Source organism: Lupinus angustifolius, chromosome LG07 (assembly GCF_001865875.1).
Source record: "Lupinus angustifolius cultivar Tanjil chromosome LG07, LupAngTanjil_v1.0, whole genome shotgun sequence".
NCBI classification, from domain to species: domain Eukaryota; kingdom Viridiplantae; phylum Streptophyta; class Magnoliopsida; order Fabales; family Fabaceae; genus Lupinus; species Lupinus angustifolius.
The window spans coordinates 19,461,593-19,579,456 of NC_032015.1; the positions used below are offsets into that span (position 1 = coordinate 19,461,593).

General features: G+C 31.2%; 9 protein-coding genes and 1 long non-coding RNA gene across 12 annotated transcripts; 5 read left to right on the forward strand and 5 right to left on the reverse strand.

Annotated features, from left to right (window-relative positions):
• LOC109352665 lies at window positions 5,989-6,589 on the forward strand. Its single transcript, XR_002108389.1, has 2 exons — window positions 5,989-6,085; window positions 6,340-6,589. It is a non-coding gene; the product is annotated as an uncharacterized LOC109352665 (long non-coding RNA).
• On the reverse strand, window positions 53,754-59,213 carry LOC109352667 (receptor protein kinase-like protein ZAR1). Its single transcript, XM_019594819.1, has 2 exons — window positions 57,373-59,213; window positions 53,754-54,505 (listed from the first exon to the last, which is right to left on the reverse strand). The coding sequence occupies exons 1-2, from the start codon at window positions 58,916-58,918 to the stop codon at window positions 53,865-53,867; spliced, it is 2,187 nt and encodes a 728-aa protein (XP_019450364.1). The 5' UTR covers window positions 58,919-59,213; the 3' UTR covers window positions 53,754-53,864.
• On the reverse strand, window positions 61,746-65,684 carry LOC109352669 (probably inactive leucine-rich repeat receptor-like protein kinase IMK2). 2 transcript variants are annotated; one of them, XM_019594822.1, is made up of 3 exons: window positions 63,531-65,684; window positions 62,552-62,883; window positions 61,746-62,107 (listed from the first exon to the last, which is right to left on the reverse strand). In XM_019594822.1, the coding sequence occupies exons 1-3, from the start codon at window positions 65,492-65,494 to the stop codon at window positions 61,857-61,859; spliced, it is 2,547 nt and encodes an 848-aa protein (XP_019450367.1). In that variant the 5' UTR covers window positions 65,495-65,684; the 3' UTR covers window positions 61,746-61,856. The 2 variants fall into 2 exon arrangements, with proteins under 2 accessions (XP_019450367.1, XP_019450366.1); XM_019594821.1 differs by having other exon boundaries at window positions 61,750-62,107; window positions 62,552-62,887; window positions 63,535-65,682.
• LOC109352671 (macrophage migration inhibitory factor homolog) lies at window positions 67,254-69,132 on the reverse strand. 2 transcript variants are annotated; one of them, XM_019594823.1, is made up of 4 exons: window positions 68,960-69,132; window positions 68,274-68,474; window positions 68,131-68,189; window positions 67,254-67,585 (listed from the first exon to the last, which is right to left on the reverse strand). In XM_019594823.1, the coding sequence occupies exons 1-3, from the start codon at window positions 69,068-69,070 to the stop codon at window positions 68,136-68,138; spliced, it is 366 nt and encodes a 121-aa protein (XP_019450368.1). In that variant the 5' UTR covers window positions 69,071-69,132; the 3' UTR covers window positions 67,254-67,585; window positions 68,131-68,135. The 2 variants fall into 2 exon arrangements, with proteins under 2 accessions (XP_019450368.1, XP_019450369.1); XM_019594824.1 differs by lacking the exon at window positions 68,131-68,189 and having other exon boundaries at window positions 68,960-69,131.
• LOC109352672 (influenza virus NS1A-binding protein-like) lies at window positions 69,893-75,705 on the reverse strand. The gene is made up of 11 exons (XM_019594826.1): window positions 75,675-75,705; window positions 74,706-74,872; window positions 73,969-74,150; window positions 73,246-73,839; window positions 73,089-73,166; window positions 71,974-72,298; window positions 71,687-71,886; window positions 71,381-71,457; window positions 71,117-71,218; window positions 70,324-70,510; window positions 69,893-70,207 (listed from the first exon to the last, which is right to left on the reverse strand). The coding sequence occupies exons 2-11, from the start codon at window positions 74,869-74,871 to the stop codon at window positions 70,115-70,117; spliced, it is 2,004 nt and encodes a 667-aa protein (XP_019450371.1). The 5' UTR covers window position 74,872; window positions 75,675-75,705; the 3' UTR covers window positions 69,893-70,114.
• LOC109352673 (spermidine coumaroyl-CoA acyltransferase-like) lies at window positions 82,615-85,779 on the forward strand. The gene is made up of 2 exons (XM_019594827.1): window positions 82,615-83,356; window positions 84,966-85,779. Exons 1-2 carry the CDS (start codon window positions 82,637-82,639, stop codon window positions 85,665-85,667), a joined length of 1,422 nt encoding a protein of 473 aa, XP_019450372.1. The 5' UTR covers window positions 82,615-82,636; the 3' UTR covers window positions 85,668-85,779.
• LOC109352754 (aldose reductase-like) lies at window positions 97,582-101,544 on the forward strand. The gene is made up of 8 exons (XM_019594947.1): window positions 97,582-97,774; window positions 98,991-99,041; window positions 99,145-99,218; window positions 99,347-99,434; window positions 100,015-100,221; window positions 100,470-100,541; window positions 100,666-100,908; window positions 101,315-101,544. The coding sequence occupies exons 1-8, from the start codon at window positions 97,634-97,636 to the stop codon at window positions 101,402-101,404; spliced, it is 966 nt and encodes a 321-aa protein (XP_019450492.1). The 5' UTR covers window positions 97,582-97,633; the 3' UTR covers window positions 101,405-101,544.
• LOC109352798 (probable protein phosphatase 2C 65) lies at window positions 105,434-109,832 on the reverse strand. Its single transcript, XM_019594993.1, has 5 exons — window positions 109,375-109,832; window positions 108,075-108,398; window positions 107,456-107,573; window positions 107,011-107,234; window positions 105,434-106,221 (listed from the first exon to the last, which is right to left on the reverse strand). Exons 1-5 carry the CDS (start codon window positions 109,576-109,578, stop codon window positions 105,787-105,789), a joined length of 1,305 nt encoding a protein of 434 aa, XP_019450538.1. The 5' UTR covers window positions 109,579-109,832; the 3' UTR covers window positions 105,434-105,786.
• Window positions 112,860-114,386, forward strand: LOC109353043 (soyasapogenol B glucuronide galactosyltransferase-like). The gene has a single exon (XM_019595231.1). It carries the CDS (start codon window positions 112,884-112,886, stop codon window positions 114,375-114,377), a length of 1,494 nt encoding a protein of 497 aa, XP_019450776.1. The 5' UTR covers window positions 112,860-112,883; the 3' UTR covers window positions 114,378-114,386.
• Window positions 116,798-117,250, forward strand: LOC109353095 (CASP-like protein 4B2). Its single transcript, XM_019595272.1, has one exon. It carries the CDS (start codon window positions 116,884-116,886, stop codon window positions 117,199-117,201), a length of 318 nt encoding a protein of 105 aa, XP_019450817.1. The 5' UTR covers window positions 116,798-116,883; the 3' UTR covers window positions 117,202-117,250.

A 117,864-nucleotide genomic window follows, 5' to 3' on the forward strand; every position in this document is an offset into this window, starting at 1 on the left:
AGGATAGAAGTACCTATAGAGACTTAATCTAATTTTCTTGAAGCTTTAATCTTCTTTGTCTTCATAAGTATTCTTCATTTTCTTCTTTTTGGTGATGTTGATGTCTTCATCAAAACCTTGTCAAGGTCAGGAGGAAAGATATTCTTCACAATCTCTCCCTTTTTGATGATGACAAACCAAGATCTTCTTGATAGTGTAATTTTCTTGAGAGCAGCATACTTTGAGATATGTTGAAGTTTTGACTTAAGTATGCTCCCCCTATCTTGTATGCTCCCCCTATCTTTCGGAGTAATGTGCCTGAAATATAATTTTACAGAAAATACCCTCCAACTTTTCTCCCCCTTTTGACTTCATCAAAAAGTAGAAAAGCAAAGAGATTCCAACATAATATATATATATAGCATACATACACTTTATATAATAAAAATATATTGATATGATAGTATATACTCATGTATGGATTAAGATATAGATAAACAAGTATTGCAATGCATAAATAAGATGTTTCAATCAAATATCCAGGAGTGGAACAATAAAGCACAAAACATCATAAAGTAACTTGTCTAGGAATATGCAACAATAACTTAAAAACAACAAATATGTAGAAAAATTTGTCCAAGATTTGAAAATAATACAACCAGAAAATCCTAACAATAGTTATTCTAAGATTCAGGCTCTGAATTGTCTTCATCAATATCCATGCTATCCATCCTAGAGGAGAGTCAATAAAGTTCATATTGGATTTGTTAATTCTGATAGTCGAGAGCATCCATCCGGTTAGTGATGTAGCCTCGGAGAGAAACCAACTCATTCGTACTTATTTGGTTCAAGAGCATGGTAGTAGATGAGGATGATTGAGCATGAAACTCAAACAGTTGTGGTTCAGAAGGGTTAGGAGCTTCAGGTTCAGATGGTTCAGCAGCAGTAGTCAGCTTGTCAGTTCTATGTTTGTAGATGCGGGTTCGAGGGTCTTGGATGAAACCCATTTTGTGGATCACTTCCACATCAATTTGGCTTACTCGAAGATTCAGAGGCACCTTTGTCTCACCATTTGTAGAAACACCACTGAAGGTTGAAGATTGAAATATGCTTTAAAATGAAAATTGCCTAACAAGTGCTAATATAACAAGTGGTGATAATGGCACCTAACAAGTGTATCATATAACAAGTGGTACTAACAAGTGGCATGCAAATATGTTTAATCATTCCATGTCTAAAATTTTTACATAATGGATATGTCATGCAAAATCTGTCTATAGAGTCAAAAATTAATGCATTTGTTTAAGCTTCTCAAACTGGTTATTTCTTATGCTAATAATTATAGCTTTTCAAAATAAATTGCTATATATCTTCTTACTTTTGACTAGAATTGAATATTCGTATCTTTTTGATAATGTCAAAAGGGGGAGAAAGGTTGCTTGTTGTGTTTGATGTTCTTTGAAGAGGGAGAAAGACTGTCATAATAGCTTCCATGTATTATTAAACATTGCTTACCTAAGGGGGAGAAAAGTGCTTTCAACTTTGAAGTCACAACCATTATGCAAATGTACAACGTCATCAAGCTAACTTATCAAATGTAACATATTATTTGATGTGGTGTTTGTCATCATCAAAAAGGAGGACATTAAGAGTGCAAAGCATCAAGGATTGCATTAGCAACGTTTGCCTATGTTTTGATGAAGACAAGGAATTAGCTAAAGTTTGAAGATGGCTCAACAATCAACTTGCCTAGGGCTCAAGTGGTGTCTTATTAGACTTATGTTATAATTCTTTATTATCCTTTTAGAAGTCTAAGATAATTGCCATAGATATTGAGTCTAGGTTAGGTAAACCTAGGTGTGAGTCTCACAAGACTTAATAAAGTAATTAATCCACTAAAATGAGACATCATCTAGATATATGATAATTAGTTTCATGCATTTAAATACATTGATTTTATGCATTAAAGATATTATATTTTGGAAATCATGTATTGCATGAGCATATATCATATAAGTAGTTTACCATTTAATCATGTATTAAAAATATACTAGTTAATCGATTAACCTCATGGCTTAATCGATTAACGTGTAAGTTTTTCTGTTGTTTCAACAACATAACTGAAAAACCATTTTTAAGAGCCAAAATCTGTTTTGTATAAATATTGGCTAATTGCAGAAACGACTATGTAGAAGAAGAGTGAAAAACACAAGAGAATAGATATAGATCATCATTGTTAGAATCTATTAAGAGAGTGTTGAATTAGGAGAAAGATTAGATCATGCCAAAGCTTTAGTTTTCATATTCATATTGCATGATTCTTTCAAAAGCTTTCTTGCATCATTCTTGTGTTTCTTGAAAAGAAAAAGATAGTTCTTTAAAGATTGCATATTTTCATAAACCTCATGCATGAACATTCATATTAGACTAGGACGTCTTATGAGTTCTTGCTTAGGTTTTAGGCTTTGATCTTTATTGTCGTCCGAGTATTAAGTACTCATCATAACTTAAAGCATTGTTAATTAAGGATTGGGAAAATCCTAGCTGCAGTTTGGTAAGGTGTTCTTCACACAAAGACTTGGAAGTCTTAGGATAAAGGGTGATACCTTGGCTGGGGCCGAATCGCGTAAGAAAGGTTTTCTTGGGAGGCGGTTTTGGTTAAGGTCAAACCAAGGGTGACGAAGTTCTTTGGGTTCCAAGAAAGGAGCATTCAAGTTTTGTATTTGGAAGCGTGTATGTAGCGTACATTGTGTTCTATAGTGAAGAAGGAAAATCTCCCAGATTAGAGGGGATGACTAAATGTTGTTTTGTAGTGGACATCAAAATGAACCAAGATAAAATCCTTGCACAATCTTTTCTATCACTTTCTCTTTTATATTTCAAGATGTTTTAATGCGTGTTTGGAGCTAATATTTTGCGTACTTCTTCCTTGCTATGTTCTTGTTAATCTTGCACAAAAGTATCTGTTGTATATTTGTTTGTGTGTTTGTTAATAACTGTGCAAGTTGATGTTCTGATCAATTTGGTTCTGTTTAGATTTAATCAATTAAGCGCACTGGTTAGTCGATTAACTGGGCATTTTTCAGCAAGTGTGTAAAAACCAGAAAAGTGAAACTTGAGCTCCGCCACACCTATTCAACCCCCTTCTAGGTGTATTTCGCCACTAATACCTAACAATAAATAGCTTACGGATGCGCACCTATAGAATATGAGATATAATTATTTGAGGAAATATATGAAGCCCAAGTGGGAGATTGTTAAAATTTCATAATTTCTAATTAAGATGGACATCATATATTTAATACAATTATATCAGCTATTTATTTTGGGTTACTAAACAAGTGATCTAAATAATGACAACATATAAGACTTTTGACACTGATAACGGATATGGGTGTAATGAGTTAATACCCAAACGGTTGACCTACAAGGAATAATGGGAACCCTTTAAGTTAACACATAAGAAACGATTATGGTCACCAATACACCAAATCGCAAATAGTTTTCACATCTTCCCATTAGGTCGAAAACGAAGGTCTCAAAAGGAATTAAGGATTTGGTTGAGGAAGACCATCGTACCAAAACTCTCTCAAAACGCTCTCAAATTGTATATCAAAGGAGTAGATTATAGAACATGGATTCATATATGACTTTGTATCATTGTTTTATATTATATGTGATAATTATGAGATTCAAGATCCTAAGATTGGTAGTTCACCAATCATAAGGAATTTCTAACTTAAGGAAATAATCTCTTTTAGGTTGCGTGATTGTCTCTCCTAACAAGTGTTTTTCTCTAAAATCAAATATTTGACTTAGTATGATAACTGAAATTGATGTGAAACCTTATACAACTAGACCAATAATTCATTCAATGTTTTGTTAAAATATTACTTCATTTCATGTTATAAAAAAAGTCAACTTGTTTCTATTATATTTCCTATTTTCAAATATTTAAATGGGAAGTAGTAAAAACTATGGGTGAAAATGAGTCAAGTCAAATATGACCCAACTCAAATTCGGCTTAATTAAATTTCACGAACTGTTAAGCGATTTAACGAGCTCAAATTTATATTGCTTATCAACATAAATTTAAAGGACCACAAGATGTTGGTTTTACAACATATAGATTCAACAATGCTAATATAGTGACTATTGTTGATTTTCACATATTCTTCAGTGTTTTTTATAGTGAGGATTGATAATCACATGTTTTGTAGGATGTTGTTTCATGTAGCCAACTATAAAGCTGATGCATTTAAAGATATTATTAATTCTATTATATGTTAATTCATAACTAGATTAATATTGTATTTGTCAATTATTTAGATATAAATATTGAAATAAAAAATTATATATGAATATTGTTGATTTTATAATGTACATATTCAACTGCTCAATGAACTAACTTTGTTGATTTTCACATATTCATTTATAGTGAGAGTTGTTAATCACATGTTTTGTATAGGAGTGTTAAGGGTATCAAATGAATGAATTTGGACGAATTTGGATTTGGATGTTAATGGATAGATGGAAAGTGATTCATTAATTTATATAAATTCATTTAAGCTATATTGTAAATTATTCAATTCATTTATATCCAATGCATTACAATACATTCAATTAGTCTATGACTCCATTTTCTTGAATTTGGATGGATATCCAAAATCATTTGAGTTTCTATTGGAACTAAAAACACTATCAAAAGAAAATCATTATTTTTAAAACTAAAAATAAAACATTTTTAAAATACTTATATACTATGATATCTATGCATGCTACATTTAAGGTTCTATGTGTAAAAGTTTACAAAAAGTGATTTACAAGACACGATATCATAAATTTACAAGGCAATTATTTTTTTAAAGTAAAAAATAGCTAATGTTACATTTAGGATAACAAAGAAACAAACAAAATAATATTCAAGATCAGGATCCACAAAAAGAACTATAAATTGCATGCAATTAAAACTTGGCTAAAGAAAAATAATGCAAGTTTCATGATAAAAATGGAAGATATTTTCACACAAGAGTATCAAATTAAACTGCAAAATTGTTCTTAATGCTTTACTTTCCTACATAGATGAGGGAAAAAAACTAGTGAAAGAGAAAAACTTTTAACCAAAAAATATTCTACCAGCATTTATTAAGGTTGTACGTATCGTAAACATTTTTTTATTCCTTTAATGCAACATTGATTTTTTTAACTTGAAAAAAATTGCAATATTCTACATTAATGTAACATTTAAAATTCAATGTTTAAAGTTTTTAATAAATACTTATAAAGTATAATGTTCTGTGTAAATATTAATTTTTAAATATTAAATGAATTTGAAAAGAAAAAACATCATTTTTTGAATTTTTGTTTTTCGGATGGACTGAGTATCCATCCAAATGGATATCATTAAAGATAATGGATGAATTTAAATTCATCCATTATTAACATATTCATTGAATTATATCTATTTAAAACCCTTAGCTTTAACGGATGAATTTGGATGAATTTATTTTGAATGGACTATGATTAATTTTATCACCTCTAAGTGACATTTTGTGTAACTAGTTATGAAATCAATGCATTTAAAGATATTATTAATGCTATTATATATTAATTCTTAGATTCTATTTGTCAACTATTTAGATATAAATATTAACATAAATATTATATATAAAATTGTTTTTGTATTCTACTATTTAAAGTTTTACAATTTGGTTTTGACTTAAATAATTTATAATATACATATAATTATAATAATAATAAGATTATACTTTTGTTAGATACTTTAAAAAGGTTCAAAAAGAGTAGTAGTTTATTATATTATAATCATAATTTATGTTTTTTTAATAATATAGTAATAATAAAATTATAATTTATTACATATTAATATATTAAGTGATAATATTAAAATTATAATTTATTAGATATTAATATATCTTGCTATCAACGTGTTCTCTATATAAATGAGTAGTCTCACCTTCCACTACTATGCTTATATTGTGCAAAGAAATATTAAGATTAAACCATTTTATTGACGTTGAGTTGTGTTTGTTGGAGATGGCTAAGCTTACTTTAATGCATATTTTCGCTCTTTTCCTTCTGCTTGCAGGTTTATTCTAGATAGTGTAACAATATCTACTTTCTTGATATTTATATATGTATGATTTGCAAAACTTATCATCATTTAATCACCAATGCTACTTGTATAATTGATGGGACACTTTGGTTTTTATATGACATAATAAGAGTACATTGTTTTATAAAATGAAAAGTTTTGCGACATATTAAATTAAAATTTGAAGAGAGTTAGCATGCCTAAAATTATAATTCTTGCATATGGTAACTTTGTTTTTGAAATTTCAGGTATTTTCATCACAAGTGAAGCAGGTCCAAAAAGAGTTCCGGCTCCTCCAAATAGAAGGATAGTATTTTTATTTGCAGGTGGTTGCACTATTGCAAATTGTCAAAGTCAATGTCAAAGTGTGTATGGTACATTTCGTCTTTTTGTAGTGGGAAGTTGCCTTTCCAGCAGTTGCTTTTGTTCTTTTCAAAGCTGATATGTTTGTACCCTTCTTAATTGAAGAATGAATAAAAACTGATTCTCTATTGAATTGGAACCTTGGACTATCTAATTCTTACATTCTCGTCTGCTGATGATCACTCAGAAGAAAAACAATTGTTCACAGTATCATGCTTTGACTAATATGTGTGTTTCTTTGATCATTTTTTGTTTACATTTTCACTCAAAATAGAAAATAAAGATGAAAATGTGCTTGAGTGGTTACTGCCATTATTTTATAATCCAGCAAATGTGAGCTTCAATTTGGAAATGATAAAACGTTATTTCCAGTCATTCCAAAATGAGGCGGTGCAATTTTAGAAACTTTTAAGACAATTGTAGTATTTCAAATGACATATTCTCTCACTCTTTAAAAAAATATCAAAAATCGAAATGTCTCGGCTCCATCGTAATTCGACCTATGTTCATGGATGGTTTTATTATTATCACCAAGTTCTAGATATACCCCAACTTGTTTTCTTGATTGTTCTTATTCCTGTTCTATAGCTCAAGAATTAATTGGACATCCATTCTTTGTTGTTTTTCTTATTATTCCTGTGTTTCAGCAGTACCCAACATGTGTTCTTTATTCTAGGGGGTGAGGAACCTTATCAAAAAAATTGAAATTTGGATGACAAGTATTAGAAGTATTTTTTAAAATTGGTATATTCCTATCCCAAACTCACATATTTTGATCTTTAAGTAGATCCCTTAGCCTGTAGTTGAAGCACACTAAAAACACCAAATAACTTATTTTAATCAGTGTCAACCTAATTGTCTCTACAAATATATGCAACCATTCTGCAATAGACAGAATAAGGGCTACCAAGCCATTAATGTTTAGCCTCACACTGTCCGTGGAATCTCGTTGCAGCTCTGATAATAATAAAATGTAACTAACAAATCTAAACAATAATGATAACATATATATTGTTCTATAATAAATAAATATATAAAATAGAGCTTGAACTACATAAACTCTTTCATGTATTATCAAAGTTAATATAAATGTCTATTAAAATGAATTATAATAAAGATGGGACAAGTTTAAGATTTCATCTTTATTATTGTAATATCTTTGAACAACCATGAACTTAAATTTTTTTCGTTAAAATTTAATTAAAAATTAAATAAAAAAACATTTTGACATAATAATAACTAATATTAAAGAAATTTAGTATAATTAAATCTTTGAAATACGAACCCAAAGATAATAATGATAAAAAGTATTTTCTTTACTAATAAATAACGAGTGTCAAATCAAACAAATAAAAATATTTTCTTAATTGATTTCAGGAATATAAAAATAATAGTAACATTGAAGATGTAGGAAGGGTTGTGATGACTCACCTTCTTTTCTCAACCCATCCTTTGAATGACAGTTGATAAATCACTTTTATTCTTTAAAATAATTAAAACACAACCAACCAATCAAACATTTTTCACCAAGAATCACTTAGTCTTAATTTCCTATTGAACATGAGCACACTCATGACCTAGATAACCTCTTGTGAAAATTTTATTATGTCTTTTATAAATAATAAATAATTAAAACAAATAATAAAACAAGTTTAAGGTATAATATTATCCATTATATTAACTAGGATATTGTCTTTGTATGAGCACGCATAATGCTAACTTCTTCCCCAATCCATAATCATTTTCTGATTATAGAACTCTAGTTTAAAGACCAAAACATTCTGAAAATTAGGCATAAGGAGAGTTTTCTATCTTTTGTTCGTAAGATCGTGATGGCAACTCCAAATCTTTTAGAAGATAGTATCATTTCCCTTCACCCTTTTTATAAGTTGTATAATAGGCATTTACCAAAAATCAGGGTGTGACAAGTCTAATTGAATATGTCAGAAATTTAAAATTAAATTTAAGAGATTAACTCATTCGCATTATTTTTGTCCATTATACAAATTTAAAAGGTTTGTTTGTTTTCATTATGGGTTGAAATGAGTCGAGTTTTACTCAAGTCAGCTTGACTCATTAAAGTTTTTAGTTTTCAACAGGTATCCTCACACTAGAAGCAATCTTGTTCGACTCGGGAACATCGACAGGTATGTGGGGCTAACTCACCCATCGGGTATTTTTTCCATCCAGAAGACTCGAAACCGAGACCTTGCTTAAGGGGAATAAACATGTACTACTTGAACCAACACCCGTTGGTTTGACTCGTTAATGATTGTACTAAATCGATTTCAACACATATTATTTTGAAGATGAAGATCAACTTAATTAATGATAAAAACTTTTAGGCGTACGAATGAACTTCAATTTATATAGTTTATCAGGTTGAATGATTATCATTGATTGTCATTTGGCTTTCATTCTTCTATGGTTAGTGTTGACTTATTTAATGTTCTATATGATTTACTAGTAAGTGAAAAACCAAAAATATTCCTTTATCATATTTAATATCAAATTTACTATAATTATCTTTTCCATTATTAAGAATAAAACATTGACATCCAAATATATCAAATGAACAATGTTAGATTTTCTACTGTGAGTTCATAGGAGACATTATTTATAGTAAGTCTTATTATAACTCTATTAGAAACATAACAAGCAATGCTGACCGCATTAAACCAAAAGTATTTATGAATATTGGTTTCATTTAGGATTTCTTTTTAGTTCCTCTAATGACATATTTTTTTCATTTCTATAACACCATTTTGTTGTGGTGTTCTATATACTAAAAACTAATATTAGATATTATGTTAATCACAAAACTCTTCAAACATTGTGTTTTAAAGTTGTCCCCCATGATCCCTTCTTATATACGTGATTTTCAAAGATTTTTTTATTTTGGACACGTTTTGTATATTTTTGAAAAGCGTGAAATGCTTCATTTTTATATACTAAAACTTGTGTCCATGTGAATGTTGAAAAATCTTCTACTATCGTAGTAATTTCCACCAAAAAGTTTAGTCGTAGATGGACCAAACAAATTCATGTTCAACAATTATAATGGCCTATTAGTAGAAATTATATGCTTAGGCTTAAAATACACTTCTATTTTTTCCCCTTTTGACAAGCTGTTAGGTGTAAAAATAGTCTGAAACAATAATTATAATATAACACCTTTTAATTCTAAATACATACTTTATGCATTCATAATTATAGTTTTGGTGAATATTTATACTAATCCTTTGAATTGAGTTTCCATGACATTTCAGGACTTTAGAAGGGCAAAATAGGCAAGGATTGGTGCCAAATAGCATAAGGCAAGCCACCAATCAGCTGACATATACCCATCACAGCTGAGCATGGAAGGTGCGCTAAACACAACTGGCCCATTTGAAGAGTTGGGTCAGACGAAGAGGTGCATTGAGCACATCGCCCCTGGGCCGAGTGCAAGTACCAAAACACAGATCATCAAAAAGTAGTCCAAAAAGCGAAAGAGGGAAACATTCATGATGGTTAGACTAAATTAAATCACCAAATTAAATTGGCTAAGGTAGGGGAGAAGGCCAATGTGATCTTAGATTATGTACATATTCGAAGTTGTATGATGCCCTCTAAAGTCATAAATCTTTTAGATTGTGGAATTCATGTGAACAACTGTTTTTCATGTAAGAGTCCTTAATACTTTCATGATGAAATATATACATTGTTAAAATAAGATTATATACTATGTTAAATTAAGGTTATATACATTTTTACTTTTGTTGATCTTTGTACTATTTCTTGTTTTTATTAATGAAATTTGGTGTGATTTAGCACCCCTAGCTTTGTCAAAGAAATCAAGTTATCGTGTTATTTTTCATGTATGAGTCCTTCATGTTTGATTTTCTAAAATTATGTGATCAAATCCATAGAGAAACTGCAATAAAGCTGTTCATATACATAGTGTTGTTACCGTAGCTTGCATCAATTCTAAATGATACGAAATAATACTTATTGACTGAGTCACGACTAAGTCGCCCTCTTTAAGACGTTTCGTGGCACTGCCCAAAATGTGCAAGCAGACTATCAACCACGCCGTCCCCAGGATATAACAGCCCAGATCTCTGTTATCGAATTCTTACTGTACTGCAAGAACCGGTCTCGAATACACCCTCCACAATATGACTACCAGTGCCAATTCTCGAAATTTCCCATAATATGGCTGCATGTGCCATTTCTTAGTGCCACGTTAAAAAAGGCGGAGAAGTTTGCCATAAATGCATCGGTGAAAAATATGAGGGAGAAAGAAAAAGTTGAACGAAAACGCGTTCAACTTGGGGCCAGAAAATATGAAGGGAGAAGGCTTCTATTTATAACTTGAGATTTTTTCCAAGTTCCTAGTTTCTCCAATGTGGGACTTGAGAGTTGTTTTTTTTTTCAAAACTCTTCAATGTGGGACTTGAGAGTTGTTTTTTCAAAACTGTCCTATGTGGGACTTGGGTGTTTTTTATATTTCACACCCAAAAGTTCTCACTCATGGTTTTCAACAAACCATGTTCCAACAATCCTCCACTTGAAATTAAAAAACGATTTCTGAGAATATTTGTGGTCTCAATAAGATTGTGCATAAACAAAGCTGTCATACGACTTGAACCTTTGCATAGTGAATAAGATCCAGATTTTACTAGAGTAACTCGTAGTCTTAAACTCTATCTCTAGCATCAAACCATACACAACCTTTTCAAAGGTGTATTCTGTAAAGCTCGTGCGTTAAAGGTCATGCACGTCTATCCCAGTAGAGTGAACAACACTCTAGAAATTTATGCCCCAAAATTTCATAGGAAGCGACCCCCACTTCTACATTCACATAGGTGAGTCTACCAAGAGTACTCCTATAGCCTAGGTACTCCACTCCAATTGGAGTATAGATCTCATTAAGAGTTTAACTCATCCTTACATATGCTACAGGAATCATGCTTCTCATAATTTTATAGCATGTGCATGTTCATTCTCATATCACTTCACAACTTGTTATTACCCATTGAACCTATTTCTTGGGATCTCCAGTCAGTTAGGTTGGGTTACTATCATGAGTGATCCTCGTTCTAAGCGCAATAGTCCCATACTATTGAAGTATTATGGACTTTCTCTCTAGCTAGTCCTTTCGTCAAAGGATCTGCTAAGTTATTCTCAATGCGTACATGATCCACTCTAACAGCTCATGTAGAGAGTAACTCTCTAATGGTGTTGTGCTTACGACGTATTTGTAGCTTCTTACTGTTAGGAAAGCGGTTCTCAATTTTTTTTTTGCAATAGCCGCAGTACTATCACAATGGATCAACACAACGATATATGTTTTTCCCATAGGGGAATCTCTGCAAGCAAACTTCTCAGCTAACTTGTTTCTTCATTAGTTGTTGCTAATGCTATCATCTCAACTTTCATAGTGGATTGAGATAACATAGTATGTTTCTTGTTAGAGTCTAGATAGTCCATCTCATCATTTATGGTTTCTCGCCACAAATCAACATCCAAAGAAGTCAATTCTTGGAGAGTTGATGGATTATCCTCCATTATATAGACCATATAATCAGGTCTATACTCTCTAACAATTATTGCTCTCTTACTTCTTCTAGGTTTTATTTCAAACCTTTCATTTTCCATCATTATCTCTAATCACAAATATGTGACTTAGTTGATGTGCCCTCACTATTCCTCAATTTAAAAAGGAATTTTTTCTCATTAAAGTCAACATCGTTAGGCTCAATGATCCTTTTGCGTTAAGGTCGTAATGCCTATATACAATACTGTTTATATCATACCCAATGAATATATATTCATAGGCTCTCTGAGTTTAACTCTCTAGGGCCATCCCATCAGAAATAATTTCATGAGCAATTTTATATATCTCATAGGACTGAGACTCTTCTGATTTATAATCAGTCATTTGATACTTGAGGTAGTGATAACATCATATATATATATATATATATATATATATATATATATTTTACCTTAACATCCTCGGTATCATATTTCTTTATTTCTCAAGTGCATAGCAAATTAATTCGACACACTTGTATGAGTTGTAGTAATCATACATATCATCAGATAACTCATTCAGAATGAAGTTCTTACATAAGTAATTACTTTCATTATAGAGAGCTATTTCAATAGCCAGTTTATCCCTTTCATCTTTTTCAGCCTCATCCGTCAAACTGAAATGGCTTGTTCAGGTCATAGCTGTTCGGTCCGGAAATATTATCTACGAATGTCATTGTAGTATAACGTCTTAAAATTGTTGTTACCGTAGCCTGCATCAATTCAAAATGGCATGGAATAATACTTACTGGCTGAGTCACGATCATGTCGCTCTCTTTAAGACGTTTCGTGGCACTGCCCAAAGTGTGCAAGTAGACTATCAACCACGCCGTCCCCAGGATATAACAACCCAGATCTCTGTTACTGAATTCTTACTGCACTGTAAGAACCGATCTCGAATACACCCTCCACAATATGGCTACCAGTGCCAATTCTTGAAACTTCCCACAATATGGCTGCATGTGCCATTTCTTAGTGCCACGGAAAGAAAGGGGGAGAAGTTTGCCGGAAATGCATCGGCGGAAAATATGAGGGAGAAAAAAAAGTTGAATGAAAACGCAGAAAATATGAAGGGAGAATGCTTCTATTTATAACTTGGGATTTTTTCCAAGTTCCTAGTTTCTCCAATGTAGGACATGAGAGTTGTTTTTTTTCTTTTTCAAAACTCTTCAATGTGGGACTTGAGAGTTGTTTTTTTTAAAACTCTCCTATGTGGGACTTGGGTGTTTTTTATATTTCACAACCAAAAGTTCTCACTCATGGTTTTCAACAAACCATGTTCCAACATATAGTATAGATAAAAGAAAAGACAAAGAAAATAGAGTAAGAACCAACTACGACGCCCGCAACATGGAATTACATAGAGAAATAACATTAAAGTGAGACACCCTATAACAACACCATAATCAAACAATGTCAAACATATGCAAATGATGCATGAAGTTAGTGTCTTATACAAGAGGGTACTCACATCCTCAATTAATATATCTTTCATGCAATGCAATATGCAATTCAACCAACCAATCACCACCAAATCACAATACCCGAAGGCCAAGACCCTAGTGGGAAAGCAACCGAGAGTACAAATATCCTTAACAATGGCAAGTAAAAATTATCTCTATTGTCCAGTACCTCTATCTAAGGTGCTTACATGGTAAGCCCAACCCATTTCAAGATTCTTCTCTACCGATCATGAAATGCACAAGGGGGTGTCAGAGATCGTTTAGTTTTCATGTAAAACTATCCTGGTCATACGGCTTATAAGATCAGACATCATTGAACTCTCCCACCTAAGCAATCCCTCAAGGTTTCTTGATGAATCACCACCATTGCTGCCCCTATCCAAATCCCAATGATATTTTTATCACTGTATCTTTCCATTTTCTCCAAATCCAACTACAAGAATGAAATGCATGTACACTAACCGAAGTTGGCCCATTAAATATTTTAATCAAGGTTTTCATAAGTTTATTTCCACAAATATCACCTAAGTTAGTCATCTCAGCCACAATGCATTTCTATCATTCCAAGTCCAATGAATGAGTTCAGGACGCTAACTTAGTATCCAAGACCATTAGGTAAAACCTCAAATCTCACTACACTTTAAAGTGTGTGAATAGCCATAGGCTCTCATCAAATTCAATTTTTCCAAAAATACAACCTATGTTAGTTGTCTCAGCCCTAATGCATTTTTAATATGTCATGTCCTCATGACGAGCTCAAGCCACTAACTTAATGATCCAATATCAATGTGTAAACTTATGTATTTCTCATATCAATATCATAATCAAGTTATATTTTTCAAATCAATATAACAATCAACTTATATAATTCTCACCTCAATACAACAATTAACTTATACATTTTACATATCAATATAACTATCCACTTTTATATTTTTCATACCAAAACAACAATAAATAAAATAACGATTGAAATTGGGATATTTCCCAATTACAACCTTGCCACAAACATTAATCACATAAAACAATTATCAATTTATCAAAAATACTCACATGTATAAAAATACAAATATTTAGAAATATTTCATGACAATGTAATACCATAAGAAATCACATCACATTATGGTAAATACAAACAAATTCATAAACACAAATTTTCATGCAATTCATAGATACAAGACTCTATACATCGTCATGAAAAAGATTAAAGACTCTTACATGAAAAACAAGTTCTCATGGGAGTTTCTAATCTATAAGACTCTCCGACTTTTAAAGGAATCAGAAAGAAGGACTTCAATAAAATGCTCTAAGACAACTATGATCTTCTCCCTCACCGGAATTTACGTTAGCTCCTTTTCCAGTAAACATACTAGATTTCTCGTCGTCTCCTCCAAGTTCAAAAACTTTTCTAATACACATGCGAATAAAAAACAAGACAACAATTAAATTCTAATTTATCTCAATCTAGCAACTAATCTATCTCATTCTAACAACTAATTTAACATAAACCAGTAACTCAAATAATCAGAGTATCTCCTTTAAAACGATTATAGTCACTTAGTGAATATTAGACAGTTCATAAACATTGATCCCTGCCTTTTTGAAGGAGAGCTTAGAAGAAATAATAAAAGGTATAGTATATATATAATCATATTAGCTTGATGTACAGCCAATTAGAAGAAAAAAAATGATTCTGGGACGTGTGTGTAAATAGATATATGCATGAAATACCTTAATTATTTTACAAAAGTTGTTGCATCTATGAATCTATTAATGCACATTAAAGTTATATTATATAGTATTAATATTCAATTGACAAAATATTAAATAATACGCATGATCAAATAAAATGATTGTTGTCTTTTTTTATATACCGGTGGAATCATATTATTATCATAGCAGTAAAAAGGGCATGACTTTCATTTTAAGGTCACAGTGATTTAAGCACTTAGGCCCATACAACAGAATTGTGAATACATCGAACTTTCAACCAATATTGAAATATGTTCAAGTATGACTCAAAAATCCATTGAACATGTGTAAGAGAAGAAAAATAATGATTTTGGAACAAAACATTTATTCTACTTGTCAAATCTGAGTCCCCACATATAAATGATTAATATAAACATGTATCTCATAATTTATAAAATGTCACTTTCTAACCTGACACAGAGAGAAAATAATCACTACTACACCTATTAATATAAACAAAAAATTAAATAATGATGTTTTTTCTTTTCAAATTTATTTAATATTTAAAAAACTAATATTTATACAGAATATTACACTTTATAAGTATTTGTTAAAAGCTTTACACGTAGGATTTTAAATGTCACATTAATGTAGAATATTGCAATTTTTTTCAAGTTCAAAAAATCAATGTTGCATTAAAGGAATAAAAATAATGTTTATGATACGTACAACCTTAATAAATGCTTGTAGAATATCTTTTGCTTCAGTTTTTCTTCTCATCTATATAGGAAAGTAAAGCATATATTAACAATTTTGCAGTTTAATTTGATACTCTTGTGTGAAAATATCTTCCATTTTTATCATGAAACTTGCATTATTTTTCTTTAGCCAAGTTTTAATTGCATGCAATTTATAGTTCTTTTTGTGGACCTGATCTTGAATATTATTTTGTTTGTTTCTTTGTTATCCTAAATGTATTAGTAGCTATTTTTGTACATTTAAAAAAAATTGCCTTGTAAATTTATGATATTGTGTCTTGTAAATCCCTTTTTGTAAACTTTTACACGTAGAACCTTAAATATCGCATGCATAGAAATCATAGTATATAAGTATTTTAAAAATGTTTTATTTTTAATTTTAAAAATAATGTTTTTCTTTGATAGTGTTTTTAGTTCCAATAAAAAATCAAATGATTTTGGATATCCATCCAAATTTAAGAAAATGGAGTCATGGACTAATTAGATGTATTGTAATACATTGGATATAAATTAATTGAATAACATACAATATAGCTTAAATTAATTTATATAGATTAATGAATCACTTTCCATATATCCATTGACATCCAAATTCATCCAAATTCATTCATTTGACACCCTTAACGCTACTATACAAAACATGTGATTAACATCTCTCACTATAAATGAATATGTGAAAATCAACAATGTCACTTCATTGAGCTGTTGAATATGTACATTATGAAATCAACAATATTCATATATAATTTTTTATTTCAATATTTATATCTAAATAATTGACAAATAAAATATGAAATTAATAATATCTTTAAATGCACTTGCTTTATAGTTGGCTACATGAAACAACACTCCAAGAAATATGTGATTAACAATCCTCACTATAAAAAATACTGAAGAATATATGAAAATCAACAATAGTCACTATATTAGCATTATTGCAGGCTTTTTGGGAGATAGTTGGTCCTATGGTTTGTGAGGCTGTCTTTCAGTTCTTCAAAATGGGTTGGATTTTGCCGAATCTTAACTCTAACTCTGTGGTGCTAATCCCTAAATTCCCTGGTGCTTTAAGAATTGAAGACTTCAGGCCTATAGCTCTGGCCAATTTCCAGCTAAAAATAATCACCAAGGTTATGGCTGATAGATTAGCCTTGATTGCTCCAAAAGTCATCTCTATTCAGCAGAGAGGTTTTATTCGTGATAGGCAAATTCATGAATGCATCTGCATTGCCTCTGAAGCCATTAATCTTTTAGATTACAAGTCTTTTGGAGGGAACATTGCTATTAAGCTTGATATAAGGAAGGCCTTTGATACAGTGGATTGGTGCTTTCTGTTGGACACTCTTAGAAGTTTTGGTTTCAATGACAAGTTTGTCAATTGGGTTAAGATCATTCTCCACTATGCTAGGCTCTCCATCAATGTGAATGGTCATTCTGTGGGGTTCTTCCAATGTAAAAGGGGGGTTAGGCAGGGTGACCCTCTTTCCCCCCTGCTTTTCTGCCTTGCTGAGGAGGTTTTTAGTAGGGGAATTTCCAGGATGGTGCATTAGGGCCTTATCTCCCCTTTCACTGGTCCCTCTAACTTGGTCATCCCAAACCATGTCCTTTATGCTGATGATATTTTAATTTTTTGCAGAGGGTTAAAAAGAAGTCTTTTGGCTTTAACTAACTTGATTCATGTTTATGCCCAAGCCTCTGGTCAAGTGGTTAACTTGACCAAGTGCAAATTCTATATTGGTCATGTCTCTCCCAGGAAGACTGCTAATTTTGTTGATATCCTTGGCTTCTCTGCTGGTAGCCTTCCTTTCAACTACCTGGGTGTCCCTATCTTCAAAGGAAAGCCTAAGAAGATCCACTTGCAAGCAATTGCTGATAGGATCATCATCAAGCTGTCCTCTTAAAAGGGTTCCCTGCTCTCATTGATGGGCAAGGTGGAGCTAGTTAGATCAATCATCCAAAGCATGTTAACCTATAGCTTTCATGTGTACTCTTGGCCTGCCTCTCTACTCTCTTTTCTTGACAAGTGCATCAGAAATTTTGTTTGGTCTGGTGACGTTTCAGTTAGGAAAGTGGTAACAGTTTCTTGGCATGTAGTTTGCTCCTCATATAAGTCTGGTGGCTTGGGGTTGAAATCTCTAAAGACCTTAAATTAGGCAGCTCTTCTTAAGTTGGCTTGGGAGATGGCTTCTTCTGATCAAGAATGGGCTATTTTCTATAGGCAAAGATTCAAAGTTAGGCACAAAGCTAATTCCTATGTTAAATCTTCAATTTGGCATGGGATAAGAAAAAATTGGCCTACTGTTTTGAACAACTCTGTTTGGATATTTGGGAATGGCATGAATATAAACTACTGGTGTGACAAATGACTTTCTATTCCTTTAATTGACTCCCTGAGCATCCCCTCTTCCTTGCACAATTCTCTCATGGCCTCTGTGGCAGATTTCACTCTTCATTCCAAGTGGATTATTCCTAAGCCTATTGCTGAGAAATTTCCTAACATTGCTAGAGAAATAACTCGTATTGGTATTTCTCTTCATCCTGATGTGCTAGCCTGGGAGGGTTCTAATGATGGGAAATTATCCCTCAAAGATGCCTTCTTGTACTTAGCTTTGCCTTCTAATCCTAGGAACTGGTGCAGAATGATATGGTTAGACTTTATCCCTCCCTCTAAATCATTCACCACTTGGAGGTTGTTGCATAGAAGAATGCCAACTCATGATCAACTTCAAACAAGGGGCTGCAATTTGGCTTCTATGTGTAGCCTTTGCAAGAGCAATTCAGAAACCTCTAATCACTTATTCCTAGAGTGTTATTTTGCTATTCTTCTTTGGCAATGGCTTAGCTCAATCCTTCAGACACATTTTGATATTTCCTCTATGGAAACTATCCTCTCTATCTGTAACCAGCAGAGAAGCCCTGTTTTAAAAGGGGTGGTGGTGGCTGCCATTATTCACACTGTCAACACAATCTGGTTTTGCTGAAACCATGCTAGATTTGAAGATAAATGGACTTCCATAGACCAGGCTAAGATTAAGATCCAACTTGTTATCTCTTTATCAGGAACCTCTTCTAAGCTTTGTGCTAATCACTCTCTGCAGGATTTCTTTTTGCTCAGATCTTTAAATGTTTCGATCAATTACAATTTAGCTCCTAAAATAATTGAGGTCTTATGGGTTGCCCCTATTCTTGGCTGGACAAAGGTTAATACTGATGGGGCTTCTCATGGTGCTCCTGGCCCTTCAAGGGATGGGGGCATTTACCGTGATAATGATGGTGCCTTCCTAGGGGGGTTTTCTTCCTACTACTGCATTTAGGACTCTTTGTATGCTGAACTTCTGGCTGCAATTTCTGCAATAGAGATGGCCCATAGGAAAGGTTGGTTGGCTCTTTGGTTGGAATGTGACTCGGCTATGGTGGTTGATATCTTTAATGGCAAGTTTCAGGTGCCTTGGAAGCTGCTCAATAGTTGGTATCGGTGTAAGGCATTCCTGTCCTCCATGACATTCAAAGTCTCGCACATATATAGGGAAGGAAACTCGTGTGCTGACAAGCTTGCTTCTTTTGGCATTTCTTCTAAGGTTGATTGTTGGTGGGATCAAGCTCCTTCCTTAATTAGGCAAGACATTCATAGGGAGAAGCTTGGTCTTCCTAGCTTTAGATGCAAAAATTTGTATTAATTCTCTGCTCTTTGCTATTGTTGTGCTACTGGTTCCTTTCTTAATATATTCCCTGGTGCTTTGCACCTAGCCTTCAAAAAAAAATGTGGTAAAATCAACATCTTGTGGTCCTTTAAGTTTATGCTGATAAGAAATTTAAATTTGAGCTCGTTAAGCCGCTCGACAGTTCGTAAAATTTAATTAAGCCGAATTTGAGTTGGGTCATATTTGAGTTGACTCATTTCCACCCATAGTTTTTACTACTTGCCATTTAAATATTTGAAAATAGGAAATATAATAAAAACAAGTTGACTTTTTTTTATAATATGAAATGAAGAAATATTTTAAGAAAACATTGAATGAATTATTGTTCTAGTTGTATAAGGTTTCACATCAATTTCAGTTATCATACTAAGTCAAATATTTGATTTTAGGGGAAAACACTTGTTGGGAGAGACAATCACGCAACCTAAAAGCGGTTATTTTCTTATGATTGGTGAACTACCAATCTTAGGATCTTGAATCTCATGATTATCACATAAAATATAAAATAATGATACAAAATCATATCTGAATCCATGATCTCTGATCTACTCCTTTGATATACATTTTGAGAGAGTTTTGGTACAATGGCCTTCCTCAACCAAATCCTTAATTCCTATTGGGGCCTTTGTTTTCTATCTAATGGGAAGATGTGAAAACTATTTGCGATTTGGTGTATCGAGGACCATAATCATTGCTTATGTGTTAACTTAGAGGGTTCCCATTATCCCCTATAGGCCAACCATTTGGGTATCCACTCATTAAGCTCATATTTGTTATCAGTTTCACTAGTCTTATAGGTTGTCATTATTTAGATCACTTATTTAGTAACCCAAAATAAATAGCTGATATAATTGTATTAAATATATGAAGTCCATAGAATGATGAAGATAAAAAGAAGGTGCCATATTATCTCAAAGCAAAGAACATCCTCACTTCAACACTTGGCATTGACGAGTTCTTTAGAGTATCAAACTGCAAATCTGCAAAAAAAATGTGGGATACTCTAGAGACTACACATGAAGGAAGATTATTATTTGGCCAAGAGGTCATCAAAGTGTTATATTTTTTGTGAATTATTCATAATAAATGTCAAATGCTAGTACATATATGTATCCATGCGAGTATTAATCGGCTCAAAGGAAGATTATTATTTGGTCGGGTTATATACAAACATGTGATGGTAAACATGGGATTATTATAAGGTTGAATATGTGAATGTCAAATCAGTCCAAAGAAGGATTTATTGTCTGACAGACATTATGAACAATGTTTGACCATTACAAACAAATAATATCTTAGTGATTGATATTAAATATCAAGCCAATTGTATGTTTGCCTTTTATGCAAATAATGATCAACCCAAAGGAAAATTACTATTTGGCCCAAATTACAAACATACTTGTAACAATAAATATGTGATAATCATATGACTTTCTGTGTGAATAATAAGTCGGTCCAAAGAAAGACTTATAGTTTGACAGAACTAATTATCAATGTTTGATTACTATATTGAGTGTACCACTTACAGGTTAATATTTTTGTCCAAAGACTGAAAATTGAGAAATGGGAACACTATAATCGAATGTGTATAATGATCATAAAATGCTCTTTTCCAAAAGCGTTTCAGGGCTCCATTTTTTAGGGTCAACGTGCAAGGAAGTTTGTTGAAGAAATAGAACAATTTTTTTGCCAAAAATGAAAAGGCATAAACGAGTAGCCTTTTGGCTAAACTCATCTTCAAGAAGTATAAAGGTAAATGAAACTTAAGGGAGTACATTATGGAGATGTCAAATCTCCCACCAAAACTCAAGTCACTAAAGTTAGAGCTTGGTGATGACTTGCTCGTGCGCTTGGTTTTCATCTTGTTTCCTGCACACTTTGGGCTTTCAAAGTGAGTTATAACACTCAAAAGAACTATGTGCAAGAGGAAGAGAGGATGCAGAGATATAAGACTGAAAGTGCTCACTTAACTATGACCTCTCAGAATAAGAGAAAGAACGGTAAGGATGTTGTGAAAGAGCTATTTGTGTTTTCCTTAGAGAATGTGGAATTTTTCTCCAATACACCATGTCAGGCAAACCTAGCATGAAGGGTGTTGTTGAGCGATTAAACCGAACTCTTACGGATGTGGTGAGAAGTATGATTAGTCATTCTTCCTTGCAAGAGTCTCTATCGGAGAATGTTTTAAAGATCGCAGTTTACATCCTTAATAGGATGCAAGGTAAAATAGTTGACAAAACTCCATATAAGCTTTGGACTGACAAAAGAGCAAGCTTAAAACTCTTTCATTTTGGGGTTGTCCAATTGAGGCGCAACCTTACATGCCACATGAAAGAAAACTGAAATTAAGAATAGTTAATTGTTATTTTGTTGGCTATACTAAGTGCTCTCGGGGCTATAAATTTTATTATCCCACTTCAAGACTTTTTGAGACGGGAAATGCAATATTCTTGAGGAAGTTGATTTTGAGAAGAAAGAGAACATAATGAATATTGTCTTTGAAGAAGAACCAATCAAATGGTGAACAAGTTCTTGTGCATATTACTATTCAAGGAATAACTTCAGTAATAGAAGATAATGTTCAAAACATTTTTCATAACAATATTCCAGGACAAGACAACAAATAGGTTCTCCCTCAAGTACCTCAATAAATAGAAGTGTCATTAAGGAGATCCACTAGAGAGAGGAGAATTAACATAATGTGCAACAAATCATGCCAATGAGTTAATCCTTTAAATTTAAATATCTTCGTCACATTTTTTTGATGTGTGCCAAATCGTTTAAATTCGTGTCGTTATAAATATTTTCATTTGACTACAGTAATCTGATCAAAATAACATCATGTCATTGCCAACGATAATGTGAGAATTAGATAGTCCAAGGTTCCAATTCAATAGAGAGTCAGTTTTTATTCATTCTTCAATTAACAAGGGTACAAACATATCAGTCATCATAAGAACACATGCAATTGTTATCAACGCACTTTCCCACTACAAGAGTATGATGTGAACCATACGAAGTTTCACATTGACTTTGACAATTTGCAGGAATGCAACCACCTGTAGATATCCTTGTTGTCGTTCTTTTAGGAGTCTGAACTCTTTTTGGACCTGCTTCACTTGTGATGAAAATACCTGAAATTTCAAAAACAAAGTTACCATATGCAAGAATTATAATTTTAGGCATGCTAACTCTCTTCAAATTTTAATTTAATATGTCGCAAAACTTTTCATTTTATAAAACAATGTACTCTTATTATGTGATATAAAAACCAAAGTGTCCCATCAATTATACAAGTAGCATTGGTGATTAAATGATGATAAGTTTTGCAAATCATACATATATAAATATCAAGAAAGTAGATATTGTTACACTATCTAGAATAAACCTGAAAGCAGAAGGAAAAGGGTGAAAATATGCATTAAAGTAAGCTTAGCCATCTCCAACAAACACAACACAACGTCAATAAAAATGATTTAATCCTAATGTTTCTTTGCACAAGATAAGCATAGTAGTGGAAGGTGAGACTAATCATTTATATAGAGAACACTAATAGCTTTGATTTAAAAACATATAAATATTATAATTCTAATATTATCACTTAATATATTAATATCTAATAAATTATAATTTTATTATTGCTATATTATTAAAAAAACATAAATTATGATTATAGTATAATAAACTACTACTCTTTTTGAACCTTTTTTTTAAAGTATCTAATAAAGTATAATCTTATTATTATTATAATTATAAATTAATTTATTCCAAACCAAAGTTTAAAACTTTAATTAGTAGCATACAAAAACAATTTTATATATAATATTTATTTTATTATTTATATCTAAATAGATGACAAATAGAATCTAAGAATTAATATATAATATCATTAATAATATCTTTGAATGCACGGATTTCATAACTAATTACACAAAACACCACTTAGAGGTGATAAAATTAACCATAATTCGTTCAAAATAAATTTATCGAAATTTATCCGTTAAAGTTAATAGATTTAAATGGATATAATCCAATGAAGAGTGTTGATAATGGATAAATTCAAATTCATCTATTATATTCAATGATATCCATTTGAATGGAAACCTAATCCATCCAAAAAACAAAAATTCAAAAAATGATGTTTTTTCTTTTCAAATTCATTTAATATTTAAAAAATTAATATTTACACAGGATATTACACTTTATAAGTATTTATTAAAAACTTTATACGTAGGATTTTAAATGTCATATTAATGTAGAATATTGCAATTTTTTTCAAATTTAAAATCTCAATAATGCATTAAAGGAATAAAAAAAATGTTTATGATACGTACAACCTTAATAAATGCTTGTAGAATATCTTTTGCTTCAGTTTTTCTCATTTACTAGTAATGCATTGGATATAAATAAATTGAATAACTTACAATATAGCTTAAATAAATTTATATAGATTAATTAATTACTTTCCATCTATCCATTACCATCCAAATCTAAATTCATCTAAATTCATTCATTTAACACCCTTAACACTACTATACAAAACATGTGATTAACGACTCACATTATAAATGAATATGTGAAAATTAACAATGTCACTTCATTGAGCTGTTGAATATCTACATTACGAAATCAACAATATTCATATATAATAAATTTTTTCAATATTTATATCTAAATAATTGACAAATACAATATTAATCTAGTTAGGAATTAACAATATCTTTAAATGCAGCTGCTTTACATTTGGCTACATGAAACAACACTCTACGAAACATGTGATTAACAATCCTCACTATAAAAAATATTGAAGAATATGTGAAAATCAACAATGGTCACTATATTAGCATTGTTGAATCTATATGTGGTAAAATCAACATCTTCTTGTCCTTTAAATATATGCTGATAAGCAATTTAAATTTGAGCTCGTTAAGCTGCTCGACAGTTCGTGAAATTTAATTAAGCCGAATTTGAGTTGGGTCATATTTGACTTGACTCTTTTCTACCCATAGTTTTTACTACTTGCCATTTAAATCTTTGAAAATAGGAAATATAATAAAAACAAGTGGACTTTTTTTATAACATGAAATGAAGAAATATTTTAACAAAACATTGAATGAATTATTGGTCTAGTTGTATAAGGTTTCACATCAATTTCAGTTATCATACTAAGTCACATATTTGATTTTAGGGCAAAACACTTGTTGAGAGAGACAATCATGCAACCTAAAAGAGATTATTTCCTTATTTTAGAAATTCATTTTGATTGGTGAACTACTAATCTTAGGATCTTGAATCTCATGATTATCACATATAATATAAAACAATGATACAAAATCATACCTGAATCCATGTTCTCTGATCTACTCCTTTGATATACATTTTGAGAGAGTTTTGCGAGAGTTTTGGTACGAGGGCCTTCCTCAACCAAATCCTTAATTCCTTTTGGGACCTTCGTTTTCCACCTTAATTAGAAATCATGAATTTCTAACAATCTTTCACTTGAGCTTCATATTTTTCTTCAATTATTTTATCTCATATTCTTTAGGCGTGCATCCGTATGTTATTGATATTTAAACTTCTCCTTAATACAATCTGATCCAATTCATATATCAACTATGGAACTACCATGACCTTCATCACATTCAAACTTGTCTCGAACATGATGATCACCATACTAATATACTTAATGACATAGATCAAATATGGATGAGTGACATTTAAATTTCATGCAATATGATCTCAAACATGTCTATTTCCAACTTGTCCTTCTTTATTCTCTAGTGAGATCAATCCAAAGTCTTTAATTGCAACACAATAGTTACAATACACAAGTTCAAAATAGAACAATAAATCATCAAATTCTGGTTATTAATGAAAGTGTTCAAAATAGACAAATTTTCATAGAACATATAAGGAAAATTTTTATGCTAGTTGATCCATTAACTAAGGGTTGCGTACTTAAATTTTTTCATGAACATGTTACTCATTTGGGTTTTTTTCCCTAAGGATACCTTAGTCCAGTGGGAGTTTCTATGTTTTATGATTTACTTTGGATGTTATATACAACTTTATGCATAATAAATTTGATGATTTATTATTCTATTTTGAACTTGTGCATTGTAACTATTATGTTGTAATTAAAGAGTTTGGATTGATCTCACTAAAGAATAAATATGGACCAGTTAGAAATATACATGTTTGAGATCATATTGCATGAAATTTCAATGTGACTCATCCATATTTGATCTATGTCATAAAGTATATTAGTATGGTGATCATCATGTTCGAGTCACGTTTGAATGTGATGAAGGTCACGGTGGTTCCATAGTTGATATATGAATTGGATCATATTGTATTAAGGATAAGTCTAAATATAAATAGCGTACGGATGTGCGCCTAAAGAATATGAGATATAATAATTTCAGGAAAAATATGAAGCCCAAGTGGGAGATTGTTAGAAATTCATAATTTCTAATTAAGGTGGACATCATATATTTAATACAATTATATCATCTATTTATTTTGGGTTACTAAACAAGTGATCTAATTAATGACAACCTATAAGACTTCTGTAACTGATAACGAATATGGAATTAATGAGTGGATACCCAAATGGTTGGCCTATATGGGATAATGGGAACCCCTTAAGTCAACGCATAAGAAACGATTATGATCCCCAATACACCAAATCGCAAATAGTTTTCACATCTCCCCATCAGATAGAAAATGAAGGTCTCAAAAGGAATTAAGGATTTGGTTGAGGAAGGTCATCGTACCAAAACTCTCTCAAAATGTATATAAAAGGAGTAGATCAGAGAACATGGATCCAAGTATGATTTTGTATCATTGTTTAATATTATATGTGATAATCATGAGATTCATGATCCTAAGATTGATAGTTCACTAATCATAAGGAATTTCTAACATAAGGAAATAATCTCTTTTAGATTGCGTGATTGTCTCTTCCAACAAGTGTTTTTCCCTAAAATCAAATATTTGACTTAGTATGATAACTGAAATTGATGTGAAACCTTATACAACTAGACCAATAATTCATTCAATGTTTTGTTAAAATATTTCTTCATTTCATGTTATAAAAAAAGTCCACTTGTTTTTATTATATTTCCTATTTTCAAAGATTTAAATGGCAAGTAGTAAAAATTATGGGTGGAAATGAGTCAAGTCGAATATGACCCAACTCAAATTCGGCTTAATTAAATTTCACGAACTGTCGAGCGGCTTAACGAACTCAAAATTTATATTACTTATCATCATAAATTTAAAGGACCACAAAATGTTGGTTTTACCACATAATAGATTCAACAATGCTAATATAGTGACCATTGTTGATTTTGACATATTCTTCAGTGTTTTTTATAGTGAGGATTGTTTATCGCATGTTTCATACGGTGCGGTTTCATATAGCCAACTTTAAAGCAGGTGCATTTAAGGATATTATTAATTTCATTATATATTAATTCCTAACTAGATTAATATTGTATTTATCAATTATTTAGATATAAATATTGAAATAAAAAATTATTTATGAATATTGTTGATTTCAAGTTTATTGACAGAGTTATTGCGTCATTTATCATTCAAATTTAATCATTATTGACTCCTAAACATAAACAATATAAATGAATGATCGATGATGTATTAATTATGTATAATCTTTAACTTACAATACATATAAATTGTACTCAATAACATATATATATATATATATATATATATAATGACATATAAAACAATTATTAATATTTGAGGATAATTTATGATAGTGTAATATCATAAATGAGTATCTATTTTTATGATAACCACAAATAAATTCATAATCACATAATTTTAGAAAATCAAAGATGAAGGACTCATACATGAAAAATAACACGATAATTTTATTTCTTTGACAAAGCTAGGGGTTCTAAGGCACACCAAATTTCATTAATAAAAACAAGAAATAGTACAAAGATCAACAAAAGGAAAAATGTAAATAACCTTAATTTAACATAGTATATAATCTTATTTTAACAATGTATATAATTCGTGATGAAAGTATTAAGGACTCTTACATAAAAAATAATTGTTCACATGAATTCCACAATCTAAAAGATTCTATGACTTTAGAGGGCATCATACAACTTTAAATATGTACATAATCTAAGATCATATTGGCCTTCTCCCCTACCTTAGCCAATTTATTTGGTGATTTAATTTAGTCTAACCATCATGAATGTTTCCCTCTTTCGCTTTTTGGACTACTTTTTGATGATATGTGTTTTGGTACTTGCACTCGGCCCTGGGGTGATGGCTCAATGCACCTTTTCGTCTGACCCAACTCTTCACATTGGCTAGTTGTATTTAGCGCACCTTCCATGCTCAGCTGCGATGGGTATATGTCAGTTGATTGGTGGCTTGCCTTATGCCATTTGGCACCAATCCTTGCCTATTTTGCCCTTCTAAAGTCATGAAATGTCATGAAAACTGAATTCAAAGGATTAATATAAATATTCATCAAAACTATAATTATGAATGCATAAAGTAAGGCCATTATAATTGTTGAACATGAATTTGTTTGGTTCATCTACGACAAAAAAATTTGGTGGCAATTACTACAATAGTAGAATATTTTTCAACATTCACATGGACACAAGTTTTAGTATATAAAAATGAAGCATTTCACGCTTTTCAAAAATATACAAAACGTCTCCAAAATATAAAATCTTTGAAAATCACGTCTATAAGAAGGGATTATGAGGGAGAACTTTAAAACACATTGTTTGAAGAGTTTCGTGATGAACATGGTATCTAACATAAGTTTTTAGTATATAGAACATCATAACAAAATGGTGTTATAGAAATGAAAAAAATATGTCATTAGAGGAACTAAAAAGAAATCCTAAATGAAACCAATATCCATAAATACTTTTGGTTTAATGCGGTCAGCACTGCTTGTTATGCTTCTAATGGAGTTATAATAAGACCTATTATAAATAATATCTCATATGAACTCTATAAGGGTGGGGTAGAAAATCTAACATTGCTCATTTGATGTATTTGGATGTCAATGTTTTGTTCTTAATAATGGCAAAGATAATGTTAGTAAATTTGATGTTAAATATGATAAAGGAATATTTTTGGTTTTTCTCTTACTAGTAAATCATATAGAACATTAAATAAGTGAACACTCTAACCATAGAAGAATGAAATCCAAATGACAATCAATGATAATCATTCAACTTGATAAACTATATAAATTGAAGTTCATTGGTACGCCTAAAAGTTTTTATCATTAATTAAGTTGATCTTCTTCTTAAAAATAATATGTGTTGAAATCGACTTAGTACAATCATTAACGAGTCAAACCAACGGGTGTTGGTTCAAGTAGTACATGTTTTATTCTCCTTAAGCAAAGTCTCGGTTTCAATTCTTGTGGATGGAAAAAATACCCACTAGATGAGTTAGCCCCACATACCTGTCGATGTTCCCGACTCGGACAGGATTGTCTCTAGTGTGAGGATACCTGTTAGAAACTAAAAACTTTAATGAGTCAAGCTGACTTGAGTAAAACTAGACTCATTTCAACCCATAATGAAAACAAACAAACCTTTTAAATTTTTATAATGGACAAAAATCATGCAAATCAGTTAATGTCTTAAATTTAATTTTAAATTTCTGACATATTCAATTATACTTGTCACACCCTGATTTTTGGTTAACGCCTATTATACAACTGATGAAAAGGGTGATGGGAAATTATACTATCTTCTAAAAGATTTGGAGTTGCCACCACGATCTTACGAGCAAAAGGTAGAAAACTCTCCTTCTGCCTAATTTTCAGAATGTTTTGGTCTTTAAAATAGAGTTCTATGATCGGGAAATGATTATGGATCGGGGCTGAAGTTAGCACTATGCATGCTCATACAAAGACAATATCCTAGTTAATATAATGGATAATATTATACCTTAAACTTGTTTTATTATTCGTTTTAATTATTTATTATTTATAAAAGACAGAATAAAATTTTCACAAGAGTTTATCTAGGTCATGAGTATGCTCATGTTCAATAGGAAATTAAGACTAAGTGATTCTTGGAGAAAAATATTTTGTTTGGTTGCTTGTGTTTTAATTATTTTAAAGAATAAAAGTGATTTATCAATGACCATTCAAAGGATGGGCTGGGAAAAGAAAGTGAGTCATCACAACCCTTCCTACATCTTCAATGTTACTAATATTTTTATATTCCTGGAATTAATTAAGAAAATATTCTTATTTGTTTGATTTGACACTCGTTATTTATTAGTAAAGAAAATACTTTTTATCATTATTATCTTTGGGTTCCTATTTCAAAGATTTAATTATACTACCTTTCTTTAATATTAGTTATTATTATGTCAAAATGTTTTTTTATTTAATTTTTAATTAAATTTTAACGACCAAAATTTAAGTTCATGTTTGTTCAAATATATTACGATAATAAAGATGAAATCTTAAACTTGTCTCCATCTTTATTATAATTCATTTTAATAGACTTTTATATTAACTGTTGGTAATACATGAAAGAGTTTATGCAGTTCAAGCTCTATTTTATATATTTATTTATTATAGAACAATATATATGTTATTATTATTGTTTAGATTTGTTAGTTACATTTATTATTATCAGAGCTACAATGAGATTCCACAGGCAGTGTGAGGCTAGACACTAATGGCTTGGTAGCCCTTATTTTGTCTACTGCAGATTGGCTGCACATATTTGTAAAGACAATTAGGTTGACGCTGATTTTTGTCTAGTTAGAAAAATAAGTTATTTAGTGTTTTTAGTGTGCTTCAACTGGAGGCTAAGGGATCTACTAAAAGATCAAAATATGAGGGTTTGGGATAGGAATATACCAATTTTAAAAAATACTTCTAATACTTATCATCCAATTTTCAATTTTTTTGATAAGGTTCCTCACCCCCTAGAATAAAGAACACATGTTGGATACTGCTAAAACATAGGAATAATAAGAAAAACAACAAAGAATGGATATCCAGTTAATTCTTGAGCTCGGGAACAGGAATAAGAACAATCAAGAAAAAAGGTTGGGGTATATCTAGAACTTGGTGACAATAATAAAAACATCCATGCACATAGGTCGAATTACTATATGAACTTGTGAACTATATAAAAAGACAACAAATAATTATGGTCAGGGTACCTCTGAAACTAGGGAACAAGAACAAAAACAACAAATAGCGCATGCCTCAGTACTATTAGAACATGGGAACAAGAATAAAAAAAAATAAGAAAGCATGTGGATATACAAGTGGAGACACAACATCGAAATCCATGCTAATTAATATATAGATAAAAGCTACTAACATAGAGATGAGATAACAGAGAAAGAAGCATAAGTTAGTGTGTTCACATGGAGAAAAAAACAAAGAGACAAAGTACAATGTTACTATGGAGCTGATACATTTTGATTTTTGATATTTTTTTAAAGAGTGAGAGAATATGTCATTTGAAATAGTACAATTGTCTTAAAAGTTTCTAAAATTGCATCGCCTCATTTTGGAATGACTAGAAACAATGTTTTATCATTTTCAAGATTTCTTGAATTGAAGCTCACATTTGTTGGATTATCAAATAATGGAAGTGACCACTCAAGCATATTTTCATCTTTATTTTCTATTTTGAATGAAAATGTAAACAAAAAATGCTCAAAGAAACACACATATCAGTCAAAGCATGATATTGTGAACAATTGTTTTTCTTCCGAGTGATCATCAACATACGAGAATGTGAGAATTAGATAGTCCAAGGTTCCAATTCAATAGAGAATCAATTTTTATTCATTCTTCAAATTGAGAAGGGTACAAACATATCAGCGATCATAAGAACAAAGGCAATTGTTGGAAAGGCAATATCCCAATACATAAAGACGATGTGAACCATACACATTTTCACATTGACTTTGACAATTTGCAGGAATGCAACCACCTGTAGATAACCATACTTCGACTCTAAAAGGAGCCCGAACTCTTTTTGGACCTGCTTCACTTGTGATGAAAATACCTGAAATTTCAAAAACAAAGTTACTATAGGCAACAATTATAATTTTAGGCATGCTAACTCTAATCAAATTTTAATTTAATATGTGGCAAAAGTTTTCATTTTATAAAACAATGTACTTTTATTATGTGATATAAAAACCGAAGTGTCCCATCAATTATACAAGTAGCATTGGTGATTAAATGATGATAAGTTTTGCCAATAATACATAGATAAATATCTAGAATAAACCTGCAAGCAAAAGGAAAAGGGCAAAAATATGCATTATAGTAAGCTTAGCCATCTCCAACAAACACAACACAACGTCAATAAAAATGGTTTAATTTTAATGTTTCTTTGCACAATATAAGCATAGTAGTGGAAGGTGAGACTACTCATTTATATAGAGAACACGTTGATAGCAAGATATATTAATATCTAATAAATTATAATTTTAATATTATCACTTAATATATTAATATCTAATAAATTATAATTTTATTATTACTATATTATTAAAAAAAACATAAATTATGATTATAATATAATAAACTACTACTCTTTTTGAACCTTTTTTTAAAGTATCTAATAAAGTATAATCTTATTATTATTATAATTATAAATTAATTTAGTCCAAACCAAAGTTTAAAACTTTAATTAGTAGCATACAAAACCAATTTTATATATAATATCTATTTTATTATTTATATCTAAATAGTTGACAAATAGAATCTAAGAATTAATATATAATATCATTAATAATATCTTTAAATGTACGGATTTCATAACTACTTACACAAAACACCACTTTGAGGTGATAAAATTAACCATAATCCATTCAAAATAAATTAAACATAATCCAATAAATAGTGCTGATAATGGTGGATTCAAATTCATCAATTATATTTAATGATATCCATTTGGATGGATACCCAATCCATCCAAAAAACAAAAATTCAAAAAATGATGTTTTTTCTTTTCAAATTCATTTAATATTTAAAAAATTAATATTTCCACAGGATGTTATTCTTTATAAGTGTCTATTAAAAACTTTACACGTTTGATTTTAAATGTCACATTAATGTAGAATTTCAAGTTCAAAAAATCAATGTTGCATTAAAGGAATAAAAAAATGTTTATGATACGTACAACCTTAATAAATGCTTGTAGAATATCTTTTGCTTCAGTTTTTCTCATTCACTAGTTTTTTTCTTCTCATCAATGTGGGAAAGTAAAGCATTTATTAACAATTTTGCAGTTTAATTTGATACTCTTGTGTGAAAATATCTTCCATTTTTATCATGAAACTTGCATTATTTTTCTTTAGCCAAGTTTTAATTGCACGCAATTTATAGTTCTTTTTGTGGACCCTGATCTTGAATATTATGTTATTTGTTTCTTTGTTGTCCTAAATGCAACAGTAGCTATTTTTTTACATTTAAAAAAATTGCCTTGTTAATTTTAATATCATGTCTTGTAAATCACTTTTTGTAAACTTTTACACGTAGAACCTTAAATGTCGAATGCATAGATATCATAGTTGTAAACTCTCAATTTTGACGGGGGTAAAAAATTTCAAAACAAAAAGATAGGGAAATCAAATTTTCAAATGTTTGTGGCAACTGGGTCTTTCCCCAGCTCAATCAGAAATCCTAATTCTCCATCCCCTTATATAAGCCTAACTTAGAAACTAAGAGAACCCTAATCAGAAAATTGAAAAAGAGAAACCAAGAAGATGCAAACCTTGTTTTTAAAAGAAGGGAGAAAAGAGGAGAAGGGGGGAGGTAGCCAAACCAAGAAGAAGTTGAGAGGAACTTACTTGCTCCTTCTTCTACATATCCTTAAGGTCCATTTTCTTTCTTCTTCATTGTTTTGTTTACATTGTTAATGTTAAATGTATGCTTGAATCTTGCTGAAATAAGAGTATATCGAGTTCTTATTTTTCTCTGACATGGCAACCCAAAACCTAATTCGCAAATCAATTTAACCCTGACCCCCAATTTAATTTTCTGAAAACCTAATCCCCAAATCAATTTCACTCTAAAATTTCAAACCAATTTCAAAACACAAACCCTAACCCCCAATCTTTTTTGTTCTTAACTACTATTTAGGTTTCTTTTAATGCTGCTGATGGAATTCTCTCCATGAAAGAGGCTTATCTTTTCATCAAACATCTGTCTTCTCAGCAAAATTGGTGCAAGAATATTTGGTCTTCTGAAATTCCTCCCTCAAAATCTTTTGTCACTTGGAGATTGTACTATAATAAACTCCCTACTGATGAACACTTAAAGGCTAGAGGCTTAGCTTTGGGATCAATTTGTTCCCTCTGCAAGGAAAATGAGGAGTCTTCTAAGCATATCTTCTTCAGGTGCAGGTTTGCTAGGGGAATCTGGTCAGGGCTCCAGGATCAAACTGGGTGTAGCCTGGACTCTTGCTCTATTGCCAATCTTCTCATCATCTCAGATTCCTTTAGTCTTTTGGCAAAGAAAGTAATGATAGCTTGCATTCTTAATGTCATATCTACAATCTGGTATTGTAGAAATCAAGCTAGATTCAATGATATGGACATTTCCCTCTTTCAAGCCATGGCAAAAATCAAAATTGACACTTCCTTCATTGGGAATATCTGCAAGTTGTATGCAAAAAACTCTATAACAGAGTTCAAGTTACTAAGAGCTTTCGGTATAACAGGCAATTTTATCAAGGCTCCTAATATCTTAGAGGTAATTTGGAAGACTCCTTCTTTTGGTTGGGTGAAAGCAAACTCGGATGGTGTTGCCCATGGCTGTCCTGGTGATGCAGGAGGGGGGGGGGGAATTTTCAGAAACAGTAATGGGGAATTCATAGGTTGCTTTGCTTCCGATTTCATCATTCAGAATTCTATATATGCGGAGTTACTTGCAACTATAATGGCTATCACTATAGCCCAAGAGAAAGGATGGAGGTCTATTTGGTTGGAGTGTGATTCAAAGGGGGTGGTGGACATTTTCCATGGTTCCAAATTGGTTCCTTGGCGTCTAAGTAATCTCATGAACAAGAGTAGGCACACTTTAAATTCCATGTACTTATGGTTAGTCATATTTTCAGATAAGGGAATTCTTGCGCTGATAAGCTTGCCACTTATGGAGTTAGTTCCAAGATTGACTCTTGGTGGAAGAGTATGCCAACTTTCTTTTATGATGAATTTTACAGGAATAGGAATTTGCTTCCTAATTATAGGTTCCACAACTTGTAAGCTTTTGGCGTCCGTTTGTAATCCTTTACTTTTTAATGAAATCTTGGGTGTGTTAGCACCTTTGTTTTAAAAAAAAGGTTTCTTTAGTTTCAGTTCGTCTTTTGTTTTTGTTTTTTTATTTCGTTTTTATTTATTTAATTGTTTTTTATTTCATTTTTTATTTTATTTATTTAATTGTTTTTTATTCTGCTTTTATTATTTATGCTATTTATTATATTTCACAAATCAATAATAATGTTTGTATATACATGAAAATGATACATGAAGTCTTTTCTTAGTTAAACCAATGAGAGGTAGTGCACTATGAGACTTGTGCCCTATCGTGTTACCTTAAATTGACATTTTCAAAATTAAATCAATAAGGGGTAGTGCACTATGGGACTTGTGCCGTCTAGCGTTACCTTAAATTGACATTCTCAAAAATAACTTAAATCAATGAGAGATAGTGCACTATAGGACTTGTGCCCTATCACGTTAACTTAAATTGATATTTTCAAAATTAAATCAATAAGCGGTAGTGCATTATGGGACTTGTGCTATGTCGTGTTATCCTAAATTGACATTTTCAAAATAACATAGTTAAATCAATGAGAGATAGTGCACTATGGGACTTGTGCCCTGTCTCATTACCTTAAATTGATATTTTCTTAATTAAATCAATGAGAAGTAGTGCACTATGAGATTATTTATGTGTCACATTACCTGTAACCCCCCGAAATTACTCTAACAATATTTCCCAAAAATGGGTAATTTTTTTTGTTTGTTATAATGTAAAACTCTTCATTTACATTTAATTCCTTTTCGGGACATCATATTTAGTAACCTAAAATGCGGAAAAGACAACAATAATTCGTAGAACGATCCTTTATTGAAATAACTGAAAACATATACAAATACAAAGAGAAATACATCTTAATCCAAACTAAAATATCTATAATTGTCTGGTGTAATCAGAACATTATAAGTACCCAACACAGATACTTGCCTCAAGGGCAACTAGAAATAGAAATGATCAATGACGACTAGCTCTGGGGTTAGCGGGTGTACTAGAACACTCGCTAGGATCTTCCTCCGTCTCAGAATCGGAAGAAAGGTCTACCACCTCAATGGAGTCCTCTATACATACCAACTCCACACAGTCTTCCTCTTCGGCTTGTCACCCCTTTTCCGGGTTGTTGGACGAACCATGTGACTTTTTTCCACTCTCACCTCTGCCTGAAGATCGGGTGGCGTCAGTATAGTAGCTCTCTTCCCCGGTGGGGAACTGGGCACATCATCCCTACTCTGTCTCCTAGCAGATGGTCCAACGTTAGTGGGTCCATGACGGGTAACAAACTGAATGGATGGTGCGGTAGGCGCAAATCTCCGAGAAGGCAAGGTGAATGAAGCCTCCAAGTTTGCATGCTGAGAAGGAAAGCGCATCGTACAGCTGTCACAAACCATCTCTAGCTCTAAGGCACAAGGGCTTGTGTAGGTATATCTATGTCCATCAATACTCCATGTCCCCTCCTGGGACATCGTGAATCGGTAGCTCCGAATCCTTGTTGTACGGTCCATCTGAACAAGAACGCGAATCGAGAACAAGTAGAAAGAAAAGAAAATAAGAGAGAGTAAGACATCTAATGAATATAATTCATTGACAGCGTGAAATTATACAGAATATCACATCCAGACAGACTCGTATAATATACACAATATAGATCACAAACATAAAGCACAATGCTGAATGCGGTTATAACTCGGATCATGGGGATTTAACATCCATGATCTTAATGTATGAATGTTATGCTTATTTCATCCATCTTTACACCAATATCCTCCCAATATACTATTCGGAAATAACCAAGAGTACAGGTCCCATAACAAGCCGATATGCTCACACTAAAAATTATTCCTCGCAAGGATATATATATGATCGATCGGTTCCGAAGAACTATCCAATTCAGGACGGTGTCGTATCAAACACTTTCTGGGCATCCCTCTCATTAATCCTGATTGCGAAGAGGGATCGTCAGAGATTATCTAGTTTGTGTTGTGAGAACTGTCCGATCCAACAGAATACCTCATCCAGGAATACAGGGGACTCATCTCACCTAGACTCTCCCTCAAGACTTTGCTGACAAATCACCTCCATCACCGTCCCTCTCAACATCGTGGGGCTCGTTCGACTCTCGTAAATTTCCTCTCTACTACTTCGTTATTTATAATGAATATGCACACTAACCGAATTTAGTGGATTAAATATTTTAATTAGTCTTTTAAATGATCGGCCCATCCTAAGACATCTCCCACAGGAATGCTTCTTGTGGGACCCGATCTTACGTTATCACGTAATATAGGAATTACATCCCTACCACTACGAACCATCGCTGAATTACCCTGGACGACCACATGGTCAACCCTCTTACAGTCAGACAACCTCGCTGCGTGGTATCATGTAATCCTTTTTAGGCATAGCCTTGCTCATGACATCCTCGTCGGAATCCTTGTCCACATAAGGCGCAAGAAACAAAAGTAACAGTATAAGTCTGTTGATTTGGGCACCGGACTCAATCCTCTGAGCCACGATCTTACGGTCTTTCCCAAGTGTTAATACACATCACGCCCAAGCTAGGGCTATTTCCTGAGCAATAAATCAATCAAAAACAAACACAATTTATGTTTGTCTTTCACCCAAGCGAGACTCTGTCGCTCCAGCGACTAGTTCATCAAAACAGACTCAATTTCCTGCATGGTTCTCGCTTGAGCGAGTGGACTGTCGCTCAAGCTAAAAATCCACCAAAAACTAGTCAAAATACATGTTTGGACTTGCCCGGGCGAAATACGGTTGCTCGGGCGCAAAAAATGCCCAAAACGGGCCCTATGGCCCTCGCCTAGGCGAGAAATGCTATTTAGGACCCTTCTTCTCTGTTTCTCCCTTGCCCAGACAAGGCTGGCTCGCCCGGGCGAGGTGGTCCAGTTACCAGGACCATTTTCCTCGCCCTTTTGGGCTACCGGATCGAAACTCTCTAGTGTTTTCAATCCCAATGCATTTTAGGTTCTCAAGTGGTGTTCCATCATGGATAACAACCACGAGACTTGATATTTTATACTATCTTAGGGGCATTCAACCTCAAGAAACATCGTACTTAATCCAGACACGAAATCATTTGGTTAAGTACGAGTTTCTAACAAAACAGAAATAACTCCCAACTTTTGAGATGGTTGGGAGATCCGGGTGTCATATTTGGAAACCACTATGTCACGATGTATTCTCTCTCGCATTGGGTTGTAGCGTGGTTGATCCCCTTTCTGTGAATGGATGAGTTGTCCAACTTCAAACGCCTCGAAACTAACACAAAACACAAATCAATATTCACGAGTTAAATCACATTCCTACTAACTCTAAGATAAAAATATCATTTTAATCCATTCTAAGAAAATCTGAGACTTTCATCCATCCGGTCCAAGATTCATAATCTCGAACCACCATTTATCCTCGAAAGTCTCGTTCCCAATCCCTATCGTGTTCATGATCATTTCAACACCTTTTCACAAGGATTGATCTCATGATCAAAACGACATTTCCATTTTTAAAATATTTCTTTGATTTCAAAATCATCATCTTTCATCAACATAATTAACATGCACATATTCAAAACACTAAAACAGCCCCATGAACAACAAGATTTCATGGTTTCCAAAACAACAATTTATAGATTCACGAAAACTCATTTTTCACATGCTTGCGTATAACAAGCGATAGGAAGGTTTTTTAGAAAATTTTGACGGTTGAAAATGTTCGTAACATACGCATAAACATCATACTCGAATATCAAAAACATTGAACGACTAGATTTCTAAGAGATCAGAAACAAAGAACTAAGAACTTACCTTGGAATTCTTGAGAAAAAATTGAATGAAGAAGAGAAAAATGAAATCAAATGCTAAGGGTTCTCCAAGTTAAATGGTTCTTTTAAGGTGCAATGAATCAGCTTTAGAGAGGAAAACCAAGGGTTTTCTAACTAGAGTGACTATTTTAAAGGAATTGAATAGATTTAGAGAGGCAAGCCAAAAATTTCCAAGATTAAATGGTGAAAGGTTAGATGAAGGGTTTAAGGGGTTTAGTGTAAAAGATGATTAGTTTTGCTTGCTTGCCCAGAAAGTTTCACTTGGGAACATGAGGTGACTTTTTGGAGAAACATTCGCGATGAGAACATGCCCAATTATTGTCGGCTAATACTAGGTTGGATATTACAATCTTCCGATTACGGTCAAAATTTTGAAATGCTGAATTCGAAGTGGAAAAATATTTAGAAATGCGTTTTGGATATACTTGATGTCTATCCTGACTCGAAATAATATTTCGAAGCCAAAGGCACATCCGGAATTCGATTTCGAGCTACAGAACTCAAAAACTTTTCGTCATAGAAAATTACGAAACTTTACCATAAAATAAGAATTCACAAAAAAAGACTAGCACTCAACTACGGTTTAGCCTAATTAATTACCGATTAATTTCAAAATTTAAATTTTTTTAAAATAAATAATTAATAAAATATATGGAATTTTCACGGTGTTACACTACCTTAAGTTGACACTATCAAAATAACTTACCTAAATCAAGGAGAGGTAGTACAAAAATAATTAATTTAATCTTAACATAATGATTATAAAGAACCTCATGTATGTAAAAAGAATTACTCTTAAGTACTTATCATAAAATATAACTTATACAAAAATTAGTTCAAAAGACCAAGGGTATTCCTAAATTATAGATAATACTCCCAATATAAACAAGATACTTATCTAGACATCAGTTAAGTTTTTCTTGTCTATATTTCCATCAATAAATATCCATGGAGAAACTGCAACAAACTTGTTCATACATATAGTATAGACAAAAGAAAAGACAAAGAAAATGGAGTAAGAACCAACTACGATGACCGCAATATGGAATTACATAGATAAATAATATTAAAGTTAGACACCCTATAATAATATCATAATCAAACAATGTCAAACATATGCAAATGATGCATAAAGTTAGTGTCTTATATAAGAGAGTATTCACATCCTCAATTAATATATCTTTCATGCAATGCAATATGCAATTCAACCAATCAATCACCACCAAATCACAATACCTAATGGCCAAGACCCTAATGGGAAAGCAACTGGGAGTACAAATATCCTTAATAATGGCAAGTAATAATTATCTCTGTTGTCCAGTACCTCTATCTAAGGTGCTTACGTGGTAAGTTCAATCCATTTCAAGATTCTTCTCTACCGATCATGAAATGCACAAGGAGTGTCAGAGATTATTTAGTTTGTATGTAGGACTATCCTAGTCATATGGCTTATAAGACCAGACGTCACTAGACTCTCCCACCTAAGCAATCCCTCACGGCTTCTTGACGAATCATCGTCATTGCCGCCCCTATCCCAATCCCAATGATATTTTTATCATTGCATCTTTCCATTTTCTCCAACTCCGACTACAAGAATGAAATGCATGTACACTAACCGAAGTTAGGCCATCAAATCTTTTAATCAAGGTTTTCATAAGTTTTATTTCCACAAATATCACATAAGTTAGTCATCTCAACCCCAATGTATTTCTATCATTCCAAGTGTAACGGGCGAGCTCAAGACGCTAACTTAGTATCCAAGATCATTAGGTAAAACCCCAAATTTCACTACACTTTCAAGTACGTGAATAGCCATAGGCTCTCATCAAATTCAATCTTTCCAAAAATACAACTTAAGTTAGTTGTCTCAACCCCAATGCATTTTTAATATGTGATGTCCCCAGGACGAGCTCAAGACACTAACTTGATGATCCAATATCAATGTGTAAACTTATGTATTTCTCATATCAATATCATAATCAAGTTATATATTTTTCAAATCAATATAATAATCAACTTATATAATTCTCACCTCAATAAAACAATTAACTTATACATTTTACATATCAATACAACTAACTTTTACATTTTTCATACCAAAACAACAATCAATAACATAACGATTGAAATTGGGATATTTCAAAATTACAACCTTGCCACAAACATTAAGCACATAAAACAATTATCAATTTATCAAAAATACTCACATGCATACAAATAGAAATATTTAGCAATATTTCATGACGATGTAATACCATAAGAAATCGCATCACATTATGGTAAATACAAACAAATTCATAAACACAAATTTTCATGCAATTCATAGTTACAAGACTCTATACATCGTCATGAAAAAATTAAAGACTCTTATATGGAAAGCAAGTTCTCATGGGAGTTCCTAATCTACAAGACTCTCCGACTTTTGAGGGAATCAAAAAGAATGACTTCATCTAAATGCTCTAAGACCACTATGGTCTTCTCCCTCACCTGGATTTACGTTCGCTCTTTTTCTAGCAAACAAAACTAGATTTCTCGTCGTCTCCTCCAAATTCAAAAACTTTTCTAATACACATGCGAATAAAAAATAAGACAACAATTAAATTCCAATCTATCTCAATCTAACAACTAACTTAAGATAAACCAATAACTCAAACAATCAGAGTATCTCCTTTAAAATGATTATAGTCACTTAGTGAATATTAGACAGTTCATAATCATTGACCCCTCCCTTTTTGAAGGAGATCTTAGAAGAAATAATAAAAGATATAGTATATATATAATCATATTAGCTTGATGTAAATTCTGGGACATGTGTGTAAATAGATATATGCATGAAATACCTTAATTATATTACAAAAGTTGTTGCACCTATGAATCAATTAATGCACAATAAAGTTATATTACATAGTATTAATATTCAATTGAAAAAATAGTAAATAATATGCATGATACAATGTACTCAAAAAAATGATTGTTGTCTTTTTTTTTATATATATGTAGGTGGAATCATATTATTATCATAGCAGTAAAAATGGCACATTTTAAGATCGCAATGATTTAGAGTACATTAGGCACATACAAAATTGTGAATACATCTAACTTTATTTTTAAAAATTGGGCAATTATGATAACTTTGTATTCATTTGAAGTTTTCAACCAATATTGAAATATGTTGAAGTATGATTCAAAAGTCCATTAAACATGTGTAAGAAAAGAAAAATAATGATTTTGAACAAAACATCTATCCTACTTATCAAATCTGAGTCCCCACATATGATTTATATAAACATGTATCTCATGATTTATAAAATGTTACTTTCTATCCCTACATATATAGCAAATAATCACTATTGCACCCATTTATATAAACATGTATCTCATAATTTAATGAGTTTGTGAAATATGTCCACATTATATATCGATTACTAGTTCTTCATATCATACTAAAGTGGTGAGAGAAAAGAAAATAGGGAATGGAGCTAAGAAATGATGCCAACCACTAAAAAAGAGAATCTCACTTATTTTCAACTAAAATTTCAGAGAAATGTGTTTATAAGAACAACTTCATCTTGGTTCATATAAAAACTTTGAGGACAATATAGCTTAACATAAAAGTGTGTGGCTAAGTAATGTGCCGGTGCTGTAAAATGCGAACCATGTTACTTGATGAGGCCATAACATCTTGGCTATGTCATACGCCACAACCAAAACTTAAAACTCTGAATTTACATAGACATATTCCTTAAGAAACTAATCACTAAGCATAGTATGTTAAGGGTGGAATTGTGGTACTAGGAATTTCAAAGAATTCGAAGAGTGAAATTAAGTAAGAAACAGGGAATTCTATGGAAGAAAGAATTCCGAGATTGTATATTGAATTTGAGAAGAGATTACAAGAAAGTGTAGAATTCTGGAAAAATGCAATGCATTCAAAAAATAGTTACAATTGCTATTTATAGCTAACTGTCAACAAACAACTTTCTAAAAAGGGAAACAATCCTTCTCATAGTACTACATAATCACAACAATCAAAGGAAGAATGAAGGTTCATTGGCATGGTGATGGAAACAACAATCAAAGGAAGATCCATGATCAAAGTGTGTATTTTGAAATATTTCATTTAATACATGGTAGATAAATAAAAGAAGATCCGAGATACAAATAATTAATTTTACGTGTATTTTTAAAGATAAAAATATATTCAATTATATATAAAAAGATAAAAATATCTTATCACATTATTATTTTCCTTTATTAATATTTATCTCTTCATTAATGTAGAGGATCTTGTCATAAAAAACATGAAATTGTCTATATAAATATGATATTTGTCAATACAATATAATTTTCATGGTAAATACAACATCTACTATATCATTCATATATATATAAATTTTATAATATCATTGTATTATCTATTATTGATATTTAATTATTCTTTATTTTTCAAAAATGTAATCCAAATAAATGATAGATAATATAATATTTATATTGACAATGAATAATTTTACACTCTATCTTATTTTTAGTTAAGAGTAAATAATATAATTTACACGTTAACAAAATAATGCATGGGTAAAACAAAGTTATGGCAATACTAATAACAAGTTCAATGTTGAGTACCTTCACTATGATACATAATGATAAATATGAGAGAAAACAATAATACATATAATACTAAAGAGTAATGATATATACTCCTATTATATCCTCTTACGAACCATTGATCCTCGAGAATGTGACTTATGTCACATTCTTGAGGATAAAATGATTAATAGAAGAATTTAGTAGGATAATATATTATTTTTAATACTAAATAGTATTAATCATTATTATGTTGAGTACCTTGTTGGAGTTCTATGTTGGTTCTATGTTGGGTATCTTCAAGTTTTATGACGTGTTCTCCAATATTATTGTTTCACTGTAACATTCTCCAATATGAGTCTCCTATTTATAGCATCATGAACTTCACTATATTTATTTTCACTTCATATCTTTTTATAGTTACAAATTCTTCAGATTTTATTTTTTTAAGTTACACCAATCTTATAATCAATTTCAATCCAATATTTATTATATTCAACTCAATCTTTATCAAATCTTCTAATAAATTCAAAATTAGATTTTATCACAAAAATTTACTAACTATTAATATTAATATAATTAATTTTATCAAATCTTCTAATGTATTGAATATAGAATATTTTTATTCATAAGAAATAAATCAAATATCTCCTTAGTTATTACTAGTATTCGTAAAAAGCATCATAATGTTTTTAAAATTAAACATTTAAATATTGAGTTAATTACAATGATAATTGCTGAAATTTAGTAAAACTACATGTTGTACTTCTTCTTTTTTATTGTATATTCATCATTACATCATGTCTTTATCTCCCTTTAGTGGAATGTAATAGAACCAGGATTCTATGGGAGAAGCAAGTTCTTGTTTTTACACTTATAATGAAGGATAAAAGTATCATATAATTCTATTTAAAGGATAAAAGTCTCGTATCCTTGTATTTTTTTAATGTTATATGTGATGTATTTGCATTTCCTTTACCAGAGAGGATCCTAACTCGTATAGAATCAGGATTCTCTCTAATAATGAAGATGTAAGTTCTTGTTTTTACACTTACAGTGGAAAGATAAAAATATTATATAATTATATTTAAAGAATAAAAGTATGTGTCACATTCTTAAGTTTTTTCATGTTGTTTGTGATGTATTTACTTGTGATTTTTAACTACATAAATCATGATAAAGCAAGTTTTCAATGGGAATAAATATTTTAAAATATCTTATTTTTATTAAAAATGATCAAATTTCCACAATATTTTTTATTTTTGTTTCCAAATCTGATAGAATTGAATAGGAAAGTTGTTTCTCACCTCTTAAAGAAAAAATCTGTCCAACTAGGAAAGATATTTAAAACAATGCATTTCTTTGGGCTACATTATCTTCCAGTGACCATTACTGTCACAAGGATTTGCTTTTCGAATTCCAATGACCATCCTTTTGAATTTTCACTTAAAAATACATTATCATCCATCGGTTAATCGATTAACTAGGCTGTTTCCAGAACTGAGTTTTGGTGCGAGAAGCGATGATTGATAACCGCTACACCTATTCGACCCCCTTTTAGGTGTGCCTTGGCCACTGATACCTAACCATTAATTTATAATATACATATAATTATATAATAATAAGATTATACTTTATTAGATACTTTAAAAAAAAGGTTCAAAAAGAGTAAAGTTTATTATATTATAATCACAATTTATGTTTTTTAATAATATAGTTATAATAAAATTATAATTTATTACATATTAATATATTAATTTATAATATTAGAATTATAACTTTTATATGTTTTTAAATCAAAGCAATTAGTGTTATTGATATCTTGCTATCACTTTGTTCTAGTGATATAAAAATCGTACCGGTCGGTTCTACTAGAAAACCGGTGAATTGGACCCCTAACTAGTACGATACGGATGTTGAACCTACCAAGTATCAAAACCGGTGAAAAAACAGTTAGAATCGGTGAACCGGCCAGAATTTGACTAAAATGATCGGTTTATACACATTTGTTTTTAAAATAAAAACTTTAAAACATAAAAGTTCATTACACGGCGACCCCTCTTTCTGACTCTTCTTCACAGAATTTGCTATCCGGTACGATTTTAACAATATTGTTTCTTCTCTATATAAATGAGTAGTCTCACCTTCCACTACTATGCTTATATTGTGCAAAGAAAAATTAGGATTAAATCATTATTATTGACGTTGTGGTGTGTTTGTTGGAGATGGCTAAGCTTACTTTAATGCATATTTTCGCTCTTTTCCTTCTGCTTGCAGGTTTATTCTAGATAGTGTAACAATATCTACTTTCTTGATATTTATCTATGTATGATTTGTAAAACTTATCATGGTTTAATCACCAATTCTATTTGTATAATTGATGGGACACTTGGGTTTTTATATCATATAATAAGAGTACATTGTTTTATAAAATGAAAAGTTTTGTGACATATTAAATTAAAATTTCATGAGAGTTAGCATGCCTAAAATTATAATTCTTGCATGTGGTAACTTTGTTTTTGAAATTTCAGGTATTTTCACCACAAGTGAAGCTACAAGAGAAAGAGTAAAGATTAATATAAGTTGTTACATTGCCCAAGATTGTAACCCTCAATGTGAACTTCAGTTTCGTGGACGTGGTACTAATATAATGGGAGAATGTGTTTCCCACGAATGCTACTGTACTTACGATGACTGATATGTTTTAACCGTCGTATTAATATAATTGAAGAATGAATAAAATCTGATTCTCTATTGAATCGGAACTTTGGACTATTTAATTCTCACATTCTCGTTGGCAATTGCGTGATGTTATTTTGATCAGATTATTGTAGTCAAATGAAAATTATTTATAAGGGACACCAATTTAAACAATTTGGCACACATCAAAAAAATTGTTATCCATTGTATTATTTACTAAAATATTTAAATTTAAAGGATTAATTCTTGAAGTACTAAAATTAATCTTGAAAGATTATCTCATTCACAGTATTTGTTGCCATTATTCCAATTTAAAAATTATGTCTTTCCATTAGGGTGCAGATAACTCGACTTGAAGTTATCTTATCTCGTCCCTTAAGAATTGAGTCGAAATGTGTTTCGATCAAAGTTCATTGCAAACTATTTTTTTCAGCTTAAAACTGACTCAATTAAAGTTCTTGAACTTTCTAGTATGTTAACGAGCTCAAATTTTTGCTGTTAATAAGCTCGAATGATGATCAATAAAAAAATCTGAAGCTCAAACAATATTTTTGTATGCCAAAGCATGCCTATTTTTTAATCTACAAATATTCCCAAATATGATGTCTATGGATATTAAAAAAGTAGGATACTAAATTGTACCTTAATGTCTTGTAAGTCTAAATACACCATAAGTACAGCTAAATGCAAAATATCAAGTTTGGGGGAGGGTTAGTAAATAACAAACCTCACAATTATCTAATGGACATTGTTCAAGTAGAAATAAAAACATTAAAAAGTGAGGTGACAAAATCCATACAATGTTAGCAAATATTTTAAATAACATTTGCAATTGCATTGCGGATAACATGATCTGTAAGTCCAGATTAATACACTTAACACAATTGATACGTTATCATATGATGGGATCCATACTTCAAAACTTAGAAATGTATCATACTCTACCAACCACTTTCAACATAGATTGGAGATACTTTAGAGCGACCTACATGTCTTCTTTATTAATGATTTGTATTATGTGAGATGGTAAAAGTAATGGATGCTACCATTTTGATTTTTATTGTTGAAGATGATTGAAAGTGATAAGATGCCAGACTTCTGTTATTAAGGCTTATTCTTCATAGTTGATGTTGAAGTAAGAAGCTAGCGCATCATGAAATATTTTATTAGTTGAAAAGCTATGGTGTGTTTCTTTGATCATCTTTTGTTTACCTTTTCACTCAAAATAGAAAATAAAGATGAAAGTGTGCTTGAGTGGTCACTTCCATTATTTGATATTCCAACAAATGTCAGCTTCAATTCGAGAAATCATAGAAATGATAAAACTTTGTTTCCTGTCATTCCAAGAATGAGGCGGTGGAAATTTAGAAACTTTTAAGATAATTGCAGTATTTCAAATGACATATTCTCTCACTCTTTAAAAAAAATATCAAAAACCAAAATGTCTCAGCTCCATCGTAACATTGTATTGTATCTCTTTGTTTTTTTCTCCATATGAACACACTAACTTATGTTTCTTTCTCTGTTATCTCATCTCTATGTTTGGCTTTTATCTATATATTAATCACCATGGATTTTGATGTTGTGTCTCCACTTGTATATACACTTGCTTTCTTATTTTTGTTCTCATGTTCTAATAGTACTCAGACATGTGTTATTTGTTTTTTTTTCGTTCTTGTTCCCTAGTTTCAAAGGTACCCCACCCATAATTATTTGTTGTCTTTTTATATAGTTCACAAGTTCATATAATAACTCGACCTATGTTCATGGATGTTTTTATTATTGTCCCAAGTTCTACATATACCCCAACCTGTTTTCTTGATTGTTCTTATTCCTATTCATGAGCTCAAGAATTAACTGGACATTCATTCTTCGTTGTTTTTCTTACTATTCCTATGTTTCAGCAGTACCCAACATGTGTTGTTTATTCAAGGGGGTGAGGAACCTTGTAAAAAAAATGAAAATTGGATTACAAGTCTTAGAAGTATTTTTTTTTAAATTGTTATATTCATATCCCAAACCCTCATATTTTGATCTTTAAGTTGATCCCTTAGCCTACAGTGGAAACACACTAAAAACACCAAATAACTTATTTTTCTTTTTTTTATCATCATTACTTTTCTTACTACACAAAAATCATTGTCAACCTAATTGTCTCTACAAATATGTGCAGCCAATCTGAAGTAGACAGAATAAGGGCTACCAAGCCATTAGTGTCTAGCCTCACACTATCTGTGGAATCTCGTCATGGCTCTGATAATAATAAAATGTAACTAACAAATCTAAACAATAATAATAGCATATGTATTGTTCTATAATAAACTACATAAACTCTTTCATCTATTACCAACAATTAATATAAAGGTCTATTAAAATGAATTATAATAAAGATGGAGACAAGTTTAAGATTTCATCTATATTATTGTAATATCTTTGAACAAACATGAAGTTAAATTTTGATCGTTAAAATTTAATTAAAAATTAAATAAAAAAACATTTTGACATAATAATAAGAAAGGTAGTATGATTAAATCTTTGAAATAGGAACTCAAAGATAGTAATAATAAAAGTATTTTCTTTAGTAATAAATATTGAGTGTCAAATCAAACAAATATGAATATTTTCTTAATTGATTTAAGGAATATAAAAATAATAGTAACATTGAAGATGTGGGAAGGGTTGTGATGACTCACTTTCTTTTCTCAGCCCATCCTTCGAATGGTCGTTGATAAATCACATTTATTCTTTAAAATAATTAAAACACAACCAACCAATCAAACATTTTTCACCAAGAATCACTTAGTCTTAATTTCCTATTGCACATGAGCATACTCATGACCTAGATAAACTCTTGTGAAAATTTTATTCCGTCTTTTATAAATAATAAATAATTAAAACAAATAATAAAACAAGTTTAAGGTATAATATTATCCATTATATTAACTAGGATATTGTCTTTGTATGAGCACACATAGTGTTAACTTCTTCCGCGATCCATAATCATCTCCCGATAATAGAATTCTAGTTTAAAGACCAAACCATTCTGAAAATTAGGCATAAGGAGAGTTTTCTACCTTTTGTTCTTAAGTATGTGGTGGCAACTCCAAATCTTTTAGAAGATAATATAATTTCCCTTCACCCTTTTCATAAGTTATATAATAGGCGTGAATCAAAAATCAAGGTGTGACAAGCATAATTGAATATTTCAGAAATTTAAAATTAAATTTAAGAGATTAACTCATTTGCATGGTTTTTGTCCATTATACAAATTTAAAAGATTTGTTTGTTTTCAACTTTTCATTATGGGTTGAAATGAGTCAAGTTTTACTCAAGTCAACTTGACTCATTAAAGTTTTTTATTTCCAACAGGTATCCTACTCAAATTGGGGCCTCATGTTGCTTATTATGCTGCATTGACACTCAAATTTTCCACCAAGATAACTTTATTAATCTAATAGGAGACGTTTCCAATACTCCTACTCATGCTCACTTCCACCAACTTAAAAGATTATATGATACTAGTGTCATTTTTGAATGTTTTGTTGTCCAAGTACTACCACAACTAGGTCCTGAGAATGTTCTCACTTCGTTACCTAGGGATATTGCTCCTGAAATAGATACATTGTTGCATAAGTATCTTGTGTTTTTTCAAACACCTACAGGGTTGCCTCCCCCACACCTAAACACCAAACCAGTTAAAGTTAGGCCTTATAGGTACCCACATAGCCAAAAGGATCAAATTGAAAAGATGGTACAAGAGATGTTAGAACAAGGCGTCATTCAGCGCAATAACCATTTTTCATCACCTATTGTCTTGGTCAAAGAGGAATATGGCAAGTGGAGGTTTTGTACTGATTATAGAGCTTTAAATACTATCATTATCAAGGATAGTTTTCCTATGCCAATGGTGGATGAATTATTGGATGAACTTTTTGGGGCTAAGTATTTTTCTAAATTGGATCTTTGATCCGGTTATCATCAAATTTTGGTCCAACAAGAAGATCGATATAAGACTACTTTTAGGACTCATCACGGTCATTATGAGTGGCTTGTGATACCATTTGGTCTTATAAATGCGCCTTCTACATTTCAATGGTTGATGAACAATATTTTTCAAAAAGAATTACAAAAATTTGTGCTAGTTTTTTTTTGTTGATATACTTGTTTACAGACCTTCTTTAGAAATTTCTCAAACCTTCGCACGGGAAGTTTTAGCGTTTCTTCATCAATGTTAGAGTCGTCATTGTCTATATCTTCGGTGGGTTGTGATGTTGTAGCTTTAAGAGATATTCCTTTCTTTTTCCAATTAGACTCTTCATGCATGGTCAGATGTCCAAGCTCCATCTCATGCTCTTGAAGCTTTTCGAACAGCGTTGCCAAAGGCATGGAATCTAGATCCTTGGACTCCATGATAGTTGTCACTTTAGGTTGTCATCTCCTGTCAAGACAGCGTAAAACTTTATTAGTCAGTTCTCCTCTGGTAAACATTTTATCTAGAGCAATAAGATGATTAATAATATGAGTGAATCGCTTTTGCATATCGCTAATTGATTCACTCGGTAACATACGAAATAATTTGTATTCATGTGTCAGCGCATTTAGCCTGATGCGCTTGACCTCGCTGGTGCCCTTGTGAGTCACTGGCAAAGTGTCCCACATTTCCTTAGCACTTTGACATTGAGATACCTGAAAGAATTCGTCGTATCATAGGGTCGAGGTAATTATGTTTTTGGCGCGAAGGTTATACTGAACCTTCTTGCGCTCCTCATCGGTCCATAAGCTTTTAGGCTTTTCTTTCGGTTCGTCATCCATTAAGTGAAGTGTGACAAATGGTCCACTGATCACGGAATCACAAATGTCTGAATCAATGGCCTCTATAAAAATCTTCATTCGGACTTTCCATTAGGCGTATCCCTCGCTACTGAATACGGGAGGGCGGTTAATGGATCGCCATCACCACCAAAGGGGTTGGTGGAACCCATTTATTTCCCTTAGGATCACATGGATACGGTTGAGCTAGCACGTCGTACTAGCTCTGATACCACTTGTTAGGTATCAATGGCCTAGGCACACGAAAAGGGGGGTTGAATAGGTGTAGCGGTTATCAATCACCGCTTCTCACACCAAAACCCAGTTCTGGAAATAACCCAGTTAATCAATTAACCAGTGGGCTTAATCGATTAACACACAACAAAATCAGAATGATCAGAGCAGCTAATTGCACAGTTATTTATTAACAGATAAGCAGAGATACATCGTATTTTTTTATGCAATATTAACAAGTATATGGCAGGGTATAAGCATGCAAAATATCAGCTTCTAACTCGCATTAAAACAGCAAGAAATGTAAAGAAGATTAAGAGAGATCAGTGTGCACAGATGGATTTTTATCCTGGTTCGTTTATGGTCCACTACAAACTACATCCAGGCCTCCCCTTCTGATCTTGGGGGATTTTCTTCTTCACTATATTGTATACAAGTATAATCACATACACCAATTCAATTTACAAAAGTCAGGACGCTTCTTTCTTGAAATCCTAGAACATCTAATCATTGGTTTGACTCTACCTATCTCCTGAGAAAACCTTTCTCGCGAACCAGCCTCGGCCAAGATTCTCGTTCTCTATTCAAGACCTCCTAGTCTTGGTGAAGAATCACTCTATCTCTGTGGTGGTAAGACACCAAGAGACCAATCCAATATACAAAAACAGATTACAACAAGAAGGTTTAATAAGCACATTAATGCTAAATATAACAATGAAAAACTTTAAGACTAACCCACTCACAATTCACTCAAGTCATCATGCACATGTGAGTTAATCAAAAACAGTAATCACAAAATATCGCTCTAAGAATCTCTATCAAGAATGCATGAACATGTGAGCAAGAAAAGGATGAGATTAAGTATATGAAAAACAATATGCAAATAACAATGAATCAACTTCAATATGACATGTTAATCTCTCTTCCTCACACATGCAATTCTCTCTACAAAACACAAAGTAAATCACGAAAATATGCTCTCTAATCAATCCTAAACAATAGTATGCAATGCTACACTACTCTGCAAATTGCCTAAACTTATACAAAGCAGTTTTGACACTTCAAACCGTTGCAATCAGTTAAGCAGTTAAAACAGAAAACAGTTATAACATAAAACAGACATGTTAATCGATTAAGTTACCACGTTAATCGATTAACCAGTGTAACATGATTAAAACAGAAACTAGTTGTAACAGAAAAACTGATATAACAGAAAAACAGTTGAGTTAATCGATTAAGTCACGAGAGACTTGCATCTAGGTTTACCTCACCTATACTCACTTACTAAGGCACACATCCCAGACTACTTAGAATAATGACTCTATTTATATAACCTAGTCTAGATATGACCAATGAGCTCTAGGCATGTTGATTGTCGAGTCATCTTCAAGCTTTAATAAAACCTTGTCTTCATCAAAACATAGGCAAAGTATTGCTAGTGCGATCCTTGATACTTTGCACTTTCAAAAACCTACCACTATCAACCAATTAAGGGGATTTCTTGGTTTGACTGGGTACTACAGACAGTTTATAACATCGTATGCTAATTTAGTTTGTCCACTAACCGATTTGCTAAAAAAAGAAGCATTCTTCTGGACTGAAGTTGTTGAGCATACTTTCAACAACCTGAAACGGGCTATTACATCAGCCCCTGTGCTGTCATTGCCAGATTTTACGCAATTGTTTGTGTTAGAAACAAATGCATTGGGAATTGGAGTCAGTGTTGTGTTGAGTCAAAAGGGACACCCAGTAGCTTATTTCTCCAAGAAATTAGCCCCAAGGATGCAAAAACAATCACTTACACCACAGAATTGCTAGCTATAATTAAGGCTTTGTCTAAATTCCAACACTACTTGTTAGGCCAGAAGTTTGTCATAAAAACCGATCAAAAGAGCTTGAAATGTCTCTTGGAGCAGTCCTTACAAACTCCTGAACAACAGGCATGGTTACATAAATTTATAAGCTGATTTTCAAATTGAATACAAGCCAGGGAAGGATAATGTTGTAGTTTATGCCATGTCTAGAGTTTTCCTTATGGCATGGTCTGAACCACAATTTCACTTATTGTTGAATTGAAGCAGGAAGTGTTGAAGGATGACTCATTAAGGAATGCCAAAATGCTCACCACATTGATTTCCCATATTATGTCAAGGAAGGTCTATTATATTGGAAGGGTAAATTGGTGTTACCTTCTAATAGTCTTCTTTTCCAGCAAGTGTTGAGAGAGTACTATAGCTCTCCAATTGGTGGTCATGTTGGAATTGCAAGAACAATGGCTAGAGTTTATGCACAATTTTTTTGGCCTAAACTCATAGATGATATAAAAGAATTTGTCAAAACATGGGCCATTTGTTAGAAGGCAAAATCTGAGTCAATACTATAGAAAATTTAACGTTGTTTTTAAATGTCAATGATGTGTTTTGTCTCTTAAAATGCACTAAAGATATTTGACATTTAACATTGATTTCCTTAAAACCCATTTGGGTATCATTGATTCCTCCTCTACTTTTAAACAAACACAAATAAACCTATTGGAGTATAAAAAGTTTAATCTTTCAAAGTAGAAGGAAGACCCCATCTTGGAGTAGAATCAAGAGCCATGATGAGGATTCATGGACATGGTTGTGGAAACTACCACAAAAATTCATTACACTTATGATAGATGCTATTTCTTGAATGCTTGCAGTGTTATTTCTTGAAAAATAACAGCAGAAATGCTTGTTCTATGTTCATATTTTTTCAAGATTTTCAGTGATAGTCTTCATTCTAGGCCTGACCTCAGGGTCACTTTCAGTGCATGATAGAGCTACATGAAACACAGCTAGAACCTCTTTCTTGGCATGCACTTCTTGTAGAAGTGAAGGGTCAACCATTTCAGACAATGGACTTTCTTGTTCAAACCCTTTCCTTACCCATCTTACCAAGTCAGGGACATGGACTTCGGAAGAAGTTGATGTGGCTGCTGCTGGAGAAGAATCTGGAGACTTCCCGGTAAGCAATTCGAGTAACACAACTCCAAAAGAATACACATCCCATTTCTGTGTAGGTCTGCACCCTGGGACTCTGGCTTCAGGGGCTTTATAGTTGTTGGTTTGTTCTGTTTGTGATGACTTGAAGTAAGGAAGTGCTCCACCCATTAAGCCACCAGAGGAAGGGTTGTTGCCTGTGATGCTGATTAGCCGGTTAAGCCCGAAATCGGAAATGTGGGGCTGGAAATCTGTGTCAAGGAGGATATTGGAGGGTTTGATGTCACCATGGACAAATTTTCTTGGACTGCATTCATGGAGATAGGCCAAACCCCTAGCTGTTCCTTTCATGATTCTTAGCCTTCTTGACCATGAAAGGTTTGGAGATGCTTCACCATTTCTCCCTGCACAAATAAATACAATTATATTAAATATGAAATCTTTGTTGCTGAAAATTTGTGTTAAAAGCAAGAGTAATTACTTATTTTAGTTTATCATGTTTTTCGATCTTACCAGTTTGCTCCTTCAAAAATTGAAAAACCTAAGATGGTCCCAAAAATTTTAAATATGGGTCAAATTAGTTCTTTTGAGGTCAAATTAGTCCCTACCATGCTACCAAATGCTTTAAAACATGCTAAAAATGACTAATTTAACCCACATTTGAAATTTTTGTGGATCATTTTGGGTTTTTTAATTTTTGAGGAACCATACTGGTAAAGTCGAAAAACATGAGGGACTGAAATGAGTATTTTCTCAAAAAGAAATAAGTAATGATGTATTGAGATCCCAACCTATTTAGCTAACCCATTGGTCCCTTTACATGAGTTATTTTTCCATAATTGTGATATTTAACTTCTAAAAATGTTTTATATTGAGAATATACATTAAATTTAAATTTCTATCATGACATTATTTTAAACACAACAAGAGTTGAGCACATGCAATAAGAGATGTAGGATTTGATTCCCATCAATAGTTTCCATTCCAAAATAAAAATTGTTTATACCTTTCCCCAGACCCTATTAGGGCCACCCTAGGGTCCTATCCCCTTCTCTCATGTCCTATTAGGTGGCCATCTAGGTGCCACATTAAGGGGACCCTCCACAAAAAAAAACTACAAAATGAGCGTAGCTTTATAGGCAGAAAAAAGTGAGACTTAAGTATAGTGAAAGCAAGGGAGAGTAAGAAAACAATTCTAGTAGGGCCCTGGTTGAATCAATAGATCTTGAAGGTGGTAGACACGAGTTCAAAAGCAAAAAAGTTTCACCCCAAGTATAAATAACCCAACAACAAAACCAAAATTGTTCACTAGGAGACTAGAAGTTCAACTATGCCAAAAAAACCAAAAGCTAGGAAGATTAACTTTTTTAGGGAAAATACCCACTTTGGTCTTTAAAATTTTTTGTGTCTACCAATTTAATCTCTAAAAAAATAAAAATTCAGACTAATACTCATAGATCATAAATGTAAGTAGAAATACTCCATGTAAATGGGGTCATAAAAATACTAAAAATGACTAGTTTGACCAACAATTAATATTGTTGAAACCATTTTCAATTTTTCAAAGTTCTAGGGATCAAATTACTACACACAGAAATTTGAAGGACCAAAATAATTTTTTACTCTAACTTTTTTTTTAGTTTAATGAAGTATAGACACAGAAGCACCCGATTTGGTTATTAAAATAACATTATTGGTCTGATAAACTCAAAGCAATCCTTGCACTACACTTTTGATACATTTTTTATTATTGAATGGATTTTTGTGAGAGTCAGTAAAATAGAGTGTGTGTATGTGAAAAACAATTTAAAATAGAGTAACTAAATCCTCCTACCCACAAAAAAGTGACATATATCACTTATAGACAAATTATTACTTTCTTACTAATAGGATGATTTGTAAGAAGATTTAGTATGGAAATATATCATTTTCCTTTGAAAAGGGTCAAACCCTGAACTAGAGAAATGGCTTAGAAATGTGGAAGTGCAACTTTTCCGGCTAAAGTGTTGGTTTATTTAGTGACCCCATGTGATGAGAGTGAAATGAAGAGGGTGGGGAAGTTTATGGTCCCAAAATGAGTACCATTTACATTTCATTTCCCAGACACATGGTGAATGTCTTACTTTCTTGTCAGATATCTCTATAGGGCAGCTCATTTACACTAGTACTATTGTCTCACCCAACATTTTCTTGGATCCAATGCCCCTTCTCAATAAATAAATATATTTCATCTAACTAATCTTAATCTAATCTAACTAAAGTGTTCCACCTAGACACACTCACACCTAAAATTAAATTAAAATATAAAAATATCATTTCTTTATTCTTGCTAAAAGAAATACAAATTTAATATTGCACATTCAAACCAACCATTTTGGTCCCATTGGAACAGACAAAACTCCAAAGCCAATTTCTTTCATTTATGTCCATGCAACTACCTATTTCTATCTTGCATATTTTACTATTATTTTTTTTAACAAAATTATATATATTACAATTGATATAGAACCTAAAGTCCAAAGTTAGTAAATGCAACATGCTAGTATAATAGTATAATTAATATTATCTTAAACTTTGAAAATGACAATTAGATAAAAACAAATTTTATATATATAAAGAAAGGCACTTATAACAAAACAGAGGAGAGACTACAAATTTATAAGACTCTAGTACATTTGAAGTTTTTGTATACATTATATGCATAAAATGTTTGTTAGCTATAATTGTTATGTTACCACAGGTCCAAATTTCATCCACATATATTATTAGCTATCATTATTATTCTATTGCTACCCTTATCAAGTGTCATTATTAGTCATCACTGCATGTACTCTCTTCCCTCAAATCCCTGCAACTATGCATTGTAAGTGTTAACAATCAAAATGGAGCTCAAACCACAATTATCAAAGGTGCTAACCTTTTAAATTATAAACACAATATTCTAGTTTTCTATGGTGTTGCTGAGTTGAAGCAGATATTAATTGTATTTTTTCACCATTACAATAAACACAATCTATATCATAGACATTCGATAAAGTTTTACGTTAGATGTCGATTGCCTGACAAAACTTTCACCACTTATCCAGATCTAAAACCGGCTATATATAGCATCAAACACACATGGACACACCAAAAAGCTGACACTGGCTAATAAGATAAAGGTTTGATTGTTGTTATACAATAAAGACAATATAATTAAAACCACAATAGAGAATTTAAAATCATTAGTGTAGCCATAGAAGCCAATTATGATAGAAAAGAAAGAACTAACCTCTAAGTGCAGTAGCCAAATTGCCATTGGAGATGAAATCACTTATCAAAAGCTTCTCATCAAAAGCCCAATAATAAGCTCTCAACTTCACAATATTAGGGTGTTTGATTTTCCCAATAGCTTGAACCTCAGCAGAAAACTCCTTATACCTTTGTTCTCCACCCTCACCTAATCTTCTAACAGCCACAGGAACCCCATTCCCTAAAACAACTTTATACACAATCCCTAATCCACTTTTCCCTAAAACATAAGCACTTGCTCTCAAAAGCTCATCTAGCTCAAAATCAAAACCTTTATCAATTGCTACCAAATCCCCTTCCCCTCTTCCACTACCTTCACCTTTCTCACATTCCTCCATTTCAGATTCATCACTCTTCATCCCATTATCATTCACACATGGTAATGATGAAGAACAAGAACTACAACAAAAAATATTCAATAATTTCTCATTCTTATTGTTCCTACTATTGCCTAATTTGGTTTTCCCAGTGCAACTACATCTACAACCATTTGAATTATCTCTCTTTTTCCAATAAATATAAACAATTATTAACCCAATTAATGCTACTCCAGTAGCATCACCTACTGAGATTAAAATGATTACACCGGGATTCAGCCCTTTTCGCTTTTCGGCCGGTTCGCGAGACGAGCCGGGATTTGAACCGGTCTGGCTTGGTGCTGAACCGGTGCATTGTTTTTGAAGCGGGAAACCGCAGAGATTAGGGTTATTGAGAAATGCTGTGGGTCCTTGGTTCGAAAACGACCCCGTTTGAGGGATTTCGCCGCTGAAATTATTGTTCCGGAGATCGAAGCTTACGGTTACAGGTAGGTTTCCGAGGGATTTTGGTATTTTTCCGGTGAGGTGGTTGAACGAGAGGTTTAGGGTTCCGGCGAGGGATTTGATTTCACCGATTTGTTCAGGGATTGAACCGTTGAGAATATTTGATGAGAGGTCGAGCTGGACGAGGTTCTTCAATTCCGGCCATGGTGTCGCCGGGATCTCGCCGGAGAATTTGTTCCGGGCGAGGATTAGGTGCTGTAATTGGGAGCAGTTTTTTAGGGTTTCGGGAATTTCGCCGGAGATGGAGTTGTCGGAGAGGTCGAGGTTTTGGAGGCGGCGGAGGTTGAAGACGGAGGGAGGGAGCTCGCCGGAGAGATTGTTGCCGTGAAGGAAAACACTGTGGAGCGCGGTGGCGTTGAAGAGAGGGGAAGGGATTTGGCCATGGAAGGCATTGGTGTGGAGGTTGATACGGCGGAGATAGCGGAGGTTTCCGAGCTCCGACGGGAGGTAGCCGCGGAGACCCTTGCCGGGAAGTGAAACACCGACGACTCGAGGATCGACTTCGCCGGAAATATTAGCGCAGGAGATGCCGGACCAAGTGCAAGGGTCATCGTCGCCGTCGTTCCAGTCGGAGAATGCGGCGGCGCTGCTTATGTCGACGGCGGATTTTAGAGTGAGAAGTGCAAAACCATCAGAGGAAAGAGAAACGACACCGTTTTGGAAAAGGAACAAAGGTAGGAGAAGGAAGAAGAGAAAAACGGTCATTTATAATGAGTAAAACGGTACCGTTTTTGGAAAATAGAATAAGTGATTTTAGGTTAAGTTATAATGATAGAATAAGTGATTTTGGGTTAAGTTATAATGATAGAATAAGTGTTTGGAGAAGATAGTGGCTTTTGAAAATGGTAGATGGAAGTTGTTGTTGTATTTATCACTTATCAGAAGAAGAAAAATCAAACAGTTTTTGGTGTGGGAGAAACGACACCGTTTGGGAAGAGGGAAAAAAGTGATTTTGAATAAAGTTATGGATGGTACAGAGAGAAGAACATGAATTGCATTGGAAATGGTTGATGTTGATTTTATATTTATAAGGAAGAAAAAAGATGACTAGTATCAAATGATAGATGTATATAAGCAGAGAGATTGTTTATCGGATTTAAACTCGTGATTGTAACTTAATGACAGCGACTCAGGTGAATAATGATTATATCTTTCTGAGGTCATCAGTTTGAGTCATGGGAGACTCTCATTTATTGGGAATAAAATATTGCATAGAGTATTTAAGTGGGTGGATGATACATTCAGTATATTTATGGGTCAGGAAAGTCATATGTCAGGAATAAGATATTACGGATGAAACAATCAGTATATTCATAGATCTGAGAAGTCACATATGAAAGCTGAAATGTTATATTAAAAAGACATGTTTTTAATTACATGAGATGAATGGGTAAGTGAATGAGTGAAGTAGAGTGAAAGAGAAGGAATGTGGGAGAGGAGTGGAAGAAAGAATAGTTGGCACTTTGGTTACAATTTAATATTAAATTATTGGATTTAGACTTTATGGATGAGTTACTAATTTTGAAGTAATGTTCATAATCATTATGTTCATGTGTACTTTGTCACATGCTGTCGTAGTGCTTTTTGTTACACTTGTTAATAAAGTCAAACAAAACTCAAGTATTTTTTATTTTTCCTTATTTCAAAGTTATGAGTAATTTTAGTTAAATTGAGAAGAATTCTTTAAAAAATAAAATTCAACCTACATTTATATTTTATATGAAAATTCCAACACAGATCAACCTCCTTATAACTTTAATCAAGTTGGTTTGTATGTATGAGTTTTATACACTGTTACTATAACATTTATCATTAATATTTAATCATCAATGACTTTTCAAATTAGTAATATATGATATAGTAACTGTATATAAAATTTTACACTAACCATTGAAATTACATTCTAAAATTTTAAATGAAAAGAATTAATGTTTTTAGCATCTTTAATGTTCTATGTGGTACCAATTTTAATGACTAATTTGGTGTTACAAATGGTGTGATTCATTGTAAAAGCACCAAGTTAACACATAACATGTTACTTAAGAGTCTTCAATTTTAATGACTAATTTGGTGTTACAAATGGTTAGTAAAATTGATTGAGTATTGATAAATTTTGGAGAAGAACTTTTATTTAACATAAAATGATCATTCATAACAATAATCTAGAGATTAAATCATAGTTTCCAAATTGATTTAAACAATCCAATTTAACCATGAATTATTGTTGGTTATTGCCATCACATTTCCCACTAGAGATTTCTTCCAATTACAAACATGTTCTTTATGTAGTACTAGTAATTATTTATTCTTTTGAATGGAACATAATTTCATCTACTTCTTAATCATGCAAAACAAACTTAGAAGCTAACAAAACCACACAAACTATAACCATGATTAATACAATTGATTTTCATAGACAAAATAAAATAATTAAACAATAAAGTTTTGCTTTGTAACCAAGTGATATAGTTGGTACCAAAGGAATTCCAAATGTTAGATCTAGAACATGAGAAAAACTACTCTAGTACTTTAGGGTTGGATTCTACTTAAATAAAATAAACTTAATAGTTTGATATGTGAAATAAAATCTTACATTTTACATAGAAAAAGATATCCAATATTTATTTAAGAGAAAAAAATATATGGACTGATAGTGAAATTTTTTTTTATACAATTATTATATCATCCATCATAAACTAATTTAAAGGTAAAGTGTTATAGACTCGGAAAAGTTTATACTAAACAATTAAATCATATTAACAAAACAGAGAAATGACCAAAACAATGTACATTTGCTAGAAGATATTTCTTATTATTTGAAGTCAATGCTGAAAAATTGATTTGATATGTAACGAATTGTATCTATAAAAGTGGGGGCAAACTCAACCAAATACTTTATAGCATTTAAAGCAGCCAAAATAATTAGATATCTTCAATGCAAAGATAAACACTAACCCCACCTTACATTATGCCAAAATTACAATGACTTGTAGAAAATTCAGTTTTTAAGTCATGTATATATTATATGTGGGCATTCTTTCGAACTATGAAGCACGAATACAGATACATGTATAAGATACAATATATATCTGATATGTCGACACGTATTTTTAGATTACTCACATACACTTTTAAGGTTGCTTTTAGGATATACAATAAAATTGGTGAGTAACACAAAAACCAATTAATTAAGCGGTCATATAAAATCTTGATATATACAACCCTCTAGGTACTTAAGTTTAGCGAGCGTATCACTCAAACATAAATATATTGTAGTATCTTATTTTCCTAAAAGAAAAATCTGTCGCTCGCATGACTTGAACTCATAATCTTAGGAATTTTGAATCATAAATTGGGTCGAGCGTATGTGAATAAATATGAAATGCAAATGAATTTCCCATCGGAAAAAGCCACATAAACCCATAAAATCAAAAAACAATAATAGTTTTAAATATCAGTATATCAGAAAAGCACAATCATTGTATGACCTTGTCAAAACTTATAAATAAACATCCATCGGGTAGTATTTACACATACTTCAAAAATAAATAAAGAATAAAAGAACTATAGAGTATGAATATATGACTCAAATAATGAAGTAATTAAGTAATCATGATCATTGTGAAAGAATAATATACCATTTTTACTCATCATCATGAGCTGCAAGTAACTGAGGCTTGATTTGGTTCAATTGATGAAGAACTTGTTGAATATCTGGTCTTGCTGATGGAGAAGGATCAACACAATGAAGTGCTAATTTCAATGTATTAAGTAGTTCATCAGTTATAGTTGTTGCATCCCTCATTAGTTCCAAATCAAATACTTCATTTGTCCATTCTTCCTTTACTATTGATGCCACCCATTGAGGCAATTCCATACCATTACTTGTCTCACCTATATAGTAAGGGACAAGGTTAACACACACATATATGTATATATATAGCATTACAAATGAAGTCTTCATAGTTTTTTCAGTATTTTCGGTTTTAGTCGTGGTGAGTTTGGTGTAACGGTGAGGTTGCTGCTTAGTGATCATAGTCACCACCGATTCAAAGCCTGGAAACAGTCTCTCCGCTTGTGAGAATAAGACTGTATATATCTACTGTTCCCAGACCCCATTATAAATGTAGGGATCAAAAACAAACTATAAGGGCCAATTCTTTAACATTTTGAAAGTGTAAGGACTCAACCAAACCTTTATATTATAGGACCAAAACCAAAATGGTGAATAATTTAAGACAAAATGTATCTAAACCAAAAAAATGTAGCATATATTACTATGCTTTATGGTGACAATTTATATCTATAGCATCAAGAGAAGTTGAAGTTCTTACTTACCTGGTGGTTTACCAGTTAGGAGCTCCAAAATGATAACACCAAGGCTATAAACATCACTCTTTTGATTAGGCTTCTTAGTCTTCGAAAGTTCGGGTGGATTATATCCGAGATTTCCTGCAGTAGCAATGATGTTTGTGCTTGCAGAAGTTGTCATTAGCCTTGAAAGTCCAAAATCTGTAATGTGAGGATTTGTTTGCTCATCTAATAGTATATTGCTAGATGTAAGATTTCCATGTACTATATTCTCTTCCTTATGGAGATGGTATAAACCATGTGTTATTCCAATTGCTATGTTCATTCTTGTTGGCCACTCAATCACAGTTTCAGGTCCCCTAGCTGTATATATATAAAGATATCCGAGTCAGAAGCAATGGTAATAACATAAGCTCTTAGAACCTTAACCATTAAATTAGTCTTTGAATTCACAAAACTTCTATCAACTAACAAGGGAGATAAGAAAAAGTCTAAAGACATGTTTAAGCTACCAACAAGGTGTTGGTCTAGTGGTGTAAGGCTTCGCTAGATCCCCAGGATGACCAAAAGGTCAAGGATTCGATTCTTGTGAGCGACACTTGTTGAGAGGGGCAGTCACACACCCTGAAAGGGATTAGTTCATTACCCAAAAGGATAAGGAGATACAATTGGTACTAACAAAAAAAATACAAATTAAGTTGATCCTAATTCCCAAACATATACTAACTTTGATACAAGTTTTATATCTTTAGATATTAATACATGAATTGAAATATTCTACACCGACTAATTCGTACCACTCTTTTTTTCCACCAATATGAAACGATCATCTCATTAAAAATTCTGATAACTTGTTTTTCCAATGGAAGTTAACTCTGAAACAACTACTAAATATGCTCCACTTCTAACTCATAGTAAATTTAGAAACTAATACATTACACATACACATAGTAACCAAGTTGTGAAGTATTCAAAATGGTAACTAATAAAAGCTTCTAATTACCACTTACCATGAAGGAATGATGCTAAGCTTCCTTTGGTCATGTAATCAAAGACAAGCAGCTTCTCTCCTTTTGGTCCTAAATAGTAAGCTCTAAGTGCCAACAGATTTTGGTGTCTGATTTTTCCGAGTGAAGCCGCCTCGGTTTCAAACTCCTTCTGCCCTTTAGTACTCTTCTCCCTCAACCTCTTAACAACAACTTGGTTTCCATCTTCCAATGTTGCTTTATATGCTGTTCCATATGGACTTTTTCCCATTATCTCAGCAGTTGCACATAGAAGATCATCAGCTGTAAACACAAATGGTCCATCAAAGTGAACTAGTTTCCCACCAGCTTCACCTCCCGACGATTCTATTCCACCAACACCGCCGCCGCCTTTTTCGATAATTGTAGCCGATGCTGCTGCTTTTGCCTTACCATTATTTCCTTTTGAATCACCCCTTTTCTTAACCAAACAACACAATAATAAGCAGCATGTTACTAACAGGATTATGATGATAATACCTGCTGCTATTAGGAGTATGCTCTTGGTGCTTAATTTATGATGATGATGTTGCTTAGAAGAACGGTTTTGTGTTGGAGATGGAAGAATCTGAGGTGAGGGTGAAGGACATGGTTTTGATGCAATAAATCCACATAGTTTAAGATTCCCTGTGAAGGAACTTGAATGGAATCTTTTGGTAAGGACATAAGGGACAGGACCAGAAAGATTATTGTAAGAGACATTGAAAAAACTTAACTTTGCAAGTTTAGCAAAAGAATGAGGAATTTCTCCAAATAGTTTATTTTTTGAGAGATCAATTTTGGTGATGCCTTTGATATTCCCTATTGTTGAAGGGATTTTGCCATCAAGCTTATTGTTCTTGAGGTTAAGCACAGAAAGATTATGCAATCTGTTCAAACTATCTGGTATATGATTTTCAAGTTTGTTTCCTTCTAAGTTCAATGAAACAAGAGAAGCTAAGTTGGAGAATGTTTTAGGAATGCTGCCATTTATGTCATTGTTTGATAGATCAAGAAATCTAAGCCTTGAAAGTGCATGTAGTTCACTTGGAATAGACCCTACAATCTTGTTATGACTTAAAGAAATGTTCTCAACCAAACTCAACTTGCTTATAGAAACTGGAATAGTACCAGAAATAAGATTATGATCAAGTGTCAAAACCTGAAGTTTGGAACCAAAACCTTTGTTTTTTCCCATTCCACCCCAATAACTTGGTATAGAACCAGAAAGATTGTTATATTGTAATGCAAGAATAGTAAGTGAAGGAGACATAGTGATACTACTAGGAATAGATCCAGAAAGTGAATTGAAGCTCAAATTGATCCTATATATCCTAGTAAAGTTTGATAAACTATGAGGGATTTTACCAATAAGTAAGTTATTGCTAACATCAAGAGATTGAAGCATTAAGCAATTACCAATAGAAGGAGGAATAGAACCTGAAAGCTTGTTATTGAAGAGATAAAGACCTCTAAGATTAGGAAGAAATCCAAGAGAATAAGGGATAGGACCAGTTAGAAGATTATCATGAAGACTAATCTTCCTTAAAGATTGAAGTTGCCCAATTTTCTCAGAGATTTTTCCACCTAAACCTTTAAAAGGAAGCTGAATTGCAATAACATTTCCATTCACACATTTGATACCTACCCATGAACCTGAACATGCACCAAAACCACTCTCATTCCAGCTTCTAAGAACCCCTTTGAAGTCTATAAGTTCATGCTTCAGTGCCCTTAATGCATGATAATCTGATTTTGTCACAGTCACTCCATCAAACAAGTTGTGTCCTGTTACAAAAGTACAAGAAACAAGAACTTGCAAAAACAATGCAAAGTACAAAAAACTGCATTTTTTCCTTCTAGATTCAGCTATATTGCAACATTGAGTAAATATATTGGAACAAGAGACCAAAATATGAAAAGGGTATGTGCAAAAATCCTTAACATGCAAATTATTATTGCCCATGAAAATGTTAGGAACAACAATGAATATATGAAGTGTGTATAATCTATAGTTTCCTTTCAACAACTCTATGAGTGTATAATATATAGTTTCAATTTCTGAGGTGTTAATAAGAAGAAACAATAAGTTAAGGAAAAAAAGTACTAGGATTTTGGTGAAAACATGTGAGTGATGTAGATATTGGTAGGGTTATTGATTAGGACATAGATAGATAAATAATGGGTCAATGCTAATAACGGCTACTTTGATTTTACTATTCTTTTCTCCATTGGTTATAACGGTTAGTTTTACTTACTATATAGTATGTATTTGCTTACATATATTTTTTGTTTGTGACTTTTGATTTGGTCTTATTTATTAAAACGGCTACATAGAATTGATAGTTACTTACAATTTCACTTATAAATTCTCAATTACACATGCCTTAGAAAAAAATTTGTTTAGTTAAGTTAACTAGTTATACTCAATTTTAGTTATTCATTTTCTTAAATTTAACGGACCAAATAGGTGAAACTTAACAGTTATTTAAAATTTCTTTTTTCTCTCTCATCATTTATTTTCACTTACTCATTTGGTTTGTTAGATTTAAGAAAATGAATATCTAAAATTGAGCATAAACGAATCTCTCTTCTATAAATATATATATTAAATTTACTCTTGCAGTAATTATTAAATTGTTGCATGATTATTTTTATGTATATTTATTAATACAAAATATATAAATATAATTAAATTTGAAAACATGTTATGTAGTGATGGATACTCACTGCTGAGTATAACAATAGATAAGTAATCTTAATATCTTGTTCAGTTGTTTCATCACATTTCCATTCTTAATCTTAGTAGAAGCTGAGCAAAAAAAAACACATTTAAGATGGAAATAGGAATTCAAATTTCCAAATAACAAATAAAATGGATTGAAGATGTTTCCTAAACATAGTAAATTGATGTGTTGTTGAAATTGAAGTTTGACTATGGATAAGATGCAAATTCATCTTAGGAAAAAGAGAGATGAAAATTTTAATGCCCTTAGAAAAAAAGTGAAAATATTGTTAGCATCTATTGAGATCATAGCATAGGCCATAAAGTATGGAAGAAATGAATAGTCCTCATATAAGAAGATAAGTTAGATTTTATCTAACTATAGTAGGTTGATACATCATGTATAAAAGAACATATATAATATTTAGAATAAATAGGATATATGTCACATTTTTAGTGGAATGATGAAATAATTTATCTCCTCATATGAGAGGATATATTACTCTGAGTTTATATACTGATACTCCATCATATATAATTCATATGTAATTATCATCGACTCTTATAAATAAACAAATATAAATGAATGATATATGATATAGTGACTGAATATAAATATTTACACCAACAATGTATAGATATTAAGTAGTAACCAGTCAAAGGTTCAACATCTAGCTTAAGTAGTAGTTTCTAGTCATCATGACATCCACGTTTGTCAAATTTTCAGATTGTTCAAACTCACGGGTTCAAATCCTAGAAACGGCCCCTCCACCTGTAAGAGTAAGGCCACATACATCTACCATTCTTAGACCCGATTAAATGGGAGCCTTATGTACTGAACCACCCTTTTACTCTTTCAAACTTCACATCCCATTTCTACGACTCTTTCGACTCGATTTTACACTAATAAAGCAATGGCTCAACCTCTTAGCTTTATAGAGAATAAAAGCTAACCATCAATTACCAGAGAACTATGATAGTATCATATCATCATAATCTAATAACAGAAGGATCTTTCAACTTTCAAGTATCATCGAAGTCTCAAGTTTAACCATGCATAATTTACCATCAATACAAATGATCATGTCAAGCATTACAAGATAATCTTTATCGAAAATTAACAATACAAACCCATATCATCCCCTATTTGTACTTGAGGTTTAAGCATATTATGATATGATATAATGTCCTCACAAATTGAGACTACTAGTGAAATGGCATCAAATAAGAACAGAGTTGAAACAAAATAGCTACTTCACCCAACATCGAAGGACCGAGTCGAAATTGACATGGAATTCAGAACGTAGATCCGTTCCATCCAAAGTCAGAACCCTGTAGAAGAAACAAAGCATCATCACCAATTAAGCATTCAGTATCATTTATCAGCAATGATCTGTGACAATATATCAAACATAAAAACAAATTGATAACCCTGCAAGTCCCTGAACTTTAAAAGTTCGTAATTGGGTCCGAAACTGTAAAATATATATCATTGAGTTCCCTCGACACAGATTTGAAGGGTTTCGATAAGTTATCTATCCACTCGTGCATTTTTGGGACACTGAACTTCACAGGAAAATTCAAAATAGGTCCCTATACTTTTGCGAATATTCAAAGAGATCCCTGTACTTTTTCGGAACCATAAGGAATATAAGCTATGTATCTGGGAATCAATTACAAACTTTTACAAATCGAGAGACCAAAATACAAACTTTCGGAGTTTAGGGACCTATTTGAATGTCCCCAAAAGCTGAAAGACCGAAAGAGTAATTAAAACTAAAAAAGTTGATAGTTAGCATCAAAGGGAAACAAGTTGATTATTAAGTACAGATTATAGCAGCTACTTAAAGTTTTGAACAGTGTAAGGATTTATTTACATGATCTAGTGCTGGTGTAAAGCATGCAAACATTGTGCATATTCTTGACTCTGATGGGCCTAAACAAAAAGGAAGAATGCAATAAGAAAAAAGTGCAGGGCAATGACCCTTATTGAGGAAAACTCTGAACTCTAAATACTCACTTTAGTATCATAAAATTTCAAGAAGAACCGTGACTTCGGTACAGACAACTTGGTTTCGAGAATTGACGCAATCGCGGCACTAAGTTTCTTGTTGACATCCGGGTTAAGACCACCAATGGATACCAATTCACCATAAGCTGCAGGCTGCTCATTCCCACCAAAAGATATGGGCACTGATCCTTTCAGTACAATCATCACATACTGCAAATCAACAACAAAACCAAAATCTTAAGCTTTTAGCATTATCCGATAAAAAGGGTGGCCCAGTACATGAGGCTCCCACTTAGTGGAATATGAGGAGGATAGATGTGTCCAGCTTTATCTCGCAAGCGGAGAGACTGTTTCCGGGATTTTACGATAATCCGTAAGTAACAAAAATATAATGGCAAAGCAAGAGAAATAGAGTGAACAAGCATGTAAAATGTCCTTCACTATATCATCACTTTTGTAAAAAAAAAAAAATCGATTTTTTTTAAGCCAAAACAAAGAGACCCTAATTTCCCACTAATGAAAAAGCAAAATGGTTCTAATTATCACACTTAAGAACATTCAAATTGCAAAAAAAAAACAAAAAAAAACAATTTTTTTAGTAAAAATATATATTAAAGGTAGAAGTAGAAAAGAAGAGATGAAAGGAATAAAACCCAGAAACAGAAACGTAAAAAAATAACGAGAACAAAGAGTACAGCTTGGGGTTTTCCGATGATGGAAGCGACGGAGGAGGTGGCGTCGGAGAGAATAGAAGAGGTGTCGACGCCGTCAAGGTTGACGTTAGTGGAGAGGTTCAGGCACGGCATTCTTCAAATTTCTCTCTCTTCTTCTTCTTCTTCAATTCCACAGTGATGTGATGATAATATCAACTCAGAATAATAAAACCCAATCCCTTTTCGAATAGTGTCTCACTGTCAAGTCAATCAGAATATTATCTTTTATCACTTTTTATTTTTTAAAATATTCTTTTATTCACATGTTAATATGTGATTGATTCGAATGAGATATGATTAAGGACATGTGATTCTCAGCAGTTGTATCAAAACTCATATATTGTTTACTTTATGACGAAAGAGTTAGAATCTTTATTAATAGAAAGACAAATGTTTCAAGAAACAAACATAAATACAACTTTGAATGATATATTTATTCTTTTAATTATAATAAAATTATATTTTTGTTATTAAAAACAATGCACCTTGGATTAACCTTTATTCCTTTTATTTCTTTCTTTTCTATTTTTTATAGGTATGTTGTGAGTAGTTTTTGTTAGTTTTTAGTCTATATTGGAAAGGGTTATTTTGGTTTTAATTTCTTTCTATAATATCTTCATGCTTTAATTGGTAATAGGAATTCAAATAAAAATTACAAAAGTGACAAAATATTCTAACTTTTATTTCAAATTAAAGTAAAAATAATAAATTAAAAATCTTAAAAATTGTATAGTATATCTATGATTTAGTGCTTGAGGAAAAAGAATATTTGATCTATGTGGAACTGAAGATGTGCTCCCATATAAATCTCTATCATTCCATGTATGATAAATGAATTTGCTATCAAAATACTCTTATGAGTGAAAATAAAAACTAATTTAATTTCATTAATAAACGACAATTTGCCCAAACTATATACAATTATTGATAATTTAATGATATTTATATCAAACTATGCTTAAAACTCCCAATAAGTTAAAAACTTCAAGCCAAAATTCACTCAAATGGTGAACCTCCATCATTTGTCTCATAACAACCATAAGAACAAGTTGCGAAACAAGATCGAGTTCTCGAGTTCTTAATAAGGATGCATAAGAACGCTTGAATCAAAGGCTTGATTGTTGTTGTAACCACGTGTCACTCGCAGGGAATAGCCGATAAGAAACATCTTTTGACAGCTTCTGAAGTGAAAGTTTCCTGCCATCCCTCACCTTCCTTATATTTTTCAACCTGTAATAAATATGTTTATTAAATATAAATGTAGAAACAATGAAATATTGAAATATGATTCTATAATATGAATATATTTTTCAACCTATAATATGTTTATTAATAAATGTACTTACTGTATCTACAATGGTTTCACCAACTTTAACTCCTCCAATCACATAAATGGATTCATTGACAACTGCAGCAGCAGAATACCCTCTAGCATGATTCATTGTTTCCCCCATCATCCATGCGCCGAGTCGAGGATCAAACACTTCGACGCTCGAAACCATTCCACTTCCATCAAAGCCACCTAGAGCATGCCTATGAAGTGAATGAAGAAGTTTAGGTGATACATGTCTCAGTTATCTATATGCAATTTTACCATATGAAATGACTACATGTTTTGTCCGAAATGATTTGCAGATTTGTTGTGTTTACCAAATGGTTTCGTGAAAAATCACGATCTTTAAAAATTATTTTGGGCAACTTTTTATGCAGAAAAGGCCCCTATGTGATATAACATCTGATTTTTCTCTCATACTTTCAAAAGTCAGACATTAGGATCGCGCATATGGTAGTGTGCGATAGACGTGATAGAATGGAACATAATTAATCATATAGGTTTTGTTCTATGTTCGGCATAATTTATAAACAGGCCAGAACAGAAGTGTTAGAAAGCGCGGCATTTTGGTTCCACTGAAAGGGTGAAACTTAAGAGAACAAAACCAAAATCTGTTATTTTCGGTCGAGGTTCCAAATGCTACAATATCTGGTCCAGCAATGCCGACTCTGAACTGCATAAGTCAGCATGTTAAGTTCTACGTATAATTTACAGAAATACTCCCTGGAAACTTGTGCATGTGTTCAAAGCTACAGCATCGATAAAACCAAAATTAAAGGAGGGAGAGGAAAAGCAATCAAACTCACAATTTTTCATTTAGAACTACTAATGAGTGACATCCCCGCTTTGTATTCATGTTCGGAATATTAGTCCAAGAATGTTCCCTAGGATCAAACCTTTCAGCAGAGCTGCAGTTATGCGGAAGTATGAGTCACATTAGTACAGATATAAGTATAATATTCGGTATATATATCTAAAAACAATCGTAGTCTAGATCGATCAGGTTTGCATGATATGAATTTTAGCTATTAATATGAATCAATTGAAGAAAATCAAGTTATAAATCTTACTTTAAGTAATCATTTCCGTCATATCCACCAGTTGCATAAAGCGCACCGTTGAGTTCCACTGCGGCCAGAGCAAATCTCTGGAAATATGATAGAGCATTCAACCAACAATTTCGACAAAAAACTTATGCTTTTCAGAAAAACAATCCAAATGATCATTTGATTATTTATTTCATGATGTAAGAGACTTAGTTGAGACCGGCTGGGCTTCACTTAAAAGTATTAAAGGCATATGGTCGACTATATTACTTGATGCAGGCATATACACTGTTGGCGCATTCGAGTAAACTACTTAATTAAGCGCTTTACCTTTTCAAGCATCGAACGCGTACGGATCCACCGTCCAATGTCTAAGTCAAACATCTCAACATCTGAAAAGCATTCAATACCATTGCCGCCACCAACTGCATATATTTTGCTATCCACAGCAGCTCCAGACAAGCTTCCTTTCTTCTGGTTCAAAGACGGCCACAAGGTCCACTTGTTATCAATTGGATTGTACGATTCGACTACACAGATAGAAGGTGAAATGGTTGGCAAAAACTTTACCTCGGTTAAAAAAATAACAATTTCAAAACAGAAGCATGATTTCATACCTGTCTCATACCAAACATGCCCATTTCCACCACCAAAAACATAAATCTCACCATTCAGCTGCACGGCTGAAGTATATGATCGAACTGAGCTCATAGGTTTCAGAGATTTGATTGCTTGCTGGGAAGTAGAATACATATCCATAGTTTTGAACCATGATTCTCCATTAAAGCCTCCTATTAAAAATAATGAATCTTTGGGGTCTAAATGCAGCTCAGCAGATGACTTGATAAATGTCGTCTCGACATGTGACACAGGAATATTAGATGAAGATTCTAGCCGTTTATAACGATCTTTTAGATACTGAATTTCCATTCCTGCCTCCATCTGTATGGAGAGAAAAAAACAATATTGATATGGCAAAAGGCTCATCTATGATATGAAAAATAGAAAATGAATGCAAATTATCACTCAGAACGATTTGACGTCAATATCACTCATTATGCAACCTGCTTTTGATTACAGACATTTAAACTTCCTCGGCTTTCACTTTCTATGGAACTTCACAAATAACCAATACAAGTTTCTTAGCCATTGTTCACTATACCTCCACTCTTAGTTTTTCTTCCCTTATCCAGTCATGTATTAATACTACTAGTAACTTATATTGTATTCAGCATTTCTTAGAATTACTTTGATTTATTCTTCTCAAACTTAAGAGGGGAAAAAAGTCTACGGTTTGGATCTCACATAGTCATTGCATCAATGCAATAGGAGAGGAAGAACAAAAAAATAATATTGCCAATATATTTAAATTGTATGACCCTTCTTCTTTTATTTAAATTGCAGTGAAACCAAAACTGCGTAAATTGTTCAGCTAAGAACGAAAATTGAAATCAGGAAACACAGTGTAATGAGTAACAAGCATACAAAAGGATGATCTGCATAACTTTTAACTTCAACAGTAGCAAAAGTTTAAAACTGAATACGGGGATAATCATCTAACAAGAATCTATAAATAACATAGATTAAGAATATCCATATACTTGTTCAATTTGTATTAAGACCGTATACATTTTAATGCATTCTACCAACATACTTGAAGATTTTATGAATGGAGAAACAATTGAGAAATATGATCAATTTTAGAAAGCATCGACATCAAATCAAAGAGTACCAGCTTTTGCTCCAGGTAATTATTCTTCTCGGTTTGTATATTCTTGAATGCTACCAGTTCTTTGACCTCTTGCACCAACTATAAATACGAAATGAGTTATCTTGAAAACAAAATTAATTTATCACATTGAACATTTCATTCAAACATCCTCAACTACCTGGCTTATGTTGTATTGACACTCAGATGAGGTACTGGGATTCTCTTCCTTCTTCTCTAAACCAGCTTGTGCCTCCAAGTTACCCTTTTCCACATCGCGCACATTGTTCGAATCCGGAATATCGGTTACATTGTCTGGTAAAGATGGTTTTTGAGTTTCAAGACGAAGAGCCAATTCCTTTAGTTTCGTAAATATGAGGTTCTTGTCATCCTGTTTTACTTCCTTCAAAGCTACACGAGTATCCAATGTCTGGATGTCTTCATCTAAAGAAGAAACATTTTCAGTTGAATCTGATCTCATACTTGAGTGAGCAGATTGTTGTATCTCTGATTCAACCGTCTTAGATGATTCGCCTTGCCTCGGAGTTTCATGTAATGGAAGATACCGAGATATAGTTGTCCACTTTGGTATATTCCGAGGGCCAGAGTTACCAGGGACTATAGCTAAGGATGTTAGTAAAGCAATCAGCTTATTCGTTTGTGCATGGTCTAGCTCAAACCAGAAATGTTTCTGAGTGTAGTAGTTGTCTTGAATTATGCCTCTAAATTTATCTTCAGACAATGGCTGGCACTCAAGCCGAACATGAATTTGCACCTTAAACATTAATAACAGAAAGGTATAAACATCGGGACTTTTTCATGAATCATGACGACAAAAACTGACTTCAATAGAACCAAATCAACTAAGAGTGTAGGATTTAGTCATTTAGATAGTAAGTGATACCTGTGCAGGATATTGTGTTCTCGCTGAACCACCCTCAGTCCACCCGTAGGGGTCAATAAACATTTTCCCATTACTAGCCGCCTCGAAAATTCCATGAAGCTTTCGGTCACTATAGTTGAATAGAAACAGAGGCAACCCAGGATCAATATTCTTCACATAAGAGAAGTGCTGAACCGGTAAGCCTGTTAAAATGGGGGGAAAATTCAATTAGCCGGAGAAAAAAGCCCCCACCTCCAGAAAATGGGGAATTTAACATAATGTCGTGAAAAGTGAGAATTTCGTAGGCAACAAGTAGGATTTTATGGGATTGATAGTATTAATTTCAAGCATTAAGAAAAATAGAGTTCGTGTAAAAGACTCGAAAATGCACAACAATAACAAACAAGCCTTTTCCTTCAAGGTGGGGTTCGTTACATAGATGAAACAACACGATATTGTTCTACTATAAAATATGTTTATACACAAACCATTGATATCTAAACCCTGCCAATATCATGCTTTATTTCAAAGCTATACACCATTAGTTCTAAGCTCAGATAAAATATGAAGGTTGCGTTAGTCAATCAACAACTAATGTAATGATTTGTCAAATCTCAATGAAATGGGTCAACGTATATGCAGAACCCAACATCGAATTTAAAAGGCTGAATATCATTGTCACACTAGCGTTTTCCGACTCATGTTAATAGCTATTACAAATGTTACTTAAAAAAAGCAATTAAATGAAAAAGACTGACCAAAGAGTTGTTTAGATAGACATTCTTTAATCGTCGTGTTATTGGTCCCGAATATGACACCACCAAGTTGATTTTTTCTCAAATTTCTCCCACATACAGAACTTCCCACCGAATTAGGCTGTGTTCCACTGGAATGAGAAGTTTGTGTTTTCCGGCCTGTCCCCATCCTGGCATAAGAGAAGAAAGGTTATTTCACTGATATTTTATGGCAACATTGAAAGCATAAAAGAAAAGTAAGTTATATATAAATATGCTGATATTGCATTTCAAAACACATTTCAAAACACAAAATTTGGAAAGCAAAACATTTTTTTTCTTTTTCGGGGGTTGGATTAAAAAGAAGGATAGGATCAAAATATGCATAAACTTCATACATATAGACTCATAACATGCATATTGCATAAACTTCACAGGAATCTCACTGTAAAAGTTGAATACAATCTCTATTCAAGTATTACATAGGACCATGCAACATAGGATTAACAAAAAAATTAGATAACAAATCAAAAATTAATGCCAATGTCTCAGACCAATATCAACAAAAGACATACATTGCATGCATTTACTATTTTTCATTAACAATTTCTTTATTTTGTAACATCATTTATGAATTTTGTGATATTTTTAAGAGAACATAGCAAACACATATGCGGAGTGGGATAGAGAGAACAAAAGAGAAAAATGGAATAAACCCAAGTCAAAAATTCAGAATTTATGAAATGGGGTTTAACCCAATAACACAAAAAACTCAACAAAAAAAACGAAATAGAGAATTCAAAAAACACAGACCAAAACATTATTAACTAAGGTTATAAAAAGTGTCTGAGTATGCATTTTGGGTTGATACATATTTGTAGCATAGCAGAAAAAAACGAATGAACAAAGAATAAAGATAGTGTTAGAATCGGAGAGAGTAAAGTTTGGAACTTTAGAGAGAGAGAGAGAGAGAGAGAGAGAGAGAACACTCACTGAAGCCTAAAAGCGCAAAGAGGAAAGAGTAGAAAGAGGGCCAAATTATGAAGAACTCTTATAAGGTTTTATTTAATTATTTTTATAGTTAAAAATAAACTAATAAAAATACATGGAAATATTTTATAAATGATTTATGTATGCATATATATGATAGAAAATATTACATAATGGATGACATATGAAATAATATACACAGTGTGGCAATAATCATTTGCATAAAAGTATTATAAATAATTAAGAAAAACAATTGAAGGTCAAGGTTAAAATTATGAAATTTCTAATTAGATCGGTTGTTACAACCAAATGCACTATTTGCTTTGAGTCAAGGAGAAATCTTTACTCTATACATAATTGAACAAACACGTAGAAACTCAAGTTACAGGAGAGCATGAGATTAGTTGGCTTATGTAATGATTGTTCTTACCCATCATTGACCGAATCTAATTTTGTACTCGAACATGATCTTAGTCCCAATAAAACTCGACCATACGGCGTCCGAATATGAGCGGTGAAATCAAATAAATAGATATAATAGAATTATGTTGACCCTTATGTTGCATCAGTGTCTCCTTGTGTTCATGAAGTCAAAATTGAATAGTAGAGTCTCATTTCCTAACTACAATGCTTCCTTTGGTGGTAGGGAAGAAAGTGAGAAGATAGAGGGAGAGAAGGATGAGTAAGACTCGATTCTACTCGCTCACAGGTTTGGTTTGATCATTACTGGATTTGAATATTGTCGGACTTCATCAAATCTAGGGTTGAGTTCAAGTTCAAAAGTTAGACTTGATCAATATTTAGGGTCGAGTAAGGGATATGCATGACTTGGTCCAACCCGACCCATGTCAATTCATTAATCATATTTGTATGTGTTTATTCAATTGTGTATAGAGTAATTACATATCTTTGACCCAAAGTAGATAGTACATTTTATGGTAACAACTTATCGATTAATATAATTTCATATTTTAAATTTATTTATTAGTTATTTAGGACACTCTTGCACAAATGATTTATTACCACAATGTGTATATCATTTCATATATATATATAATTGATTTTCTAATTTTTTATCGTATATGCATATATGTAAATGATTAACAAAATATCGACATATGTATCTATGTCAAATTACATATCCATAATAATAAGTGTTGCGACCCGATTTTTGGTTGAAACCAACTCTCGACTTAGGAAAAGGTGAACTCGATTTCAACCTCTCCCAAATGATTTGGAGTCGTCACTACGTTTTTTCCGTTAACACATAGAAAACTCTCTTTATGCTCAAATTGGATATGAGCTTATGTTATGAGTTATGAGTTTTTTCCGTTAACAAATAGTGTCTTTAAACTTGAGTTATGAGCTTGACATTCGATCACGAGTCATGGAAGGTATTAGCATCTCTCCCTCCTATTACAACAGTACCCTCGCTAAGTGCATATACTTTTATACCCTTAAACTAATTTATTTATTAAAACAAAATATTTTATTTTTTTATTTACGTATCCTAGGTGCAATAGGAAAATCAAGACTATGTAGTTCTAAGTTAAAAGGTGATTAACATGATTTTTTTTATTTAAAAAAATATATTGTCAGTGATTTATTCACTTTAAGGAAAGTGAAACAACATGAACTAATCATCGTACCACATCTAATTTCAAAGACATATTTGAAATAATTAAAATTTTACCTCTTCGAGACATATGAAACATAAAAAACTAATGTCCACATCGCATCCAATCTCAAAGATATTTTTGAAATGATTAAATTTTTACATTCTTCGAGAAAAATGAAGCAACAAAAACTAATGTTCGTACCACATCAGATTTGTAAGAGATATTTAAAATAGTTAAAACTTTATCATCTTTAAGAAAGACGAAACAATATAAGTTAACGTCTGCACCATATCAGATCTCGAAAAGATATTTAAAAAATAGTTAAAATTGTATCATCTTTAAAAACAACTGAAACTAATGTTTATACTACATCTAATCTCATAAAAATATTTAAAACATTTAAAATTTTATCATCTCCCAGGAAAATGAAACAACATAAATTAATGTCTACATATCCAATCAAGAAGAAATGGAGGAGTATTCTGAGCTTGGAACTGCCTTCATATGCTAAACCAGCATGTGTCTCAACAGCCATTGCATCAACCACTTCCTTCAATCTTTCAACCTAAGTGTAATACTCTTTTTTTGTTTTTGTTAGAGTCTGTATTTCAAATGATATTTGTTTGTTAGAGACTTGAACATGAATTATTTCTCTAATTCATAAAGGGATACATTATCTCATGTATTACTACAACATATTTTGTATTTAGTGGAAGTTTTTTATGCGATCAATGAAGGTTTTTAACCTCTGCAATATAACTAGCGAAGGTTTCAAAAACCTCCATACCACTAGAAGCATTTTGGGGAGGTTTTAGAAAACCTCTGGTATCTATACATTTGTAGCAGTTTATTTGTGGAGGTTTATTTTGCGAAGGTTTTTAGAAAACCTATGATATCAATACTACGCAATTCGAGATTAATACAATAAAATATTTCAAGTATTCTGAAGAACTTATAGAATTACAATAGCAAACACAAAATAGGATTGTTTGATTTCATAGTTATTGAACATAGTATGCAGACATTAACAAAATAGTATGCAGACTTGAATGTCATGTTACTTTCTATTCCATTTCAAATGTTACATTAGAATTTTGCCATTGTAAACATTGTTTGGAATATAATTTGTGCCATAAAAAATATAGTTTGTACATCTCATATCTCAGTTTGGAGTTACAAGTTGAGTTTTATTCACAAATATATAGAGTTTTGTCTAAAAAGATATTCTTGTTGAACAACTTGTTAGTTAAAAATGACAGTATCCATTGTCCAATGTGAAATCTTAAAGCATTGTAATGAAAATTATTTTGGAATATTAACATACACAACTACTTTTAAACTTGTCCTAATATGTATCTTAAAATTTGCATGTCAAATTTTTAGAGAAGATGAACACCAAAAAAAATATATGGGAAATCATAAATAAAAACTTGGATATTAATATTTTGTTAATTAACATAATTTATGATAAAATATTATGATATTATTAGATTCATAGTGTGAAACCGAATTAGTGGGATAAATGTTGATTGTTGTTGGTGTTTATTTATTATCTTTAAACTAATGTAAGGAAGGAGGATAATAAAAAACATGATGTTTTATTTTATACTTCATTTATGGACAGCATTATTATATTTGAAGGCTCTAAATTATATTGAATGCAATGTATATAATATTGTAATTAATTAATGCACGTGGGACAAATATATATGAAGCTTAAGAATAGGTTGAAAGTATAAATAAGGGAGATAAGGACTTATGATATGAGTCTAATAACTCAAGTAATACATGTAGTTGAACAATGACATAAATATGAAACCCTAATAGTACACAAAATGTAACAAATAGCACATGCACTAAAAATATAAATAAAAAAAGGATCACATGCATATTTTATAATTTAGCTAGCTAGGTTGGGTTGTTCATACATCAATAAATATTATTGTTGAGATTGTTCATCTCTTCTATAAAGTTGAACATGGCAACACTAAAAGGAATGTAATATATATATATATATATATATATATATATATATATGTGTGTGTGTGGACGTAGAGACATATTGAATAGATTTAGATACACCAATTTATAAAATAAAAGTAGTTACTATATTTATTATAAAACTAAAATATGGTGTAAACACCCACCATGCAGTAATTTACGATTCCCTATTTTTCACTTACATATTTTCTATTTTCTACAAAAAAAAATATATATATATAATCTAATGTCCCTATCCACGTTATATATCTCATATTATTTCCTTAATTGTGTCTTCCTTCTTACTTAATAGTGAGGCACCTACATTTGTGTTTGCATCACATCTCAATTTGAAGGAATAATTTTTTTAATTAATTACTCGTTTACTCACTTTAAGTTAATAATATAAAAATACTCGTGTCTACACCATAACTATATTTAAATGGATAAATTTTATGTTACTACACCTTAAATCTTTGCATTTTTTATTTAATTGAGAAGAAAAATATTTTCTTAATTGCATGCCCATTATTTATTAAATAAAATGAATATTTATTATTAATATCTAAAATATGAAGATTAATAAATTAATTATTATTTTATTATATAACAAGAAAATAATAATTATTACAAAAATAAAAATAAAATAAAAAAACTAGAAATTTGAAAAAAAGAGTGCATACATACATGTGACATGAGAAAGGAATAGGGAGACAACAAAAATTTCTCTTTGCGTCAAACAACAGAAAGGAGCAACACAAATTTATCTTTTTTGTTTTTCTTTGTGTCTTTATTTCTCTGTAGGTTTCTCTTATTTTTTGATGGGCTTTCTAGGCCGAAAAAATTGGGTGTTAACAATTGACTATCTTTACTTGTTGCTTTCCAAGTAGCAATCAAACTGAGGTTTGAGAAATATAATGGTAAGTAACTATTAAAGAAATAAACACTAATTTTGCAATGCTAAGAGAACCTACTTGTTCAAACATTGGATTAAGGAAACCACCAATTTGGTAAATTGTTTGAGAATCTACTAAAGGTGAACCATCAATTTGGTGAAGCAGTTTAAGAATCTCCTGAAGGTAAACCATTGATTTGGTGAAGCGGTTCGAGAATCTACTAAATGTGGACCATCAATTTTGGGAAGCAGTTCTAGAATCCGCTGAAGGTGGGCCATCAATTTGGTGAAGTAGTTGAAGAATCTAGTGAAGGTGGACCATCGATTTGGTGAAGTAATTTGAGAATCTTTTGAAGGTGGATCATAGTTTTGGTGAAGTAGTTCGAGAATCTACTGAAGGTGAACCATTGATTTGTGAAGCACTTTGAGAATCTGTTGAAGGTGGACCATCGATTTGGTGAAGTAGTTCGAGAATCTGCTAAAGGTGGACAATCAATTTGGTGAAGTAGTTCGAGAATCTGCTAAAGTTGGACCATCGATTTGGTAAAACAGTACGAGAATTTGGTTAAGGTGGTCCATCGATTTGGTGAACTAGTTTGACAATTTGCTGAAAGTGGACCATCGATTTGGTGAAGCAGTTTGATAATCTGCTAAAGGTGGATCATCAATTTGGTGAAGTAGTTCAAGAATCTACTGAAAAGGAAACCATCAATTTGATGAAGTAGTTTGAGAATTTGTTGAATGGTGCAACAATACTCGTGTCCGTGCCACATATTGACTTGATGAAGTAGTTCGGGAAACCATCGATTCATGAAGTAGTTCGAGAATCTGCTTCAAGTGAATGGTACAACAATACTTGTGTGCGCACCACATATCAACTTAAAGGAATATTTATCATTATTTTGAAAAATGAAAATTAATAAATGAATCATTATTTAATTATGATAAGGAAATAATAATTATTACAAAAAAAATTAAAATAAATAAATAAAAAGAGAAGATGAAAAGAAAGTGCATACCTACGTCTAATAGGAGCTATATAAGAATTACCTCATGCTGATACCTACGAGGTGGTTTAATTAATTTGAGGTTATTTCTTATAATCTAAGTTTTATGAATCAACAAAAGCCTAGCGTTTGATACATAATAAATTGTTGATCATTTTTTATAAACAGACGAACATGTTCGACAATCAATATTGCTTTTCTTATTAAACTTTTTTTTTCGATTTTTACGCAATCCTGTAAGAGTTAAATCTTGAATCAGCATAAGATCTAGACTTAGTTCTGCTTTTTGAATAGAGGCTATAGCAATTTCTTTTAGATTTATCAATCTAATTAGGATGCAATATACTTTAACATTATTTATTATTCTTTGGTTAAAGGAACCTCTCAGGCTCAATTGAAAACTCAAATACTCCCCCCTCCCTATGATAGTGAATGAAGTATATACGGTGAAAATGATCATTAAATATTTTGTTTTGAGGTTTTACTTTTGTTCCATTTTATAGGATCATTTTTAAATTCAAAGTTTAATTATTTTGTTATCAAGATATCATCATATTAATTGATTGGAAACATAAAATCATCATATTAATTGATTATTATAAAATCAATGACACTATAAAATGTAACCATGTTTATAAAAAAGGGAGAAAAATTTATGATTGACATTATGAGTTTTATATACTTTTAGTATATCATTCACCATTCATATTTTTAACTATCATTGATAATTTCTCTACAAAAATGTAATCTAAATAAATGATAGATAATATAGTGATTGTATATAAATTTCTACAACAACAATGTATAGATAGTGTACTACATAAAAAACCATTCTATTATAAACGAGTTGCACATGGGGCACATGGGGCATATTTCAAAGTATATATTTAGAGAGGCCATGAATTGACATTATGAATCACTAGTGTGTACAGGTACTTCGTACGTGTCGGCTAATATTGTGTCATACTATATATTTAAGTTTTATATATTTCATTTTTTGAATTAAAATGTATTTGTTGTGTTCGGTGTACTTTATATTATATTTTTTGTGTTTATGATAATGTTTAATTTAAGATGATATATGTGATTAATTAATGTATTGGTGGTAGTTGCAGGATTATATAGTTTTTTGTAAAAATTAAATAACGTTAAGGGCAATATAGCAAATGAAAATTACACCATGAAGGAAGTTATTTCAAGTTTTGGCTTTATATATAGTATAGATATACATTATTATTATTATATTATTAATTATCATATTTTTTAACCATTGAGTCTTCCTCGACAAAGAAGTAATCCAAATGAATGGTGGGTGTGTAGTAATTATGTAAAAAATTTACAGTGACAATATATACATATTATACTCTATAAAAAATCATTATAATATAAACGAGTTGCACATGGCCCATATTTCAAAGTATACATATAGAGTGGCACCCCCACATTTTTTTCTCAACGTTTGCAATGGCATATCACAAAGAAACCCTAAAGTTTGAGATGAAAGAAGTTGTATTTGTGAAACCATCAAGCTCCATTCCTTCCTCTATTCTTTCTCTATCTGATTTTGACCATAGAACCGATTGTAATGGCATTGGTCAAATCATTTTTGTATATCAATCATCAAATATTGATTCCTCTAATAACAAACTAGACCCTTTTTTTGTTATCAAAGAAGCACTCTCAAAAGCTTTGCTTTACTATTATCCTCTTGCGGGTAGGCTAGTTGAAAATGGTGATGGAAAACTTAGTGTACACTTAGAACCAAACCATGGAGTTCCATTGATAGAAGCCATTGCTAATTGCTACCTTTCTTCTCTTCAATACTTGGATGGCAATGATGTAGAAATTGCAAACAAATTGGCATTTGATCTTCCACTCCAAGATAAAAATGGCCAACAATATCCCTTGGTGATGAAAGTGACCAAGTTTCTATGTGGAGGTTTCACAATTGGATTGGGCATATCTCATGTTGTTTCTGATGGGTTTGGTGTAGCACAATTCTTCAAAGCTATGAATGAACTTGCATGTGGAAAAAGTGAGCCTTCTATAAAACCAGTGTGGGAGAGAGAGAGAGTACTAATGGGATCAATAAATAAACAACCATTTCAAGATCCCATGGGTATAGACACAGGTGCAATTTCACCCTATTTGCCAACATCAAATCTTGTGCATGGATGCATTAAGGTAATTTTATTTAGAGTTTTGTTATCCTCCATGTTTAAAAAGAGAAAAAGATAGTATGTTTTCTTGAAAAAAATGTATTTTTTAGCTTTTTTTTATAACCAAGGTGTTGCATCACTTCCTCGATTTTTGGCTATATGACTTTTTGGAGTCGCTATTAGTTTTTTATGGTTGAAATATAGATAACTTTTCTTAAGTCCGATTAGGATAAAATGACCTTTTGGTTAAGAGTTTAGGATTTAAGAGTCAGTTACAGATCAGAGAAGATATTAGTGTTCTGTTCATACATAATAAAAAAATACACTAGCTAATTGCATAGATTAAATTTACCATTGACTTATTTTATTAAAAATTGAATTGCATGGAAATATATATTTTCTTTTCTGTCTGACAAAAATAAATCTTACATCTGTATATCGTTATATGAAAAGAAATATTAGACACGAGCCATAACCTCGATATCGAATTCCCAAAAATGTATAATTACAGCATTTTTATTTTTATTATTAAAGAAAGTAGAAATAGAAAAAGAATTAATAACATAAGAAAAGCATTAATCATTAACTCTTAGGAGTACAAGGGAACAATAATGGTAACAAAAAATGATTGTAAAGGAAGATGAGATGGAGTGAGGAAGATTGAATGTATGGGAAATAGAGAGAGAGAAAGATTACATTCTACTAAGTTTTGCTACCCTTATCACCACTTTTCCTTTTCTACATTTCTCTCCATGCTTCTATTTCTATTTGTGTCTATCTTTTTTTGGTGTCTTTTCTGGTGGTTTTCTCGTGTCTTTATCATATACCCATTTATAGGAAGAATTTGAAAAATGTTGAACACAAAAGATAATTACTTTAGTTAAGAGTTGAAAATATGTGCACTCATAGTGTAAAGTTTTTTACAATGTCAGCATATCATCCACCATTGATTTGTTTTATTTTTGTTTGAGAGTTAATATGGTTAACAAATCAATGATAGATGATTTACTGTCAGTGTAAAAAACATTTACACTGTTAATGTATACATATTAAATCATTTCATTAATGCCTCAAATCAAATAACACATGTTATTTTTTATTTAGAATCAAATATGAAATTCATTGGTTTTATTTAGAATTTACATATTAGGTATAAGATTGCTTCTAGAATATCTAGAAAAATGTCTTAATTTTATAAAGTTGTATAATATTATTGTGATATTTATATTTATTTGACTTTAAAATTAAATGTATCCAAAATGCTCTTTTTTGATAGAAGTTTCATGACAGCTTTATAAAAGTTTCAAAAACTATTAAATTGTCTACATGTGAGCAAAATTAATTATTTGTTATGAAGTCATAAAAAATGAATAGAATAACTTTTACTTTATTTTAATTAAAAAAAAATGTCAATGAGGAATGGCATGTGCTTTTATATAAAAATGAAATGTTTTCATTATTACCTCACACGATTTTAAATGACTTAATAAAAAATATTTAAATGACTTAATTACCTCACACGATTTTATTATGTAAGATTCGATTTAATATATAGTTCATTTTAAAATTAAAGTTTTGGTATATATTTACTTTAATTAATCATATGCCAAAAACTTATTCATGGATGTTTAAAGGTGAATGGTGAAGACATAAGAAGACTAAAGATGAGTTTAATGAAGGAATTTGTCTACAATGATAAAACTATGAAGCAAAACATCACAGCTTTAGATTGTGTTATGGCTTATGTTTGGAGATCAAGAGCAAAAGCTTTAAATCAAAGCTATGATGGAAAAACTAGGTTAAGTATCATGACAGGTGTCAGAAAATACTTGGTTGATCCTCCTTTCCCTAAAGGGTATTATGGAAATGCTGTTGTTGATGTATATGTTGTTCTAACAGTGAAAGAACTCAATGGAAAACCACTCTCTGAGATTGCAATGCTTATAAATATGAGCAAAAAGGGTGCTTCTAATAGTGATTATATCAAAAAATCAATCAATACAATTTATCCAAGCTTAGATGATTTTAACCATGAAAGTGGTGCAGTTGTGTCTTTGACAGATTGGAGACATCTTGGTTATATGGAAATGGGAGATTTAGCAGGGAATAAACTTGTGAATATGGTTCCTGCTCCATGCAACTTGTTTGGGATGGTGGATTTGTTTATTCTTACTCCTCCTAGTAAGTTGGATTCTTCAATGAAGGAAGGTGTTAGGGTTTTCACTTCTCTACCTAGTGATGCCATGCAAAAGTTTATAGAGGAGATGAACAATCTCAACAAGACTATTGACTCATTCACAACCCAATCTATTTGGTGGCCTAATGCTAAATTATAAAATGTGGTCCATTTTTATGTTTGTAGTGTCCTATTTGTTACATTTTGTGTACTATGAGGATTTTCATATTTATGTCATTATTCAACTACATGCATGTATTATTGAGATATTAGACTCATATCAAGTCCTTGTCTCCCTTTTGAACATGGAGGGGTATCTTTAGAATAAGAAGGATGTTCATTATCCTCATTTTGCATTTCAACATATTTTTTCCTTTTGTAATCTCATTTTTCCATTGTAACAACTGCTTTACAGTTGCTTGAACATCAATATTACTTTACATCTTCAACTCATTCACCATATTACTATTCATATAGACATGATATCTCATAGGAGTTATTCAAAAGTTTGGAGTGTTAGTCATAAGTAAGTATGTAAGTAAGTCACTAAATAAGTAAGTTAGTAAATAATTCAGTAAGTAAGTCACTGACTCAATAAGTCAGTAAATCAGTTAGTATGTAAGTAAGTAAGTTAGTAACTAACTCGAAAAGTAAGTAACTTAATAAGTCAATAACTCAGTAAGTTAGCAACTCGGTAAGTAAGTAAGTCACTAAACCAGTTAGTCCATAAATTAGTAAATAAGTCAACAACTGAGTTAGCTAGTAAGTCAGTAAGTCAATTAATCACTAAGTCAGTAACTCAATTAATCACTAAGTCGGTAAGTCAATAACTCAGTCAGTAAGTCAATAACTCAGTCAGTAAGTCGATACGTAAGAAATCAATAACACCAAATAACTCATTGTTCTAACTACACAAAAATCAGTGTCAACCTAATTCTCTCTACAAATATGTGCAACCAATCTGCACTAGAGAGAATAAGGCCTACCAAGTCATTAGTGTCTTGCCTCACACTGCCCATGAAATCTTGTTGTGGCTCTGATAATAATAACCATAATAGTAAAATGTAACTAATAAATCTAAACAATAATATATATATATATATATATATATATATATATATATATTGTCCAATAATAAATAAATTATATAAAATAGTTCTTGAACTACATAATCTATTTCATCAATTACCAACAATTAATAATATAAAAGTCTATTAAAATGAATTATAATAAAAATGGAGACAAGTTTAAGATTTCATCTATTGTAATATCTTTGAACAAACATGAACATAACTTTTGTTTGTTAAAATTTAATTAAAAATTAAATAATAAATAAAATATTTTGACATAATAATAACTAATATTTAAAAAAGTAGTATAAAGAGATAACATTAAGTAGTGGATCTTCCAAATGTGCAAGGAAGTTCCATGAAATGAGGGGTTTATCATTTGAGTTCATGATTGCAGATCCAATAAGGTAGGAGAGTTAAACCCGCAGAGTTTTTTCCACACATGGCTATCTCAAAATCCATATAAAAATAATAGTCACATTGAATATATGTAAGAAGGGTTGTGATGATTCACTACATGTATGTGAAGAAGAGTTGGTTCCTGACCTTGGCAAGATTTTGATGAAGACACCAACATCATATATAAAGAAGAAAAAGAATAATACTTATGAAGACAAATCTTCAAGAAATTATAATATAAGTCTTTAGGTACTTCTATCCTTATAATCTAAATCTATACACTTAGTAGTAATGCTCAAAAGTATTTTAAAAAAATTAATAAACATAAATATAAATGAAAACAATTTTCACAATACTAAGTAACAGGTTATTAGATCTAAGAAACATATTAATGTGATTAAGTACCAGATTACATGAGTGAGAAACGAGTTACCCAACAAAAATTGACCAGGATAATCGATTACACCATGTGGGTAACCGATTACATAACACGATAAATAATTACCTAATTGGACAGAACAGTTGGGTAATCTATTACACCTTTTGAGTAATCGATTATTGCCTGTGAAAATTAATTTATCAGTTGGACAGACTTGTTGGGTAATCGATTACTGAGAGTTGTTACATCAGTTTTCAGATTCAAACTACACAACTTTCAACCCAAACGAAATTGTTTCATTCCAAACAAATCCTACCTTTTCATAGAGGTATTCTGGTTGATTGGAAAGTCTAGATAAAGGCTTTGAAACTCATTTCAAACACACACAATACATAACATAACTCAAATTGAAATTACTTGCTAGAACTATAATTTTCTGAAATACTTATTATACATTTGGTGCAACTTGTTCATAACTTCCAGAACTTGTTTTGCAAAGTTGCCTTAAATGTTATTACAAGGTATTAAAACCTTCTGAGCATTAATACTAAAATATACATTGAGTTATTGGATTTCAAGAGTTTATAACTTCAAAATATTGTAAATGCAATCCATGTCATTGTTAAACATTTTCTTCATTCAGAGTATTGAATTACTTTCTTTCACAAGGGTGTGATAAGAAAGGGGATAGAGTCACTTAGAAATGATGTTTTTCAAAGAGTGATATAGGTGTTAGAGAGTGAGTAAGGTACAAAGGAATCTTAGGGTGAGAAATTGTAATTACTGCTCTTAATATCTAGTGAAGAAATCTCTTGGCTGCAAGAGTACTAGACGTAGCCTTCGATGGACAAGAAGATGAACCAATATAATAACTCTGTGTACTCTCTTCTCCTTTATCTCCTTACACTTGATTATTTCTGCATATTATTTTCCGCTGCTACTAACTCTTGAATTGTGCAGAAAAATTAGTCAAAGTTTTAAACAATTAATTCACCCCCACCATCTTAGTTGTTATCTCCGTCTTAGAATGTATTCTTTATAATAATAAAATCATAACCAACCAATCAAATATTTTCTAACAAGATTCACTAAGTCTTAATTTCATATTGTACATGAACATACTTATGAGCTAGATAAACTCTTACAAGAGTTTTATTTTCTCTTTAATAAATAAATAACTATTTAGAAGAAATAATAAAATAAGTTTAACGTATAAAATAATTTATGCAATTAATTGGAATATCGTCTTTGTACTAGCCCTTGGAGAGCTAACTCCTTCCCTAATGCATAATTGTCTCCCAATCATAAAACTCTAGTTTAAAGACTAAAACATTCTGAATATTAGGCATGAAGAGAATTTTCTACCTTTTATACGTAAGAATGTGGTGGTAACTTCAAATCTTTTAGAAGTGTGAATAACTTCCCTTATCCATTTTATGTTGTTGTATAATCGGTTTTAATCGAAAATTAGGGAGGCGACAAGCATAATTGAATGTGTCGAAAATTTAAAATATTTATTTGTAGATAAAGTTTATTAAATACATATGAAAGGAAAATTTATGAGCAAAATGTTCATCCAGTATAGGGCAAAGCTAAAACCCAATGTATCCTCCTTGTCAAATGCTAATGTTCAATTCCAAAAGTTGACACTTGTTGCCCATTATATTAATTCTCAAATGTACTAAAATTATTCTTAAAAGATTATCTCATTCACATCATTGGTTGTCCATTATATCAATTTAAAATTTATGTCTTTCCATTATGGGTGAAATAAGTAAAGTCGTGTTTAGCTCCGCTCGTCTCGTTAAGAATTGAGCCGAGTCGTATTTCGATCAAAGTTCAATGCAAACTATTTTTTTAGGATAAGATCTACTCAATCAAACTTCTTGTGTTTTAGAGCATGTTAACGAGTTCAAATTTGTAACATTCATAAGCCCATATGATGATCATTAAAAAGGTGAATCTCAAAGAATATTTGTGTATGCCTAGGCACATATCTAATTTATAATCTACAAATATACTCAAATGTGATGTCTATGAATTTAAAGAAAAGGTGGGATAGAGTATAAAAATCCATTCAATTAATTAGGATATCATCTTTGTACGAGCACAAGGAGTGCTAACTCCTTCCCTGGTCCATAATCATCTCACGATCATAGAATTCTAGTTTAAAGAAAACAAAATATATGAAAATTAGATATAAAGTGAGATTTCTATCTTTTGTTTGTATGAACTTGGTGGTGACTCCAAATCTTTTAAAAGATGATATAATTTCATTTCTCCCTTTTCTTAAGTCATATAACTAGTGTTTACCGAAAATCAGGTGCAACAAACATAATTTAATATGTCAGAAATTTAAAATATTTATTTGTAGATAATAAATAAATATGAAAGGCAAACTTGGAAGCAAGATGTTCGTGCAGTATTTGGGAAAAGCTAAACCTCAATGTATCGTTCATGTCAAATACTAATGTTCAATCCTAAAAGGTGACACTTGTAAGAAAGTCTCGAATGTAACCTGACCTATGTTTATGGTTGTTATATTTCTTGTTCTCAAGTTCTGGCAATACCTCTATCTATGTTCTTGATTATTTTTATTTTTGTTCCAAGCTAGAGAAGTATCTCGACATTTATTTATATTATTACTCCCAACATTTGACAATACCACTATTTTATTAGTAAATATTTTATAATTTAGAAAGGTTCTTAATTGGGGTTTGTAGAATGAAATATTCATATATAATAAATTATTTAAATCATTTTATCAGTTGGTTGTGGAATTTAACTTAAAATTATAGTAATAATAATTATATACATCAAATCTTGTAATAAAATATATTAAGATCAAACTTTAACGTGCTTTTTGACGGAAATGAACTGCAAGATTGATTGGTTTGGACTAAATTTTTTATAACATTATAATAATCTGATTATAATAAGATTATATTTTAGTAGATACTTTAATTTACATTAGGGATAAAAAAGAGTATTAGTTTATAATACTATAAACTTAATTTATGTTTTTTAATAATATAATTATAATAATATTGTACTTTATTAGATATTACTATATTAGTTTATAACATTATAAACTTAATTTATGTTTTTAATAATATAATTATAATAACATTTTACTTTACTAGATATTAATATATTAATTTATAATATTATAATTATAATTTTTATATGTTTTTAAATCAAGCAACTAGTGCTATTGATATCTTGCTAGCATTATATTCTTAATTATTCTCTATATTAATATATTTTGATGTTTTGGAAACCCAACATACATTTATATTTTACTTTTCAACTATACCTTTATTTATTACTCTTATTTTCACCACATATTTCTTCATTTCCTTTTTAATAATGTTTTCAATGTGCATTAAATTAAATGTGACTATTATAGTCAAACTTTATTGAATTTTTATGTCATTTAATATTTTTTGAAACTATATGCATAACCTTAAACATTAAAAGATGTGGAATAAGGACCAACAAGATATAAAAACAAGCTAAGGGATTAACTATCCAATTTGAGTAATTAATTGAATATTTTCCCCTATGTCCATTGATCTAAAGCCATGATTTGACCCTTGTCGAATCAATGATTTGTTGAAGAGAAAGGTTACCGAATTAAAAATATTGTCATTCCTAGCTAACCAAATTGCTCAACTTGTAGTAATCAGATGAACTCCAAAGTTTCCACCATTTTCTATCTTTCACCATGCATATGCTAGTGTTAAAATGGTCAATGGAATAAATGGGGTTGGATAAGAAATAGTTCTTAAAAATAATATTCTTTAATATCCTTACTAGAAATGTTAACAATGGCTACTAAATGGGGAATAACTATAGGCCTCAATGCATTTTCCATTTGATGATTGAACCATATTTACTATATTTTATTCGCAGAGTATAGTATTTATAAATAACTAGTGTGTATATGCACTCTGTGCCTGCCGACGAATATTGTGTGATACTACATATTCAATTTTTATATATTATATTTTTTGTGTGTTTATGATAATGTTTAATTTATAATGAGATATGTGGTTAATTAATGTATTGGTGGTAGTTGCTTAGAATTTTATAGTTTTTTTTGTAAAAATTAAATAATGTCAAGGACAATATAGGAAATGAAAATTACACCACGAGGGAAGTTATTTCAAGTTTTGACTTTATATATACTAGTGTGTACAGGCACTTCGTGCCTGCCGACGAATATTGTTTGATATTACATATTCAATTTTTATATATTTCATTTTTGTGAATTAAAATGTATTTGTTGTATTCGGTGTACTTTATATTATATTTTTATGTGATTATGATAATGTTTAATTAAATGTGAGATATGTTATTAATTAATGTATTTGTGGTAGTTGCTTAAGATTATATAGTTTTTTTATAAAAATTAAATAATGTTAAGGGCAATATAGGAAATGAAAATTACACCATGAGGGAAGTTATTTCAAGTTTTGGCTTTATATATAGTATAGAAGTATAGATAATATACTAGTGTGTACAGGCACTTCGTGCATGCCGGAAAATATTGTGTGATACTACATATTCAATTTTTATATATTTAATTTAAGGTGAGATATGTGGTTAATTAATGTATTGGTGGTAGTTGCTTAGGATTATATAGTGTATTGGTGGTAGTTTCTTAGGATTATATAGTTTTTTTTGTAAAAATTAAATAAAGTTAAGGACAATATAGGAAATGAAAATTACACCTTGAGGGAAGTTATTTCAAGTTTTGGCTTTATATATAGTATAGAAGAAGTATAGATATAGATATATATATTATAGAAGTATAGATGATATGTTTATTTTAAATTGTAAAAAAATATCATTTTCCATTTGATGATTAAACCATATTTTCTATTTGAAAGTTTTTGATTTTGTTTATATTTTCAAAAAAAGTTAGTCTCGACATATATTATTTATTTTCTCCTAACCTCTCTTCTTAATCACTAATGATTAAGAAAATATATTAATAGTAGGGAATTAAAATTAAAATCACCTTATAATAAATAATTAATCTTAACATATTTAAGCAATAGTAATTAATAATGAATTATCAAATTAATGAATATTTATTAATAAAGAGGGATTAATAATAAAAAAATACTTTTTATAATGATTGATTAATGATAAATCATCAATAACAAATAGTGTTTTTATTTTTAATAATAAACATTTTCCATTACTTTTTTCTTTTTTCATTTCTGTTATATTCAATTAAGTAACTTTTTGTAAGAAAAAGGTAATAATACTTTTTTCTCAATAATAAAATTTAGAATTTATTTATTATTTAATATAAATAATTAGTAAATTTTATATAAAATTATAATTATAAACTAGTTATACATATTTTCTAAAAATTAAATTTTTAATTGAAGTTATGTAGCTCGTGTTTTGTTTTCTTTTCTACACAAAGCGGAAAGTTGATCTATGACAAATGGTACATGTTTGCTATTAATTCTAATTTACTTAAATAATTATTTCTAAATGTTTTTAAATAAAAATTATTTTTTGGAATTTGACTATCACAGTGTATTGATGTGTTATCTCTTCCTTTCTATTATAATTGTAAAATTTTGTTTACCACCAATTTCATATATTTTCTAATAATTTAGTGTTATTAGAAGCAAGTTGTTTTTTAATAACTATAAAAATATTTCTTAATAATTATTAACTATAAGATGATTCTAATATTAGTTGTTTACTATTATTATATATAATTATAATAATATTGTACTTTATTAGATATTACTATATTAATTTATAATATTATAAACTTAATTTATGTTTTTAATAATATAATTATAATAACATTTTAATTTACTAGATATTAATATATTAATTTATAATATTATAATTATAATTTTTATATGTTTTTAAATCAAAGCAACTAGTGCCATTGATATCTTGCTAGCACTATATTCTGATTATTCTCTATATAAATGATTGTTTTCACATTTCACTATTATGCTTATATTGTGCAAAGAAACATTAAGATTAAACCATTCTTATTAACATTGTGTTGTGTTTGTGGTAGATGGCTAAGCTAACTTTAACGCATATTTTCGCCCTTGTCATTTTGCTTTCAGGTTTATTCTAGATGGTGTCAAAATATCTACTTTTTTTAATATTTATCTATCTATCAACCTTTAATCATAAATGATATTTGTATAATTGATGGGACAATTTGGTTTTTATATCAATACATTGTTTTCTATAACTTTGTGTTTGAACTTTCAGGTATTTTCATGACAAGTGAAGCAGATTCTTCTGTATTTCCTCCAAATAGACAGTGTAAAACAAGGTTATATGAAGGTAATTGTGTTCCTGATGCATGTCAAAAGAGATGTCAATCATTGCATGTAGGAAGCCGTACTGTGAAAGGATTATGCACATTCGCTGAAAATAATATATATGATTGTGTCTGTGTCGATGATTGTTGATATGTTTGTACCCTTCTTAATTCAAGAATAAATAAAATTTGATTCTTTATTGAATTCAAACCATGGACCTTCTAATTCTCACATTCAAAAGAAAATTATTTATAAGGAACGCAATTTATTAAAATTGTTGGTTGCATTTAAAAATTATGTCTTTTAATTAGGGGTGCAAATGAGTAGAGTCGAGTTTGGCTCAACTCGTCTTGTTAAGAAATAAGTTGAGTCATGTTTCGATTAACGTTCAATGAAAATTGTTTTTTTCAACTTAAGATCGACTCAATTAAAATTCTTAACGAGTTCAAAAATTTAAAAGATTAACTCAATGGCAAGATTTATTGCCCATTATATTAATTCTCAAAGTAATAAAATTAATCTTAAAATATTATCTCATTTACACCATTTGTTGTCCATTATACGCATTTAAAAATTATGTCTTTTAATTAGGGGTGCAAATGAGTCGAGTCGAGTTTAGCTCAACTCGTCTTGTTAAGAAATAAGTTGAGTCATGTTTCTATCAACGTTTAATACAAATTGTTTTTTTCAGTTTAAGATTGACTCAATTAAAATTGATTTTTTAGCATGTTAACAAGTTTAAAATTTTAACGTTCATAAACTCGAATGATGAACATTAATAAAGTTAATCTCAAACAATATTCTCGTATGTCTAGGCATATCTATTTTGTAATCTACAAATATTCCTAAATATATACTATCTATGGACATTAAAAAAAGGTATGATACTAAATCTACCTTAATGTCTTTTATATCTAAATACAGCATAAATACCACAAAATGCAAAATATCAAGTTTGGGGGAATGTTAGTAAATAACAAATCTCACACTTATCTATCGGGCATTGTTGAGGTAGAAATAAAAAACATTAAAAAGTAAGGTGACAAATCCATATAATGTTAGCTAATATTTTATATAATAATTGTAATTGCATAGCAGATAACGTGATCCATAAGCGCATATTAACACAATTAACACAATCGATACATTATTATATGATAGTGATCCATATTTCAAAACTTAGAAATGCATCCTATTCTACCAACCATGCTTTCAATGGAGAATGGAGATAGTTTAGAGGGACCTACCAGTCTTATTTATTAATAATATTTATTGTGTGATATAAAAAAAGTAACAGAGGCCATTTTAGTTTTTTTCTCTCTAGAGGATTGAAAGTGATTAAATTTCATACTTCTATTTTTTAAGGCTAATTCTTCATAGTTGATGTTGTAGTATGAAGCTAATGCACATGAAATTGTTTACTACTTGAAGAAGCTAGGGTGTGTTTTCTTTGATCATTTTTTTGTTTACATTTTCAATGAAAATAGAAAATAAAGATGAAAATATTCTTGGTTGGTTACTTCCATCATTTGATGTTCCAACAAATGTGAACTTCAATTTGGGAAATCTTAGCAATGATAAAACATTGTTTCCGGTCTTTCCAAGAAAGGGAGGTGGAATTTTAAATTTTTTAATATAATTGTTTTACATCCAATGACATATTCTCTCACTTGAGTACACATTTATTGTTTTTGTTCTTGTTCCCAAGTTTCGGAAGTACCCTTACTAACATTCTTTGTTATATTTTAATTGGTCATAAGTCTCGATTGTAACCCGACCTATGTTATTAGTTATTATTATTCTTATTTCCAACTTCTGACCGTACCTCAACCTATATTGTTGATTGTCTATGTTCATGTTCTCTGGCCAGAGAATTACCCCAACATGCATTTTTTGTTCAAGGGTATGAGGATCCTTATAATAATAACAATAATAATAAAATGTAACTAATAAACAATGAAAATAAATAAAAACTAAATATATAAAATAGTGCATGAACTACATAATCTTTTTCATCTATTACAAACAATTGATATAAAAGTCTATTAAAATGATTATAATAAAGATGTAGGCAAGTTTATGATTTCACCTCTGTTATTATAATCATCTTTAAACGAATGTGATATATCATTTTGTTCATTAAAATTTAATTAAAATGAGATAATAAATAAAAACATTTTCACATAATAATAACTAATAATAAAAAAGTAGTATAAATAAATCTTTGAAATACGAACCACAAAGATAGTAATAATAAAAGTATTTTCTTTATTAATAAATAATAAGTATCAAACGAAAGAAATATGAATCTTTTCAAAATTGATTTTAGGAATATAAAAATAATAGTCACATTGAAGGTATATGAAGGTTGTGATGATTCACTTTCTTTTCTCAATTCATTCTTTACATGGTCGTGATAAATCACATATATTGTTTAAAATAATTAAAACACAACCATCCATCAAATATTTCAACAAGGATCACTAAGTTTTACTTTCCAGTTTCACATGAGGATATTTAGGAGTTAGATTAATTCTTGTAAGAATTTTATTTTATCTTTATAAATAATAAAATATAATTAAAATAAATAATAAAACAAGTTTAAGGTGTAAAGTAATTCATGAATTAATCAGGATATCGTCTTTGTACGAGCACATGAAGTGCTAATTCCTTTCTTTATCCATAATCGTCTCATGGAATATATGTACATTAACAACGCTACCTATCATATATGTTGTTAAACATAATTTATTAAAGTCAGCGTTAATGTCACTGATGTTTAACAGTGTTGTTTCAAGAATGCACTGTTAAAGTTACTCACATTGACAACGCTTGATTTAGTATGCGTTGTAGATGTTCTTTTGCCTCATACTCAACAGTATCATTCAAAATTTCACTATTGAATAACTGTTGTTAATTATGATATCTGCCATAGTGAACAAAACTCACAACAATCACCATCTTCATCTCCTCTGGAAATCCAAAGCACCCTTGAAGTTCAGTACTTTTGCTTGGAAACTATTTCAGGACAAACTTCCCACTAGGGGTGCTCTTCTCATAAGGGGATTTTCTTTCAACCATGGAGGAGGAACCTTATGCGCCTTTTGCAATGAACATCCTGAATCCAATCTGCTTAGTCTGACAGCTTATCTATAGTTGGTTGGACATCAATGCTGATTTCTCCAAAACACTCATTCATCACTTCACTACTCGCTTGGGCATGGTGAAAGACAAGAAATGTTGGAAAGTTTAGAGCGTCATCTGGTTAGCTACTATTTGGGCAATTTGACTATCTAGAAATGATCTCATTTTTAACTCAGTTAAGCCCAATCTTACGTAGATTATGAAATCAAACATGGTTAAATCTTGATTTTGGATCAATGGTCAGTAGAGAAAGACTCAGTTCACTATTCGTTGTCAATCCCTTAAATTGTCTCATTTTGCAAATAATATGACTTTAACAAAAATTAAAATCCGTTCATATCCTTTTGGTACTTTTTCTGAGGGTTTTTTGAATGAATAAAATATTAAAATCATGTGAATAAAGATAATAAATTAATGTGTTGTAAGAAATGTTATCAAAGTTAGTTATGTAAAAAATATTATTCATCAACTAGGTTCATATCAACATAGATTTGCTTAATGGTATAGTAACCATGATGAGGTTGATCACTTCACTTGATGTCTCACCCATAACATTAGTATAAGTACATATTTTGTTTCCTGAACATTCCTGTTTTATAATCAATATGCATTTCTTTGCTTAAAAATGAAGAGAAAAAAAAGTAAGAAACGTGTTAAACATGTAGGGTAGGAGGGTACACGCAGCCTCAAAGGGCTATGAACGTGTCACTCATGCAAATAACCCATTTATGTGACTATGTTCCTATATAATAAGATGGTTATTGATATAATAAGATGTTACAAGAAACAAACATCATCTTAGGAAGAGTGAAAGATGGCACAAGGAGTTAAACTACATGAACCAAACACACAATCATTTAACCTATTGAGTCGTCATGCTATACCAGCTGTTGGATTAGGAACATGGAAATCTGGTTCACAAGCCATTAATTCTGTGTTTACTGCAATTGTTGAGGTAATTTATCTTTGATTTAATTGCTTCATTTTTTTGGTTTAAAAATGTTTTATTTGGTTTTTATATATACACTCATATATATATTGGATTCAATTTTGATTTTTGACCATAGATTGAGATCATGTTGGAAAGTAAATCTCATATTGTCTAACTCATTGTCTCGAGAATAGTTTAACTACCTGTTGGGTTATTTCTTTTATTGTCAATTGGTTTTGAGATGAAACCTTAACTTGATATCAGAGTCAATGTCAGACTCATTTTCGGTTGTTATGGGCCAAAAGATACCTGGGTTAAAAGTAATTTTTCGCCTCACAAGCTTATGTGGAAGGGGGCGGGCCTGTTGGAAAGTAAATATGCCAAGTATGTACCTTAACTTAAAAAACAGCTTGTAATCAGGTTCATAAATATAGAATACTTAGCTTGTAAATTTATAATTGCATTCTTTCCAATACTTTTTTCTTCGAGTTTTTAATATGACATTAAACGTATCCTCTTATTAGGAGATAACGCATTTCCTTAAATCCATTGATTGTTTGATATGTGTTGTATTTCATTTCTTTCTAGAAGTTTTTATTTTAAAAGATTTATAAAATAAATAATAAAATACATGTCAAACAATATATAGATTTAAGGAGATAAGTTATCTCCTGGTACGAAGAGATATTTTATTCTCTTAAAATATACAGTATATCTTTGAAACTTTTGAAAACTTATTTATCCCCAGAAAATATTCAACGTAACAAGGTGTTATTATTATATGGAAAATGTGAAAAGAAGAAATAAGGGCACTCTAAAAAATCCAGCTATTAAGCTCATGCATGCAGCTAGAGAAGATGAGAATTTGAAAACACTTAAGTGTAGAATTATTTTACAAATAAAGAATGATATCAATAAATTTTTCTTCATATTATATTTTTACATGAATATGTTCCCTATTATCACTCAAAACATTTGACTGAAAACCAAGTTACCAAATGCAAGTTAATTTTTGCCACTCTTTTGTGGAGATAATTGTGGCTACATGCCACAACTGTAACCAAAACTTTTTTTTTTTGTATCTTTTTATTCTGACTAAGGATCTAGTCGTTGTTTTTTTATGCTTGATTGTCTCTCCCGACAAATGTCGCTCCAGGAATCGAATTCTTGACAGATCATTTCCATGCTATTTAAAATAATGGAGCTGAGTCTTACATGATCTAATAATATTTGGATGCAGGCTGGTTACAGGCACATAGACACTGCTTCTCAGTATGGAGTTGAAGAAGATGTATACTTATTTTTCCTCAAAGTTTATATTATATTATTTCAAAGTTCAATATATAAACCCTTTCTCCATTTTTACTTGTCTAAATATCTATCTACTTATATAGGTTGGACATGCACTTCAATCTGCTATTCAAGCAGGAGTTGAAAGGAAGGATCTCTTTGTCACTTCCAAACTATGGTTATATATATTTATGCAATAATAATCACTTTGCTTCATTATATTTAACTTAATTGAATTGTTTTGTAGCAACATTTTAAAGAAACCAATGATATATATATTTGTGTGAAATTTTGAAAACCTTATAGGTGCACTGATTTGACACCTGAAAGGGTTAGACCTGCCATTCAAAATACCCTTCAAGATCTCCAACTTGACTACCTTGATCTTTACTTGGTAACAACCTTACAATACTTTAAATCCACCTTTAAGTTATCACATTCCTATAAGCTTTTTTTTTACCTATAAGCTAACTATTAATTAAGTTATGGAAGCTAACTAGTTAACTAAGTTATGACACTTTTATAAGCTTTTTTTTCAATTTTATTTCAATAATTTTAAATTTTTTAGATATAACCAGGGTAAACCGGTTCGTGCCGATCGGTTCAATCGGTGGACCGGTTCTAATATTGGTATAGTACAATAATCATACTGGTCAAACAATCATACTAGTTAAACCTGGCCAAAACTGATCGGTTTTCAATTCAACTGTATCGGTCACATCAGCCAGTTTTTATTTAAAACTAATTTTTTAATGAAAATAAAAAAATTATTGGTTTTTTTATTGACTTTTTTTGTATATCTAACTTCACCGATATGCGATTTAGTTAATAAACCACTAATTGAACATACCATTATATCAATGTCCTAATCGGTTTGATGACCGGTACTTTATTAATAACATTGGGACAAACCTAATATTTTTGTATAAGGAAATAACTACTATGTCATTTATTGAAATGCCAAAAAAATGCAGATTCATTGGCCATTTCGATTGAAGGAAGGGGCAAGTAGTCCTCCTAAAGAAGGAGAAGTGTTAGATTTTGACATGGAAGGAGTGTGGAGAGAAATGGAGAAGCTTGTTAAGGAAAACATTGTTAAAGACATTGGAATATGCAATTTCACTCTTAAAAAGCTTGATAAGCTACTTAGCATTGCTCAAATAATGCCTTCTGTGTGCCAGGTAATATTACTATATATCTAAATTGTCATGAAATATGGTTGAAATTGAGAATTATGCATATATATGTTAGGCAAAGTCAAACTTTAATCTTTGCCGTGTTGAGTCGATCATTTTTAGTTAACCAGGTAGACCAGATTATTGCTAACCAAATAGACCAGATTGTTGTTATCGTACCGATTATGTAATGTAATGTTATGTCGATACTTTTTGTTTCTCCTTAACTTATGTTTAAGAAATTTTATTTACAGATGGAGATGCATCCTGGTTGGAGAAATGATAAGATGTTAGAGGCATGCAACAAGAATGGCATCCATGTCACTGTAAATTCTACAATGCTATATATATTTATATATTTATGTTTTTCAATATTGCATGGTACATTATTATTTAATAATGTTCATGGTCTATGATTTTGTGTTTTTGAATACCAAATTTGCTATGTAGGCTTATTCACCATTGGGCTCATCAGATGGTGGGAGAGATTTGATCAATGATCCAACGGTTGATAGGATAGCTAAGAAGCTGAACAAAACTCCGGGACAAGTGTTGGTGAAATGGGCCATTCAGAGAGGGACAAGTGTCATACCCAAATCAACAAATCCTGATAGGATTAGAGAGAATGTTAATGTCTTCAATTGGGAAATCCCAGATCAAGACTTCAAACACCTTAGCAACATACCCGATCAGGTAACCTCTAACACAAAGAATAGTGAAGATGAAAACATGTCATGTCAATTAAAAAAAATTTAAACATTTATTATTGTTTTCATTTTGTTATTATTTGCTCAGAAACGGTACAACAAATCTTTGTTCCCGTACATTTAAGAACTTGCTTTATTTTTCAAGGATTTTGATTGATAAAAAAATATCACAACATATTATTAATAATACTAGTTATTTAATTCTATTATTAATATTTGCAACAAAATATTAGAGTTTATGTAGGGTAATTAAAGTACAATTGTTACATGGATTTGGTTTGTTCTTTTGATGCTGGTATATCTATCTTACACTAAAATCCTTATACTTTTTCTTCTATGCCTTGATATAATTTATTTAATTAGAATCCTGAACTAATTATTGGTACATGCAGAGGAGAGTTCTTGATGGTGAAGAACTCTTTGTGAATAAGGAGGTAGGGCCATTTAGAAGTGCTGCACAAATCTGGGACCATGAAGATTAACTTAAACTTGTATCTAGCAACTTTTTCTTTTAGCTTTTTATCCAAGGCATAACTTATCATTAGATAATATATTAGTAGTTTGTTAAGAAGGTTAAAATTGTGCACATTGAAATGCAAGGACTTTGTATGCAGTTTTCTAACATTTAGCATTTGGGAAGCTTCAGAATTATCTAATAATCTAATGCTCATAAAACCGTTTGGAAATAAATTAATTTTTTTTAAAAGGAATGAGTATTAATAAATAATATCCATGAAATTTACAATCCAAAATTTTCAAGGATTTATTTTTAACCTTTTCTTAGTTAAGTGTGCATGTTTGAGTTTAAAATTTTACTTTTGGAAGAGACATTTGTGGTTTTAAAAACATCATCAAACACCAACATGATATTGGTCTAGCCTCACTAGATACTCACGATGATCAAAAGGTCAATAGTTTGATTCCTGTGAGCGATACTTGTTGAGAAGGACAACCGCACACCCGGAACTAGATTAGTTCTTTACTCAAAAAAAGGTGAGGGATATCCTTGGTAGTATCGCGCCTCGATTTTCGGCTGCACGACTTTGTTTAAAGTCGACACTACATTTTATAGTTAAAAATGTAGAAAAATCTTTTAAGCCCAATTACTTGGTACCATTGAGTCTAACTTCTGGGTTGGACATCTGTTGAGGAGAAACACAGCTGTTGTGGCAGCCTCACCCGAAAAACTACGTGGCAAGTTCTTGGTCTTCAACATACTCCTAACCATGTTGAGAATTATTATGTTTCTCCTCTCAGCAATGTCATTGTGTTGAGGTGTGTAGGGGGTAGTTACCTCATACATAATGCCTTGGTCCTTGTAGAAATCTGAGAAGTCTCTTGATGTGTACTCACCACCTCCATATGTTCTGAGTATCTTGATATTCTTGCCTGACTGTTTTTCTGCTAGCTTCTTGAACTCCTTGAGTATGGACAGAACCTCACTTTTGTGCTTGATGAGGTAAATCCATACTTTTTTACTCAACTCATTTATGAAGTAACACAATATTTGTTGCCTCCTAGTGTTGGTGTATCAATAGGTCCACGCACATATGAATAAATGACCTGTAGTAGATCCTTAGCTCTAGGAGCAGTGTAGTTGCTAAATGAATTCCTTGGTTGCTTGCTGATGAGACAACTCTCACATACTTTCTTTGGAATCTGTATTTCGGGTAGGCCTAGTACCATGTTTTGGCACTAAGTGATCTCAAGTCTCTAAAGTTTAGGTGGCCAAATCTTAGATGCCATAGCCAGGAATCTTCACCAGTCATAGCAGATAGACATTGAGACTCTACACTAGCCAAGCTTACCTGAAAAGTTCTGTTGGTAGCCATATTTGCTCTCATGACTACCCTCATTTTCTGGTCATAGATCTCCAATGCACCATTGAGTAACTCCATTGAGAATCCTTTCTCCAATAATTGCCCCATACTTATCAGTTTGCTTTTGATGTTTAGTACATAAAGCACATTAGTGATTAGTGCATGCTTTCCATCCTTCATGTTGATCAAGACATCCCTTGTGCCTTCAGCTTGGATTACTCTGTTATCAGCAAATCTCACTGTGCTTTTCTTCTTCTGATCATAATTGACTAACCAATCCCTATGTCCAGTCATGTGTGATGAGCAGCCAGAGTCTATGTACCAAATGTCATGGTTCTTGCTGACCTGACTTGTGACCATCATTAGTAGGAGAGGTTGATCATCATTTTCTACTTCATTTTCTTCCTTGGCCATGTGTGCCTCACTGAATTGTTTGCACTTATTATCATCTTGTGTTGATGATGTCTTGCATTCATTTGAGAAATGCCCAATTTTGCCACATTTGAAACACCTTATCTTCTTTCTATCAGGTGTCTTTCTTCCTCCTCTCCAATGACTCAATCCTCCTCTTCTTGCTGAGTATTCTGGTTTATCATATTCAGGTCTTTCTTGCTCTTTATTGTGAGAGCTTTTGTGAATTGTGCTTCTGGAATTCCCTCTGCCCCTACCTCTGAATCCATTCCTACTTCCATAGCCTCTTCTGCCTGTGACTTGTGCTTGCAGAGCTTGATCAACTGATCTTTCATTTGATCTTTCAAGTATTCTCTGCTCATGTGCTTCTAGTGATCCTTGAAGATCTTCTATCTTCAATATCTCTAAGTTCTTGGATTCCTCTATTGCCACTACAATGTGGTCAAAGTTAGGGGTGAGTGTGCGTAGGATCTTTTCAACCACTGATTGATCAGTGAGTTTTTCCCCACAGGCCTTCATGGCATTGATGTGTGAGACAATTCTGTTGAAGAATTGTCCCACCTTCTCATTTCCTTCAATTTGCATCAATTCGTATTGTCTCCTTAGAGTTTGCAACCTCACTTTCTTTAGTTGCTCAGCTCCCTGGTTGCAAGCTTCAAGTATCATCCAAGCTTCCTTTGATGCACCAGAAATCTTTTCGAAATGAGCTTCATCCATGCATTGGTGCAACAGAAACATGGCCTTGCAATCCTTCCTTTTATTCTCCTTGTGTATTCTTCTTTGTTCATCCGATGCTCCTTCATCAATGGTAGGATATCCTTGTTCTACAATCTCATCCACCTCTTGGTACTCCATGATTGCCTTCATTTGTATCTTCCACTGGTTCCAATTCTTGCCATCAAGAATTGGGAGGTTTGCTGGAAAATTTGATCCACTCGGTCCCATTGTTCTGGTTCTGTTTTTCTGAGATTGATGAAGGTGTTCTTGAACTCAAGCTCTTGATACCAATTTGTTAGAACAAAGAAAGAAGAAAAGAAGAATGTAGAAAGATGATGAGAGAAAGAGGAGATTCAATGAATTACTTCTTGTATTGCTATGATTCTTGAATTACATCCATAAGTAGAAAGTCTATTTATAGTAAGCTATTAACTACCTAACTACCAACTAACAAAATAGAAATTTGAATTACTCTTCTAACAAGGAAACGGCGTAGCGCGACCTTTCGAAGGAAGATGAGTTGAGAAGAAAGAAGCCTACAAAACGACCGTCTTTCTATCTTTGATTTGATTCTTAAAATTATTTCAAAATATATTTTTCGGAGTAACTAATTGCTATTATTTGCATTCTTATTAATGCAATTGGGAAATTTAATTAGAAATAATTTTGCTTTGTTGAATTTGAAAACTTGTTGACTACATAAAAAAAAAGGGGATTTTATTATTTTTTGTTATTACTATATTTATTTTATTATGAATATTAAATTTGTGTTTAGTTATCATACCTGATTCACTTTTTATTTATTGTTGAGCTAATATTAAATTATAGCATATGGGTTTACAGATATTGGATCAAGGAATTTGTTACTAACGGAAAACAATAAAAAATGAAAAAGTAAATAGAGTCATAGAGTGCATCAATTTAGAACCAGTTATACAGAACAGAAACATATTCCTAATTTTGCAAGAGAGATTTTTAGGTTGTGTGTTTTTTGGTTGGAGGAGGTTGTTTGATGATGAAGGATGTTGGGTGAGATGAGGAAGATATTGATGCTGACATAAGTTTAAGGCCAAGGAAAAATTAGAGTGTCTTTTGGGGGTTGACATTGAAGTAATAGTGGTTTTTTGAGGTTGTTTTTCTAGTGAGATTTCTTGGGAGTAATTGTAACAATTATTTATTATAAGAGTCATGGGTTGATGATGGTAGAGAATGCATGTGAATGTTAGGGTCTCTCAAGACAAAGTCTTATGTAGATATATATAAAGCTAACAACCCCAACACTAAGAGAGAGAAGGTGGGTGGGTGGTTGAGTAATGTTGTGGGTGCTTTGAGATACCTTAAAAAAATGACGGTTTTTGATAAAATATAACAAAAAATATTTGTATTATTTATTTATCTTTTTTTTCGGTGAATATGATTTGTGGGCTGGACAAAAAATGGATTTTCACATGTAGTACAAAAAAAACATGATGAAATAAAAACAATTTTTTGTCATGCTCAATACCAATGTTTTTTCATATATTCAAACACAATTTGGGACTAAAGTAACTACAATTTTAATTTTATGTTAAAACTCACCCTTCATAATAAAAACATCAATTAATAAAATGTATAAGACATAATAAATGTTGTTATATTAATGATAATCATACCAGTGAATAATTAATTAGTTAAAGGTGTATATTTATATATGTTGTTTGGTATCTCCTTAAAATTTGAGTGGATGAGTACTAAATCTGTAACATATCATATAATCCTCATCATTGAATTTTTCTCACTCATTTTTTTTAAAGGGACAACAATATATCCTATTAGAACCTTTCAATTTCTCATTTTTCACCTAAATATATAAACTTTAGGTACAATATGTGACCACTTATTAACATGTTAGAAGGTTCTGAGTTAGTAAAATTTAACTAACTCTCATTATAGTATTTTGATGCTTGGTGTTTACTCATGTTCTTTGTTATCCTTGGAAGTTTTGATATTGAGTTGGATCTAACTAACCCTCCAAGAGCTTTCCATTCTTGATTAAGTTCTAAACCAACTTTGCCATCAACAGTTTCAGTGTCTTCATTTCTAGTCGATTTCGAGCGACGAAATTGGTTCTTGCTGTGATTTCTATGACTTCCATGGTTAAAGTTCTTGTTGGTTTGGGATTGAGATTGAGACAACACAGGGTTGTCATCAACAAACAAGCATATGGCTGCACAATCATCAACCTTCGAACCGGGATACTTGTATCGCCATGCTCGAACCGCGCACTTTACTAGGGTTTTCGCTGCTATGGATCTCCTTGGTGCTGAAGCAACAGTGTTTATTACTTCACTGTTAGTGAGCACATCCCATACCTGAAGAAAAAAAATATGAAAGTGTGTTTTTTCCTTTCAGTAGATGCATGTAAAAGTAACTTCATAAAAGCTTATTTTATTCTATTGCTTGAATGATTTGTTCAATTATTTGCATAAATAAATTTGGATTTGAGAAATATATAAATAAAACCATTAATTAATGATTTCTATTGTCCAACTTATAATTCAAGATCCATTATACAAAGTTGACATTAAAATATTTGAATTGAGATTATTTCATCTCTTGAATGATTTCCCCCCTAATATTTCTATATGAAAAGGGATCTGTTTCCATCTAAACTAAGTTGCGCTACTTATATTTAATTTCAAATCATTTATTTTCTTAAATCCAATAGACCAAAAAGGTGAGTGAAACAAGTGATGAAAGAGAGAAAAAGAAATCTTAAATAACTTTTAATTTTCACCCAGTTAATCCAGTGGATTTAAAAAAAATGAATGATTGAGATTAATAGTAATTAATATAACTTAACTTAAATATAAACGGATCCTCTTCTTTGCATATATGTATCTGGATTGGGAAAAATACATTAATTGAGTTAAAAACAGAAAGATCAACAATCATTAATAATGTTTAATTTATTGTCTATATCTAACTTCAAATCTAAGATATAGAAAGTTGTTTTTTACAACATTTGTTGACAACAATGAGACAAAAAGTAAAGCTTTTTCTTGTTTTTGAAATGTGTGTATACAAAGAAGATAAAAAGTAAGACAAAGAAGATAAATGTGTAGTTGATGTTGAAATAACAAAACACTATTATTACTCACCCCATCACTTGCCAAAACAACAAATTGATCTTGTTTTGTGAGTTTTCTATAAAAGACATCAGGAGCTGAAATAAGGCCATAATCTTTTAGACAAAAGTCTCCAAAGGCTCTTGACATGGCTAGTCCAGGGCAATCATCATCAGGCATCCATATTCTATACACATCTGGTTCTTCTTCTCCTGCAAATATTCTTCCTTTATAGCTAATCACTCTTGAAGCTTCACCTGAGAGAATTTGAAGGACAAAAGTTAAACAAGGGAAACCCTTAGGGCAGATGTATGCGGCATTTCCCTCGGAAGTTAAGAGATTGTTTTCAGGATTAAAAAACATGACATCCGAATCAAAGGGCAAACAACCTTACCGTTGTGCCGAGAAAAGCTAGTTACACTAAAAAATTTAATATGGTTGTAAAGACTTAGGATATGAGGCAAATACCAAGACCTACTTGGAATATCAGGTTTCAAGTCAACAGTAAGTTGAATAGGAATAAGTTGATTTCTATCCCCTCTTGTGCAAAGAACTGCTCGAGAATCACCCAAATTACCAACTATAAGTTGATCACCCTGAAAAGTTTAGGTTGAGAAGTAATGTGTAGTTAATTATATCTTACAATAAAGTTATATATGCAGTGAAAATTTGTAGTTAATTTATAGTCATGTATTGAAACTAACATTGTATAACTAATCCTAACCATTTGTATCTCTAATATTATCTAAGGAGTGTAATATATATATATATATTGAATATATAAAGAATTATACATAGTCAGTGTATCATTCACCATTCATTTATATTACTTTTGTTTAAGAGTCAATCGTGATTGAAAATGAATGGTGGATGATGCATTGAGAATGTAAAAAACTTACACTATCGGTGCAAGCATCTTTGTCTCTTCTCTAAATCTTGCAAAGTGAATATGAGTAAGGATCATATTATTGGAGAGAAAAGTGTTATTCGATAAAAATGTCATTGCAAATATAAATAATTGTTATTTCATTTTACTTTTTGTCTTGTTTTGCACAACACTTATCTCTCTGACTCGGCCAATATATATATAGTTATACCTGTTTAATGAGAGTTACAGCAGTGCTACCACTACAATAGGTATCAATATTAATTTCCTGAGCAAGGTGTTGATCAATTTGATCAAAGGACTTTAGAAAGCATCCTTCCCATGCAGCAAGAGACATACTTTGGTTATTCTCATCATCATCATATATATCTTCATTAGCATCATAAAATCTGCATGCCTTATGTTGTGACATTTTTATTGCTTCAGATAGTTTTAAGGGTAGCTTGTCACGAATGTATTGTGAAACCTTGTGCCCTAGAGGACCATGACCATCGAATACACCACAAAATACCATATGTTTTTCTCCAGTGAAGTCCTAGTAAGCACCAATTAGAATACGAGTATCAGATACGACAATATCTAATATGTTGATATGTAAAAAAATACATGATACAATATATTTGGATACACATACATGTATATAAGATTGCTAAATACTTCTTAAGATCGCTAAATAAAAAGTAAAAATTGTATTATCATGAGAAATCATTGTGTATTGCCCACAAGTAAGAATAACATCAATCTCATAATCTCAATCATCATTATACAAATTTTTTTCTTTTTTCCTTTTCTATAGAATACTCGTATTTTATCTTTTTTTCTCTATAACTTTAGATATTGATTAAATGTTATGTTTATCTCTTCTACTTGATTAATTGTGCTATGGTTTATTCTTTCTTAAAATGCTTATGCATGATAATGATAATTAAGTATTAGAAAAACATTTTAAGAATATTAGAAGACTAATTATTGCTAGAACCATAGAGCTGAAGAAGACTTCAAGCTGAAAGATGGAAACAAAAGAAAAATCTTGTTAACTATTCCTGAAATCTGAGGTTACTAGTTAACCTTTTATCTTCTTCATAAAGCATATTTATAGTTAGCTTAAAGAAAAACCCATGCCCAAATAAAAAAAACTCTAGGCCACAAGAATTTACTTAAAACTTAAAAGAAATATTAAAAAACTATGTTATCACTAACAACCAACCATTTTCCTACATCTACATTAATCAAATGCTCATGTTATATTACCTTAACTTAAAAGTTGTGTTTATAGACAAACCATTAAATTATTTTTAATAGTTATAGTTTTTTTAAATCTCCTATGAAGACTCAACACAAACCATATCTTTTGTACAATAAGTTGTTATTCAACTTTATTTTTAATACATTCATCTATAGTATAGATATATAATTTTATGGTAATGATATGAAATTCTAAAACCATCAAAAGTAATGGAAATGAAAGGAGAAATTAATATGTAAAACATAAAAAACCTTAAGAACCTTACTTCCCAAACTGTCATTGCATCTTGATTGACACCTTTATTACCCTGTTGGCTATTCATTGATACAAACATAGAGGATCCTTTTAACATAACCCTTGATCCATCACGTTCATATGTGACATGAGTGCTATTTTCATATTCTCCATCATCCACTTCACTTTCAACCTTGCCTCTAATAGTAACATCATGGCTACAACACCCTCCCATCAAGTAATACCCAATGAAGAAAGGGAACACCCCACAAAATTCCAATGAATAAAAAATCTAGAAAGTGAAGAAAAATATAAATTTTTTTCTTTCTGGAATCAATAGATCAAAATTCAGATTGATGCATTAGAAGGTAATAGGAAATGTATAGAGAAAAGATGAATATGGTAAGAATTGCATGCAATGTGACAAGGATGAAAAGAAGGAAAAAGAAGAGAGGTTGTCATGTTGTGATGCTGAGAGAAAGGGTTGAAGGTGGCATTATTCATGTCTGTTTCTTCGGTGGTTTTGTTTGTTCTATGTTGTTTTCTAGGTTGGCATAATGTACATATGTTCAAAGTCAACATTCTAAAATTTAAATAAAAGTAAATAAATTCTATAAAATAATTAAGTTAAGATTTAATTATGATTTATAGCGAGTTTAATGGCTTGTTTTTAACAAATATTATTCAATAATGTATTGCCTTAGAAGTATTCCGATTTTTTTAATATAACTAAGGGTATCATCTCCCCTTATTTTGAATATGAAACTAACCTCTTCCAAAGTGTATGGTTCTCTCTTCTAACAAGTGTCGCTTTTAGGAATTAAATTTTTGATCTTTAAACATAATATGATGCTAGGAGACACGATGATATTTTATATCACTAGACCAACGTCTTGTTATAAAATATTTTAAATTGATAGACCCAATCATGACTTGGTCATTCTAGAGTAAAATACATAAAGAATACTTATGTATATATCAAATTTAAAATATTTTGACTTTTAAATTAATTACCTTAAATTTTTTTACATACATGTAGAATTAGTTGATAATGTATACAACTTGAAACTTTTTTGTGGATAATATTTTTTTACACTCACTGTTTATCAAAGTTAAAGTCATGAAATAATCCATATTAAAATTTTTATAAACAAGTATATAATTTTTTTTTATAATAAACGAATGAAATATTAAAAGTGTGGCTTATCATAATAATAATAATAATAATAATAAAAACAATATAAAATGTTAAATAAGTCTAAACTTCACCGACCATGACTCACAATAAAGAGTAGTATTATCATGCATGAGAGAAGAAAACATGAAAACTGGTTACGTGCTTTGTTCCAATAGTTTCAATGAAAACTGAGAGAAGAAAATGAAACAAACCTAAACAATAAGTCATACTCAGAATATCCGTGATTGGAAGCTTTTGTAACTAGACGTACAAAAGACAATTTATTCTTGGTAAAATCTTTGTCTTTTTTTTTTATGTATCTTAAAAAGTATGTGCATTGATATAATTATTATTTGTTTACAGTTTAAGCCATGAAAACAAGAAAAGAATGTCAAAATCATTATATTCATATAGAACATCACGAACATGGTATATAGGAGTTGATGAAAAAAATTGTAACTATGATTATTTAAATTTTATTTTAAAATATTATAAATTTACAAATAGATTGTTAATTTATTTTATGTTATAGCTGGATTTAAATGAGATGTCTTTGAATATTTCATCAATAAATCTGAATATTTTATGGGTAGATGCCTTTAAGAAAAAGGATGATGTTATTGACGATACAAATATTTAAGAAGTGGTAAATTATTATACAAGTGCATATCATTTAATTTAAAACTATTAACATATGATATATTAGGAGTTTTGCAATCTTAATTTTGTTGATATTATGTCAAAAGTGTGCATCAGAGGGTGTGAAACGAAGCAAATATAATTATGAGATAAAGACATTAAATCTATTTGAATACTCTAAAAATATTGGAGCATTTACAATAGAGAACAACAACTTAACATTGTATTATTTCTCCTTTATTATATTGTATTATTTTATTCCTAACACCTTATCATTAAAACGTTATAGCCAATTGAGTTTGCATGTACACACGTGGTTGATAAAGACCTACAATTCTCATAAGACGTAACCTTATTTCCCACCAAAAGAGCATACATAAAATATTAACTATGAGTGTTGCCATTCACTGAAGGTGCTGAAAGGACAAATGATGAAGACTACATAAATTCCTCAATGACAAGTTGAACAAATGAACCTCCTAAAATTCTACCAATTTTATCTACTTATAGTCAAATTATAATTAGACAAATCAAACAATCCTTCTTTTTTCAGCAATTAAATTTTATTAATAAAGAGATAAAGAAATTAGGAGAAGAAACGATATTTTTATCCACTCAATCTCTAGAGTTAACAAAGAATGAGACAATGTAATAGATGTCACATCTATTCTACATAAGAGTAAGAGAAATTATGAAAACGGACATTGAGAAGACTACAAGAATAAAGAAAAATAAGTTTCATCATCTCATTTAAGTGGAACAGCAAATTCTCAAAAATAATTTTGTTACTAATATGTCAAAGAATCTAAATATAGTAATGAACCAAAGGGTCACCCAAAATTGTTTTTTCTTGTTCTCCATCCATATCATGTTCTCATGAATTGAAAAGTGAGTCTTAACATAGTTATAGTTATGTATAATAGATGTAAGACTAAAACCAACTCAAAATAGTAACGGTTTGTTGAAAGGCTAGATCTCACCAAATCCCTATGTATTCAACAACTCATTTTCCATACTTGTTTAAGACACCATTTGATTCATTCCAGACCATATATTTACCTATTTGATTCATTCCAGACCATATATTTACCTATTAGGAGTACCTTTATTTCATAGTGGGACCTCATGCTTAGAGTTATTTCAAAATCCAAAATAAACATTTTAATGTGAAACTTACTCTCAACATGTCTCATCCATAAAAGCATGTGAGACCAAGCAAATAGTAAATTTGATCTAGGTGAAATGATATTATTTAACTCATAATAACCGAAAAGAATTTAGATTTTATCCCTCGAATTAGGATCCTTATATTAAAGATTTTATCTCAAAACCAATTCTGAGATGAATGATAACATATATTTAAACCACTACTAAGACAAGACGATAAAAGAATTCGGAATTAGCACCCCTTCACCTTCTCTAAAAGTTACCATGCTTTGATTTTGCTTGGTTGGAATTCCTTCTTTGATTGTTGAACTCATCCATCAGACCATACTTCATTTTGTGTGATTTTGAAGTTTGATAAGAGAATAAAAAATTGTTTTAAAATATTATTCTATTTTGTTAAGAAAATATTAAATCATTATTATTTTTCAATAATAATATATCTATGTGAAGAATAAATAATGAGAGATAAAAATAAAACTTAAGGATAAAATAAGAAACCATATATTAATTTTCTAAAATTTGAAGAGTGAAGAAACAAAGAGTAACAAAAATTGTTGATGGAGATTGATTCTCAAAACCAAAAACTCAATGTTACATTTCTTCCATATCCAACACCTGGTCACATGATTCCTATGATAAATACAGCTAGAATTTTTGCAAAAAATGGTGTTAATGTTACCATTATCACTACAAATTCTAATGCTTTAACATTCCAAAAATCCATAGACAATGATTTCAATCATGGATATTCCATCAAAACTCATTTGATTCAATTCCTTGCAGCACAAGTTAACCTCCCTAATGGTATTGAAAACCTTAAGGATGCTACTTCTGTTGAAACTTTGGGTCAAATCAGTCATGGAATAGCATTGCTTCAAGATCAAATTGAGTTAGTGATTCAAGATCTTCAACCAGATTGTATAGTCACAGATATGTGTTATCCTTGGACAGTGGAATTCGCTGCGAAAATCGGCATTCCGAGGATTTATTTTTACAGTTCAAGTTACTTCTCTACATGTGCAAGTTACTTGATCCAGAAGCATAGGCCTCATGAAAAGTTAGTCTCAAATACAGAGAAGTTTTCAATTCCTGGATTTCAAGAAAACATCGAAATGATACCTCTGCAGCTAGCAGAATGGATAAGAACTAAGACTAATTACTCATGCTATTTTGAAGCATTGTTTGAATCAGAGTTGAGAAGCTATGGAGCACTATATAATAGCTTTGATGAACTTGAAAGTGACTATGAGCAACTTTATAAGAGCACAATAGGGATCAAAACTTGGAGTATAGGACCGGTCGCGATGTTCGTTAACAAGGATGATGGAGAAAAGGCCAATAGGGGACACAATAAGGAACTTGAAAAGGAGCCAGATTGGTTGAATTGGCTCAATTCTCAGCAAGATGATTCTGTTTTGTATGTAAGTTTTGGAAGCCTTGCACGACTCCCTCGGGCGCAACTCGTTGAAATTGCTCATGGGCTTGAAAATTCTGGTCATAACTTCATCTGGGTCGTTCGAAAAAAAGTAGAAGAAAATGATGAGAGTTTAATAAAGGATTTTGAGCATAGAATGAAAGAAAGCAAGAAGGGTTATATAATATGGAATTGGGCACCACAGGTTCTTATTTTAGACCACCCTGCAATAGGAGGAATTGTAACACATTGTGGTTGGAATTCAATACTCGAAAGCTTGAATTCGGGTTTACCGATGATCACATGGCCTATGTTTGCAGAGCAATTTTACAATGAGAAATTGCTAGTTGATGTGTTAAAGATTGGTATCTCAATAGGAGTAAAAGAAAACAAGTTTTTTATGAGCATGAGTGAAGAAGCTACAATGACAAGAAAAGAGATCGCGAATGCTGTTAAGATTTTGATGGGAAGCGGCGAAGGGAGCATCGAAATGAGGTCGAGGGCGAAGAAGCTTGGTGATGCTGCAAAGAAGACTATAGAGGAGGGTGGTTCCTCTTACAACAACTTGATGAAGTTGATAGATGAGCTTAAGTTGTTGAAGAAAACAAGAGAACTTAGCAAAAAGCTGATTAGATAATTGAAATTGAGGATTAATCTTGTTGCAAAAATTGTTGATGATTTAATGAAGCTTTTGATTTATATGAAAAAAGATGAAGAGAATGTTAGTACTTTTACAAGGATATGGAGTTCAGCTAAGTAGCTTATTACTTATTTTGCTGTTTTCATAAATGTTGTAGTTTTCATTATGCCAAAGATTTTAGTCAAAGAAAAGTGAAAGAAAATTTACTTTTCCCCTCTATTTTGGCATGCATTATTGTACGGATACACATATACAAATATTGGATGTGATACATATCGGTGTCAATACACATATTCTGTAAAATTTTATGATATGATACTTTGTAATATGCATATAAAATAAGTGTATAAAATTCATAAAACATGATAAATATATGATTTTATCGTATGTTATGTTTCACTTGGTAGATTAATATGTTATGTTGCACTTTTCTACTTGAACTATTGTGTGTTATGTTTTTTTCCTCTTCAAATGCTCTTGTATGATAGTTTTACTAATTTGTGTTTGAAGATATATCAAAAAAAACATTTTAAGAGTGTTAGAGAGTATTCGAAAATATCAAATTTATAGTATTTTAAAAAAAAAATATCATTTCGATACTCCATAGACACATATCAATGATATATCAGAGAATGTTGATATCAAATATATCCATGATATTGCTACATAAAGAATATTGAAAAATTTCTTCGTTCATAGCTATTAATAAAGGTAGGAAGAGGGATTTATGAGCAGTTAGTTATTCAAGGGTTAAAATAAGTTCTCCAATCTTTCATAAACAGGATGTGTATTTATATTCAACTTTTCAATAATGTAATTTGTTCGTCATTTTGTAAAATACTGATTATGCTCTATGTAAATTCAATTTCCACTTTTATTAGGGTTAGAACTTCTAAGCATCTCCTTATGTGTTTCAACGTATGGTTTAACCTCATCAGCATTGTGTAAAACATATCAGTGTGATCCCTCCAATTTTGTCCTTGATATAGGTAATAGTAAGCAACAATGAGAAATACCAAAAAGGAAGAACATAGGGATGCTACAAAAGGAAAAAACTAACAATTCAGTCTTGGTATCTTCAATGATGAATGAATGACATGATTGTTGTGAGAAGATGAGTTGAATGAATGAGAATCATGATAAGTGGGTTTTGTGGGAAGATGAGTAGATTGAGTGTCATTTGAAGGTTTTGCAGGCAGATTAGTGTTGTGTGAGTTTTAGCTTAGGAAGTTTTCTAAGTCGTATGAAGGTTTCTGAGTCGTGTGAAAGGTTTCTGAGTTCTAGCATTTGAATGAATGAGTGGTGAGTTAGATTTTGTTTTTAAATCTCTATCAAAGATTCAACAACACTTGCTTCACTAGGCGTTACTAAATAAATGTCCAGTACGAGATAATATAGTTCGACCCTTAATCATACGTGGTACCCATCAAATATATGGTACGTTAGAGATATACTTTCCTAGTTAATTTCGTGACACATTTTAGATGCTACACTTTTTTTATATTTTTGATCTACTAATTAAATGTGCGCTTATAATATTTTTTAAAATAAAAAATAATAAACTTATTTAATTTTATTAAAGTAAATAAGTAAACAAGCGTAAATACTAAATAAAATCTTTTAAATTTTAATCTACTAATTAAATGCATACTTTCATATTTATAAAATTAAAATTAAAATAATTAACTTGGTACTAAATATTAATACACAAATCATAACGTATTAGTATATAAAAGTACTGTGAATTAGGGATCTTAAAAGGAATTATGCCCTCTTGTATGCAGAGGTCTTTTTCTAGTGCATAGCTCATAAATAGTACATAGACTTTCTTCCTTCAATCTATTATAGCACAACCTTCCTTCACTTCTTATCGAAAATGTAACTCGATGTCCTTATGTAAATATCGATAATTATGATGTGAATCTCTAAGTTGATACATACTTGCCGCCACGTCATCTACAACTGTCAATGACGTGGTCAACTTCCCTATATAACTTCCATAACGATTTTACTGTCATTGCCACCTTAATAAACACAAAACCAGGCTTAAAGTAAAAAACATCCTTCAACTGTGCAATTTACTCCCTGTGATAATTAAAAATTATTTAAGATGGTTCTAAATTCATATTTGGGTGTGAAATATTTTTTTAAAAATTACACCTGTACAATTAATTCAGGAAGGCTTAGATCATTTCTACACTTTCTAAAAATAAAAAAAAAAGATTAAATGTAAGTGTGGGGTCAATGTGGACTTTTCCATATATATAATATATATATATTGGAATTAGATAAAAAAACATACTCAATATCTTATTCGATTATTCTATAAAAAATCTAATGCTTCAGATTTATTGATTAATTCAAAAATTCAAATAACGTGAACGAATAAGTTTTAGTAGAAAAGACACCACAAAACTTTCTACTTCACTTTTCCATTTGGTTTTTCAACAATTCGTTGATATCTGCATCTGAAACCTTAAAATCCCAACACTAAGAGAAACAAATGGAAAACAACCCAAATAACATGTTCACTTTAGTTGTTTCAAATCCATCACCACATGTGGAAACTCCACCAACAGCTTCTGTTTCTGCAATACCAAATGAGGACCACCAAACTCCGGCCACCGGAGGAACCGGTGGTGGAGTCACCGGGATAATGCGGCGGTGGAAGAGGGACGATATGTTGAAGAAAGTGACGTTGGCTTTGAGAGGAGCAGCTATGGTTTTCTCTCTGATTTCATTCATTGCCATGACTAGCAATAAGTATGGTGATTCGAAAGAATTTGATCGCTATGAAGAGTACAGGTATAAAATCTGGTAACCATTTATGATTTTGATCGAAAATATGATATGGGTTTGTAAGAATTTTGGATCAAAATTTGATTTTGCTTTGTTCATTTGAGGGTGTGGAGATGAACTTTTGAATTAGGTTTTTAGAAGTTACAGAAGTTTAAATTAGGTTTTGGATCAAAATATGTTAGTTACAGAAGTTTGAGGTTGATTGAGAATGTTTTTGATTTCAGATAATGGCATATCTTTTGATATCATCATCATCTTCAGCAATAAGTATATCTTTTTTTTGCATTCTTGTGTCTAGCAATATCAGCTCTCATTTCAGGTTACAACCTATCACTTCAATCTTATCTCTGAAAATTGCACCAAATTACTTTTCCCAATCATTCTTTCACTTGCTTCTCCTTAATTCGAGATTAATTGTAAATGTGATCATGGTGAAATCTAGAATATTACTAATATCTATAAATATTTCAATACTTATTACTTGCTTCTTTATATATAAGGATTTAATATGTATACATTAACGGTATAAGTGTTTTTACACTCTAAGCAAATCATCCAATATTGGTTTATCAACCATTATTGACTTTCAAACAAAAGTAATACAAATCAATAGTAGATAAAGTACTGACAGTGTAAAAAACTTTCAATGTCAATGCAGAGATTTTAAACTCATATAATATATATA

What these genes read in the sequence shown, in the direction of transcription:
- LOC109352672 (XM_019594826.1), bottom strand. Translation starts at nt 74,871, where the DNA reads ATGGGGACAGGCCGGAAAACACAAACTTCTCATTCCAGTGGAACACAG. An exon ending in GTAGTTCTAAATGAAAAATT is followed by an intron (nt 70,511 to 71,116) that starts GTGAGTTTGATT and finishes TTCACTTCATAG; the next exon opens with GCATGCTCTAGGTGGCTTTG. An exon ending in GTGAAACCATTGTAGATACA is followed by an intron (nt 70,208 to 70,323) that starts GTAAGTACATTT and finishes TATTTATTACAG; the next exon opens with GTTGAAAAATATAAGGAAGG.
- LOC109352669 (XM_019594822.1), bottom strand. Translation starts at nt 65,494, where the DNA reads ATGGGCAATAATAATTTGCATGTTAAGGATTTTTGCACATACCCTTTT. An exon ending in GCATCATTCCTTCATGGTAA is followed by an intron (nt 62,884 to 63,530) that starts GTGGTAATTAGA and finishes ATATACAGCTAG; the next exon opens with GGGACCTGAAACTGTGATTG. An exon ending in CCTAACTGGTAAACCACCAG is followed by an intron (nt 62,108 to 62,551) that starts GTAAGTAAGAAC and finishes CTTACTATATAG; the next exon opens with GTGAGACAAGTAATGGTATG.
- LOC109353043 (XM_019595231.1), top strand. Translation starts at nt 112,884, where the DNA reads ATGGAGATTGATTCTCAAAACCAAAAACTCAATGTTACATTTCTTCCA.
- LOC109352673 (XM_019594827.1), top strand. Translation starts at nt 82,637, where the DNA reads ATGGCATATCACAAAGAAACCCTAAAGTTTGAGATGAAAGAAGTTGTA. An exon ending in TTGTGCATGGATGCATTAAG is followed by an intron (nt 83,357 to 84,965) that starts GTAATTTTATTT and finishes GGATGTTTAAAG; the next exon opens with GTGAATGGTGAAGACATAAG.
- LOC109353095 (XM_019595272.1), top strand. Translation starts at nt 116,884, where the DNA reads ATGGAAAACAACCCAAATAACATGTTCACTTTAGTTGTTTCAAATCCA.
- LOC109352667 (XM_019594819.1), bottom strand. Translation starts at nt 58,918, where the DNA reads ATGACCGTTTTTCTCTTCTTCCTTCTCCTACCTTTGTTCCTTTTCCAA. An exon ending in TTTGGCTACTGCACTTAGAG is followed by an intron (nt 54,506 to 57,372) that starts GTTAGTTCTTTC and finishes TTATTTGTGCAG; the next exon opens with GGAGAAATGGTGAAGCATCT.
- LOC109352671 (XM_019594823.1), bottom strand. Translation starts at nt 69,070, where the DNA reads ATGCCGTGCCTGAACCTCTCCACTAACGTCAACCTTGACGGCGTCGAC. An exon ending in TCATCGGAAAACCCCAAGCT is followed by an intron (nt 68,475 to 68,959) that starts GTACTCTTTGTT and finishes GTTGATTTGCAG; the next exon opens with TATGTGATGATTGTACTGAA. An exon ending in TGAAATTTTATGATACTAAA is followed by an intron (nt 68,190 to 68,273) that starts GTGAGTATTTAG and finishes CTTTTTGTTTAG; the next exon opens with GCCCATCAGAGTCAAGAATA.
- LOC109352754 (XM_019594947.1), top strand. Translation starts at nt 97,634, where the DNA reads ATGGCACAAGGAGTTAAACTACATGAACCAAACACACAATCATTTAAC. An exon ending in AGTATGGAGTTGAAGAAGAT is followed by an intron (nt 99,042 to 99,144) that starts GTATACTTATTT and finishes CTACTTATATAG; the next exon opens with GTTGGACATGCACTTCAATC. An exon ending in ACTACCTTGATCTTTACTTG is followed by an intron (nt 99,435 to 100,014) that starts GTAACAACCTTA and finishes AAAAAAATGCAG; the next exon opens with ATTCATTGGCCATTTCGATT.
- LOC109352798 (XM_019594993.1), bottom strand. Translation starts at nt 109,578, where the DNA reads ATGGGAGGGTGTTGTAGCCATGATGTTACTATTAGAGGCAAGGTTGAA. An exon ending in CTTGAAACCTGATATTCCAA is followed by an intron (nt 107,235 to 107,455) that starts GTAGGTCTTGGT and finishes AAATTCTCTCAG; the next exon opens with GTGAAGCTTCAAGAGTGATT. An exon ending in TTGTTTTGGCAAGTGATGGG is followed by an intron (nt 106,222 to 107,010) that starts GTGAGTAATAAT and finishes TTTTTTCTTCAG; the next exon opens with GTATGGGATGTGCTCACTAA.